We start from the raw sequence: 144,179 nt of genomic DNA on the forward strand, positions 1-144,179 counted from the left end.
GTAGTACAAGTACAACACCTGAAGTGTACTTGAAAATTTGAAAAAAATAAATAATCCATACGTAATAAAAAAATTCCTTAGTGATTCAAAAAGCTTACAGATCACATGGCTAGATCAGTTTCATACAGCACTTAAAGTATATTTGACTCATTTTACTTTACATCTTTTAGCTTTCACCAGCACATCAACGTCAGAAGTCACATCCTGAGTGGCGGCCAACTTCAGGATTTGATTCAAGTTCTTGTGTGAGCCTTGAGCGCAGCTTTGTTTTATTTATACTCATTACAGAGAAAACTAAGTTTATTTTCACTTTACATTGTAAAGTATGAAAATAAAGTTTTCACAACCATCTCGCGGGCCGAATCCGGCCCGCGGGCCGCATGTTTGACACCCCTGGTCTATGACCTTCTCAATCTGTAACAGAAGTTCCGGGGGTCTACCCAGTGGCTTCGAGAGTGGTGGTGAGGTCAAAATCGCGTCCCCCCGCGAAAGACATGCCACCGAAGGGCGTCCGCCTGTGACAGGCCACGGTTTGTACGGCTTTGGCTTCCGCACACGTGCAAACAGTTGTCCGGACGCACCGCTGATTCTAGCGTCAAGGCGTTGGAGACAGTCCAACCCTATGAGCATGGGCATCGGCATCTCCTCGCTGATGTACACGAGGTGTTTAAAGGACATGCCTCCTATCGAGATGTTGACCTCAGTCGTCGCAGCCGCGGGCGAGGGAGCGCCATAGAACTCGTCAAAATCCTTTGGGCCCGAAATGAGTGTGGGGGGTGAGATGTCCTCCCCCCTTTGTTTGCACATGCTGCTGTAAAGAGCTCCCCTGATGAGCGAGATGTCCGCTCCTGTGTCTAATAATGCGACACAGCGATGTCTCTGATTTACAGTGACCTCCACTGCGGGCCTATTAGATCCCTTTCTCACGACCAGAGGTGCAAGCAAAATTTTCTCAGTTACGGCGGTGGTAGTAGTGGTACTGCGGTCGTCATCTGCGGGTTCATCGCCTAACATCGCCACGGATGGAACGACCGGAGAGGTGTTGTCGCTTTCCTTTGAGGTGTTGTTGTTTTCCTGTGAATCAGAACCTGTGAAAACATCAACCTGCAGCATTTCAGTCTCATTTTGCGGCTTCTCAGGCAAACACGGAGTCTCTGACCGGGTCTCCTGAGAATCACGCACAAATTGTTTGACGCCCTCGACGTCTTTCTGAAGATTGCAGATCATGTTCATCATGTTAGTCATCATTGGAAGGAAAGTGTTTTGCATCGCCTGAAGTTGAGATGATAATTGCATCGTTACCTCTGAGTCCATTTTCAAAATAGTAAATAGTCTTTTCTTGTTTTATTTACCAATTTATTCTTCGAATTTTGCCTTCTAATTAGATGTTTATTTAGAAACAACCTTACCTGTAGATCTTTTAAAGAATTAGTTACAGGGAAGCTTGGCTGGTGAATGAATATTTTGGGCAAAATTGCTCAATAATGCCAAAAATATCATTGTCATTTGACCTGTCCAAGATGGCGGGTCGAGCTACGTGTCGGGCACCTAAGATGGCGGACCGCCGCGCATGCGTCGTCCGACACCCGGCTTTTATCCCCATAGCAATCTCACGATTCTAAACACCGCAGCGTGTTTCAGAACCGCCGCTAACGTTACCTTAAAGTACTCCGTACCGGAAGGTTTAGCGGATTAAAGGACGCAGTTCCGCTGCGTCGGAACGGCTAGAAAGCTTCGCGGGACGCGTTCCCGAGCCTCCTTACCGAGAGTGGCTAGTTAGCCCGTCGGTTAATGCTAGCGAACGCCCTGTAGCGATCAGGGTCTCAAAATTGCCTCGATCAACCAACGGGCATCTCGCGCCGTGATTGAAAGGGTCTCAACAGCGTATGCAATCTGGATGCAGTATCGCTCTGCGGTTGTTCTCGGCTGACAGCGTTTACCGAGCAAGTCAAGCTACGGCAGGTGCTAACGAGAATTCCGACTAAGAACAGCGCGGATCCTGCGCTCATCGAATGGAAATAAATTTCCGACGGAGTCTTCTGTCTCCGATTACACAAATGGATGCACACAGTGTCACAAACACCGCGACAAACAATAAACAGACGGTTCCAATGCAATTAAACAGGAGAAATGTTTACCCTTAGATGTAGGCCTCAAAACTGCCGCCAGCACACGTCAGCACTTAAGGTGTTTTGATGAAACAGCACCTCCTGTTGGAGGGTGATGAATGTGCACCCCCCTTTCTGAGAGCTGAATGAGGAAGCGCTCGCCTTTTTCTCTTACACACAGACACTGAACCAAAAATCCCAAATAAAATGTCTCAGAGTCGGCACAAAGTGTAATAAACTGTGCAGATATCAAGCTAGGCTCGCCATATGTAACGGAATCAAAGTGATGTAACTATCTAAAGTTGTATTTTAATACACTGTTAGTAGTTCACTTTTTATAAACAGAAGAATAGGCTGTTTTTATCATCAGGGAGTTTAATTAAACACTCTGTATTGACTTTGAACCAGAACCTGCGAACTCACCTGCTTTGCTTTATTGCCCGTGAGGATATGAAGTTGCTGTTGCTTCGTTTATGGCTTCCATGGGGAATAATTAATAACCTGCTGACTTGTGTTCTTCCTGAGGAGTATGCGAGACTGTTCTCCGGCGTGGGGTTCGTACCTCACCACAGATGGCTGTTCCCTTGGGATCGCATCCGGTTCTGTTGTCAAGATTCTTCATAACTTGGGTTTGTTCAACGACCAAGTGGTCTCTTGAAGGACCACATTGACCTTGAAAAGGGGGGATATGTAAGGTTATGAAGTTCATTGTTTTCAACTCCATACAGCTGACCCCTGTGCACAATAACACCGTGTAGAAAAACCAAGGTCGGGTGTTCCTCAGACTGTTTACATTCCAGGAGAAGAGTCCGAAGGAGAAGAAGAAACTTTACTTAATCATAGTACTTTATTTGTGATTAAAATTATTAAGCAAAACAGATGTTGATCAACAATAATCAAGTGAATGATCTGTGAAATAAATATGTCATGAATTATGTTTAATGAAAACAGGACTACGGCACAGACATACTGATCCTCATCTCCATAGAAACGCATGACACATTGTTCCAACCAATCAGAGCTTTCGGCTGCCGCAGGAGAATCTGGTGTTGACTTCAAGTGTCCAATCCACTTTACTCCAACTTATCAACAATTCAGAGATATAAAACAAGGCAACGCCATTTTAAGTCAGTTCCATTTTGACTTCAGTTCTATTCACCATCATCCTAAAGAAAAGCGCAGCCTGGCCAGATGTGTTTTCTTCTTTAAACTAAGAACTGTGAAGCGGGAGATTTTCGTCGTTTAACAACCAGACGACGTCCTTTCAAAATAAGAGCACCTGCTGACGCCGACGAACGGTACCGGGGTCGACCCTCCAGACGGGCTTTGAAACGTTGTGATCGCTGCACCGACAGCTCCAGCGTACATCCGAGGTCTCCAGACCTGGCATTTCCTGATCTACCTGGGAGACCCCCACTGGGTACGTACACGGCAAAATAGCGGCTCATGTCATCACTTTATAAGCCTCGTGATATCTAGTCATAACAAAGACGACCAGATTCTTTGACGTCAGCCTAGAGAATCTGAACCAGACACACACACACACACACACGCGCACCAACACAACATCCAAATCCATTTTCATTCATCACAGAGTTAGTCCTGGTAGATTGTTTAGAATTTATAATTCAGAAATTAAAGATTCTCAAACGATCCCATCTCTCTCTCTTTTCTTGTCTCAAAGTCAATACAGAGTGTTTAATTAAACTCCCTGATGATAAAAACAGCCTATTCTTCTGTTTATAAAAAGTGAACTACTAACAGTGTATTAAAATACAACTTTAGATAGTTACATCACTTAAATTCCGTTACACATCCAACACACTTACCTTAAATTTTAAGAACCCAAATTTTCTCAAAAATAAATTTCAAGCTGTTATTTGGAATGTAATTTTAAAATAAATTGTAGAATTTTAGACCACTTTAATTCACCTTTTGCTATTTTCACAAAAACATTCAGAAAAACTATGGAGATTTAAACTTAAGTTTTGAAAATGGTGAGCAGTAGAGATATGTACATTACTTATTCTGATTATTTACTAATTTACAGTATAGTTTTACTGGGTTTTACATTTATGTCTGATTAAATAATATGCATTTATAGTCTGTGTGAACAATAATTTGATTAATTAAAGAACATTGTTCTCCTCTTGTGTGGCCAGCAAATACCTAGGAGTAGCCCTGGCCACCCCAGGCCACCCCTTGGGGATGCCACTGGTTGCCATAGATTTCTATAAATGTGCCAATAAATAAATAAATAAATAAATAAAGGTAAACCTAGAAGACTGAGCTAAATGGACAAAGAAATTGATTTTGTTTATTTCCATAATGAATTTCAAAGTGTCAATGCCAGCAAATCAACGTATTATTACCACAGCTAGGTGTCATAAATCCGCCATGCTGGCATGGTGAAACTCGAGTTTTGCGGCATTCGTTCTACCTTGCTTGGTAGCAACATTGCGGTAATTATCTGTCTGACCTGTAATAAACAACCTAATTCTCCCTGATACCTCTTCAGATTGCATTGTTTTGTAAAAACAGCTTTAGATTTCACAAAAATGACATCTCAGTAGCGCCAGTGGCAATATTTTATTATCAGACTGTGTCTGTCTTTGCTCTGGATGGTGTAACATAGCAGGTCCATTAAAGCTATGAAACTTTACTGTCAGAAGTTAGAACAGCTGAGGTTAAGTTGTAAGGAAAATAATAAAAAGTGATTGGCTGATCACCGGCTGTTCTGATTTTTTTCCTTCTCTAGAAATTAGAATTGGACCTCATGCTTGAGAACCTCTGAGCTCAAATGTACAACTGTCTTCCAAGGTCTGAAGTAACCCAAAAAACAACTAACTAAAACGAGTTGCCACTTCTTTGATCAACAACTGATGGCAAATGTTGTTGATGGTGTGATCCATTCATGGTAAAACATTTTATCTACTGTCCATCTTTAAGGACTGAGTTAAAGTCTGAGGGGTTTGGTTTATGATGAAGTATGGGGACCTAAAATTGGGGTGTGAGGGTGACTTCATTCAACATGCAGGAGACCACTTGTCTGTATCCTTAATAAGACAGAAACACCAAACTAGGCTACTTCAGCACTCCGTCCAGCAGGAAAAGTGCAGAGGAAGGGGTTTTACCCCTAATGGAAGCCATTAATTATCATATACCCTGATACTTTCCAGTCATCACAATCTGAAGTTAAATGGTTTTGTAGAGGGAGTACTGTCAAAGATAGGGATTTTATTGTCCACAAAGGGTCTGTTTCTCAGTGTTTCATTCTGTCTGGAGTGCACTTAATTGCATGTACGGATTGTGGGGCCATCTTATGGAACAGGCCGATGTTATCAACAGATGAATGGCCACGCAGGCTAAAGGTCAAGTCCAGCTCTGCTGTTTTGACTCCAAAAACTCCTGTGTGCTCACGCAGCTTCCTCCGTTTTAATTCCAACCAGCTGGATGTGCATGCTTGATTACGTGCTATTCTGTGAAGGTAATTGAAAAGAAAAAAATGGCCAAAGTTAAGGTAAGCTGTGCAAGCTGCATTTGTTTAGTTGGGCTGAATAATTGGAAGAATAGATGCTAATTTTATCTGATCTACCTGTGGGAGACAAAACGTGGTATTTTTTATTCAGCACTATCTGGCATTCTGCAGGAACCCATAAATATATAGAAATATTAATTTGGCAAAACAGGAAGGACAAATCAATCCCATAAAAACAGAGCACTTAATAGAGTTCTATTAAACGGGCTCTAAAAGCTACACAGAAATGGCCACTCCACCGCAGGAAGGGCACTGAGAGGACACGCTGTTTTCACTAGGATACAATTTAGACAGAATAAAGTCATGCTCCATTTTCAGGCAGCTCTGACAACTGCTTTTTTCCAAATGACACCTGATACCATCACACCTCCAACGCCTCCCTACCATCACTGAGCAAGAGACGCACTGGAAGAAAGGTCTGTGTGGGAGGGGGGAATCACTGAGTGCTGCTGTGGAGGAGTGTGTGAGAAATCCGACGTCAGCGCTGCAACAGCTCCATCCCACCACAACACAACTGGCTCCGAGTGTTGGTGTGTTTTACGTTCCACCTGGTGTGTGGCGCTCACAGGGAAAGTTTCATGTTCGGTGTTGCAGTTTTGGGGAAGTAGCCGGGTCTACGAGGTCACGGCTTTCTGAAAATCGTTTCAGGGTTCTGTTTTCCCTTTTCTCACAGGATGGGTCTGATGTAAATGTTGTCAAAAGTGAACGTGAGCTGCTTCTGGCATTTATACACAGCTACTTTTATCCATTATGTCGTTGGTCATTTCTTGGGAAGATCAGTTGTAGTTCTTACACACAGAATAATGATCCACAGATGCTAACCCTCTGAGGGACATGGTGACGGACTCCATTCCTCATTCAACCCACTTGAAATGAGACAAATGTAGATTTTGCACTTCCTAACATTACGGCTGTGTTATATGCTTGTTTCCACAAATCCTCGCAATAATGCTAAATTGAAATTACTTATTGGAAGATGGCAGTAATTTGCTTTGGATTTATTCCCATCAACTCTTCCATATGGTCTGAATGGGTCCACCTCTTAAGCGTTTTCATCTTTGTTGTTTGTCTTTGAGCTTTTTCAGGACGGCAGCGACACATTTTGGTATTGGCTGCATTGACACTAGCTGTTAGCCAATCAGTCCTTAAGGAAACAAGAACCATTTCTCTGACCAGAGGGTGTTGTATACAGAAACTCCCTTTAACCCTAACCTCTACTTTAACTTGTTCTGTTGTTCTTGAATTACAGGTTTCTGTGTCATGGTTCGACTGCACGCTGCTCTCAGACTGTTTCCTCATCATGCTAAGTGTTAGCTGTGTATGAGTTTGGCGTGCGCACTCTGTGATTGACATCTAAGCGTAAGCGGATGTCTAATGCTATTGGCTAATGCTGAGCAGCACTCAATTCAAATTGATGGGACACAGGGGGCGGGAATAACAAAAAAAAAACCTGACGTATTCCCAACATTATATCACAGAACAGGGTAAGCCTTCACTTTTATGGATTTATAAAAATACAAATATTTCCTGAAAGGGGGGAAACTCCAGATTCCTGCTTTAAAAAAGCAGGAAGTTAAGAAACATTGAGCTCACATTCGTGTCACACACTTTATGGCCTGAAGGAATGGAGCCAGCTTCTCTGATTGGCTGAGTCCCTGTAAAGATTTTTTGCATCTTTTGAAAACATTCATATTCGAGGGGGGTGGAAACATGAAGGGTGAGAAACAAAAGTTCCTTGAGTCAATTTTTCATCTCTGGTGTATGATCATGTCACAGTTTTAAATATGATTCAAGTTTTGCTCAGTACAGAGAGAGAGAGAGAGAGAGAGAGAGAGAGAGAGAGAGAGAGAGAGAGAGAGAGAGAGAGAGAGAGAGAGAGAGAGAGAGAGAGAGAGAGAGAGAGAGAGAGAGAGAGAGAGAGAGAGAGAGAGAGAGAGAGAGAGAGAGACCACGACCACTATGCAGCTCTTTACTGCAGGTTATTAAAATTTTGTCCAGTTAAGCCAGGCGTACACTGTGCGACTTTTTCACTCGTAGCACTCAGCTTCAGCTCAAACTGTACGACTTCCTCGCAGGGCAGATCTCACGAGTCATGCGCTCACACTGTACGACCCAGTTATCGGTTGCGACCTGACTGCTCACACTGTACGTCTGGTAGTAACACGTCGGCCCTAAAAATATGCTAAAAATAGCAGTTTTTACACAACACGTTAGAGTTTTTGGTCTTGTTTTGCCTGTTGTCCTTCGGGAGTGCTGCAGGAGGACACACAGGGATTTATGGAGGTTGGATGAGGAAAACGAAACAAAGAAAGTAAATCTGTGTTTTGTGATCAGTTTAATTTGACATGAACACGACAAACACGCTTTCTTGACAATCTTTGTGAGTAAAAAAAGTGTAGAAATTAAAACGAACAACGTGTGTTATTAGGGAAATAGCAAGGAGTGGTGTTGATGCAGGATTGCGCATGCGCCGTGAGCGTTTCTGATACATTTTGGGTCGCAGCTGCTCGCAGCGCCGCTTCAACAGTGCGATACCCTCACGAGGGACAAGCAAAATATTAAACACGCCAGAAGTCCGTGCGAGCTCACGACTGCTGATCGGCAGTTGGTCACGTGGTGTTAATAACCTCTCGTAACCCCCTGCACACTACACGACCACTCGGCGCAAAACTCGCCCCGATGTCGTGGATTCTCGCACGACTGGAAAATCGGCTCAAAAAAGTGAAAAAGTCGCACAGTGTACGCCCGGCTTAAGCGGAAGGTTGCAGGCTCAATCCCAGCTCCTGCCAGAAAATGCTGCTGATGTTTCTTTGAGCAAGACACTTAACCCACCTTGCCAGCTGGTGGTGGTCGGAGGGACCCGTGGCGCCAGTGCTCAGTAGTGTGCCCCACGGCAGTTGTGGCTACACAGACAGCTCATCATCACCAGTGTGTGTATGTGCATGTGAATGATTGTGTTGTGAAGCACCTTGGGGGGTTGTAGAACCTTAGAAGGTGCTACACAAACACAGCATTTACCATTTACACACAAAGCCCATTAATTTTCCAGCCACTTAAAGGCACACTTGACAGTTTTGCTTGATTTTGGCACCTCCTAGTGCCTTTTATCAATACTCTGAGGTCAAACCGAAAATGAAACTTATCTCCTCGCTGTGTGTTCATCTTTTTAACACCTTAATCCAACTGCTGAACTCTCTCCGAAGCCTTTATGTGTTTCTAGAGGAGAGATTCATCACTAAATCAAACAAATCAGCTGTGCTGACCATCAGCGACATGATAGAAACATGCTGGAAGCAGACTGCAGCGCCATCATGTCAGCTCCACTCCTCCACAGCTCCCCCCCCATCAGCAGGGAGTGGACCAGCAACTCTGAAGTTGCAATTGGGGTAATCTGAGCACTGAGGGCAGTAGGGTCTGAGTGACATGCATTAACCCTGTAAAGGGTCATTTTAGCACATACTGGCTCGAGAAAATCATTTGAAAATATGAAACAGTTGCACAGCGTCCCTTTACATAGAAGATCAGTTCCTATCATGAAGAACAACTGTTTTTCACTAGAACTGCTTTAAGGGTCTTTGAACATGAATCGTTGCTTATTTTTTAATAAAGTGGTTGGAATGACTATAATCTGGGTAGCTGATTCAACAGGATATGTAAAACCATTTGTTTTGACACATATCTCATGTTTCTGACCCAGTTCCTAAGAAACTTCTGTAGAACAAATTAAATCATTAATGATTCACCATCCTACTCTATCATTTTATTCATCTGTTTCTTCACCCTGATGAGGAGCGACAGAGAAGCTGGAGCATGTTAAAGCTGGTCAAAACTTCTTAATGCGGAGCCGGTAAAGTATTAACCCGAAAACGCCTGGCTGAGTGTGTGGTGAATGGGCCTAAGTAGAAAAGATTTCCCTGTTGGTGTGTGTTAATTAGACTGAAGTAAGTGGGGCCTGCTTCAGCTTGTCTGATGGTTGACCTGGAGAGATTACCTTCTCCAGCTACTCCCATTCCGGCTCCCGTCCCTAATGCCACCTTTGTTAAGGTGGCAGGGTGACGTTGGCACCATCTCTGTCTTGTCACATGTGAGCCAAGTGGTTTGTCCCATCCAACTGGGCAAAGAGCCAGATTAGTGCCAGAAACAGCAAGAAGAATTTTTAAAAAGGAATTTTCCTGGTAATAGTGAAAGCCAATAGTGACATGTTTTTTTTCCATCATTCCGCATTACACAATTTTACCCGAGTGTATCTGTGCATGCATGGAAAAGAGAAGAATTTTATAAACAAAGGTGATACCGTGCAAAGTCCACGGTGTGAAGTAGTGCATGAAGTAGGGGTGTGCAAACCTTTTACTCTTGCAACTACAAGTCCATGCATTCATAAGAACAGTTGAATTAAATGAAATAAGAGCTGGGGATAGTCCAGTGGATTCCAGCATATGCTGGTTCGCCTCCATAAACCCCACCATTTGCTGCTTTTGTCATGCAGGCAGGCCATTCCTCTCGCATTCAACAAACACCCCCACCCCCATGCGGAGTATGCGAGGACACCTGGTCTGGATCGAGAAGCCTACAGCGTTCCGGAGATGTCGGAATTTAATTCCCTGGGATTAGCCTTTAAAATCTACCTAAGGGTTAATCAGCATGTAGCATCACATCCCAGCAGCACAAGTTTTGTTTACACCTACACAAGTAAAAATACATGCTCTGATGGGAATGTAGCCTTAAAAACAGATTGCAAACAGCTCCATCATCCTGTAAGTAAATGTTTATTTCACAGTTTCACTTCCAAAGATTCATTTAGCTCTTTAAACATGCATCATTTGTTTGCATTAACATTCAAAAAAAAAGTTTGTTTGGCAGGCAGAGAATAAGCTATTTGCTGCATTTACGGTGTTATGCTGACGTGAGACATTTGCTAACCTCAGCCTGTAGAGAAAGTCTGGGATAAAAAGCTTTTCCCTTAAATCCCAGATAGTCCCAAAGCACCGAGGAGGACTTAACCGGTGAGTGACAGCAAGAATGGGAGGTGGGACGTGGTCGGGGTCTTATGACTGGGCTGGGGTTGAGTAAGAAGGTAAATATTTAGGTCAGCAGTTGACTCTGAGTGCTTTTTTTGGTCGTTTTCAGGGTGGAAAGCTAAGTTAACGGAGAAGGATGTCAACTGATGTTAGAGATATTCAGCATGAAAAAAGGAACAGATGAGTAAAATGGATTTTGCTGTGTGGGTGGGTGCAGTTGGCTTTGGGGTCTGGGGTTGGCACCTTGCAGCTGCCCTCTGTCTATGTGGTAAGGTCAAAGAATCCGCCAGTCCCCCCCCCAACACACACTCTGATACACAGCTGCTCACTGTACAGTCAGTAACACACACCGCACCTGTCTGTGTGATCCCCGGCCAGACTAGACATGCGAACGGGCTCCTTCGACTTCTGAAGCTCCTTTTTTAAATTATTTGTTCCCATTTTTTATCTCACCCTGCTACGTCTAGCTCCTCACCTCAAAATAAAGTCACGTCCTTTCCTCTCAAAAGTGTTAACTTCTCATTAACTTCATTAACTGAGAACACGAGGGGGTCTTGGATCATCCAAACGGTTCACCGCAACGTTAGGAACATTCATTAACAGGGCTACAGTGATGGATTTTTACTGAGATGTTAGGAGATCAATGCTGTAATGAAGGGCATAGCGTGTAGGCGGAAGCATTTATTATCATTATCAGGAGTAATAAAACTTTTGCCCCTGAACGTTGGGTTTCCTCCCACGTAGAATGAATGTCAGTGTTAGGCACCGGCCGTCTTAATTGGCTGAAACACAGCCTTAATGGTGTCAAGGTGGCACTGCATTACCAGCGCCTCATCGCTCATTTTATACGGACAAAATGGAGGTAACCGTGTCGCCAGCTAAAGTTCAGGATCACTTCATATAGCACATGAGTGCTTCGATAGCCCGGCAGATTAAAACATTTAGATGGGAAATGATGTGGGATCAATAAATAATGAGTCAAAAATGTCATGTGTGCCACTCAATCACCCACATTTCACTGATGTAGCTCCGGCTTATCGGAGGCAGCAAATTGCCCTTCTGCACCGGCTATGAATATGATTTGCATTCTGATTTTCCACACTAAAAAAATCACACAAACACAATTGCATTATTCCAGGTTTCATTTCTTACCTTTCTGTGCATTTCCTAGAGTAAATGTGGCAGCCATCAGGGTTGTAATATCAAGGTGGGATGCAATTCCCCTAAATTTAGAGCAGAAAACATGTTATGAAAAAAACAAATTTGCTTTTTCCCCACTTCTTTAATATAATCCTATAGCTGAGAGATGAATGTAAGAATAGAGAGAATGGGTTATTTCATCGTGAATCAGAGATGTATGATTCAGCTCCACCTTGGGTCCAAGTATTAAACTGTTGGCTGTGAACCTTGCCACCTCATCTGACCTTTGGAAAAGATGAATTTTCTATAAATGCAGTCGATGAAGTTAATTCAGCAGGACGGTCGCGGTTCTACAGTCTGTGGCACGTTGCTCATCCACAGAGCCATTTCAGCCCTCAAAAGGTTAGGAGTTGTTGACACAAAGCAAGAGTAAAATCGTTCAATTCCCGCACAGTTTCTCTCCTAGTAGATGTACCTAACATTAACCAACTGGCTGCTCTACAGATTTATTTTGTATGAAAGAGAACATTTAGATAGATTTTTAAGAAGGCATTAAAGTTTCATCCCAGTACGAGGAAATGTGGCCCAACAGAGTGCCTTGAGGGCTGGTACTGTGACAGCGGTTGCAACAAACCCAGATGAGTACGAGCTGATTTTTGTTTCCTTCTTCCTTGTACCACATAGCTGATTGGATTATGTTTGTCATTTAAGAATCTGTAATGTATTACACCATGACCAGCCTGTCACATATTCTTATTGTAAAGAAGAGTAAAGATAACTTTTGGGGAACTTTGGGTTACTGTGCAACCTATTTTTGTGCATCTAGCAGCACAAACATCAAGCTTCAACTAGAATGCATCTAAATGCACTAAACTTTAGCAATCACATGGAAATTCCTTTTTTTTTTTTTACAGAAAAACCTTTTTTTAGGCAATTTATTAACATTTTTATTAATTTGAAGTTATTTTGATCAATGCGCTATAATCACTTTTGAGGGCTAATTAATTATCGGAATACCTTTCTGTTACTGTGCTGCACAGAGAGACAGTCTGAGGTTCTATTAGGATTCGCACATGTGGAAGGAAGGCTGTAATGAGATTTAACATAGGCATGCTGAAGCACTTTTAATTCATGCCTCAACAGAACAATAACCCAAAACACACTTCTAGGAGTTGTCAGCCATATTTAAAGAACAATCAGTTAGCTAGAATTGTGACTGTAATGGAGTAGAAGGAACATTATCATGATCTGAGCCCTGTTGAGCTGTTTGTTGGAGCAGCTTGACATTGTTGTACAGAGAGACGCTCCACTAAAGCCACTTCCACACATCGGCTCCGCTCTGCCCGCCCATCCCAGGAAGCATGGGGTGAAATCTAATCTGATTAGCAGGAGAAACGGACTAGGATCTGTCAAAGGTCTACCAGGCTGCAACTGCTGCAAGAAGCATCTAGAGTGAGGCAAATATTCGTATTTATTAAAAGCTTATTTTCTCAGTTTGTCTATATGAATTTGCTAATAAAATTAACTTTGTGTGAGTTCTCATGACAATAGTTTGGGGTTTATTACAAGTGATGGTTGCATGATTAAAGCTATAACATATGGTTAAACACTTTGATTAAAAAAACACAATTTTTATCAAAGCAATTTGCACAAAAATATCAGTTTTTCTCAATAATATTCACAAATGTGAAATTTAAAGACGTTTTTTCTTGAAAGGTTATCGACAGTAATACATATAACCACTTACCTCGATACTTAAAACTCTACTTTTTCAAGTAAATGTTAATGCCTGGGCCCCAGACAAACCCGATAAAGCCAGGTCATACTGTGGAACGTACATGGATCCTGATACGTCAACTTAAAGGACTGCTGACTTAAGGGGAAACCAGCAGTCTATAAATAACGTTCAACTCATTAGAAACTCTATGTCTGTCAGAAAAGTCACTTCTTTGCAAAAGACTGGAGTTATTCTGAGTAAATATATCTTGGAGTGTTTGTGTATTTTTGGAGGATTAAAAAGTTGCTGATGTGTTTATTTAATAATGAAATAATGTATTAGTGATTTGCTGAATGTAGAACTTGCTCTAGTTTCTATTTTAAACATTACAAGAAAAACAAATGTCATCAAAAGAAAGCTTCTACCGACTCCGCAGAGTCTGACCTCTACAGGAGGTGAGGAGAAGGCTAAATAGCAAGAGGGGAAAGGTCACAATTAGGTGAAATCTCCGTTTTTCCGCGGTAGTTGGAAAACAACGCTCTGGCACAGCGCGTCGCCTGCCAACGTGCTGGGGCTCACAACGCGCCGGAAACAAGCGTCTGGTCACCCATCGTCATTTTTCGACGCTTCGGGTGTGAGGATGTGTTGACAACCTATATTAGCTGTTGGTGCTTATCAGAGAAAACAGCAATGATCTGTTTACCTTTGCATTATTAAGAAAAACCTGTGTTTGTATTTAAATAGGCAAATACGTGAAGATAAGGTGTTTCAGTGTTTATGCGATTCTCTGCAGGCTAATTCATGCCTGCGTTAATCCAGAAGTCTGAGCCCAAGTGGCTGAGCAGCTCTTAAACATGGGTGGCCCAGATGGATCACAGAGAGTTTGGGACTCAGAGAAAATATCTGCATGTAGACTGAAGGGCGTGAAGCATTTCAACAGGGCTACACAGTCAGGTGACAAATGGTGCCCGAGACCAGCCGAGCACCAGAAATGGCCTCTTAATTAATCAGAGGTCAGCATGGCGGCTGAGCCCAGACCGTTTCCACAGCGAGAGGCAGCCATCAGAAAGAACACTTACGACTCCAGTCAGAGCAGGATTGCTTCTGTTCCCTTTTTTTGTCTCTGATGTACCTTTTATAATTTGCTCCTTTATTTTTGGTGTTGATTATTTTATCCTCCTCAGCTGACTGAGTAGCTTTTGTGAAGTGCTTGCACCTGAGCATCATCTCACATGGCCTCAGCCTCCAACCTTGACACAATGCCATCTGTAGCCTTATTTAAGGTAGTAAATAAAGGAGTGAAGGGTGGTGCACCTCTCTTGTACAAGGCCAAGCCCACACATTCTCCTCTGCACCCTCAGGCCAGCCCACACCCATCCCCTGGGGCTGACCTTCCCACTGCATAAACCCGAAGGGAGCTTATCGGCCCTGTGGGAGTAGCACGGGCCTTCTGTCTTCTGTCCGCCCCTCCACATAACTCTACTTTCCCACCGTCTATCTCCCCATCTCTCACTATCAACACATTCATCTGTCCACCCGTACTATCAGACTGAACCTCCCAGACTTGAAGACCTTTGTGATTCACCCATCTGCTTGTCTTTTATTGCTGCTATGTTTGTAATTGTGCCTCCATTTAATTAGCTCCTCCTTCATGACTCAAGAAATTATGGATCTGAGATTTTAAATCAGAGGAGACGGGATTTAACAGACCGTTTAAAATATTATTGCTTGTTTTGATGGGCTTAAAATCTAATTTTATAAATGATCAACACAAGAGTTTCAGAGCATGGGTGAAGATATAATTTCCTACAAAATACGCTAAAAGAATCAGGTTTAAAATACAGATAAAATCAGATTAATTAACGATTAATATATATAATTAATTATATTAATATCATATATAAATAATATATAATATTAATTATATTAATACCATATAATGACCAGTTAAACTTATTGGAATGTTATCACATGGCCGTTATACAATGAAAGAGTCAGTACTCCAGAATAAAAGGACTAATCAATAAGCTCACCAATAACCACACACACACACACACACACACACACACACACACACACACACACACACACACATCTATCCATCCACCTGGACAGCCAAGACCTACATTGATTTATCCATCCGATATATCCTCTCATATGTAGAACATCCTGCTGATTCAGTCCCCACAGGAAAACCAGGACACCACATGGAAGTAACCATGGGGTCTCAGTTATCAAACATTGCGTAGAATCCTTACTAAAACCGTACTTAAGCTCAGCAAAAAAAATGTACTTACGCCAAGTAGGTTTGTGATCTATCAAACATGAAGTACGCACAGCTGCAGGCAATCTCCGCTTCATAAATCAGAGACTAACGAGAATGTTTCTCAGCTGCATTTTAGTCACATCCCGCCCCCACCACGCCCACTTACTGCCATAAATAGTCAACGCAAAGTGCCTTGTGGACCTCATGCATATACATAAGCCAGCTGTTGCAGCGCTCCGCCAATGACATTACGACCGTAGATCAAGGCAGATCAAGGAAGCGCAATTTCACAGAAGCAGAAGTTGAGGTACTTGTGGGTGAAGTGGAGAAATGAAAGGAAGTGCTTCTGCAAAACAAGTAAGAGAAAACCCACGGAGTAGCACAGCGTTGCTGAAGCCGTCAATGTTGTGAATTCTTCAGAGAGATCTGTGGCGGATATAAAAAAAAGATCCAATCGGGATTCGACTCCCAGGTGAAAGTCATGCATGCTCACCAGTCAGCCAAAAAGAGATCTCCCTTGTTCAACTAGCCAGGGCATATTATCAATCGGGTCACAGTGACAGGACACACACCGTCACAGACGCATGACATTCTGTCTCAATCTGTCCCCCTGCTGACATTCTGCATTCCGTATTCTGCACTTCAGGCTGTGTATGTGTGTGTGTGAGCGTGCGTGCGTGCACGTCAGTGTGAGTGTGCACGCATGTGTGTGTACGCGCGCGTGCGTGTGTGTGCAAGTGGGGGGTCTTGTTCTGTGTGAAAACGAAGCAGTACAAGTGGTAATGCTGCAGGATTTCATAATTTTATCCTTCTCAGCAGCAGCACTGCAGGTGCTCTCCATGTCCAAAATGTGCGTAAGCCAGGTCCTTAGTCAACTTAAAGTTGCGCACAGTTTTCTGCTAAGTTTTCTTTCATAAATCCCAAAGTTTGCGTGGAAAGTTGCTTACGCAGTTAGACCCCGTTTTGTGCATAAGCAAGCTTGATAAATGAGGCCCCAGATCTGTCAAAGACACCGCAGCAACAAGAAGACGGGAACACAAAGTCACATAAACATCGAAATGAGGAATGAGGAACATCAGCTGAGACAATCTAGTTTTGCAACCACTAACATAGGGCACCACAAGGGGTTTCTAAAACAGAAGAGACAGAAAATTAAGAAATCACAAAAAAATAGGAAATGGGCGGGGCAAGCTAGGACAAAAACATGCAAGAAGTGCCAACCAGGATCAGGCAGATCAGCAGAGTTTCCTATACAAGTATTGAGATGCAGATCCCACTTTTGCACCAAATAATGGGGGCTGTCAGGAAGCGTGTGTGCAAGTGGGCGAGGATGTTCTTGCGTGGAGGATTCTCACACATCTGCGACCCTGCTTCTCTAATGGGATGCAAATGGGCTTCTTTTGTCTGGCCTGACAGACCTGGCTGGAATGACCCGTCACGTTCAATGACGACTTCAGCTTCACATGTACACGGGAAGATGTTCACACTGATACACCGATGTTTATGCGTGCAAGCAGAATGCACAAGGCCTACACCCACATCTGACTTCTAAACAGACGTAGAACATTCCAATAGAAAGCTTTAGTTTTAGGATAAACAAAAAGTTTTTTTCATTGTAGTTTAAAATGTCTTTTTTTTTTGCTTTTTTTTTTGTTAAAAGAGCAAAAGCCTCAAGCACCGAAGCAACATTATTACTATTCTGTTACAAGTTTTGTTTGTGGAGTTTTTTTTTTTTAGCTTTTTTATTAAATTGTTCTACAGTATTTTCAACTTTTACTAAAATAATTTTGGGGGGTATAGAAAATATTTTACTGTTAATGGATGCAATTGAAGTTGGAATGAATGATTTTTTAAAGACGTTTTTTGCTAATTTGCGCCAAAAAAAGTGTCAAACTTCTAAAACAAAATCAACAATGGGGCTTTATAACTCTGTAGCTCAGAGAGACTTCTCAGTAAAAACACCAAACAAAGTTTAAATGAGTAACTGAGAGTTCGACTTTATATGCATGAAGTTGTGCTTTGACATATCTTATGCTTTTCACAAAACTGTAGGTTGAATTTTAAGATTTTGAGATTTTTTAAAGGATAATTAGCAGTTTGGTTTGCTTTTAGCACCCCCTAGTGTCTGTTAGGCAAACCAGAAACTTACCTCCTCGCTGAGCGTTCGTCTTTTTAACACCTTAATCTAACTACTAAAATGTCTCCACAGCTTTCCTTAGTGTCCACAGGAATGATCAATCACTAAATCAAACAAATCAGCTGTGTTCATGATCTAAAACATGCAGGAAACGTCTTGGAAGCAGACTCCAGCGCCAGGTATGTCAGCTCCACTTTGACTAAGTTCTTCAGGAACTGGACAGGCACTCTGAAGTTGCAAGTGCAATATTCTGGCCACAGAGGGCGGTGGGGGTCTGAGTGACGTTTCATTAACCCTGGAAAGGGTCATTTTAGCACATACTGGCTCAAGAAAATGATTTCAAAATATAAAAAAGTTGCAAAGTGCGGTTGTTAAACAGACAATTTAGTCTGCATTCCTTTCTGCCACTAATGCTGTCAGAGCCTGGGCAGCACAGGTGAGTGGTTACCATGGAGATCTGAATGAGTCACTATCAACAGCTTTAACATTATGTTGTGTTAGAATTTGGGGAAGTAGCTCCATCAAGGACATAATTTTCACTTTAGAAGTGGGGGGGACACGGGGGGGGGGGGGTATCTTTACAGTATGTTCTAATGGGAAACCGGCTTCAACGGTTGTTTTCCGCTTGGTCCTAGTGCTCAGCCAGTGTCAATTTAATATAGCGTAATATTATTTTTGGATGGTAAAAAGTGCAGGGGTCAAAACTTGACTTTGGAAAAAGTGGGGGGGACATGTCCCCCTGCCCCCCCCCCCCCCAAATTACGTCCATGAGCTCCATTGAAACACTTTAAAACATCTGAAGATAATAATAACAATATTACTCAATCAACACAACTTTTTTGTACTTTAGTACGTTTCTGATAATTATTTCTGAATGTTCAATAAGAGATGCTCTGAAGAAGAAGAAATATGTGCCATGTCTTTTTTCTGTCTTAAATCCAAACATGTCCAAAGCGTTTCACTGAGCTGGCGAGTTGCCACAACACTGCTGAAATGATTTTAACTGGCCACTCTTGGAGTTGGGGGGATGGGGGGCTTAACATAAGGAGGATGGAAAGGAGGGGTGGCAATACGGGGTCACACACACACACACAAGTGGAAAGGGGGAGAGGGGGTTCGCTTTTTCTTTATCTGTGGGCTTTGGGAGAGAAAAGAAGGAAGCAGGAGCGAACGCAGAGAGAGAAGACCAAACCAACCGAGGAGAGATGGATGATGGGGGAGGGACTGGAGCAAGAGCGCTGCTTATTGGTAGGCTGTGGTTCTCGCACTGGATGGATTGACTTAGCACGGGTCGAATTACATACACCATTTGCCGTGCATTACTTTGTTTTTCTCCCAGCCGCAGGAGAAGTTGATTCAGTGCGACGCGCAAAGGTCCGTTTTTGTGTTTTGGATTACAGCATAAAGGATACAAAACAATCCATTCAGATGAGGTGAGTCCCTCGTTGCTGCTCGGATGCACTTTGTTACGCCACGTTTATTCTAAAGTCGTGGGGAAAACTAGAGAGAAGTCTTTCTGGGAGCTAAATATTCCTTCAGAACACGTCGCTGTGCAGATTTGCAAAACTGGCTGCAGAAATAGTTCAAATCCGGACTATGTGTGGACTTCAGACCAAACAGTTTCTTGTTAGGATTTATTCATTTCAGGGTGGAAAAATAAACCTGTTTGTGTTTGGAAGCGTTTTTCCTCCCATGGAGTAGGAGAGAAGCAACCATGAAACTGTTTACGCGTCCTCGTTCTTAAGTCAGTTTGCTCTGTTGAAATTCTGTCTAATGTTGAATTAATTTGGATGTTAAAACTGTTACAGTCACTATATAAATGTCTAAAATAGTAAACAAGCCCGTAGGGTTATGTCCATCTGATCTTTCTTCCGTTTGGCGGATATTTTTACGCGCAGCGCGCACCGTTTGTTATTCTCCAGTCACACCAATGACTGCACTCGTTGGAGGGAGAGCGCATCGTTACTGTTGATGTCTTCTCCCTCTGATTTCTGAACTTAATCGTAGTGGAAGAGGCTGGTGTATTTGGTGTATAGGGGAGGAGGGGGGCTGTGTGGTCGTGGCAGAGCCTTGAAGATCACTCATCAGAGCGCAGAGGGGCCCGGGAAGGAGAGGAGAGAGAACCGGAGACAAAACGCTCCTCTGTGGAGAGCGGAGCTGAGTTCTAAGCGCATCTGGAGAAAAAGAGGAAAAAGTGGGTCCGGATGGAGCTTAAAATAACAGGAATATCACAGGCTGGGCATTCCCTCACAAATGGATTATCAAAGGAATATAACAATCAGTCGGACTACCTCATTCATGCGTGATTACTTAAGGTAGGTGTCCCGTGCTGCTCCTCCTCCTCTTAACGATTAAGTGAGAAATATGTAGTTTTTATGACAAAATTCAGTATTTTCTTATCAAAACACCTTGTGAATTCTCTAAAGGAGAAATTACTGCCACCCTTCATTCTATTCATAATAAAGTGAATCTCAAAGTAAACGTGCAATTCTTCAAAATCAATTTCTAAAGAGAATATTTTAGGCTGACAGTAAAATAGAGCTTTCTACAATGAGCATTATCATATCTATTTCATTTACAAACACTAAAATCTGCTCCTGTTTGTAACCGGAGGTTGCTTCGTTGTTCATTGGAAGAATTAAAGTCTTTTCTTTTTATTTCTGACTCTACATAATGAACTGGAGGGTAATAACTGGATAGATGGGTAAATGGTGGGCTGTTAAACAATAAGAAGAGAGGGGCGGACAGTTAACGTGAAGGCTGAGCTGTTCCTCCTCTGATATCTTTGCTATTTCTAAATTTCCCCACGTTTCTTTGCGCCATCATTCTATTAAACAACTAAAGCGCTCCCATCCTTTTGCAAGTGCAGAAGCCCATCCTTGTGCATGAATTAAGTGCTGTGGAGGCAGTTAAATGCAGCCCCATCGCTGTTGTCACTCCACCGCTGTCCCCAGAGTCTTTGTTGTCTTTTGTATGAATCCTACATGTGGACTAAAAGGGGGTATGAAACGATTTGCCATGGACAAACTCAGATGCCTTTACGCTTCAGTCTGCACAAAGCAAGCACTGGAGCCTGGGCTTGAGCATGAAAACAAGACTAGATACATGTGCAAACTTAAAAATTTCACACTAGCCACGAAAACAGAACAGCAATATTAAAAAACAAAACATCTTATGGTGCAAGAGTAATACCTCAACCTGGAGTATAGAAGAAAGTGTGGCTAAAGGTGTTGAATGAGAGAAAAACTAAACCTTAACAATGAAAAACTCCTTATCCATCACCCGGACATGTTTACATTAGTGGTCAAAGAATCTGCAAATCTGTGCAGAAAAAAATCTAGATGTGCACATCTCCCTGAAAATCCCAAGTGTCTGAACTCTTGCCATTGAGATCAGAGGGCTTAGCTCTCACTGTAATTACAGACGTGATAGAGGGCAGGAACACCACATTTTGGCCTGCTAAAAACATCAGAGAGCCCCATGTTTTTCATTTTTATTTATTTTTGACAGCACAGCTGACCTGAGTGTGTCACAGCACCTCGCTGGTCACGGGGTCAGAACGTGGTGACCAGAACGACCACCGTTAACCTCCACTACAGCCAGCTGTAACCCCAGAACAACCACCATTAAACCGTACAGTGATGAGTGTTAACCCTTTATGGCACCCCTAAACTGCTGATCACAGATCGTTCGGCACCTAATAGATGGAGGAGTAAAAAAGTTGAACATGAGTGCAGCATTTGGGTTCAGTTTGTTTTGTTAGCTTTGTTACCCCGTAGCCCCACCCCTTTCAGGACCCCCAAAACAACTCTTCAGTGCGTTTGTCCACTGATCGGGGGTGGGGCTCTATTGTGTTGTGCAGCCCAAAGCCCCTTGTCTCTTGGTCACACCTGCAACTAAAGGCTTTTGTGCTTGACTATAGCTGAACTACTGCTGAGAACAGCCATTCTCTTGTTTCACTCCTCTCTTCGCCAAGAAAAAGTAGGGAAGCACAATTTAGGATGGTACTGCCTTCCTCTTCTGCCAATTCTTTGAAGCAACAAGTCCAACCAACCCAGTCAGAAGTGATATATATAAATAGCTTGCAGTTAGGAATGCTGTTTATTACTTTGGGAAGGAGGGAAATGGAATAGAAATAATTCTGGAGCCTGTGCGGTAGCTGCACTGATCATCTGACTCACTCACTCACTCTCCGATGTGCCTGCCTCTGGGTTCATTTCACAGAACCGCACAAGAGAGCCCGTCATGCTTTGTGATGTGCACGGCTTCGGACTGAACACCATGCGTGTGCATTTAAACTTACAGCAAAGCGTGAGGAATGAAACGCCTGAAACTCAACTCCTGAGTTATCTGATTTCTCGTGTTGTTAGGTCTACAGCTTAACTCGGTGCAAGATGACAAGTCGAGCAGCCTCGAGGAGCAGCGGTCATTGTTCTGCTGGGATTACATCCACCCATCACATTCACACACAATTTACGAAATCTCACGCAACGCTGTTGTTTGCCATCTTTTTATTATCCCCAATTCCTCCCAGAAGGACCGCCCTGCAAAAACACATCCATCCTGCGCTGCAATGGAGGTGAGGTTATGGCTTACATGTGCCAATGAAAACACCGCTAAGAGGAGGAAAAGTGTTGATCTGTCGTTTTAAGCTTGGAACATTAAAGCTGGAGCTGTAACTACCAGAATGGGGACCAGCAGAAACAAAAATCCAACAGATCCCCCTCCCCCTCTGCGTTTAACACCATGAGTCTGAGCCAATGGCATCAGCAGTGAAAGTGTGTGGTGGTAGGCCACTCAATATCCTGTAATAACAAGCAGAGTGAGGCAGGGCTGAATGGCACCGAGTTGCGTGACAATCCAAGCGTCTCTAGACTTGTCGAGGCCTACGTGTGCATGCACGCACATATACACCCACAGACACTTTAGGGCAGGAACCAGAGAGTGCAAAGACACTGTCAACAGAAAACAAACTGGCCTCGCAAGAGACTGAGGAGTAATTTTAGATCACTGATCCTCCAAAAGTGTGTTTTTCTTTTCATTAACATTTCCGCTGGGCTGCTAGGAAAGAATCAAGCCGAGTCCCTGCTTATTGTACGTTGTCTGAATCGTTTAGTGAAGGAGGTTGAAAGTAGAAAGTGCTTTTGAAGAGGCTGCATAGAAAAGGACTGTAAATTCTGACAAGTACGGAAATTATTTTTACCTGTGAGCACAGCCACGTTTGGGCGATGAGTGCAGCCTGCAGCTTGCATGATAGCACCATAAACTAGAACTGCCGAGCTTGGTGTATTTACTTTTCATAGCTCCTCTGTTTCTTTTTTTTGTTTTGTTTTGTTTTGTTGTTGATGAGCATTTGGTATCTATTCTTGTCCCGAGCTTCTCTTTAAAACTCAGCAGTTTATTGCATGGATTTTAAAATAGCACATTTCCTTGTGCATGGGTATGCAAACCAGGCAGTAAAAAGAGCTGTAATCCTTTAAAGAAACATGTTTTCAGAACTGTTTTGTCACTTCTTGTGTATGACGTAAATTCCTTACCAGTGATTTGCACAATTCTGTGCATCATTTCATTCTAGAGATTATTTTATGTCTAAAGGAAAATCGCTGATTGTACACAATTAGCAATTAAACACAGAAGAGAGATACGTCGTTTGGTCTTTATAAGCTCCTCATTTTGTCAAGACATCAAGCCTCTAATAACTATTATGTGGACTGATGAAGCTGAAGCATCGTTCTGCATTACCCATAATTAATGACACTGCTCTCTCAAAGGCCTTGATATCCCACAGAGTTCTGAATGGCCATGATTACACCCTGCTCATGACTAAAACACCCTGGAATCACACTCCTTCCAACTTGCAGCCCATTTCATTAGTCAGTATGCGTTCTTTAGATCAACACAGGACAGGCAACACCTGGGAAAAAAAGCAGTGTGTTTTACATCAACGTGTTAGCACAAAGGTTGCTTTAATGTAATCTGCATGTTCATAAAAAGGCTGGCATTCTGACAGACACCGATGCCATCAGGTAAATACAGCCCTGTCTAATTTGTGTCTTGACAGTTGTGTATAATTAATTCGTCTGACAACCCTACGTGTCATGGATCATTCTGGGTGTTTTTCTATTGGAGAATATTCTATAAGTCTAGGGTTAATCAAAAATCACTGTGTTGCAAAAGTGATTTAGACTTGCAGAGGATTTACTTTGCTACAGTGGTGTCCTGAGATCTATAGATTGTCTTTTCTGGCTGATGATCGTCCGTGTTTCCTGTGTGGATCAATCAAAGCACTAATGGCCTGGCGGACCTGGCTCACAGACAGCAGTGGAGCAGGTGTGCTCTGGGGCTAATTGAAAAATTAGTCAATAAAATGTGTGTGTAACCCCCCCTACACACACACACACACTTTGCATTATATCATTTGAAAGAGTGATTATGTATGTGCAACCTTATGTGTATGAGCGTGTGTGTGTGTGTGTGTGTGTGTGTGTGTGTGTGTGTGTGTGTGTGCATCCCCGTGTGCCCCCAGCTAATCCATCCCTCTGCCTGTGTGACGTCTCCCAGTGAATTGTTTATATCCGTTCAGGCTTTACCTGCATGAATAATTTGTTTGCCTTATAAATATTTGAATGTATACCAGTCATTAATATGCAGACACGTTCTGTCCCAAAAATACTCCTTTGCTAACTAACATAAACATTAAACCGCTTCCACTCCCACAGTAAATGATTACAAGTGCAGCTGTTTGGTTTATCATAACTGTAATCAGACGCTACATAAACCACTATCAACCAACATTACAACCATGTCAAAACATGGGTGATAATGCAAAACTGAGAGAGTGAATCACTGCGCAGCAATAAAGAGAATCGGCTCTGAGGAGATGGCCGCCAATAGGAGCGCTGGTAAAAGTCTGTTAAGGTCAGAGGAGAGGCTACTCTGCCAATGGCGATGAAGTTGCAGTGTGCTGATTTGTGCTGTGCCTTGCCCAGTAAAACCAGTCGAAGCACAGATGTACTGAGACAGCAGGCCTGCCATGTCCCTAACAGGGTGGACTTCCGCTGCATCCAAACACACACAGAGACACCCCACCGGTCATTTGGCTGACCTTCCCTCAGACAGCAGATGCAGGGAGAGGTTAAGGGGAAATGCCAAGCTGGCCACTGAAAAAAAGCCATCAATAAATCAAAAGAGAATGTAAATGGTGCAGTATCGCATCCGCTGCCTGTGGTTTAGCTTTTGTTTGGATTCGACTCAGGGGTAACCTCAGAGCAGTGGATGTAGCATGACATTTATTGCAGCTAAGGAACAAAAACATGCTCTTCTGTGTTGGTCTCCAGGTAACATTTCCACCAGTGTGAAACAGGAAGTGTCGTCTGTGAAGCAGCCATGGGCCAAGGAGCTGCGCTTCTGCTCAGTGAGCTTCTGCTGCTGTTGCTGACAGCTTCACGCACTCTCCTTGCAGTCAGCTTCCCGGAGGACACCGTGCCCCTCAACGTCATTGACGCACACTGTGAGTATAGGCTCTAGGATGAGCTCATCACTGGCAAAGGTGGATAATACGTACAACCCCGCCTGAAAAATACACTCCTTGCACCTTCTGTCGTTGCTTATAGAATTAAGACAAAATGCCTGCAGTCACTTTGTTTCCAAAGTGTCAGCAGTTCGTTCGCCATTCTCATACTCATAAAGTCAATCTGCTGTATGGTCATTTGTTGCGAGTGGATTTCATTTCCATTTTAGTTGCAAAGCGAGCTGCTGACATAAGCACATAAACACAACCCAAAGACACACACATCTGATTGTCGAAAACATGCACCGCACTTTTACCTGCAACAGGATGTCTTACACTACAGCACAGAGCCATTAAACAAGCAACAGCTGACGGAGCTTTATGTGATCATTAATAACTGTGTGTGCGCGCGCGTGTGTGTGTGTGTGTGTGTGTGTGTGTGCGTGTGTGATGGCTCTGCAGTTACTCTGAAGTACCCTGTGTTCAGAGGAAAGCTCTCTGGCAATGAGTCGCAGCATCATCTTGACTTTCAGCTGATGACCAAGATACAGGACACGCTGTTCATTGCTGGCAGGTAAATTTAACACACACACACACACTTGCTCTTTCTTTCTGTCATAATTTCCTTTCACACATCCCCCATACCAATATACTCAGTCACTCTCTGGCAGGTAAACAGAGGCATACGGGTGAAAAAAGCTCTTAGTGTTATTGGATCTGTGGCTTCTAGCCCTGCTTCTGATGTATATGGCCGGTATTGATTGTGGAAAGGCGTCTATCATGTCGGCCTGACGTGCTTTCAGGGATTTCTTGGCATCTTTAAATGTCTTTTTGTATTTATGGGTAGTGGAATTAGTGCGAGTGCAAATATTGTGGCAGGAAATTACTTTGACATCATCAGAATCAAACGTGCTCCCCGAAAGAGCACCACAGCATGTACCTTTTTGTCCCTTTTGTTGTCATCTTCAGTAAAAGCAGCAGGTTGCACTCTAAAGAGTGATTACAGCCTTCCTTTAAAATTAAATACCAGTTAATCAAAACAGTTATGGGTTGTTGTTACAGCTCCCAGAAACAGTTCATTGTAAATTAGGTCATTGTCTCACAAAATATCTGTAAAACAATTAGAAAATTATGCAAACGAGCTGCTTATTACATCACGTTCACAAGTTTTTAAAGTGTGGGAGAAAAAATAAAAAGGAGAGGTGACTAGAGAACAGCGTATGGGTTTAAATTCAACCCTGTAACTGATTTTATATTCTTTTTTTAATCCTATAGCCTCCAGGAGTGTGTTCCTTGTTGTGTTTGTGACTGTGTTTTGTTGTTGTGTGTCCACAGAGATCAGGTGTACCTCGTCAGTCTGAGGGAATCCTACAGAAATGAGATCATTCCTTACCGGGTAAGATTCTCGCCACAAGCTGCTCTCTCAATCCGCAAACTCTAAGAAAAAAAATAGTTTCGTAGAAAACACAGAGTCATTCATCACCGACTGGACAGGTTGTAAAATGAGAGTGGTAAAAGGAGGGCTATACTGGAGTGTGTATGTGTGTGTTTTTGACGTCCTCGTGTCTAATACACCATATGGGCTTTTACAGAAGTTAACATGGCGATCGGGCCAAGCTGACAGAGAGATGTGTGCTGTAAAGGGAAAACACAGAGTACGTATTAAAAACACACCTTTTGAACTGACACTGAGAAGAAAAAAAACGCTTAAAAAACACCTGTGTGTGTTGTGTTTGTTTCCAGGATGAGTGTCACAACTTCATCAAAGTTCTGGTTCCCAGAAATGATGACCTGGTGTTCATCTGTGGCACCAATGGCTTCAACCCCATGTGCAGATACTACAGGGTCAGTAAGCTGTAAATTCAGAGGCCTTTTTTATTTCATTAGGTTTGTCCGATTTATGCCGCTGCTTCGATGTACATATGTTTTCGCTCTGCCTCTCGACACCCCTCCTCTTAACGTGTGGGTGCTTTCTGCGTTTCCTGCAGCTGGATAACCTCGAGTTTGATGGAGAGGAGATCAATGGTCTGGCCCGGTGCCCGTTCGACTCCAAGCAAACCAATGTGGCCCTTTTCGCTGGTATGGGTCAAACACACATCCGCCTACACACGTAGTTAGTCTTACAGAAGAAAAACTAATGTGTTTCTACTTATGCTCTCATTATCACCTCCGTGTCTTTGCCACAGTAAAACTGTGCCTGCAGCAATAGCAACTCTGCCAATTAAGCCTTATAAAACAAAAGAGTGGGGGGAGCATTAAAGAACAGCAATGTTATCTTTGTGACCATTTTTGTTCTCATTTTGTTTTTTTAGAAGGAAAGCTGTATTCGGCAACAGTTGCTGACTTCCAGGCCAGCGACTCAGTCATCTACCGAAGTATGGGTGATGGATCAGCCTTGAGAACCATCAAGTATGACTCCAAATGGCTGAAAGGTGAGCAAATGGCTCCTGTTTAGCTTTCGTGGAACCACATAACTGATAGTGGAACAGTTTTGGCACATCTTTAGATGTCAAGAATGCCAAGTTAGTAACAAAGTTATGCAGAAATGCAGAACCTGTGATTGGTCAAGTGAATTTCCCTACTGTGGGATTAATATAGTCTACTCTACTCTAAAACCTAAAGGATTGGGACATACAGTCACAACCATGTTCATCCTCACCCAAACAGGAATTCATGCATTGATTTTGTTGGGTGTCCCAATAAATTTAGCTATATTGTATTTATGCTTGTGAGTAACCATAGAATTGAATGTAAATAACACTTAATGAAAAGTTGACAGTGTTGTAAAGGTAACATTCACATGAATCTTTATGAAATGTAGAAAATTGGACTAGATGTTAGCTCATCAGTCCTGTGGGATGTAAACTCTCCAATTGGAGGTCATTCGGGAAGCTGTTTATTAGGTAATTGTGATCATATTTAATCGAAAACACATTTTAAATGACCAACAAAAACTCCTTAAAGCCTGTTCCAAACTTTCTTATAAGTTGCTTTGGTTTAAAGTGCCGGCTACCTCATTTTAATGAACAAACGCAAACAACAAAGTGGTGACAGTGGAAAGTGTGTGTGTGTATGTGTGTGGTGGTGGTGGTGGTGGTGGTGGTGGGGGGGGGGGGGGGGCACACACACAACTGTCATACTGTGCCATGTAATGAAAAGGCACCGTTTAGAAACCCTGAATCCTAATTTTCTTTCTTCTTTCCTGGAACTACATGTATCCACCTGTCAGAAAACCAAATGCCCCTGGTGTTTAGCATGTACGTACGTGACTGCCAGGGCTGTTTTCAGAGTGATAGAGGCCTCTCCTGCCTTGCCAAACTCCTCGGGAAGATGGCCTGTTCTCTCGCAGGCAATCTAGGTCACCCGTCATGTAGTGCCTTGTACAAATCTCTGAAATATTCAACATGCACAGTGGTGGTGACGGTGCAGAAATACACTTTAACTCTCTGCCGGTGTCTCTCCCTCAGAACCTCATTTCCTGCATGCAGCAGAGTATGGAAATTACGTGTACTTTTTCTACCGAGAGATTGCAGTGGAACACAGCAATCTGGGGAAGGTAAGACAGAGCACCTGCTGTTTATAACACATTACATTTACCCCACAAACAGCAGACCTTTTAGCCAAAAAAAAGGGGTTTTCGCCTCCCTCGGCGAATGAGTTTCTGCCACAAATGAGCCCGGTGGTAATGGGGTCCATTCAGGCATCGTCTCTAAATCACATCAAAATGCAAGAGGTTTCAAAGACCAGTGTTTGCTGGGAATGCTCAGCTAATGTAAAACTATTACACAGTGAAAGGATTTGCTTCCCAGAGACTGCACTCTGTGTCTCCCTCTCACCATGACTCTCGAGCAGTGTGGAGGGAATTGGTATGTTCCGTGTTAGAGGCCAGCTTCATATTTGACCATGCCTCATCCTGGGCTGAGCTGGACCACGCCACAGGAAGTCGGCATCCTCCATCAGCCACCAGCTACTAAATATTTCAGCCCGACTAATGCTGGGGTGCCACCTGGCCTCTGATGGAGGTTTGCACTGGTAAATTATTAAAAACATCCAAGCCAACTGTCTCGTGTACCTCGTTTATTCCCTATGCCTCAGTAATATGTGCAATCAAACACACTTTCACGTGGTGCAGCTTTAAGTAACTCTGGGATTTTTTATGTGGACTTCTTTTATGTTTGTTTAGTCAGGGTGAGCAATCTCCTCACACTAAGTTAAATATGAGCGCGTGTGCGTGTTCAGTCATTTGTGCTGAGTTGCTACAGGATGGAGTTATTTATTATTCAGCACGTTGAAGCTTTTTTAGTGACACTCGCTGAGAGGCCTTCCTCTTTCGCTCAACTTAGTCCTCTCTCCAACCTCTGCTCCTTGCAGGTTGTGTATTCTCGAGTGGCCCGAATCTGTAAGAATGATGTTGGCGGGTCGCAGCGGGTGCTGGAGAAGCACTGGACATCCTTTGTGAAGGCGAGGCTAAACTGCTCCGTGCCGGGGGAGTCCTTCTTCTACTTTGATGTGCTTCAGTCCATCACCGACATCATAGACATCAACGGAGTTCCCTCGGTTGTGGGGGTGTTCACGACACAGATGAACAGGTGAGTCAAAACTGCTGTTAGCGGGAATAATAACTGCTGAGCCTGGACATTTAGACGTCACACACTCGTGTTTTTCCCCTCTCTGCAGTATCCCAGGGTCAGCAGTGTGTGCCTTTACCATGACGGACATAGAAAAAGTATTCTCTGGTCGGTTCAAAGAGCAGAAAACACCCGACTCGGTGTGGACACCATTTCCAGAAGAGAAGCTGCCCAAACCTCGGTTAGATTCATTTCTTCTCTCATTTCAAAGTTTGACATAAAGAAAATCTATTAAGAGCGAAACAAAAGAACACTGTTCAAGGTGTAATTTCAGATGTAAAACATGTCACTTGTTTGAACGGCAGGTGTTAAACTCGGCAGCTGTTGTCCACCTGTCACAGTTCCTTCTTTTTTAATTTTTCCTTGTCATGGTTAAACCCAGTGAAATCAAATCTTTTTCACCAGTAAGGCACCAGGTTATTAGCTTTGACCCAGCACACGCATATGCCATCTGCTGGTGATTAAATAATTAATTTGGCATAATTAAAAGCATTGAATATTTAACCCATTTACAGTCAGCACATAGAACTGCAGCCCTTGCCTTGCATCCAAAACACAAAGTCCACAAAGCACCTCATTATATCCATAAATCATTGATGGAGGATAATCATGCTTATGTATATTTTATGTTTCCAGCTGAGGCCTTTTTTTTCTGAACAGGCACCTGCTACTCTCTCTCACCCGTCTCTCTGCATTTTTCATTCCATTCATTGTTCACTATCATTACTCCCTGGTGTGTGATCGGATTGGCTGATCTTCGACCTTTTGTGCTCTCCGTCTCAGACCTGGGAGTTGTGCTGGTCATGGTCCGGCTGCATCCTTTAAGAGCTCTGTGGAGTTTCCAGATGATACCCTACAGTTCATCAAGTCCCACCCCCTTATGGACACAGCTGTGCCTTCTATCGGGGATGAGCCTTGGTTCACCAAAACACGTGTCCGGTAAATATGCAAAAAAAAAAAAAAAAAAAAAAAAGAACGTGCTTGTGCTTTTTTTTTTTTTACACGTTCCTCAAAGTGTTAAGAAATAATCAGCTATATAATTAAACTCCATATGGGGTACAATGCAACTTTTTCATATTGTGTAAATTATTTTCTTGAGCCAGTATGAGTTAAAATGACCCTTTACAGGGGTAATGAAATGTCACCCCCACCACCCCCAGTAGACAGAATATCACATTTGCAACTTCGGAGTGGTGGACCTAGAAACAACTTGAGCTGACATACCTGGCACCGCAGTCTGCTTCCAGCACGTTTCCTGCATGATTAGACCATGAACACATCTGACATGTTTAATTTAGTGATGAACCGCTCCTCTAGAAACTAATGAAGGCTGATGACATTTCAGCAGTTAGATCAAGTTGTTAAAAAGACGAACGCACAGCGAGGAGATATGTTTCGCTTTTGCTTTGACCACAAATAATTAATAACAGACACTAGGGAGTGCTAAAAGCAAGCAAAGTGGCCTGATATCCCTTTAAAAGTTGAGTTTTAAAGCTTTAGAAATATTTCTGAGACAAAATAGTCAACTCCTCCAATAACGTTCCCTCTGCTGTTTATACAGCTACCGGCTAACAGCTCTGGCTGTTGACAACCAAGCTGGACCCCACAAGAACTACACAGTGGTCTTCATTGGGTCTGAGTCTGGAGTTATACTCAAGGTTCTAGCCAAGACCTCCTCAGATTTCCTGGGTGACAGCCTGCTTCTGGAGGAGATGGACATTTTCAACAAGGCCAAGTAAGGATTTGCTCTTTTTTATTTTTGTATTTGTGTGACTTTTGGTTTAAAGTGATATTTTAGTCATCCAATTTGTTTCTTTGTATAAACGTTTTACACAAGTTTTATCATGCCCATGACCTGCTTATAAGCCTCTGTTAGAAGGCAGCTTTTTGAGCCAACGGCCTGTCTGTGCTCAGGCAAGTCAAAAGCAGGCTGCTGTCATTTTAAATGTCATAACTGTTCAAACAGTAATTTATTACTTGGTTATTCTGGCAGAATTATGAAAAAAGTCCTGGATGCACCAGAAATGCAGCATTGTTCTGCTGGTGTTATTTACTCCTTTACAAAATTAAAAAATAAACAAACAACCGTGTTGGGCAAAACTGACAGCACTGTTAAAGCCCCGGTGTGTGGTGTTTTTACCGGTTTACAACCAAGTTCTGTGTATACAGTGCACACACTTGCTCTTTTTTCATAAATATTTCTCACCAAAATTAATTGTAAATACAGTGATCCCTTGCTACTTCGCTGTTCGTTTATCGCGGATTCACGACTTTGCGGATTTTTTCTTTGGAGCCTTATCCAAGGGAAATTCGCCGATTTGCGTTATTTTTCACCGATTCGCGGTATTTTTCTATGCGAAATATCAAGAAATTCCTGGTTTTTTCCCATCAATTTCATCATAAAATGCACTTTTTGTAATAAAACTATAAAAAAAACCAAGTAAAAAATTTTTTTTCTTGAGTTTTACCCACAAAAAGAGAAAGTGATCATACGATAATTCAATATAGTACTGTACTGTAAATATGGTGTCCCTACTTTGCGGATTTTCACCTATCGCGGCCAGGTCTGGAACGCATCTACCGCGATAAACGAGGGATCACTGTATTCTTCTCAGCTTGAAATGTAACATTTTTAAATACATAAACTGTGGTCGCCGCTCCGTGGTCATCCACCATCTTGAAATACAGTAGCTATTTAAGGCCATACGAGCTCTGGGTTTGCACTATGACTATAGCCTGAAAGAAACAGCAGGGGACAGCGCTGTGCCCTGGAAGCATGCAGTCTGCCAATCAGCTAAGAAGAAGATGAGACTAGCTGCACTGCTGCTGTATTTTGTTAGGACTAATAGGTTGACATAAACATCATAAAAGGTTTTTTAATTGCTTGAGTAGCTATAAGCTTCATGTGGGTTAGGCTAGAGAGATAATAGATTATACTATCAAGTTCATGAGTGGGCCACCGTAGCTGCAATAATATATCTGAACTGCATGGCGCTAAAGAGTCACGTTTTTCATAATGTCAATGGATTTCACACATAGCACGTTTATTCTTTTTAACCCTCCCACTGTCTTCATGGGTGACCCCGCAAAGAAAGTTGACCACTGAACAGGACTGATGGTTTATCCCTTGAGGTCCACGTGGCAGGGGTGAGGTGGTGCTCACTTCTCACTCCTGCCACGTGGACCTGAAGGGATAAACCATCAATCCTGCTCAATGGTCAACTTTCTTTGCGGGGTCACCCATGAAGACAGTGGGAGGGTTAAACTTTTAGACTTTTATTAGCAACAGCAAAAAACACTTTGATCTTGGCCACTCTCAGGATCACCATTAGCTTATCAAGTCTTGTTGGATGTAAACTCAGTTGTAGAGGCCATTTAAGAAGGGTTGTCTCTCAGAGGTACAATTCCTGTTATTTTGTGAAATAAACAAAAACTCTGTGTTACTCTTTCACCTAACAAGTGATTAGATCTACTGAGAGTGAAACTGAAGACAGACTTCTTTTTTGCCTTCCCAGGTGTCTGTCGAACCGTGAGGATGACAAGCGTGTCCTCTCACTGCACGTAGACAACGACGCGCACAGCCTTTATGTTGCCTTTTCAAGCTGTGTTATTCGTATCCCCCTGAGTCGCTGCGAAAGGCATTCCTCCTGCCACAAGTAAGTGATATTGCTCACACTGAGTGTTGTGCGGTCAGTCCAGGCTATGTGGCTTTATTGTTTTGTTTTTCCTGTTAATGTCATAAAGGGAATCATAAGAGTTAAACCTTCGGCCTTATGGTTAATGTTCAGTCAGTCACAAACGATAACGGTAACCCTTCACTGTAATGATTAAACTTGATGCGATTGTGTTTGTGTGCCAGGTCTTGCATTGCATCAAGGGATCCTTACTGTGGCTGGAAGCCTCATGGGGCCTGTGAGAAGATACAGCCTGGTGTTTTGTGAGTTCAAGACCCAGCCATCATACAAAACACAACAATTACAGATAAGAGCAAAAGAATCGTTTGCAACGTTCCAAATAATATCCATGTGATCTTCTTTGCTCCATTTTCAGGACTGGATATGAGCAGGATGTCGAGTTTGGAAACACGGCCCACCTTGGAGACTGTCATGGTATGAATCTCATCTCCATGCCGTTAATCCTGTGGCATGCACACACACACACACACACACACACACACACACACACACACACACACACACACACACACACACACACACACACACACACACACACCTTCCATGCAAATTAAATGCAAACTCATCCTTACATACACCGTGAGCCTACACACTCACTACCAGTAACCACTCCAGTAACAACATAAGTCTATGTGCAGTATTAACACACACATACAGTACATGGCCACCTGTAACTACCGCTGCCTGTGACAAACCAACATGGACATGTACAATTAAGGGTTGTGTTCAGCTTGTGCAGATGATGGAAATATTATTTGTGTTTCAAAACAAGAAAACAAACTGTTGGTAATACGTAAATGCAGCTTTCCCTTCATGTGCATCAGCTAAACACGACCCAGCCTGAACCTCAGTATTGATCAGAACCAGAGGGCTTCCAGCCAGAAAAATGGCACTGCTAGGGAGTGCTATGTATTGCAAAATAAACTGCACTCTTAGTGTCTCTTTTTTTTTTTTTAGTTCTTATTTATTTTACCGCTGAATTCCCTTTTAATGATTTCTTGTCCTTGTAATTCTTTTAGCATTTTTGGGCACTACTTCAGCGCCAGATGGCAAATCATTTGGCGCCCCTACCTCTGGTTAGTTTGATCTTTTACTCAAATGGTTTCTTTCCTTGAGTTCAGCATTTTCTGCCCTTTGTTTTCACCACTGCTCCTGTTCATCTTTTGCACCAAACAACTCCTGAATGCCAACGCTTCATTTTCCATGATCACAAACAATATCAAAGAGCAAGTCGCCCCTTACCAAAGTCTTACTACGCCCACAGTTCCTTTTTGAAAAATGTGCCTCAAGGCCAAAAGGCTGATCGAGAGGGCGGAGTTTTGGCAGTGAGTGACAAAGACTGCTTAGCCCACCCCCTTAGAGACTCTCAGTTGGAGAACCAAGGAGTGGCCAAGCCAGAGACTCGAATACTTTTTTAAACCACCGCAGTAGTGTAGCTGACATCGTGGCACTGGCTAGCATCACAAGGTACCACTTAGCCAATAGCAATGGCTGATTCAAATTCAATGTAGTGCACAGAGTTTGAACCTGAACAGGGCGCCAAACTGACAGCTTTAAGCTAAATATTTTCATTTTAAATAAGATGCATGAATTTGCCAAAATAATAACTACACATGTCTACAGCACTATTAGACACTTATTTTTACAGTTTATCCGTTTACAGTTTATGGGGGTGACTTGCTCTTTAACTCTCAGTCGATACAGATGCTCTCCCTTGGAAAGGATTCACTGCCTCTTTGAACTCATCACTTCCTTTCCTGAGTCACTCATTTTCATGCATGCCCAACATTCATCTCTTAGCACTCCTTAATGTTGTGTAAAAATTTGCTCTGAACTCCTTGGTCTTTGTTTCCCTCTTTTCAAAGTTGTAAAACAAAAGTATACTATAACGGATCTGTACATAAAAAACACTCCGCTTGTTGCTACTAATTGGGTTGATAACAGGATGCTTTAAACTCACCTACACAATTTGTTAACAGTTTGTTTGTCACCACAGACATGGAGTTTTCAACAGCACCAGTCACTGTCCAGCCAAGTGAGCCCATACTCCCCCCAGTTCCCATACCCAGTAAGAGCTCTAGCTCTGAGCCTGGTCCAGAGCTCTACGGCTCAGGGTTTCCACTGCAGGATGACCCAGCCACCTCCCATACTTTAAACTCTATCCCAGGGGGGCAAGAGGGTAAGACCCACCGGTCTGAGCCTGATCTGATAGCTGCTAGCAACTTGCACTGAAACGCAAAACTTTTTTACGAGCATACTATCAGTGCAAATAGAGTAGTACATAGCTTCCTACGTTCATTTTACATTTGTGTCAACTTTAATTTAGAGATTTGTATTGTTCTTCCTCTACTTTCTTTCTTTTGAACTGTCTATTACTTCTGGTTGTCCAATGACAATGTTTCAAATGATTGTTTGGGTTGTTTTACATGGGTTTCTGTTGAGTAGCTTTTTTGTTGCAGTCTGTGTTAAAGTACACACCAATAAGAGGGAATCTGCAAACATTTTAAGTGTTGGGCCTATTTATGGAAGGATTTCTGCCATTTAACATGACTAATATTATATAACGGACTGCTCTTTGTTGTAAAATGACATTACATTTTATTTGCATCAGATGGTTATTTCTATAGACACCTTTGACTCTTAACTTGGTTATGTTGGAACACAGAGCTGCAGTCACATGTTGCAAAACAGAATATGTTAGGAGCGCTGAAGCTACATAATTACCTGGTGCAAAAGTAATGCACAGTTAAACCCGTAGCACAGCTTGAAAGGCTATGAAATGTTTCAAATGGGTGAAATCTAGAATTGGCCCCAGTCTAAAAAACTGTTAGTGTGAAATTCTCTTTTGATCCCTTAAATTTATTGTTATTTAAGTTTATTGCAGATAAGACACTGATGACTGATAAGTACTCAACAGAACCCACTTCAAAAACAACCAAATCAACCCTTTAATCTTGTTTTTGTCTTCTGTACTACTATAGATTGGTTATTTAGCACTAGTGACAGTTTACTCTGGCTGGTAGATCATTGACTGGGCCTACTGGGCCGCACCCCTGCTCTAGCCACACAGTGGGTGACTAACTTTCAATGTCTGTGGTTACTAACAAACCTGGTATAGATCAGCAAACATCTTGAAATGTACAACGCAAACACTGCTTCTCTTGTCTTTTTGCTACTTATCAGCTGGTTGATCGCTTTTCATTGATTTGGCTCACTATCTCAGATCAGAGTATCCTTGATACCCTTTGGTGCTGGACGCATGAAACAGCTTCTTGTGGAATGCGGGTTGAGTCAACACTTGTAATTCCTCAAACTTTGCAAAACTAACACAACTGTTTCCTATAGATTTTGAAATGATTGTGGGTGGATAACAGTGACTGCCAACTTTTTCCACATTCATCCTTCATCTGTGCTCAGATGACCAGTTTATGGAGCTTGGTTGGGGTTCACTAGCTTGTGTGTGCTTGGAGGTGTAAAAGCAAAAAAATGGCATGTTGTTTTCATACAGAAACATGCACATTTCTGCTGTGGGGAATGGAAAGTTATGCATCATTTAGCTGCTTAAATCTTTTCACCAGGGGGTTAATCAATGCCTTACTATTTTGTAGGTGTTTGGGAAAATCGTACAAGTGACAGCAACCAGATGGTCCACATGAACATCCTGATTACCTGCGTCTTTGCTGCTTTTCTCATGGGTGCTCTACTGGCTGGTCTGATTGTGTTCTGCTATAGAGACTCTTTCCTTCACAAACCAAGACATGTCCACAAGGATACAGAGTCTGCACCATCCTGCTCTGACTCTACGGGGAGTTTTATTAAGCTGAACGGCCTTTTCGACAGTCCTGTAAAGGTAGAAAAACATCTACAATCCCCCTTGATATGTGATGAGAAGTGCCAGAAAATTTGTAAAACTGTTTTTAATCTCATTGTTTTGATTTTGTTCCCATGTTCTTAGGAGTACCAAACCAACATTGATTCACCCAAGCTGTACACTAATCTGCTGACAAATGGCAAAGATTTGAATACACCTAATGGCGACATCAAGACAATGATCATGCGAGACAGCTGCCAGCCCCCAGAGCTGGCTGCTCTGCCCACACCTGAATCCACTCCAGTTCTTCAGCAGAAAGGCCTCCAGCCCATCAAAAATCAATGGGAGAAAGCTCATGGGAAGGTCAACGGGTCCCGTAAGGAATCCAACTCTTCAGCCAAGAGTCCACAGTTCATTTCCTCTTCCCCTGCAACTCTTAATGCAAATTCCCACCACCCTCATCCTGCTCTGGGACATTCTAATATTCCTAGTGCAGTTGTGTTGCCCAACGCCACTCATGATCACCCTAACCTGGATAGTGGAGATGAGACTTTACCGCACTCATCTGAAAAGAAGCTAAAAAACCCTGAATCTAAAGGAAGTAAAAAGGATCAAAAGAGGTCTGTGGATGCTAGGAATACCTTAAATGACCTTTTAAAACATCTCAATGACTCTGTGGCCAATCCCAAGGCCATTCTTCAAGACGGTTCAGGGCCCCGCCCAAGACCGCAGCTCACACTGGAACCGATGGAGGAACTGACTGAACTACCCCCTCAGGTGCCCAGCCGTGAAGCCTCCTTGTACTCTCCCTCATCCTCTTTACCAAGGCACAGCCCCACCAAGAGGGTTGATGTGCCCATGCCCAGCACTCCCACAACTCCAACGGGAAGCTTAAGCATGGGGGGTACCCTGGAGAGGCAAAGAGGGGGGTACCAACTCCACCGGAGTGCCTCTCACCGGCACTCCTTATCAACTTCACCAAATAGTGTAACCATGGGGGTGTCTGTGTCTCGTCAACACAGTATGAACAGAGGCTACATGCCCCCAACACCCCCCTCCAGACTAGACTCTCATGGTGCATTGATGTCATCAGGAATGCACTCACCACACTCATCTTCTATGTCCAGACAGAGCAGCTACAGTGGACATGGCTCACTCCCTCGGACGGGGCTCAAAAGGACTCCATCCATAAAGCCAGATGTGCCCCCTAAACCCAATGGGTTTTCTCAACAAACTCCTCAAATGCGAGTAGTCAACAAGTACAGTTACTAAAACACCATGGACACTTATAGGTGAGCTCTTGGCGTGTAGAGCTTTGCACTCGAAAGGGCTTGGGGTGTATGGATATGATAAGGCCTAGTATGTGTTCGTGTATCAGCTTGAAGTGTTGCTGTACACATACACTCACTATAAAAAGGGAATACCACACATTTGGCCAAAGATACTCATTGGGACTCGTTCTACCCCATATCCTTCCCTGGACAGTGGATAATGGTGACTTTGCGTCTCTCCACTGTATCTGGGACTGAGGGTGTTTTGTTCCAATGTAAGGAATGAGGTTAGGGGAACCAGCACATGTCACATGTGTATGTGGTACCTGGGCAAAAAGGGTGGAATACTTGAAGAATGGTTCTCAGTTGTTTCTACCCTTGAGCACTGTCTTCCCACTAATGTGAACTGAACCGAGGAGAAGTAGACCATAACTGGTTGTACGATGGTAGTGGGAAGGAACATGAATAATCATTGTGCGTTCGCTGCTTTAGATACAAATGACCACGAACAACTGAGTGGAGCAGCAAGATGAAAAGGGAGGGCAAATGATTGTGTTTGTGGGTGTATTGGTTGACAGGGAAGCAAATCTGTGTGGAGGCTGCACACATGTTCCGCCTTTGAGAGCGGCGCCACATGTCAGAGGAAGCACCTTAACATATGTTAAAGACCTAAGTCACTGTCCATCATTTCAACCATATTGTCTCTGAACAAGGCCTGAACTTAGTTTTATGTCAAGCTGTTAGGAAGTAGGTTGGGCCAGGGTTTAGTTGAGTATGCTGGGTGAATGCTGAAGCAAGACCTTTGGAACTTACTGGGAAATTTGACTTGACATTTGCTGCTACTGGTTTTAGACATGGATGTTTATTTGTCTTTAATGCATTGTTACATTCAGCCTTGCTTGGACAACCCCTGATATGGGTGTGGACATCTGTTTGTGTGTGTATGTGTGTTATATTTTAAACAGAGGCAAAGAGTTATAGATTTAAGCAACCAAACACTGTTAATATTTTAACATTGGCAAAAATGTTTCTCTCCAAGACTGAAACATCCCTTATCCTCCGTTGTACATTTATAAGTATTATGCCATTCATTCAAGAGTTTTTTGTTTTTATGTAGACATGTTAAAAAGGACACTTGTCATATAATTTCAAACAAGACTTTCAAAATAATATCTTGGTATCTTGAATGAAAATTCCCCTATGTGAAACTAATGCAACACTAACGGTTAAGCTCATTTACGTAAGAACATTTCTGTGCACTTCCATTTAACTTGTGTCTCTTAATTGAAGAACACTAGTTTGCCCCCTACAATAAATAATTCTATAGAAGATACTAAAATGACCCTAAAACAATAATACATAGAACATCTTTTTAAACTGCTCTGCAGCCTGTTTTAGCTGTGCAGCATCCCTGCGAATGGCCAGAGTACAATCAACGCAACATTTACTAATGTGTCCAAATAGTCATGCTGGCAATGACAACATCTTGTACATACTTAAATACTATAAATAAGTATTATGGATATTTTTAGGCAAGTGAATCTGAATCTGTGCATTGTGTGCCTTATTCACAAAACAATTAGTACAGTATATAATATCCAATATGTCGATTGGTTCTTTGTATGTTTCACATGTTCGATAAACGTTTTTATACAAGAAATTAGAAACTGAGTAGGATGTGTGTTGGAAAATCACTACCTAAAAATCCACTTTGGAGTTCCAGTCTTACACCGGGCCAGTAAAAACACTTAATTGGATATGAATAATTTTTTGTCTCATTTGCTGCCAGTTTTAAAAAGAGTTTTGATATTTCACAACATAGTGGTGCCATGCAGTGATTGTAATTTCATAACTGTGGGATGTAGGGTGGTCAGATCACTGTGAAGCGGACAGCTTAACATAGTACATTCAGCCAATGTATTAACACAGTGTTCAAGTGTTCACATAAAAGCTGTCTCTTGGCATGACCAGCACTGGTACAGAATCAGTAATTCTCCATGATTGCAATGACAGGAATTGTTTCTATTGGCTAGGAGGGACGATAAGGGGATCATTTCTCGTAGCGGTTGGGTATATGATTAGGGTGAGTTCTGCAGTTTTATTTTCATGTCAGTTGCCTGTTCAGCCCAAAACCACATTTTGTTTACAAATGATTGTATGTAAAGATTTCTGCCTGTCATCTAACAGTGTTTGGGCTCTCCTTTTTTCTACTTGCACACTGACATCTCAAATTCAACATACACTGCTCAGCTGCCTTGTACATTGCAACATGACCTATGTTTTTCCTTTTGTTATCTAAACTGAAGCCTTTGTATTTCAGTCAGCTTGGTGTACGTCCAGATGAACTAATTTTTTTGTCATGCAACTTTGATTTAAATACTGTGCAACAAGGCAACATGCAGCCAGCTGTATATTTGATCTCCAGAGTATTTGAGCTTGTAGATATGTTGTAAAGTTGTACTGTGAATGTGTAAATAATAATTATGATTTTTTTTTCATGGTTTCATATTTTTTGTTTATCTTTTTTAACACAGCATGTATAGATGAAATAAAACATTACTGCACAGAAACTGTCAGTTTCATCTGAAACAGGATGGCCTGTTTAAGAGTTAGCCCTAAATCTCACCATTAGGACATTCTGACCCTGAAACAAGAGAGGTATGTATTGGGTTGTGAAATCATCACAAAACGGAAGTAAGACTGTTGTAGTTGGGTTTGGTGATCAGACTACATGCAACACTGGAGTGTGGAATGATTAACACTATTTTTAGAGCTAGGTTGTTTTGATGTTTTAGGCCAGTGCAGACTCACCCACACCAAATAGCATGTGGGAAACTCTCCAAAGTGATATGTACCACGACATGCCAAACATCTGGACCAACTGCTGCTTAGGGCATTAGAACTAAACCTCAAACGAGCTGTGGAGAAATACACACTCTAGCATTTAAGTGCATTTCTGATGCATGCAGCCCAGTGCAGATGAGGCTCTGATAAGTTGCAAACAACAAAGAGGAAATAGTGATGGGAGGATAAAGTAAAATCTCTCTTCATTTATCCAAATTGTGGGAACAGAAAATGATCAAAGAACCCTTTAAGATATGTCTCCTTTAGTCTTTAAGAATAACAAAATGGCACGTTTAATCTTATCTTCGTTTTTTAAAAACACTATTTTGACGTAATTTTGTCCTTCCAATTACAAAAATGTTTCTGAACCCATTCCAGGAACTGAAAAATGTAGTTGCTAATTCATAAAAAACTACAGAACAGCCTTGCAAATGTTTTATATCATGCCATGCAACCATCTTCCACAATTGCAATATTTACAGTACCTGGCACTGCAGCAGTTTGCTTCCAGCACGTTTCCTACATGTTTTAGATCATGAACAGCTGATGTGTTTAATGTAGTGATTAATCACTCACTAAGGAAGGCTAGGGAGACAGTTTGGCTGTTAGGTTATGGTGGTAAAAACGCACAGCAAGGAGATGAGTTTTGCTTTCGATTCTACAAACGGACACTAGGGGGTGCAAAAAGTTAGCCAAAACGGCCTAGTTCCCCTTCAAGAGGACTGCTGGCACTGGTGGCAGAGTTGTGCTGCTTAGTTGCACCCTTATTAAAAATTTTAATTAAGATGACCATTAAAAGCAACGAAGGCTTATTAGGCATAAGAAATAAAATAAATGTTTAGTTTGTAATGTTTAGACTTCAGTTCAAAACACATGTAAACACCAGCTAACAAAACTTAATTTTCTAATTAATTAGTCTTGAGGTGTTCTTTATTTATTCTAGCGAGTCGACCCCCAGCTTCACAGAGCTTATGGGGACATATTGAAAATAATGTAATGGTTTTTTTTTGTTTTGTTTTATTTACATAATGCTGCTGATGTGTTTTCTAAAACGGGGCATTAGAAACACTCAGAGGAAGTATGAATTGTTAAAAAAAGAAGGGTCTTAAATAGGGATGCAAGCAATTAATCGATTATCAATTAATTGTTGATAAGAAGTTACTCGAGTAAAATTATTTAATTGCAATTAATTGTGTTTTGATCCCGTAATTCCCCGCCAGTCCTTGGGGGGCACGCTTGACGCCAGACGTAGTTGACGCACATGCGGGAACACAGCCGCAGCTGGGCTCTGTCACATTGAGGAGCAGGAGGTTTGGACCCAAGATGCAGAATTCCCAGAACGACTCAAGGCAGGAGTGGTTAAAGAAAATAATTCCTCTATTTAAAGGAGGATGCGCCAAAAGTCCAAAGCACAAAAAACAGACTAAATCTCAAAAACACATTGAACGCTCAAAATACAAACAAAAGCTCACTCACGAGCACAGACTCGGAGAAACTCGATAGGGAACAGAACAACGCTGACACAAACAACGGACCAACAACACTGAGGGACAAGGCAGGGTTTTTAACACAGAGGGAAGCAATCGGGAACAGGTGACAGGTGTGAGGAGTGAAGTCTAGAGGGAAGACAGGTGCCATTAATAAACTAAATGGGGAAAGAACTTAAGCAGAGAGGAAAATAAACCATAAACTATAAAACACTAAATAAGTAAGACTAAGGGCAAAGATAAACAACTAATGACAAGAGGGGTGAGGAGGACTAATACAAACCAATAAGAACTACACAGGAGTGACTAGGAGGAAACATGAGGGAAGCCTAGAGGGAACTGGAGAACACAAGGAGACACATGAGGAGAACTTGGAGAGGGCTGGGGAAGTATAGGGACACACAGAGCACAAGGGGACACATGAGGGGAATGCAGAGGGCGAACAGGAGGGGGCTGGGGACCAAGGGGCACAGAACATGACAGGCTCTGACGACAACAACAGGCAAAGGAGAAACGGTCTGTACACTGAGGATGATGAGTGCAAAACGGAGTGCAGTATGGAGCCACTTCAAGTTGGTCAATGACAACCACAACGCCAAATACACAATATGTGGAAGTATTTTGAAGTACAAGAATTCCACAACTTCACTGAATTACCACCTAAATATGCCACATTCAGCCGTGGTTCTCAGCTTACAATCACCACAGCGTTGGGAAGAAGGGTATGTGACTCCACGAAAGCAGAGGGCATTACCCAGCGAATATGTAACATGGTTAATGCAGACATGCTGCTAATAAATGTTGTTGACAGACAGGGATTTCAAGAAGTGATTAAGTACATTGAGCCGGGGTACAATATCCCATCTAGAACAACCACAATCATTAATCTTTGATTAAGGAAAATGATTTGCATTTTTGCTTCATATGACATAGAAGATAGCATTTTATCCTACGTATACAGTAGATGGAACCTATTCAGAGGGAAATTCAGCTTTTCAGAAAAATTGCCGCTTATCAATTAGTCGATCATCAATCGATAAAATGAAACAACTATTGATCAATGAATTACTCGATAATTTGCATCCCTATTCGTAAAAGAATTCTAAATATTATTTTAAACAAGATAAAATGAACAGTGAATATTCTGGAAATTGTTCTTTTGTTCATTGAGCTAATGATTAATTTCATACTTTTTAAAGCGGGTGTGCTCATTTATGCTGAGCACTGTATTTGACATTAAAATAATAGAAATTAAAGGTAACTTGTTGTGCAAACTCAAGTAAACCAACTGTAAATTATAAATAGCTGTAGCTACTCCATGCTTTCGTTCTTTTTTAAACACAGAAACAGTTTTGTTTACCTGTTTGTAGCTACAGCTGTAGCTACTGTTAGTGATTTGTATTTTCCTGCTGGTTGCAGACTGCGGATTGTTCTGTGGCACTGAAGTTCTCAGCCCTGTTCTTCAGGTCTACTCAGCTAAGGTAATAAATGTTAATATATTCCAGTCTTTTACAGATTTTTTAAAACTCAAATTCTGCTGTAAGCCACAGAAGGACTTTGGACCACCCAAAGTTTAGGAACTTGGCAGACATGAAGATCAGTTTAAAACACCTGTGTAGTGTGAAACTCTGGATCTGCAGTCCATCAACTAGCCTTTCATTTTCTGATTAAATTCTGGTAATATTACTCCTACCGCCTCGTGATTTTCATCTTGGAAGATGCCAAAGATCGTCTTCTTCTTCTTCTTCTTCTTCTTCTTCTTCTTCTTCTTCTTCTTCTTCTTCTTCTTCTTCTTCTTCTTCTTCTTCCATCTCAAACATCTAATCTCTTCTGGTAGAGTTCAACGACATAAGGAAAAGATTGGATTGCGATTTTTATAGGAGAAATAGCGATTTCAGGTCAATTCATGATTTTCTTCAAATCAAGGTTCAATATAAATTTATATAAAAGCTAATCGTTATTTTTCTTCAATTATTATCTTTTTTAAAGGAGTAAATCCTGTTCCGCTGTTGGGGAATCATTCTCTCTGTCTGTCACTCACCCACGGTGCTGAGAGGTGGACAGAACATTAGCAGCAGAGATTCACAGCCACAGTGATTATTAATATCAGCTGTGGCAGCACCACGAAAAGAAAAAAAATAGGGAAATTATTAAATGTGCTCAGCTTAGAATTGTGCTCAGCTCCGGTAACCCCATACACCACGCTCGCTATTGCCGCCGTAACACTTGTAAAACCAGGGGGAAACCCCAGATGTTTAAAATAGTTGACACAACGGATCCTGGGTCTGTCAGGAGGACTATACAAAATGCAACTTTGACAATCATATGATTGCTTGTTTGAAATCGTAATTTTGGTCCCAAAACAATAGATGGTTCTGCCCCGTCTCCTGGTAATTTTTGGTTGGATTGATGCAACATAAAATCATTACTGTTCGATAGGCCTGGGACGACAACACATTTTGCTGGACGATTTATTGTCCAACAAATGATTGACGATAAACAACATTGTCGACATTACCTACACCAAAGCAACCACTTATGTAATGTTAATAAATGCAAGTACACCCTTTAAAATGCAACAATTAAACCTTTACTTAACTTGCTCAAGTGCTATATTTTTTGCAGTAATGAAACGGCTGAGCTCCATTTGTTTCCTTTGAGGTTGTAGGGATTTGTGTTATTGATTGTAGACAATTTCTGAAAATACCAATCTCTAGCTTCTTTCACAATTTTATTCCTGTAAGGGATGTGTTCATCCTTGTTCTTTTTCTTCATCCTTTTGACTCTTGTTCATGCTTCAACTTCAGCTGTGGCTTCCCCTAGCAACGTGAGTCATACACCTAAAATGGCGCTAAGGGGTGTGGTTGACATGCAGGTCACGTGTCGAGGCTGGAAAAATTATTGAGTTAATTTTCATCTATCGAACAATTAATTGACTTATTGATTATCGCCCCGGCCCTACTGTTCAATCAACCACTGTTATTTACCACTGATAATGTAATATAATGTTAAAATGGCTGTGGGTGTGGCACGTTTGCTACTTACAGAATTCACGTTTGCTACTTACCGAAATCACGTTTGCTACTTACCGAAATCACGTTTGCTACTTACCGAAACCATGTTCGCTACTTACTGAAATCACGTTTTCTACTTACTGAAATCACTTTTGCTACTGGCTGAAATCACGTTTGCTACTGGCTGAAATCACATTTGCTACTTACCAAAATCACGTTTGCTACTTCCCGAAATCACGTTTGCTACTTACCAAAATCGTGTTTGCGACTTACCAAAATCATACCTTCTACTTTGAAAAACACAGAAACTTGTTCCTATTCACCAACAACAAAAGCATTCCACAAACTGAAATGTCTTTACAGTCAAAACAAATTTGTTGAGTATGAAGTCACAACATGAAGACCTTTCTCTTAACCAGAGCACTGCACATTTATGAACACAAATAGTACAAAAAGGAGTTTGGGCCACTCAGGTGCTTTCATAGGACACACCATGCCGGCATATTGGCGTAATATTACCGCGATGGTATGTCTATAAACGTGCCATGCCGGAATGGCGTTGCGGGAATATTGCGGCATTCATTCCGCCTCGCTTGGTAGTAATATTGCTGCATCAGCCCCTCGCTTCTGACGGCTAAACGCATGTCTGCCCCGCTAAACCCTTTGGAACGACTGTGGGAGGCCCACCCGCAAAAGAGGGTGGTCGCATTAGTCACGTGTACTGCGCACCGGGTGCCGGCCAGACGGAAAGCCAGCTGGACGGACGCGGAGACCATGGAGCTTTTGGCCGTGCAAGCGGACGAACAGATTAGTCGCCTTTTTACGGGGACGGTGAGAGACAGCCAGCAGTTCGACAGAGTAGTGAAAACACTGGCTGTGTCAAGCAGGACAAAAAACAGGTCACATCAAAGCTAAAGGTCCTGAAAAAGAAATTTCATCAGTCTGACGTGTCTTCCGTCTGACGCTGAATGCGCAACCCTGTACGTCACATGCGGGGGGTGGGGGGGGGGGGACGTCCAGCGACCTCCCTATATCCCGTCTTGGTTGGAGAGGTGTCTGATGGCAGTATATTCTAGCTTCAGCTTTGCTGCTATAAATGCCAAAGTCCTGCCCAGGGTGTCGCGGCAAATCCCGTTTTGAAAACGCTGTGGCCTTACAAAAACAGCTAAAGAGTGCACTCCTGCTTTTCTGCAAGCTGGTGTTGGGGCCTTTCGTTGCTTGGCCAAGGGGCTTTTGTGGATCATCACCTCCGTCAGAATGTTGACACAAGTACTCCTTCATTTGCTTTCAACAGGACCTCCTGAAAATCACACTTCTTAGCAACCACACACACACATTCTCCCCTCTGGGTGTTCTGGCGGGGGGTTGGGGTGTGTGATTTGCCTGTGAATGGGAAACAACAAAGAGATGTCTCTTTCTATTCCGATGTACACCCCATCCTCTCAATTTATCAAACGGTGTCTTTGAATTAGTGGAGGCAAATCAAACAGAGCCAGTGATTCTGTAGCCATTTTATTCATTTGGCCGCCCGCCTGGCCACTCTTAGTCTGATTACGAACACCGACGGTTCCCGGGGCAGCATGCGTGTGCTGTCATACAGACGTTTTAGTCTGTAGGTGTGTTTGCCTTTTTCCAATTTCTCAATGCACATTAAAAAAAAAGATGCAATACCAAATGCACAAGCCTCCACAATAAGTATAAATGAAACAAAGCGAGGGCACTTATTTAGATGTAAGTGAATGGAAATGAATTGCCTAGATAGAAGTTAAAGATTAAAATCTGCCTTTGCTGCAAATACGAAGTGCAGGGAAAAAGCTCACATGCCACAAAAAACACATTTGATAAAAATAAACACTTCACTGCTTTTTGGCTTTCAACAAACCCCTTTAAGATAAATAAAGGACAATCACTGAATCAAAAATAATTGAACTGCTCCCCTTCCTGTTCCCTTTTTTCATAAATCTATCATAGAAACCCGCAATTGCTTTTATAAGCTGCAGTCATGGTGTTTTCCTTGTGAGCTTTACCAAGTACACACATTTTGTAGATGAATTCGAATCCTGACAGTGTCCAGGAAATGCTTCATTTGAAAGTGTAACAAAATGACAGGAAAGAAGCTGAAATTCCTCTGAGTTGGACTGAAAAAAAAAGTTTGGACACTTCTGCAGTACAGCCTCCACGGTCACAAAAAACCATCACAATCTAATCCACTTTACACTGACAGTTGGTTAATGGTGAGAACGACTTTCAAAGGGGACTTTAAAGCCAGGCAGGCAGGCTAAGGTGGTGAGGAGAGGAGAGGGAAGATTGTTGAAGTATAAGGAACAGAAGCACAGAAAGCAAAGAGGCAGTATTTCCAACACTTTCATGAGTTCATTCAGGCATCTGAATGGTGAATAAACCATCAACAAAACATCGTAATGAGAGAAAGAATCTCTGCTGATATAGCAGACTCAGCAAAGCTCTAAAATCAACTCCTTTGACTTGACAGAAAAAAGACGTGAAGCTGACAGGACAGGAAGAAGCTGCTAGATTGTAATGTCCCATAACGACTTTAACGTTAACTTATAATCATATTTAAGAACAAAAGCTTGTTCCTCTAGTTTTATCATGAGTCATGAAAGTATAGAAGTCTATTGGCTAAAAAACAAAGTCGAGTTTGAAAAAGGAGGGCTGTGGCCACTCTTGCTCTGGAGAAACGTGTCTGTCTGCGTATGCATTTATACAACTTCAGGGGCAATCCTAAAGAATTTTTGGAACAACGAAGTGAGGACTGAAGAGGAATGGTCAGAAAGAGGAAAGAAAGAAAGAAGAAAGTTGTGTGCTGCTACACAAAAACTTTGAATTCAGAGATGTTCCATGGATTTAAGACAGTCAGCCAGGTTAAACATCAAAGTGCTCTGATAAATGTTTGCTTGTTTAGCTGAAATACTTAAGATACTGTAATGGAGTAAGATTTTATCTTTGTGCTGCATGTGGTGAGAAAAGGTCAACTTCAAACCTAAAGTCTAGTTTATACATCTCCACCAGCTCAGGTGTGCAGTGACAAATTTGTCCAAACCCATGTTTCCTGCAATCCCCTTCCACAAATAAATAGTCTGCTGGACGTCTTTGTACTCTTTCAATAACGATTGCCTAAACAATCATATCGTTGGATTTCTACTGTGAGACTTTGTTCAATCTGCTCCATGTCTGCTGCTAGATATATTTGGCATGTTTTAATGATGATGATAGGTATTTTCTCATTTAATGTACCTTTTTGAGGCCTAAAGAACGTTGCAGGACATGATAAGTATTTGTTTAAACGAAAGGTCATCGATCTTTGATCACATTTTAGAGTGGTGAAGAATGGCCTCTGTGATCACCCAACTTCCTGAGACAAGATGAAGGTCCAAACAATATGTGTTGATTAAGTTACCCCGGTCAGCTGATTCTAAAGAATGTTGATTAAGTTACCGGTCAGCTGAAGAAATTGTGTAAACTTCTGGGTGTGTCTTCCTAAATAAAAGGAGCTCTAAGGCTTTGCCTGGTGTGTGAGCAAACTGCCGTTGTGTCTGGTGTGTTTGATTCTCTCACCCTCTGCAAAGTATTTTCACTTTGCAGAGTATTTCGATGTTGTATGTTTAAGGGTTGTTTACAATTTACCAAGTTATGAATCTGATCCCTCTGTGTGTGCTCTGACTTTCTTTGAGGTAACAGAGGAGAGGTAATATGGGAGAGAGACAATGGAAAGCTCTGGAGGGGGTTTGGGCCTTCACTCTCTCTCCTCTGTTTCTCTTTGTGTAAGGTGTGTTATTTCAGGTAAAGGACCATGGCGCATATAAAATACCCAACAGATGATCTTGTCAAATTTGTCAAACTGGAATTTTTTAATGCACACCTGGTCTGGCTGACCTGGTCCAACACACTCACTGCCAACTGATTGGCCAGCTCAAATTCCACTAGGGGGGCCTCCGATTGGCAGACAGAATCAGCCAGCAGGGGTTTCCTGCGTGTCTGATCAATTTTCATGCTGGATACTATGGAGTACACAACGCCTCTGACTGAAGCCATCTCTTTTTCTCTGTCTCTCTCTGAGCACACACACACACACACACACACACACGCACACCCACACGCACGCACGCACACACACACACACACACACACGCACACGCACACCCACACACACACACACACACACCGTTGCAGGTTTGAGCTGGGCCAGAACAGACAAGGCAGAGAAGGACGCGATATCAGAGTCAGAGTCTCCGAAAGCAACTGTTTGCACCCGCCTTTGTTTCATTTAAGGGAGAAACTGAGGACTTCTCTGTGCATCTTTTGCCCCGCCCACATGCTCAGAGATTACATGTTCCTGAGAAGTGTGTGTGGACAAACTCTACCAGTATGGGATCTGGAATTGTGCTCTCCAAACCAGACAGGAACGGGCCAAATGTGGAAGCAGCAAAAGATTCCTCTGCTACCAGTTAAGCTGGGCGTACACTGTGTGACTTTTTCACTCGTAGCACTCAGCTTCAGCTCAAACTGTACGACTTCCTCGCAGGGCAGATCTCACGAGTCATGTGCTCACACTGTACGACCCAGTTCTCGGATGCGATCTGACTGCTCACACTGTACGTCTGGTAGCAACACGTCGGCCCTAAAAATATGCTAAAAATAGCAGTTTTCCACAACACGTCAGACTTTTTTGTTTTGTTTTGCCTGTTGTCCTTCGGGAGTGCTGCAGGAGGACACACAGGGATTTATGGGGGTTGGATGAGTAAAACGAAATAAAGAAAGTAAATCTGTGTTTTGTGATCAGTTTAATTTGACATAAACACAACAAACACGCTTTCTTGACAATCTTTGTGAGTAAAAAAACGTGTAGGAATAAAAACGAACAACGTGTGTTATTAGGGAAATAGCGGGCGAGCGGTGTTGATGCAGGATTGCGCATGCGCCGTGAGCGGTTCTGATACATTTTGGGTCGCAGCTGCTCGCAGCGCCGCTTCAACAGAGCGATACCCTCACGAGGGACGAGCAAAATATTAAACACGCCAGAAGTCCGTGCGAGCTCACGATTGCTGATCGGTAGCTGGTCACGTGGTCGCTTCTCGTAACCCCCTGTACACTACACGACGCTCGGCGCAAACCTCGACCCGATCTCGTAGATTCTCGCACGAGTGGAAAATCGGCTCAAAAAAGTGAAAAAGTCGCACAGTGTATGCCAGACTTAACCCATGTTAAATAGCCTGTGTTATAAAGCACCTTCAGAGTCCTATAAACCTTCAAGGTGCTTTACAACACAAAAGACATTCACCCTATCACGCTGGTGGTGAAAAGCTTGGCCGCTGGAATAATACACTTAACCCTGTAAGGAGTTGGGTAACAACAGTACCCATTGAACGGGTTGATTCAGCAATCATTTGAGACATGAGTGCTTCATCACTGGCATGGCTCAACTGCCTTTGCTGCTCAATCCATTGGTTCTGCGTGTGCTGCATTCTCTCCATGAACTGTTGATGTTGAGTTAGTGAAGTGGCTCCACGGTGCCTGGACCTGTGACTTAACCCACCTAGAGCAGACATGACAGGCCTTAGAAAGTGTTTGGTAAGTTCTATCTTAGTGTTCGACTATTATCACTTTTTGCATTCTTAATAAACTTGTGGATTCTAGAAGATGTTTGTTTACCTTTAGCTGGCATGTGTCAGAATGTCACCTGCGCCTTCGTCATTAACAAACATCTTCCTACAATTTTACTAAGAATGCAAAAAGTGACAGTAGTCCTTAGCTTGGATCAACGGTTATATTACATAATATCTCTTAATCACTGTAATCAAAGTATCCACTAAAGAAAGTTACTATTTTCAGACATTACACAAGGCAGAGGAGTGACCTGGGGTTACAAAAATAAGCTCTAACCAGTTATGCCTTTAGTAACAGTATTTAGAAAGCTCACCAGGAGTAGCTGCAGTGGGATTTGATTGCTGTGTAGACTGGCAAGGCACAGTCGTTGAAGGTCCACCTTCTCCAATATCTGCATCTGGCCAGAAATAAAACCAAGCAAAATGTTAAAGCTTGATGTTAAAAAAGATGTTAATGGTAGGTTAAACAACACAGATGGGTCGACTCATGTATCTAACTCTGAGAGCGAAACCCTTTGTTGGCGTACGTATTGGATTGAGAATATGTGAGTCATGTGACTTACCTGTGTTTTTATCCATAACATCATCATCCTCTCCTTCAAGATGCGAGCCACTTCCACTTGTTACATCGCTTGCTGTAGTTGTGGCTGCGTCTGTCAGGTCAAGCGTTCCATCACTGTCTGTAAAATAGCATAAATACAATTCATATGAAATAATAATAACAAAAAACAGATGTCTTTTTACACATCGTGAAACCGCAAAACAGCAACAGACAGACTTTACATTTATGTGACGTTTACTATACTTATTAATCTGGGACAGTGCATGTTAGGCAGCATTTGTGAGTACAAATTAGTTACATTCCTATTTATTATAACAATTGGACTAAGTTACGTAGCTAAGTTACGTAGCTATTGTGCTTGGAGAAGGCGAGCAAACCTACCTTGCTGGTCGGTTAACTGCTCCTGTACGTCCTCAAATCCGATATCTACCCCACTTTTTTCAGCTGTACTGATGGGTCTATTGCCCAAAATCTCGTCCATTAAATCAAACTGAGGAAAAGAAGATGGGTTGGACCCGCTGGTATTGTTTTGTTTCTTCACCTTGTAGTAGGCTTTTTTCAGCGTCTTCCAGCGCTACTTGACTTGGTCTGGTGTCCTTACAAACCCTGCTTCGCGTAACTTTTCGGTTACCTTCTTGTACATTTCGCTGTCTCTGTACTTTCGGCTGTCAACAAAAGACACAATGTTCGTACTTTTCACCAGACCGATGAAGACAGAGGTCTCCTCGTCACTCCAAAAGTGTGGTGCTGTGCCGCGATTCGCCATGTTGCTCCCAACTTGTAGTTTACTTCCGGTGTTCTGGCGCATACAAGACGTCTCGCTTCTCAAAAGACCAAGATTCCTTGCGAACAGAGCATGCGCAGAACACACGCTTTGATGGGGATATCCCGATATGCGTTTACACAACCAAACATTCGTGTTAGAAAAGGGTTACCCCAGGTGTAGTAACCGGGGTTTTAAAAACCCGGTTATGAGCATATCCGGGTTTTTGGCTGTGTTTACATGGCCGTGTGGAACCGGGTTATTGTGAATATTCGGGTTTTAAAAGGGTTACTGGCTGCATGTAAACTGAGGCGAGGCTGCCGTACACAGCTGTACGTACATTTGTTGGTACCTTTGATCTGGTAACTTTGGTGGCAGCTCTGTAATTTCACTGGTACAATAAAACAGGTTCTAGCAGAATGTCTTACATAGACACTCATTGTTTAATTCACCCGTTTCCTACCAGAATATACTGGTTCTCCAACAACCTGCATCAACTTGATAAATAAGTCAGCAAACCATTATTTATATGTTCATCAATCACCAAGTCCTAAGTTAGTCCTGACATGGATTTGAATAATTAGCTTTTCAATCCTAAAACCAGCAACAATACCAAGAAAACGTACATCTTTAGGTACTTGGAACCACAAATGTGTACCACTCAGACCTTCAGAAATGCACACAAAGTTACCTTGACTGTCAGTTCTCAACTCTAGAGGTTATACAAGTCTGAAATAGTGATGCACCGATATGAAATTTTTGGGCAGATACTGATATCCGATATTGAGATCACCGTTATGGTCGATAACCGATATTTGCCGATACCAATATACTGATATTAATACTTCTAAAATCACCAGATTTTGTATAGAATGAAAATCATTAAAGCTGAATTTGCGTTATTATGTACACACGCCACACGCATTTAGAGATTATTTCATTCACTATTCACATGACTAAACAATTACACATCACTCCCCTCATCCTCTGAAACAGATGAACAAATGGAGTCAAATGGAGAAAAAAGATATTGGTTGTTAATATTGGCCCGGTTTTATTTATCGAACCGATACCGATATGTTAACAATGACTAACATTGACTGATACCGATACTGATGCCGATACACAGTGGGGCAAAAAAAGTATTTAGTCAGCCACCGATTGTGCAAGTTCTCCCACTTAAAATGATGACAGAGGTCAGTAATTTACAACATAGGTACACTTCAACTGTGAGAGACAGAATGTGAAAAAAAAATCTATGAATTCACATGGCAGGATTTTTAAAGAATTTATTTGTAAATCAGGGTGGAAAATAAGTATTTGGTCACTTCAAACAAGGAAAATCTCTGGCTCACACAGACCTGTAACATCTTCTTTAAGAAGCTTTTCTGTCCTCCACTCGTTACCTGTATTAATGGCACCTGCTTGAACTAATTATCTGTATAAAACACACCTGTCCACAGCCTCAAACAGTCAGACTCCAAACTCCACTATGGCCAAGACCAAAGAGCTTTCGAAGGACATCAGGAAAAGAATTGTAGACCTGCACCAGACTGGGAAGAGTGAATCTACAATAGGCAAGCAGCTTGGTGTGAAAAAATCAACTGTGGGAGCAATTATCAGAAAATGGAAGACATACAAGACCACTGATAATCTCCCTCGTTCTGGGGCTCCACGCAAGATCTCATCCCGTGGGGTCAAAATGATCATGAGAACGGTGAGCAAGAATCCCAGAACCACATGGGGGGACCTGGTGAATGACATGCAGAGAGCTGGGACCACAGTAACAAAGGTCACCATCAGTAACACTCTACAACGGCAGGGAATCAAATCCTGCAGTGCCAGACGTGTTCCGCTGCTGAAGCCAGTGCATGTCCAGGCCCGTCTGAAGTTTGCCAGAGAGCACATGGATGATACAGCAGAGGATTGGAAGAATGTAATGTGGTCAGATGAAACCAAAGTAGAACTTTTTGGTATAAACTCAACTCGTCGTGTTTGGAGGAAGAAGAATACTGAGTTGCATCCCAAGAACACCATACCTACTGTGAAGCATGGGGGTGGGAACATCATGCTTTGGGGCTGCTTTTCTGCTAAGGGGACAGGACGACTGATCCGTGTTAAGGACAGAATGAATGGGGCCATGTATCGTGAGATTCTGAGCCAAAACCTCCTTCCATCAGTGAGAGCTTTGAAGATGAAACGTGGCTGGGTCTTCCAACACGACAATGATCCCAAACACACCGCCCGGGCAACAAAGGAGTGGCTCTGTAAGAAGCATTTGAAAGTCCTGGAGTGGCCTAGCCAGTCTCCGGACCTCAACCCCATAGAAAATCTGTGGAGGGAGTTGAAAGTCCATGTTGCTCGGCGACAGCCCAAAAACATCACTGCTCTCGAGAAGATCTGCATGGAGTGTGATAGAGTGGGAACTCTGGAAGTTATTTGCTGATCTGACAGTATCTTCAAGATAAGGGCTCCGGTCAGAGAGCAGGGCACGGAGAGACAGTTTTACGTATTTAATGACAGTTGAAGTATGGACATCTGTACATTTCTGTGGTTCCGTGTGGTCTGGAAAATAAATACAAAGAATGATGTAAAAGGACTGTACAAATGGTGAAATAAATATGCCAACGTTTAAGACTAAGCAAAAACAAATATATTCCCAAATGATGCACATTCAAGGGTTACACAGAGTAAATATTGTGACTTCCAGGCTCAGAGGCACTGACAAATTATATGGTCTCCAGGGACCTCTGGTGGTCAAAGCAAGGTACTGCTGTTGCAAGTACCACACTACTAAACCATGCTGCCAATTAGCCTGGCATTATACCACACCTCAACTGAACTGACGTCATGGATGGATACACATGGAGTAAATGGAATAAAACTCAAATAAACCAGTATTTAGCACACATAACACAAATTAAGAGAAGTGAAATGAGGACTACAAGCGAGAATAGCAACTGATACCAATTAAACTGTAGGAACTCCCTCTAAATAATCCAAACAATATGTCCAGACAGACATAAAGGAAACTGAATGAACTTATAGGTTATTTATGTATCCATAGAGGTGCTACGGTTGGCCAAACTTACATATCAGTCATGAACGCACACGCGGCTGTCTGCCATCACCAACAGCTTAGACAAAATGGTAGAAACGGCTTTACAGGAAGTGACTATCTAGAGGAAGTGATGTCACAAACTGGACCACCAAAATAAGAGTGGGGTAACTTTACAAATGTATCTTGTAAAACTGCCATAACTATAACCCTTTCTGACATAGCCGCCCCCGAATTTAGTTATAAATTCGAAAACTAGAGGAAAGTCTTATCAGGTGTTCAGCCAGAGTCATCTTCATCTTCCCAAGCTGGCAGTCGCACCAGGCACACAACTGGTCGAAGATAAGTCTGTCCCTTTATCCTCACTTCAGCTGCCCTGACTCGACCGTCTGAGCCTGGACATGTCTTGACAATCCTCCCGATCGGCCACTGGGCCCTGGGCAGTTGTGAATCGACCACCATCACAACCTGTCCAGCTGCAAGATTCTCTGTATTCTTGTGCCACTTGTGTCGCTTCTGTAGGTTAGGAAGATGGTAGCGAATAAAGTTGGACCAGAAGTGGTCTGCCAGGACCTGGCTGTGTCGCCATCGCCGTCTGCCCAGGAGTTCACTGGAAGCGTAAATGGCTTGTGGAAGCGATGCATCACGACGTCCCATGAGTAGTAAGTTCGGGGTGACTGGGTCTGGATCAGTAGCATCCGAGGATATATATCCCAGTGGCTTCGCATTGAGAATTCCCTCCACCTCAATCAAAACCGTCTGCAGAACAGATTCTGTGACAGTTTGGTCCTGCAGTACCACTCGAAGGGCTGCCTTCACTGACTTGATCTCCCGTTCCCATGTCCCCCCAAAATGAGGGGAACCTGGCGGGTTGAATCGGAACTCTATTTTCTGTCCAGCCAGCTGCTTTTGGATAGGTGCTTCTAAAGTTTGGAAGCTGGTCTGTAGTTCAGCCGCTCCACCTCGGAAATTGGTCCCTCTGTCGGCCAGGATTTCAAAGGGCTTGCCACGTCGAGCGATGAAGCGACGTAATCCCATCAGAAAAGCATCAGTGTCAATGCTCTCCAGCAGGTCGATGTGCACACAACTCGTTGTCATGCATTTAAAGATGATCCCCCATCGCTTCTCTGTGCGTCGACCCACCTTGATATTGTAAGGGCCGAAGCAGTCCACTCCGGTAGACCAGAAAGGTGGCTTGTATAGACGGAGTCTTGCTGGGGGAAGGTCTGCCATTTGTGGGACTACAGGACTAGCACGCCACTTTTGACATTCCACACAGCTGTACTGATGCCGTTTGATGGATTCTCCTCCGCGTAGGATCCAGTATCTTCTCCGAATTTCAGCGAACACACGCTCGGGACCTGGATGCAGGAGCTGGTTGTCATATTTCTTGATGAGGAGCCTGGTAGCATGATGTTTTGGGTCAAGGATAATTGGATGCATGGAATCTAGATCCAGATCTTCTGCTCTTCGCAGCCTGCCTCCCACTCTTATCAGCCCGACAGCTATATCATACTCAGGAGCAAGCATGATTAGACGGCTTTGTTTGGAGATGGACTTCCCCACAGCAAGGAGTTTCACCTCTTCCTGGAAGGTCTCACTTTGGGATTGTCGTAGGAGATGTAGTTCAGCTTCTTGTACATCTGCAGCTGTCATGGTGGGGCTCACCAGGTCTTTGGCCGCCCCGTGAAGGCTCATATGAGTGGCTCTAACGAGGTCATCCCAGTTGTCGATGTTAGTAACATCCACTTCATGAGAAGGACAGGTAGCTGCTGCACAAAACACTGTCTTGCGTAGCTCATCCTCATCTTCTTCCTGAGCTACTTCCATTTGTAGCTCTGGCCAGGTGTCAATAGGCTGGTGAAGAAATTGTGGACCCTGACTCCACCGGTTGGGCTGACTGAGCTCATGGAGTGTCTTCCCGCGGGTAAGGTCATCTGCTGGATTATCAGAGGTGCTGACATACCGCCAAGTTGACCCTTCGGTAAGTTCTTGAATTTCAGCAACCCTCGTTCCAACAAAAACCTTGTATCGACTTGAGTCTGATTTCAGCCATGTCAACACTGTAGTTGAGTCGGTCCATAGTGTTATCTGCTGGGGAGAGAATGACAGCTCTGTCATTGTGACCTTAGCCAGCTGAGCCCCGGCTAGAGCTGCGCACAATTCAAGGCGTGGCATTGACAGCTGTTTCCGAGGGCAAACACGAGATCTAGCCATCATAAATGCAATGTGAACATTGCCCTGGTTATCGGGAGTTTGAATATACTCGACTGCTCCGTAGGCTCTTTCGGAGGCATCGCAGAAGATGTGCGCTTGTCTGTTAGGCACTTCAGGGGCCAAGGTTGCTGGAACATAGCATCTTGGGATTTCCACTTGTGGGAGGTAGACCAGCTCGCTCTCCCATTGTGTCCATATTTCCAGTAGAGCCTTGGGTCGAATCTGCTCATCCCAGTCGACTCCCACTTTCCACAGGTCCTGGATGAGGATCTTGGCTCGAGTGGTGAATGGGATAAGATACCCCAGTGGGTCATACTGCGTGGCCATCACCTTGTAGATGTTTCTCAGGGTCGGCTGAGAATACTCTACCGGTCGGTGTCTGTAGCCGAGGTGATCAGAGAGGCAGTTCCAACGTAGGCCTAAAGCTGGTTCCTCTGGGTCTTGTCGGGATTGGGAAAGCCACAGCTCGGAACTAGCCGCTTTGGCTTCAGCAGGAAGGTGTTCCAAAACAGTTGGATCGTTGCTGGCCCACTGCCTTATATCGAACCCTCCAGCAGAGAGCAGACTGCGCAGTCGGTCAACTAGGGCTTTAGCTTTATCAGCAGTGGTGATGCTTGTTAGACAGTTGACCACATAAAATGTGCTTTCAACTGTATGCAGGATGTCTTCATGCCCCTTACTGTTGTCCTTCACATGCCTCTGGAGGGCATATGTTGCACAGCAAGGACTGCACGTTGTTCCAAATGGCAGAACCTGCCACTCATATACAGTCGGTTCCTCCTCTCTCTTCATACCTCTCCACAAGAAACGGAGCAGCGGTTTGTCTTCTGGTAGTAAGCAAACTTGGTGGAACATTGCTTTGATGTCACCGCTGGCAGCCACACTGTGTTCTCGGAACCGAAGAAGTACGCCGAGAAGTGAAGGACCTAGGGTCGGCCCGGGCAGGAGCTGGCTGTTTAGACAGTGTCCATTGTGTTGGTAGGAACAGTTGTAGACAATTCTTGCCTTTCCATTATGGTGGACAGCATGGTGAGGCAGATACCATGACTCCTGGGAGCTGTCTACTGTAGCTGAAGGAAGGGGTTTGGCATAACCTAACTGTTCAAGTTTATGGATTTCTTGACAGTAGGTATCTGCCAGAGCTGGATCTTTAGCTAGACGACGTTCAGTACTACGTAGCTGTGGGAGCAAAGTGTTCTTTGATGCCCAGAGGAGGGGACTATCCTTGCGCCTGAGAAGTGGAGTAGCATATCTAGTCACTCCATCCACTTCCACTTTAGTGGTGCGTTGCTCTAACAGGTCCACAGCCTGTTGATCCTCTTTAGAACACGTGGCAGTCTTTATGTTCACATAAGGCGAGATGTCAACTTCCCACAGACGTTCTACATGGCGCTGGAGCTCTGAGTTGGGAGACGTGGTGAAGTAGCAGTGTGGGTGGTCAGCAGAAACAGGACTGAAGTTGGCTGGGCCTTGTAATGTCCAACCAAGAGGAGTGCACACTGCTAGGGGGCTCCCAGGTGGGCCAGCTATTACTGGTTGCCTAGGGATGAGTAGATGAGGGAAATCAGACCCAATAAGAAGTAAAGGCTGCACTCTGTCCACAAGTGGAAGTGGAAGTCCTTCCAGATGGGAGTACTTTCGCATGAGTGACTTTACAGGGTAGCTGTGTTCTGAGAGACTTAGTTCATCAGCAGTGAAGGCATGGTGAATGCTGTACTTTACTTTGGGAGTGTGAACTGGAGATATTTCAAATGAAACTGTTGCTCCCTGAAGGTGAATCACCTCATGGCGGACAGTGCGCAGGGGAAGGTTTTCAGGCTTTTTAGTCAGATGGAGGCATCGCACTGCTGATGGGAGGATAAGAGTCCTCTCGGACCCGTCATCGAGGATAGCAAAGCCTTCCAGGGAATACTCAGCATTGTGTAGACATACTTTGACCAACTTGAGCATGACTTTATTTGGGCGATTTGGACGGTCAATGTACACTGTATTGGGAGCAGCGTTGACCATTAACACTTTTTTAGGTTCTTGAGGGCACACGTCATGGAGCACAGTAAGATGTTGTTGCTTACATAATTTACAGGGCTTCTTTAGAGTGCAAACCTCAGGTGCATGATTCCTGCCGCACCGCCAGCAGCTTCTGTGTTTGATCCATGTGGCAATTTCAGCTGCTGAAAGAGCTTTGAATTTAGGACACAGGCTCAGGTAATGTCCTCTGTCGTCACAATAAGGGCAGTAAGGTTTAGGACCTGATTTAGGCTTAGGTGATCTTATATGGCCAGCTGGATCTGGAGGTGTGGCTTTAGCCTGGCTCTCTGTGTTGTAGTACACATTGGATGAAGGACCTTGAGGTTTCTTCTGATTCCTCAGCTTTGGTTGATCTTGACACATGTACGCTGCTCTAGCGGCGATTCGCTTGGCTTGTGATTTCAACTGGAGCCATGTGGAGAAATCTGACAGGGTATAAGTCTTATCAGTCCCAGTTGTCAGAATGCCACGATTCAAGCTATACTCAACAAAGCTGTCTCTGTAGTTAGCGGGCAATTTGTTAAGTAGCCTATCAACATGAGAGCCACATTTGAGTTCGTAGCCATTTTCACCCTCTAGCGATCGGAGCATGCCTACTAAAGCTTGTACTGAGAGGGCAAAATTGTCAAATCCATCTGGATCACCAACCCTAACTGGAGGTAAGTTTAGGATGGCTCCTAGCTCACTTTGCACAAGCTGGCGGGATTGCCCGTATTTATCTTGAAGTGCCTGTAGGGCCGATGTGTATGGTTTCGGGTCATACATAAAGGCTTGTGCTAGCTTGTGAGCACTAGGCAGCTTCAAATGCTGCAACAACACTTGATATTTAAATGGTTCGGTGAGGTGAGCATGTGAGCTTAGCAGGTTATCTAGAGCCATCTTGAGCAGTGCAAAGTCTGCCTCTCTTCCAGATGTGAAGTAGGGTAAAGCAGGCTTAGGAAGTCCATATGAAGTAGCTATTAATAGCTCCATTAGGTCTGTACTAGGTGCAGCGATTGAGCCTGGAGGAGGAGCTGTCTCTTGTGGCAAAGGTGGTATGCTGGGAGGAGAGTGATGCTGCAGGGCTGCATCAGGTTGTACTGGCTGTTGTTGTGAATAAGACCAGGGTACATGCTGATGTGGAGCCTGGTTATAGACTGCTGGTAGCGTGTTTAGGGGAGCAGTGGACTGCACTGTTAAGGCTGGTGGTCCAGCACAAGGTAATATAGCACCAACTGATAGTGTCGTACCAGGCTGAGGGATGGTATGTGCTGTGGTGGGCGGAGCTATCGTGGAGTATGTGAATTGTGGCTGGGTCGGCAGGTTTACCATGGCAGGAGGTTGCGGTTGAAGGACAGGTGAAGCTCTAGTTGTTAATTGGCTTGTTGAGACAGGAGGATTAGGCACTGCTGCTGTAAAGGCTGGTGGAGGGCCAATAACTGTAGGAGCAGAGTGTGCAGGTCCATGTGCACCTTGTGAGGGTGGTGGTACTCCCATGACGTCAGCTGGGGACCCTTTGTTGGATTCATCTCCACTTTGCGGTCTTGAGGCAACAGAGCTGCTTGTTTCCTCCTTCAGGAGGGATGTAATGAGAGTCGCTTTCTCGAACTCTATTTCCTTTTCCTTTAGTTTGCGTTGCAGCATTAGCCGTCTGGTAATAGCCTCCTTTGCCTTTAATGCTATTTCTGCCTCTTCATCAAGCTTACGCCTCTGTATTTCTTGTTCTCTTAGGAGTTCCTCTCTTCTTCTGAGGGCTTCCCGAGCTTGCTGGTCCAGATGCTGGTACTGTTCATCCATCAGACTTTCCTCCATTATCTGTCTTTGCACCTCTGCCAACTCCATGCGCTTTATTCTCTCCTCCAACATGGCTGTCTGTATGTCAGATAACCCATCGATGATTGACCTCCTTGTTGACGAACTGGCGCTGCCCTGGGTCTTAGCTTTACTGCGCTGAGAGACAGGTTGGCTTCGATCTGATGATGCTCTCCAACTAGGTAGGCTAGGTATGGCTTCAGTGATGGCAGCTGTCATCATTGCAGGTTGATCTGGAGGATGAGCTTCATGCCCAGCTGGAGCTTGGGCTGCTGGATGATGGAGAAGTTGAGGTTGGTATCCAACTTCATAGTCCTCCAAATACGTTGGTAGTCGTCTCTCCCGCTGGGATCTAGAACGCACTGCTGGGTCAGATGGTTGTCCTAGCTCCTCCATAATATCTCTAGATGACTGTGGATCCGGCTCGAAGGACCATGTGATAGAGTGGGAACTCTGGAAGTTATTTGCTGATCTGACAGTATCTTCAAGATAAGGGCTCCGGTCAGAGAGCAGGGCACGGAGAGACAGTTTTACGTATTTAATGACAGTTGAAGTATGGACATCTGTACATTTCTGTGGTTCCGTGTGGTCTGGAAAATAAATACAAAGAATGATGTAAAAGGACTGTACAAATGGTGAAATAAATATGCCAACGTTTAAGACTAAGCAAAAACAAATATATTCCCAAATGATGCACATTCAAGGGTTACACAGAGTAAATATTGTGACTTCCAGGCTCAGAGGCACTGACAAATTATATGGTCTCCAGGGACCTCTGGTGGTCAAAGCAAGGTACTGCTGTTGCAAGTACCACACTACTAAACCATGCTGCCAATTAGCCTGGCATTATACCACACCTCAACTGAACTGACGTCATGGATGGATACACATGGAGTAAATGGAATAAAACTCAAATAAACCAGTATTTAGCACACATAACACAAATTAAGAGAAGTGAAATGAGGACTACAAGCGAGAATAGCAACTGATACCAATTAAACTGTAGGAACTCCCTCTAAATAATCCAAACAATATGTCCAGACAGACATAAAGGAAACTGAATGAACTTATAGGTTATTTATGTATCCATAGAGGTGCTACGGTTGGCCAAACTTACATATCAGTCATGAACGCACACGCGGCTGTCTGCCATCACCAACAGCTTAGACAAAATGGTAGAAACGGCTTTACAGGAAGTGACTATCTAGAGGAAGTGATGCCACAAACTGGACCACCAAAATAAGAGTGGGGTAACTTTACAAATGTATCTTGTAAAACTGCCATAACTATAACCCTTTCTGACATGGAGGAATGGGCCAAAATACCAGCTACTGTGTGTGCAAACCTGGTAAAGACCTATAGTAATCGTTTGACCTCTGTTATTGCCAACAAAGGTTATGTTACAAAGTATTGAGTTGAATTTTTGTTATTGACCAAATACTTATTTTCCACCCTGATTTACAATTTAAATCTTTAAAAATCCTGCCATGTGAATTCATGGATATTTTTTTCACATTCTGTCACTCACAGTTGAAGTGTACCTATGATGAAAATTACTGACTTCTGTCATCATTTTAAGTGGGAGAACTTGCACAATCGGTGGCTGACTAAATACTTTTTTGCCCCACTGTATTGTCCATCCCTAGTCTGAAATCAAGAGGAGGGCACAAATATACACCTGTATGCTTTTTTTTAGTGTGTATGAGTTGCTTATCCTCAGAAAACCTGAAAAAGGTCTCGATCTGTTGAAGCAAATAAACCAGAGTGAACAGCTTCAAGCAAAATGGTTTCTAAATTTCTTGCTAGAAGAGTTTGTTTTAACACAACAAAAACATTTTTAAACAGTTACTTGATACTTTTTAAGATTAGTTAATTAAGCAAAAACAGAATCTTCAGCAGTAAAGTCCAGAAATTGTGTAAATAAATAATTATCATTGAGGATTAAATCAGTAAAAAATGGTTAATTCTAATTAAAAAAATGGAAACCTGATGTGAGTTAGTTATTGTCTCCATTTGTGCTAAAGCACAGGCAAACGGTGTGTTTTTGTTTTCGTCACCTTAGAATGATTTAAATCCAAATATAACAAACATACAATAACTTCCATATGTCTATGACTTACAGACATGCTGTACATAACAATATTGTTTTTTATTAAAGATCAGAAAATCAATTATTTGAAAGCACCACCAAGAAAAACAAAAGGTTGAGCTATTTATTCTCATTCTAGTCTGACAGACTCGTTTGCACCAAAGATATTAATCAATCACATTTATAGAAATGGGATTAAAATTACATCTTGCTAAAGTAAGCATTTCATCATACTTGGCAGTCTGCACAAACTTGACCACCACCTTGACAAATACCATTCTCTGCAGCTAATTAAATTAAAAAATAAACTTTAGAGATCTTTTATACCCCCTCCCACACCCCCACCCCAAAAAGAAAAAAAAAGATAAAACAGGTATCCTAGAATTAGAGCCTACAGGAGCCGTTAAAACCATTTGGTTTGTTATTTGGTCTAAAATCAGAATTGGAAATAATTTGGGGTTACGATCCAAAGTGTTAACCTGTGATTTTGTTCACACAAAAAAAAAATCCCAGCAAAAAAAAAGAAAGAAAAGAAAACAGCGCAAAGTATAGAGGGAGAGAGTGAGATTAATATCTGTCCAATGTGCTTCTTTAAGATTCACAGAACCTGCTCCAGCACCTGCAAGTAAAGGTGCTTATCTGTCAGATTTAATCTCTTCACCAATGTGTGTGTGTGTGTGTGTGTGTGTGTGTGTGTGTGTGTGTGAGTTGGAGAACTGAGAGAGAAGAGCAGGTTGCAGCAAGCCTATCAAACACACATTCGCTGAGACCATAAACATCTTACACAGCGAGCTATTTCATCTGTTCACTTTATATGAGATTATCACAAAACTGTGTACACATAGTAACCATCAATCTGTTCTATAAGAAAAAAACCTACACAATCTATTCCTACGTTTTGGGTTCTCAGTCTTTTACTGCTCTACTTTGAAAGTGATTCAGATCTTTTGCAGTGTGGGTGTTCTGGGAGCTTTGTTGGTAAACCAGCAGATTATCTCTAGTGCGTTATGACTAAAGCCTACCCTACTATTACAGAGCTTTGTCATTGGGAAATCACATATTCCCAGACACGCATTCAGAAGACACACCCATAGACACACCTCAACACAAACTGTATGCTTAAGGGAGAAAGCTTCATCCATGTTGCGGGACACTCATCGCCTGTAAAACCCTGAGGTTGGGAAAGCACAAAAGCACACGAACACACATAAAAAAGCCTTTAATGTTGCTCTACACTCATGCAAATAGCTCTGCTGAATGAGAAGGATGCTGCAATAAAGGTAAGCAGCTTACAAAATAGGAAAGCAACATTACTTCACATAAAAGGATATTTTAATTGCTGCTCTGAACAAATATGCAGTATGAACCAGAGCACCCCCAATGACTAACAAATATACCAAGATATAATTATGTCCCATGGATCAGATTAAGACAGTGCTGTAAGAGCATCCCTTTGCTTTTGTTTCCAGACTTAATTGTTTGAATGCTGTTAAGCATTCAATCAATTGTTTTCTTCTTCTTCTTCTTCTTCTTCTTCTTCTTCTTCTTCTTCTTCTTCTTCTTCTTCTTCTTCTTCTTCTTCTTCTTCTTCTTCTTCTTCTTCTTCTTCTTCTTCTTCTTCTTCTTCTTCCGTACACTATTTGAACCTCTTCCTCTCCTTCAAATTTTGAGCTATTTCAACAATTTTATATCAAAACGTTCAGCTCGATAAGCTCTTTCCAGCTACTACTTTTGGCATTGATATCTTTAAAATTTTTCGAGTTATTAAGCTTTTTCTGCAAGAATTTTCCCATTAAAATGAATGGGATTGGTCAATTTTCAGCAAATTCCAATCACTTTTTTGACCTAAAACTCTATTGGGTTCCTTTTAACTCAGAGACTTCATTCAAAGTTTAACAAACTCACAAGACTTTCCTGTTTAACATATTAAAGGGGCTTTTTGATATTTTTTACGTTTTTTCCTAAAATCGCAGGTAGAAGATGAGGTACAACTTGACATTTTCAGAAAAATTCACAAAAGTTATAATGGGGAAAGATAGGAGCAGTGACCCTCCCTTGCTCCATTTCTGGCTTTGTCCCGAGAGAACCGTAGGTCCAATTGAAATGAGACACGCTGGCTTACAGCTAACGAATATACCTTCGTTTTGAGCTATAATTCATGACTGTACTCAAGGGCGTCAGTTTGTTTTCAGAATTGCTGGGGAAAATAACCATACACTTGAGTGGGGTTTAAAAATTGCTGGGGACAATAAAGTAGGCTAGCACAGGGGTCGGCAATCCGTGGCTCTGGAGCCGCATGCGGCTCTTCCATCCATCTGATGCGGCTCTATGTGCTTGTAAAATAATGAATGGATATTTAAATAAAAAGCTTTATATTTTACAGTGTAACCTGTGGCTCCCTGAAAAAACTGAGTATGTGTATTCAAATATATCAGCGTGGAATACTTCTTCAAGGTTAAAGTGTTGTGGGAGCTACAGGATCAAATGTGTCTTATTTACTAAGGTTTCTTGCTTTTTGTTCCTTTGAACTCTATTTCTGGGTTCTTAGCAGTAGTATCTCATTACCTGAAGTTTGAAACCTCCAACCCACAAACCACACACACAACAATCAATTCAATAAATTAAATATATTGAAATATGTAACAGTTTGTAATATTCATCATAAAGGAAATAAATGCTAAATTCCCTCTCCTAGAGGGCTCTTAGAGGAATGATAAAAATTGAAAAATCAATAAATAGAAAATAAATAAATAAATAAATAAATAAATAAATAAATAAATAAATAAATAAATAAATAAATAAATAAAAATAAATAAAACCAATTGTCCTTTAACAAAGTGTTCAGGACTATGTCACACAGTCTTCTTGCTCTTGGGCAAATTGGTAATTCAGTCCACTAAAATGTTGGAAAGTTGCCAAAAAAAGTGTCCAAACCCTCACTCAGGAAGGGCAAAAAAAAAAACCTTAGTCCTTTGAATAGTGTAGAGGTCTTAAATGATCCTACCACATCTTTGATGAGACAGGATATGATGAAGACATCCTGCCATGATGTGGCACCCATGAGTATTAATACCTCCCCAGTGGACCAAAGCAGTGCATCTGAGTCTTTAAATGTGTTGGCTTTCCAGGCAGGAAAAGGTGATTTAAACCTCAATCAACAAGCCAAAGGGTTTCTTCAAAAAACAAATCGAGGTCTACTTCTAACGGCTCCTCCTTCAGTAGCGAACACACTATTTCTAGAAGCTTCCAGTCACCTATTACTTCGCTGACGGCAGTTAGCTGAACTTCTCAACTTCTGCTCACCTGTTCAGCCTAACGGACCAAAACGTTTTTTTTTCTCCGGTGTGGGGAGGGCTGCGCAGCTCGGCTCCATGCTGCGTTCAAGTAACCCTCGTAATTTTTTATACTACCGAAAAACGGTTCCTAACAATGGAGAATTTTTTAAAAGGAATTTAGGCTCAATAACCCTGGAAGATAACCTGGGTTACAACAGCATTAATTTTACACCTGAATGCCAATTCTAAATGTAAAGATGGTCTGCGTAAACCTGAACAGGTCCAACCCGGTCTTACTGTGAGACCGGGTTGACGGGTCACGCTTGTGCGTAATCATATAGGCACTTTATGAGCTGAAGACAATGTGAGATTCTGGTATTCTCCTCAGACGGCTCCTGGATGTGTCGCCACATTGGAGACAGGAACAAGCACTATTCAGCCAAAGTTTCATAATCAGGGAACATTTTCTAAGTGACAAGTCTCTCTGAGAGACAGGGTTTAGAAAAAACTCGCTTCAGTGGGAGGAACCTTCCCGCATGCGCTCTGGTTCTCTGGGTGGCTCTGGGGTTAATCAAGTTTAATTGTTTCTCTTTGCAACAATCTTCACAGAAAGGCAAAACAGTTAAACGGCAGGTTACATATATTTCCATTTGACTGTTTATTTTGACAGATGAACTCAAGGATGTTGCTTGGTTTGAAAGAATTACCCCGACGCACACTGATGCGCATGGATGAGCTGACATTTTAATCGTTAACGCACATTGCGGAGGTAAAATATTCCCATCAGAACATCAGAGCTTTATACTGGACACTGTGTTCAGCGTGGCTCGGAGCGCCCACGGTGGACAGTGAGCTGAAGATCTGGGGTTCGCAGCGCAGTGCAGAACCACGGCGCATGCGATAAGATTTCCTCCCACTGAAACAGTCTGGAAACCCGGTCTCTCTGAGGGATGTCACTTGGAAAAATGTTCTTTTTATGAAATTATGAAACTTTGGCTGAACAGCGCTTGTTCCCGTCTCTAATATGGAGACGCATGACGCGTAGAGACCAAGCCCCCACAATGCCGCTCAGAAAATGGTCCCAACCCGGAAGTAAGAAAAATTGCAGTTCCACCCTCATCCGCTGGGGGCTGGTGCCAGAAGCGAGCAAATCCTCATTGACTCCCATGTTGAAAATGCCGATTTCACAGCAGAAATAAACATGTTTACAGCCTGGTGCCAAAACATGTTTTTTGTCTAAATTATCTAGTTTATACTCATGACAACTCTGAGGGGGGTGAATTTTTTTCTCACTCTTCTGTTTAAGTGTATTGAAAGCCTAAAATTCTGTATAATTAATGAGCATCCGACACACGTGACCGCCGCCTCAGACCCACGTGACCACAGAGCTAGCTCCGTGGAAAGGCCTCAGTACAGCCTCGGCCCCTCCTGGAAGCTGTTTCGGGATTTTGAGTCTCTGTGCTTGTGAATTCTGTTTTGGATATTATTGGTGCAATTGTTGGACAAAATGACTTGCAGTGGTATTAATTGCACTAATAGAGCGTCCAAGGAGTCTCCACTTCATTTTTTTCGGTAAGTTAAAATCTATATTCGTATTTTATGTCACTGCTGCCTTTAAACTAGCTGAGTTTACCGAAGTAGCTAGCTAACCATCAGTTTAACATGTAGCATTTACTGTTTAACCACGAAATTTAAATGTAAAATACGGTAAAATAATTAATAGGGCATATTTAGATGGGTAATATGGTAAAAGATCAAAATGGGTTGAAATATGACGGAGCGCTAAGAGGGAGACTTCTGTGTCCATTCTTCCACCCGGTAATCCCCAGCGGTCAGGCCGGGCAGCCTGACCGATCCGGCGCCTACTTGCTGCGCCTAGCTGCTGCGTGGTCTGACCGCTCGTGGAGTTTTTCATGTCTGACTTTAACCGCATCTAATACTGTATTATGGCGTGAGCGCAACAGCGACAACTTAATATCGATGTGTAAGCAGCCTGAGTGGTAGGGTGTTTTCATCTGAACCCTTAAAATCTCCAGCAGGCTTGGAGTGACACCTGTGTCCATTCTTCCATCCGGTAATCCCCAGCGGTCAGGCCAGGCAGCCTGACCGGTGCGGCGGCTAGTTTCTGCGCGGGCTGACCGCTCGTGGAGCTCTCAGAGACAGATCTGACCGGAGAAATACTGCAGCTCGGTGAGAAGTCTATAGGGCATACAGCGTTTCCCTTAAATCCCACCGCCACGCCGACAAGATCCCAAGTTTCTTTGTTTTTGTTGGCGCTGTTTACCGAAGAAGCAGCGGGAACTAATATGTTGTCGCTTGTGATCACAGCCGGCGGGTAGCAAGTATGTACAGTCTATGATTTTACCGCTCCCTCCTGCAGTCTTCCCCTATTAAAATTTAAAATGTGTAACTTCATGTATTGGGATGAATGACTGATATTCATGTTAAACTCAAACGTTAGGCATTTAGGGGGAAAAAACAAAATAATAAACATTATACAGATGTCAAATAAATCAAACTGTAATTAAACAATATATTTTCAAAGTCTCGATTCTGGATAAAATCCAACAACATATGCTTTATAAATAAACACTACACATGGCTTTTACACACACACACACACACACACACACACACACACACACACACACACACACACACGTTACATTGTGATTTCTTAGTAAATATTCTATTTGGCGAAAGATAAATTTTATTGTATTTATCCTAGTGAATCTATAATTAAACGGGTAAACTAGCAGTAGTACATCCAACATCAAAGAAAGTAAAATGTTATTATCAGGAGAGGGAGAATGATTAAGTGGTTAGCAGCAGTGTGCTAGATGATGGCCCCCTCCATGAGGCCACCACAGCTCAGCAGAACATCATTGTAGCTTCTTCTGGGGAGAAAAACACTTAGAGAAAAAATAAATTTAACAGCTGAAATAGCAGGAAATAATACAGTTAAAGAGCAGATTGTAGAAGAAAGAAACCCCTGGGTTAAACTGGTCTGTCTACTGCATAATGCTGAACTCTAACATGTGTCCTCAGGGAAGGACCTGATTGGTGTCCAGAACCTGCTGAAGAAGCACGAGGCTCTGCAGGCTGAGATCACAGGTCATGAACCTCGCATCAAGGCTGTCACCCAGAAAGGAGAGACCATAATGGAGGAAGGTAGAGCAGGTCTGGTCCTGACATGTTTCTGAGGTGTCTGCAGGTTCTGGCTCACTTTGTTTGGGTCCAGGTCACTTCGCTGGTTCAGAACCCTCGGCCCGTCAGAACATTCTTATCCACCACGTTCTAACACCAGACCTGTTAACCCGACAGCAACAAGTGGCTCCAACTGACGATGAGACCGGGAAGGAGCTGGTTCTGGCTCTGTACGACTACCAGGAGAAGAGTCCTCGAGAGGTCACCATGAAGAAGGGCGACATCCTCACGCTGCTCAACAGCACCAACAAGGTTCGTGTGCCCTTCACAGCCGAGGAACGACCTCCAGCTCAGAGCGAACATCTCCACACCTGCTTTGTGTTTGTGTGACTTTAGGTTGTTTTACTTGAACTCGCGTCTTTAGCTGAATGAGGATGGAGAGACGGGTCGGACCTGGAGCAGGTCGAGGTCTTGCAGAAGAAGTTTGACGACTTCCAGAAGGTCGGACTTTTCCTCCTCTCCGTCTTCCAGCAGCAGCTGTCAGATCAGCTCAGGTGATAATCAGCTGTGCTTTTGTCCTGCAGGACCTGAAGGCCAACGAGTCCCGCCTGAGGGACATCAACAAGGTGGCATCTGAACTGGAGTCAGAAGGTCTGATGGCTGAGGAGGCTCCTATGGTTCAGGCTCAGGTGAGCGTCACCTGTCTGCAGCAGCTGGTCCCTCTCACTTCCTGGTTTGTTAACTCTGCTCGTCTCTGTTTGTAGCAACAAGAACATCTGGGTTCTGCTCCTGGAAAGGTGCGTGTTGTCCTCCGCCTCCACCAGAACCAGACGTGGTGTTTTTGTTACCACTCATTTGTTTGTTTACAGGATGAAGCCGACTCTAACCCCAGCTTTCCACAGGAGCCGTCAGCAGCACGTTACTGCAGCAGCACGTCATAGCTGCTGATAGGAACCGCTGTGGTCAACAGAACCTTTTCCACTGGAGCCGTCAGCAGCGCGAGTCGGCCGCGTCTCAGGAGCAGCATGTCGCGGCCTTTACGCGCCGGTTCTATTTTCTACGCGCGACGCCTCTGAAACGGGTCAAGTTCGACATTTTTGGGGAAGGAAAGACAGGAAATCGGACGCGGAAATTGAGAGAAGCTACCGAGATTTTCAGAATAAAGAACGTACTGCCTTCCGGTTGCTTTAATTTTAAAAACAGTTACTAACTGTGCGGCCCCGTGAGAAGTTATCACCTAGCTAGCGGTCTCCTTTGTTTTTCAGGTCCGTATTGGCGATTATAAAATGGACAGAACATAAAACACAAACCATGTTGTAGTTTTCTCCTGCTTGTTGTTGTGTTTACTGATGAAGTCACTCGAGTGACTTCGTGCTCGGTCGGTGACAGCTGCTCCCCTGCTGCTTCGCGTCTCGTGGGAAGGGCCAAGCAGCAGCTTACACGAGCAAGACGTGCTGCTGCAGTAACGTGCTGCTGACGGCTCCCATGGAAACCCGGGGTAAGACGGCGTCACCCTAGAAGGTGAGTTCATTCAGCTGATCAGAGGTCACCTCTGATGGCCGCAGTCACGGCCGACCGTGCTGACATCACACAGGAATTCAGGTGACCCGGCAGGCACCAGGTGCTGGTGAAAGTGGGGACATGTCAGCTGGTTGCCATGGCTACAGTTATCTTTATGCATCTGTATGACTGCTGACTGGTGTGTGTTTCCTGTGACCTTTGACCTCAGACCGTACGGTTGGGCGTTCAGACGACGGCTAACTTTAATTCCATCAAGGTAAGAGGAAGCTCTTCCCTTCCTGTCTGAGCGATCCGTCTCCAGGTTTCCTTGTCCGGCGTCCAGCCCGCTGGCGTCCACCTTCATCTCACTGGGTTTGGTTTCTCTCCAGGAGCTGAACAACTGCTGGCGCTCGCTGCAACAGCTGGCTGAAGACCGGAGCAACATGCTGGGCAGCGCCCATGAGGTGCAGCGCTTCCACAGGTACCCCGCACACTTATGCGCCGCTTACGGGTCAGTAGAGTTTGGACCCACACTCAGACGGAGTTCTGATGTCTTCTCAGAGATGCTGATGAGACCAAAGAGTGGATCGAGGAGAAGAACCAGGCCCTGAACACAGACAACTACGGCCACGACCTGGCCAGCGTTCAGGCTCTGCAGCGTGAACATGAAGGCTTTGAGCATGACCTGGCAGCTCTGGGTGATAAGGTCCGCTTCCTGATCGGTACCAGGACCCGGGTTGTCTCTGGAGACACGTTCTTCATGGTTCTGGTGACTCCACCCCAGCCGTTCCTGATCAGCAATCAGCGGGGTGCTTTCCTATTTAAGGTGGATGGAGGACACAAGTTGACGCCAGAAGATTGCCTCAGTTTTGGTAGTAACCAGCCACTCGTGTTACCTCTAGTGTTCCTAGGATTAATGTTATTTCGTAGTGTTTTTGCTCTTATATTGGATTTACCATTCTTCAGGATTCCTGTCGACCTAATTGGATACTGACCTCTACTCCAGGATTTGGATATTCAACACACGGACCTTATCACCAGCCTCCATAACCCACCTCTCATCTCACCCAGTGCCCCATCCACCAGGACGCCCCGCTTCTCTCCACCTCTGCTCCCTCTCCTGCGCTTCCTCTCTACCTCTCTCTCCTCCAGCCAACACATACACCCACCACAGTAAGTCTGCTGAACACCTCTGCCTGCCTACAATGGATTTTGAAACCAGAACCTAAGCTCACCTGTGTTCTCCCTCCTCCAGACGCTGAGCTGTTGTTGCAGTTCCAACCACAGACTTATCTGTGCACCTTAAGTTCCTCCTTATAAAGAAATCATTTTTTCCATCAGTTTTTGGTCAGTGTTGTATTCTGCATGTCTTGGGTTAAGTACCTTCCTCCAAACATGACACTCCTCCTCAAAGAGCAAATCTGTTCAGCACATTCTGACAGACAGACCACCATTCTTCTGTCATGATGCTGTACAGGACATTTTTAGAGTTTTTCTTTTTAAAGATAAATAGGATTACATTTAAATAGCAATACTTTCACATTATCATTTTCCCACACTTCTGTATAACTGTATTTTGTTGTTTTTCAATAAAGAATGACAAATTATTTAAGTTTGGATTTGTTGCACACAAATATAGATCTGTAAAAAATATCTACAAAGCTAATGTTTACATAAGTATGATTGGGTTTTGCAATACGCCACTATTTTAGTAAGATTTTTAAACCAAGTAAAGTTAGTAAAGAACAAATTTCTATTGTCTGCTAAGAAACTGTTGGGATTTAAAATGGGCCTGTTGTACAAATAACTTGTAAATGATTATTCCTCACTTTTGTCTTAACCAAAGAAATTCCAGTAATTGAGCAAAAACATTTATTTTTAACACTACATTTTATAAAACAGGGCACAAAGTGTCGGCACATGTATGTATGTATGTCGATGGTCCGCCCCAACCGAACCAGGAGACACAGACGTCAGGGAGGCCAAGGTTGTCTCTGCAGCTCTCTGGGCACCACGCCTCACTCAGCTGTCTCCAATGATCCAAATGGCTATGGAGAAAAAATAACAGGTTTGTCATAATTGTTTAAAGTACAAAACCATACATGAAGTGGTGAGACAGGTATGTGGAATTTACACTTGCTGCTTTGTGTAGCTGATGTTGGAGACACACAGGCTGCCATGGTGACCTTTTAACAGATCTAAGAAAAAAATGAAAATTAAAAACTCCAAGACCTCATGTCATATTTACTAATCAGCTATGGCTGATTTATTGTTTGGATCACAGTGAGTTACACTAATTCTAATATATTTTTATTTCTATTATACATACATACTTTTTAACTGTTATTTTCACATGACTGTTATCAGGCTCTCTTGTTCTGGTTCTCATGATAATTCCGTGTCTTCCAGTAAGTTATCTTGTGCTTACTTCATCTGTAGAATGTCTCTTTACTTTTGGTAAATTGTACTGAGTCCAGAATAAAGACTAGTTGGCTGTACAAGATACAAACAAGTATTACATTTTGGAAATATATGAAATGTATTTAGGCTGCTAATTTAGCTCGAATACTAATAACTGCCATATTTTCCGGACTATAACTCGCACTTTTTTACATATTCTGGCTGGTCCTGCTACTTATACTCCAGAGCGACTTATATAACAAAATATGTAGGCTACACCGCGCTGCTGCGGGCCGACTCCGACCCACACAAGAATGAGTTCCCCTGTCCCGCTGGGAGGGTTTCAAACACCGCCAGCATCTGTTAGAGCCTGTGGCGGGGTGCTGAGGGCCGGCTCCAGCCCAGGAATGAGCTCTCCTCGCCGGCCGGGAGGGGTGGAAACACCGCCATCCTCTCCTCTGCTGGCTGTTGTTCATTCTGTTATGGTTACCGGTGCTTGTGTTGCAATGTGAAACGCTTGGTCTCAGATTTTGTAAGAAAGATAATAAAATGTCCCCCCAAAATACGACTTAAATATATGTTCTCTTCTTCATGATACATTTAATGGCTGGTGGACTCAGGAGTGATAGCGCCGAAAAAAACTACTGAAAACTTGCTCAAAGCAAAAATGTTTTCATTACGGAAATAAATTATAAACTTACCGATTTAAAACTTTTTTAATACTGGTACTTCTCACGAACAGGCGCAGAAAACCTCCACCTAAACTCCGTGTAAGGTTCAGGTCGATGGGTGTTCCAGTTAGCTCCGGTTGGGTTGAAGCTAGGTGGCTACATCCGTTAGCTTGGCTCCCACCTCCGCTTTAGCTTTGGGTTAGCCAGGGTTAGCTTCAGGTTAGCTCGTAGCTAGTTCGCCTGGGTGTCGTCACTCGAGCCCAGCCTTACAGCCACACCCTCAGCGCCTCCTCTCTTCCCTTTTATGGAATTGTCTGGGCTGGACGGAACCTGTGACACGGTCAAAATGGCGGTGGTGGCCACCTCCCATTATAGACAACAAACGTGTTATTGAAGCTAATGGAATCCGTTTGTCCAGTATATGTACAGTCTATGGTAGAGACATTTGATCACGCACAAAGTTTATGTGGAGCAGAAGCGGTCGGGCCACGGCAGGTGAAATGTTCCTAGCCTACATGAAGTGAAACTGTTTAATTGTAACATTAATATGTTACTGGACATGCTGGTCTGGTTGGTTAGACCAGTGTTTGAAGTGGAAAACACACACACACACACACACACACACACACACACACACACACACACACACACACACACACACACACACACACCAATTAAAATAATGCTGATAGCATGGACTAGAAGCCAGGTGATGGTTTACGTATTTAAATGATGATCAGGCTGCTGTAAAATGTAATCTCCATCCACATCCAGACAGAATTATCCTCTATTCTTTCTCTAGTTGCTCTGCTCTTGTCTGGGCTGATTAGCTGATGGTGCGCGCGGCGCGCCTAACTAGCGGCTGATGGACATTTTACGCATTTGGAGAGGTGGGCTGCAGCTTTGCTTTTACTGGATGATGGTCCACTTAACGCACGGGTGTAGACTACATATTAATGACAAATGAATGAAAATTAAATTGTGAGTTTTTACTTCATATTTTATAAATAAAAATGACGGGGGAACACATTTATGACGTCTTTTTAAACTAAATTTTCTAGCGCGACCTGCCTGCTCCACTCCGTCCAAAATTACTGTGGGAAATGGGTAATAATGGCTCTTTGATGGGAACAGGTTGCCGACCCCGGTATAAGATCTGAGCTGGTAAAACAAAAATCCTCATCAGCAGGCGTTTTTGAAAGTGGGGGGGACACAGCTGCCAATCACAAATTTTGCCGGGGACATGTCCCCGGCGTCCCCGGTTAAAATGGCGCCTATGACTGTACTCCAAACATTGTGGTCGTACGGTTCATTTGTTTGAGAAAATTCAAATTTAAAAAAATGTCTCTCACCACTCTAAACTGAAGGTTCCGCACTCTAACTTTTGAACTTCACATCTTCTGTGAACAGCTCTTTACTACCCCCAGACCGTTTGGACTACCAAAACAAATTATAACTCAAAAAGTTGGAATTTTTGTCAGCTTTTCAGAATGGGCTTCATTTTATCTGTAAGTGTTACCGTTCTTTCGCTACAAGCCTCAGAAAGAGGAGAGACCCAGATTTTCCCTCATTGAAACCCACGTTAAAGGAACAGAGATTTTCTCCTCTGATCCGCTTCAGACAACTAAAAGTTTTTCATGATAGCTTCTAGACAATTCATGGTAGGCACATAAAAATGGACACAGATGACCAACAAAGCCTTCTGCTGCTCACGCTTTTTGAATTTTTCAATTTGGTGCAGTACTTTTCGAATGGTGATGAAAAGTTTGACAGGTCCAATTTCACTTCTGAAGGACAGATTTAAAGGCTTCTCTCAGTAACAGGAGTACAGCTGCAGGCCTCCAACAGCCAGGGGGAAAGGCGGGAAAACAGTGCTACTCTCTGATTAGTTGAGTGTTCAACCACTTTCTGTCCAATCAGGATCCAGCACCCACACATATGACACATCAAATCGACCAGTTTGGTCTCAAGAATCTTGTATTCAATTTTAAATGTGTTATCTGTTACCATGGCAACACAAGGAACTACAAATCACTTTAACCAAGTGTTGAGGGTCTGACCTCATGAGGAAATTACTATGCAGTGATTTTCTCCAAAATGACTGTGCTTAAATTACTCTGAAAAGCAAATAATCACATCAGCGCCAAGAAACCTCATTTCCCATGATGCTTTAAACACGGAAGCATTGGGATGATGTCACCGCCTAATACCAGAAACACGTTCTGCGCATGTGCGGGAGGCCGTGGAGCTTTTCCCGCGAACTAAGACCATAAATCTTCAGCAGAGACAAAGAAACCTCGTTCTTTTGCCCAGGATACCTGGCGGTAAGGACACGCTTGTCGAACGCTCCGACTCCCTTGAGCACGCGGAAGCTCTAAGTGCCCAAGTTGAGCCCACGGAACTGCTGGAAACTACACTCCAACTCCATCAGGACCTGACTGGGAACGAGCGGAGCTCCATCCAGCTCTCAGAGACGCTGTAAGTTGTCAAACTCAGCACAAAAGAAACTTCGTTCTCTTTGTGTCCAGCCCGTTGGAGAAACACTCGTGGGGCCAAAACAACGGAGAAAGCATCAAACCGACGGACGACGCCAAACAACGGAGAAACACGGAGAACCGTCAAATCAAAACAGCGGGGGACGCCTTGCTGTTCTGGTGATCAGAAAACTCATTTCTCTCTCTCCTTTTCTTCTCCCGTTTCCTCTATAGTCCAGAATAAGCAATAAAACCGCGCTATTGCTTAAAAAGTAGCTTCGTGTTTTCCTCTTTCGTTCCCAAACTCGTCCGTCGGGTCATTTTGAAAGAATAAACTGCTTATTGATCATTGTTTGGTATCTTTAAATGTTTTCTGCTTGGCCACGTGGTTAAACTAAAAGATATTATTCGTGATTAATCTTTTGTGTTGTTTCATGATCCTTTGAAATGTTTTGAGTGATTTAAGGTTAAGTTACTACTGATTCTAAGTGCCTTGGAAGTTAAAGTGCAAGTTGCCACCCACACTTTAGCCAGACAAAGGGGTCAGCCATCTTGCATACAGACTCCATTTTAGAAACACACACACACATACATACACACAAAACACCTTGAACATTATTTTGAATATACATCCTTTTATTATATCACATGGTTATTATTCATTTATGCCACTGTTTATTCATTTGACAAATTGTTAATTAAATGTTATAAAATTCAGATTTTCGTCTCCAGTAGCTTTGTTGTGTCGAAGAGAAGTCTCTGCTCCAAGGATTCTACGAACTTCAAGAAAGACTGATAAGAGTTTTGGATTCAATTTTTCCCCGGTTAAAGGGGAATGGTGCCCCATATATCTAAGAATATCTTAATTAATTAATAAATCAGTAAATACTCCCATATTTACAGAATTTATTGAAGAATCCAAAAGTAATTAATTAATTACTAATTACTCGCTCCTAATAACCCCAACACAAGTCTCATAGAAATGAATATTAAAAAGCTGAATATTGAGCCAATAACAGATGCCTGTTTTTGATCTTTTTGAACTATCTGTACTTAAAACTAGAAATAAGTTCAATTTGATTGACCGTCAGAAGGTGGGAAAGTGCCCCGCTCCCACCCAGCCCCCTGATTGGTTGAGAGAGTTTAATCATCTTCTGGCTAAATGGAATTACACACCCACACATGTGATACATCAAATCGATTGGCTAGGCCTAAGGAATCCATCCAACCATCCATCCATCCATCTATCCATCCAACCAACCATCCATCCATCCATCCATCCATCCATCCAACCAACCAACCAACCAACCAACCAACCAGCTCTATACACTTAAAACTAGCAGCATAGCTGACATTTTAACACTAGTCAGAAGGCAGGAACCACCCCCTCCTCCTTCGCTGCTCTCTCATTGGCTGAGAGTTTTCAATCGCCTTCTGCCTAAAAGGAAATGTGCACCCACACATATGGTACATCAATTCAACCTGCTTGGTTCCAGGACTCTTGTTTTAACTTGATATTGTGTTCTGCGTTGCCATGGCAACGTGCTTAGCAACATTTACTTTAACAACATTTTAGACACAACTGTATCAACATACTTTAATACAGAAATGTTATTCAAAGTTTAAAAGAGGCATGTGACATTTACATTGTTTTGTTAATGCAGACTCCTGTCATCTGTCAGTACACCCCAGGGCAGCTGTGGCTACATTGTAGCTCATCACCATCACCGTGTGAATGTGTGTGTGAATGGATGAATGATACACTGTAGTGTAAAGCGCTTTGGAGTCCTTACTCTGAGAGGCGCTATGCAAGTGCAGGTCATTATCATTATCATCTGTTACCATGGCAACACAAGGAACTACGAATCACTTTAACCAACTCTCATAGGAATGAATATAAAAAGCTGAATATTGAGCCATTAACAGACTCCTGTTTTTGATCTTTTTGAACTGTTTGTACTTAAAACTAGAAATAAGTTCAATTTGATTGACCATCAGAAGGTGGGAAAGTGCCCCGCTCCCTCCCAGCTCCTTGATTGGTTGAGAGAGGTCAATCATTTTCTGGCTAAATGGAATTACACACCCACATATGTGAGACATCAAATCGATCGGCTTGGCCTAAGGAATCCATCCATCCACATATAAATCCATACATGCTTCTATCCATCCATCCATCCATCCAATAAACCATCTAACATCATTCCAACAATCCATCCGTTATTTCATTCATCCAACCATTCATCCATCCCATATCAAGTCTGAACACATGTTAATCTATCAGTTTCAGATATCAGCAAATATTTCTAAATTCACAGTTCAGCCAATTGTAAAAATGTACCCGTTAAACTATTCTCATTCAAATGCCAGCTGTTTAACATTTCAAATTTCGAGTTTTTAATAAATGTCAAAAGATTAAAGTTTTCTGCTGTTTAGCATTTTTTATCCATGCTTCACCTATATTCTGAGCTTTATTACACTTGTTGGTGATTTTTGCTTCTAAATCTTTAAATATATTCAGCTCATTTTGACAGTTTAGCTTAGTTTTAGCTTCACTTCAGCTATTCAGCAGCTTCAGCAATCCATTTCTGAATTCGGCTTATGCTACTCATTTCACAGTTCAACTAAACATAAAAAGTAAACTGTTAAACTAGTCCTACTCAAACAACAAGTGTTTAGACATTTTTGCTTCCAGATTTTTAAATAATGTTCAGATTTCAGTTTTCGGCTGTTTAGGATTGTTTTCTCCGTTCTTCACTTTTTGTGCATTATTTACATTTTGGTGCTTTTTGCTTATAAATCTTTCAAAACATACAGCTCATTTTATCTGTTTTGCTTAGTTTCAGCTTCAGCAATTAGTTTCTGAATCCAGCATATGATACTAATTTCACAGTTCAGCTAAATGTAAAAATTAAACTGTTAAACTAGTCCTACTGAAATAACAGGTGTTTAGACATTTTAGCTGTCCAATTTTATTAAACGGTGTTCACAGATTTGAGTTTTCTGCTATTTAGGATTAGTTTTCTTGATTCTTCACTTACTTTTTGTGCTTTTTTTTTTTTTTTTTTTTTGCTTCTTGGTGCTTTTTGCTTTCACATCTTTCGCTACATTCAGCTCATTTGACAGTTTAGCTTAGTTTCAGCTTACTTCAGCTATTCAACAACTTCAGCAATCAGTTACCAAATTTTGCATAAACTGCTAATTTCACTGTTCAGGTAAAGGCACAGTCTGCAACATTTAAATGTAGAATAACTTTAAAAATGTTTGATTTTGACCATCTGACCCAATTTTATTAAAAAAAGTAAATAATCTTTAATATTTAAATTTTCTCCTAAGTCCCTCCCCTGCCCTGTAGAGCTCAGCCAATATTTCTGCAAGCCTAACGCGTTGACCAATAGCGCTGCGTTTCCACCAGGGGGCAGCTGTCGATCATCGAGCACGAGCAGGTCTCAGCGTGCACAACAGTGTCACGCGCCTCACTCGGCTTACTGCAGAAACATGGAGCAACAACAAAACCCCAAATTACCGATTCCTCGACTGCCTTCCACATCTCAAAAAACATTTAAAAAGTTTAAAAGCCCTTCTTCAAAAGTGGCTGTAAGACGTTTGAGACAGTCGAGTAGAATTTACATTGGAGATTGTTTTACACACGATGGAGAGATTTTCGTGATCTACACGGCCTGAAAACGGATGAAGAGTTGGCAAAGTATCTTTTAGACAGGTAAGTTATTTATTGTTTTTCGGATAAATTTACTTATAATCTTTCTTTCACTGAAAGAAGTAATAGAGCAAACAAGCTTTGTATGCTTGGTGTCCTATTGGCTATTGTAGCATTAGCTTGAATGCTAAGTCGACATGAATCGATGCTAGTCGAACCATTTATGCTATATTTGGAAGAAGTTTGAGTAACGAAAGGGGATTTTAGTTTTTTGTTTATATGGGAGCTAATGATTAGTGTGGCGTTTAACTATAGGCCACATCAGTATATTGTTTTAAGCTCTTGTTTATAACTTCCCCGTTAGCGGGGTTCAGTTAGCATCTTGAAAGCTGAATTAGGTGTTTACACTTGCCTGAGCTGCGTGTTTGATTAAAATGAGTAATCAGCAGCTCATGTAGTACTTGTAGAAGTCTGAGGAGATGATTCAGCAGTTAGAATTAGGTGTGATTGATCAGGAACGTATCCAAAACCTTACGTTTCCATTAGCACTGAAAGACATATTGTGCTAACCTGGGTGGGCCACGTGTACAGATTACTGTCTGAGTTTGTGGTCTTACCTACGTGAAAACTCCATATTAAAATAAAAGGAATGATAATCAGCTCGTGCAAAAATCTGTGAAGGCTGGGGAGACTTGTTTAGCTTGTGATCACTAATTTTTGGGCTTTGTTTTTTACAGTCATCAGTCCAAATATGAAGCATCAACATCACACCATTGAAGCGCCAACTGTGTATGTCTCCAACACCAGTGCCAGCTCTGTCTAGCATTCATGGAGAATCATCTGAAAGGTAAATAGCTGCCTATAAACCTCTACCAGGAATATTATAATTTTGCCTCTGTTTGTTTTAAGTTAGTGGTGGATTATTTTGAAAAAATTCTAGAAATGGGATAATGAATGACTATTAAAAATGTATAGAAATAAATAGTAAAACTACATTTTATTTAGCGCTTCTCAAGATAAAACTCTTGAGACACTTCACAACAACAAAATTAAACATATTTTAAAAATTATATTTGTATTTCAAAGTTTATGAGAAAAAAATAACACAATTGTGTTTTTAAAATGTAAAGAGAGAGACAGGAAATTATTTGTAAAGAAGGAATTCAGTGGATACAGAGAAATGCGTAATAAGTAGAGTGAGAAAAATAAGGAGAGGGTGATGATGACGGCCAATAGACGAGGTCTATTACCTTCAAAATGACAAAATATGTATTGATTCTAATCATATTCTTGTGCTTGTATTTTATTTTCATAGGGATGATAATTTGGAGGAGGTGATGGAACAAGGTGAAACTAAAAAAGAAGGATCTTCACAAATGTAAGTACAAGGTTGTTTCTGTATACGGCTGTCACATTTGTCAGGAAAAGTAAACAATAATTACTTTTTTAGGTTATCTTGGGTGGGAATTGAAGCAAAAATTGACGAGGAAGAGTTCAACAATATTCAAAACTCTGTGTAAGTATTCAGATGTTAATAAAATGTGTCTAATTTTCCATACTAAAAACTTTATATTGTGTATATTCAGGATAGAGTCATCAGATGACACATGGTCACCAAACAGAGAAACAGAAGTTGATTCGTCTTCAGAGGAGGACGAAACCATCGAGATGGACAGCGGTACTGATGACAGCGGTGATGAGGACTACACACCTTATATACACATAAGGTAATTCCTTTCGTTTAACATTCTATAAAACTGCAATAGCGCATAGTTAATAAAAAGCTTTTGTTCACAGGACTGGAGCAGCATTACAAAAAACATTACAACTTGAGACTCTGCAAGAAATTAACATAGAGGATACAGTTCATGACTGTAATATCCCAGAAGCAACTGACCGACGTTTGACAAGCAAGAAAGGTCTTCCTCGACGCTACAAGCTAAGGCCTGAGGATCCAAGGCGTTATGGTTTGCTGTCCGGAGTTCCTGCACCATCAACAGAGGAACTTCTACAACACCTACGGACTTGCGGTGATGGTAAAATAAAACATTATGTGCCTTACATCTTCCACACAATAGTCCATTGCTAATTGAGTTCATTTTTTATTTACAGGTAAAACTTTGCCACAGACATAGGTGTTGGGGGAGGCAAGAGAAAACCCAAAACCTTCTTTATTTTTGTTTCCTGTGTTTTTTTTTTAAATAAAGATATATTTTGGGGAAATAAGGACTAATAATTTAAAAATGTATGTAAAAATGTTGGAGGTAGACATAATTTTTTGTTGTTGTGCAGGAGTTTTAAAATTTATGGTATTTTTACAAATGCAACACAGAGTTATGCTTTAGAACACTTTATTAGAGCATCAAACAAAAATATATAAAAACAAACTTATGTAAAATATCAAATATATACATTTATTTACAATCGTCTTGGAATAAAACCAGTGTAGTTACCATTGGGGTCAGGGAATTTTGCAGAATAAACTCCTCCATGTGTGGTACAGTTGAAATACATGTCTGGGGAGGCTGTTGGCAGCATTTCTTTTCCAAATCAGTTGGCATATCTCTGCAGTGGGAGCATACACACCATGAAGGTTGATTGGGTGTTGGAAGTGTTGTGGCAGGTGGACCAGAGAGGGCAAGTACATCAAAGAGAACACCAGTGTCTGTCCAGCACCATGGTAAGGATGTCAATAGCCTGCCGAGGGTTCAGGTTCTGTATGTGTTGCTACAAAAGTGGAAAGAGATGCTAAAGCAACAGTTATGCTTACACGTTCAAAGTCTATTCGCTCGGAACAAAGATTCCGAACTTGAGAGAGATCATCTCCAAGGTCCACAGCTGAGTGTCTCACACTTCTTCGGCCTCTAGACACACCACGGCCCCTGGATGCACCATGGCTTTGAGATGATGGTGGGCATCTCCTTTTTGCACCACGTCTTGAGGATGCAATAGGAGGTTCAAACTCTTCCTCAGAGGATTCCTCAATCACTGAACTCTAAATTGTATTAGAATAAAAAAATTATACTAATATAAAAAGTACTCTTGCATATTAATCAATTTTGACACAGATCAGATTTACATCTAGTCAAAATTTGGGCTAAACCAACAATAAACAGAAACCCTATGAAAACAACCATGATTATAGGAGGACTACACAGAATGAAGTGTTTATTCATGATTTCCACATAAATTATTTATATGCTTTGATATATTCATCCCAAAGCAATTAAAAATAAGCTAGTTACTTGTAATAAAATGCTAACAATTTGATAGGATTAATTTTATTTACAATATAGATTGCCAACTGTTACTGGTATTTTAAAATATAAATATATTTATAGATATTCTTTATAAAATGCCTTTTGTAAACAGTAAGTGTTTAATGTGCTGGTTAAATACAACTTTCTTACCTCAGATAACTCCATTGCTAACACTAGCTCAGCTCTATTACAAGAAGCAATGCTCCGATGTTGACTCTGCTTTTCCTGCGCGTGCACATTGGGAGGTGTGGCTTTCGTCTCTTTCAGGAAGGGCGGGGGAGTGAGCAACAGCCGTTCGAATTTAAAAATCTCCTCACCCTGACGGCGTCATCCTGCGGACTGTGCCTTTAAATGTAAAGATTAAACTGTTAAACTTGGCAAACTGAAATAACAGGTGTTTAGACATTTAAGCTGTCCAGATGTTTATACAATGTTCACAGATTTAAGTTTTTTTTTTTTGCTATTTAACATTATTTTTCTCTATTCTTCACTTACTTTTTGTGCTTTATTTGCTTGTTGGTGCTTTTTGCTTCTACATCTTACAAGACATTCAGCTCATTTTGACAGTTTTGCTTAATTTCAGCTTCAGTTCAGCTGTTCAGCAGCTTCAGCTTACAGTTTCAGCTATCCAGCATTCAAACAGCATTTGTGCAATAAATGCAATTTTTCTAGTTGAACATAGCCACGGTCTGATGCTAGCTAATAACATGACATTAGCACCCTCCTGCATTAGTGTCAGAGCAAATTAATTCTCCCTTCAGATCAACTGGCCTATAATCTATACACACCAGCGCTGAGAGACTTTGCACACAAGCTCCTGAAGCTGCTGTCAAAATTCTGCTCTCTCCTGAGCCAGCTGCCAACTAAACGTGCTCATCGTTGAGATGACGTCAACTCAATGCACTGGTGTCAGTGCACAGCTTTCCTTCGTGGTTTCCTTTCATTCGTTTAGGTGCAAATATAAACTCGCCCTCGCTGCCCTACACAACGTCCAGATCAATGCGTAATGGGCATCATGCTGAGCAGATGAGCTCGTTCCCTCTCTCTTCCCAGCCTTACAGAACACTGTCTCTTTGTACCATCAAAGTACATCCACCGACAGACAGCCCAAATGTCTGAAGTAGGGTAGGAGAAAGAGAAGTTAGGACGAAGAGTGAAGGAGGGGAGAGGATGGCACAGAAAAGAGGGAAGAGCTGAGCGCCAAGTTGTTGCACAACAACCCCTAGTCTTTCCAACAGGCAGAATTATCATTCAGGGCAAAAACACATCAACGCAGATCCAAAACCCTGGGTGCACAGGATAGAGCTTAACACCACCCCCTTCCTTATAATAGCACATACCCACACATAATCTAAAAGAGGCTTCCAGTCATTTGTATGTTGTTGTAGCAGGAAAAGTCTTTTCCTCATTACTGTTTTACAGCATGCTTGTTCTTTCTGAGGCAGGAATACACAAGATGTTCTGTTCCAGGAAGTATTTATGTTTAACCATGAGTCTGTGACACAGTTTAAACAGGTGGGCGCCGCTACTTTTGGTTTAAAACAGAACATTTCGGATGTGTCAAAGTAAATTGCAGAGCCAATGGTGACATGTCAGTCACTGAGATTGCATCTGTGAATTACTTAAACATTTCAAGCAAAAGTAGAAGGCTGACAGATGCTTACTGACACTCGGAATTTAAAAGTGAAACAAACAGTATTTAAAAGTTGGGCATGAATATATTGAAGCAAACAAGAAAGTCACATACAGGTGCTGGCCAGTAAATTAGAATATCATCAAAAGGTTGAAAATATTTCAGTAATTCCATTCAAAACGTGAAACTTGTACATTATATTCATGCAATGCACACAGACCAATGTATTTCCGATGTTTATTACGTTTAATTTTGATATTTATAGGTGACAACCAATGAAAACATCAAATCTGGTATCTCAGAAAATTAGAATATTCTAAAGGCCAATGAAAAAATGTTTGTTTCTCTAATGTTGGCCAACTGAAAAGAATGAACATGAAAAGAATGTGCATGTATAGCACTCAATACTTAGTCGGGGCTCCTTTTGCCTCAATAACTGCAGTAATGCGGCGTGGCATGGACTCGATCAGTCTGTGGCACTGCTCAGGTGTTATGAGAGCCCAGGTTGCTCTGATAGTCGTCTTCAGCTCCTCTGCATTGTTGGGTCTAGCGTATTGCATCCTCCGCTTCACAATACCCCATAGATTTTCTATGGGGTTAAGGTCAGGCGAGTTTGCTGGCCAATCAAGGACAGGGATACCATGGTCCTTGAACCAGGTGCTGGTGGTTTTGGCACTGTGTGCAGGTGCCAAGTCCTGTTGAAAGGTGAAGTCTGCATCCCCATAAAGTTGGTCAGCAGCAGGAAGCATGAAGTGCTCTAAAACTTCCTGGTAGACGGCTGCATTGACCCTGGACCTCAGGAAACAGAGTGGGCCAACACCGGCAGATGACATGGCACCCCACACCATCACTGACGGTGGAAACTTTACACTGGACCTCATGCAACGTGGATTCTGTGCTTCTCCGCTCTTCCTCCAGACTCTGGGTCCTTGATTTCCAAAGGAAATGCAGAACTTGCTTTCATCAGAAAACATAACTTTGGACCACTCAGCATCAGTCCAGTCCTTTTTGTCCTTGGCCCAGGCGAGACGCTTCTTGCGCTGTTTCATGTTCAAGAGTGGCTTGACACACGGAATGCGACACCTGAATCCCATGTCTTTCATGAGTCTCCTCGTGGTGGTTCTTGAAGCGCTGACTCCAGCTGCAGTCCACTCTTTGTGGATCTCCCCCACATTTTTGAATGGGTTTGTCGTCACAATTCTCTGCAGGGTGCGGTTATCCCTAGAGCTTGTACACTTTTTTCTACCACATTTTTTCCGTCCCTTCGCCTGTCTGTTAATGTGCTTGGACACAGAGCTCTGCGAACAGCCAGCTTCTTTAGCAATCACCTTTTGTGTCTTGCCCTCCTTGTGCAAGGTGTCAATGATTGTCTTTTGGACAGCTGTTAAGTCAGAAGTCTTCCCCATGATTGTGGTGCCTTCAAAACAAGACTGAGGGACCTTTTAAAGGCCTTTGCAGGTGTTTTGAGTAAATCAGCTGATTAGAGTGGCAGCAGGTGTCTTCTATATTCAGCCTTTTCAGAATATTCTAATTTTTTGAGATACCAAATTTGGAGTTTTCATTAGTTGTCACTTATGAATATCAAATTTAAATGTAATGAACATTGGAAATACATTGGTCTGTGTGCATTGCATGAATATAATGTACAAGTTTCACGTTTTGAATGGAATTACTGAAATATTTTCAACCTTTTGATGATATTCTAATTTACTGGCCAGCACCTGTAAATAATAACAAAACTGAAAGGGGCTAAATAACATATTCCAGGTTAAATTTTAAATAATTCCAATTCTTAATCTAAAGCTACAAGCAGATTCCAGGAATGATTCCACTCAACCTTTCTGCAGGACCAAGGAAAAAAAAAGACCAAATGGCACTTTTTAATCATAACTTAAACATGACTTGAAAACAAAGCAGCGCTTGCAGCAACACGTATGCCAAGTACACGCTCCCTGCTGTAGATAGCTTCCTAAATGGGTCCCATTTGGTCACAAAGGCTAATGTCAAAACATGGTGCTCCTGTAGCATTAGCATTGTTATGAACTGACTTAAATCAGGCTAAATTAGCTCAGTAGCACCTAAAAAATATTACGCTTACCTGTAGGAGTATTTTTAGGTTTGATGGGTGAATTCCTGAACGCCAGAAGCTGGTAGTTTATAGACTGGCACAAAGCACAGCACATTCAGCCACGTGTGAATCAGTTCCATCATTGTTTGCAAAGATTCTCAGCCCACGACCTTCATCTATGTCGTTCCGTTTGTCACAACCGCACTCCCAACAGATGCCGTCTCTCTGATGATTTTCCCTCTGCTTTATTCCTACGTTTATGTTGTTGTGTAGTATGTGGTAATGTGTAGTGTGGGCAGTAATGAGACCATTTTGAAAATGTAAGGAGTAGAAAGTACAGATATTTGTGTCCATATGTAGAAAATAAAAGTAAAAAGTCATCAGAAAAAGAAAATGCTACTTAAGTACAGTAAGTAAGTATTTGTACTTTGTTACATCCTACCTCATATCCAGTCCCAGTGGACCAAAACATTGAGCTAAAATGTCTGGTCTAAATGCATTTAAAGAAAAAATCTGCTGGATTTTCATAATTAAATCATGTACATCAGTTGCATGAAGCTATGTATAGTTTTGGTTCTGTGTTCAATACATGTTATTAGAACATGATCATTTCATTCAATCCAATTCAATTCAAAAATACTTTACTAATCTCAGAGGGAAATTGATTAATAACATGTATTTAACATGTTATAATAACATGGAACAGTCATGTTTTAATAACATCTTTATCATGTTGGCCTTCTACAATGAAGTTTTAAAACAAAAACATGAACTAATTACATGCAACCGATGTACACGATTCAATTATGTAAATCCAACAGACTGTTTATTTCAGTGTGGAACCAAATCCAAAGTAAAGAACTGGCAGTTGAATATACCTGCAGATCACTAAATGTCCCAGCAGTTCATGAAGACATTTTCATACCACCATTGACTTCACATTGCATGGTAATTTTAACCACAGAAACTCATGTAATAATAATAATAATAATGCATTGAACTTATATAGCACTTTTCTAGACACCCAAAGACGCTTTCACACACTCTCACATTCACACACTGCTAGTGATGGTAAGCTACTCGTAGCCACAGCCGCCCTGAGGAGGTCTGACAGAGGCGAGGCTGCCATTTGGCGCCGTCGGCCCATCTGACCACCACTAACACAAGCAAGTTGGGTGAAGTGTCTTGCCCAAGGACACAACAGCAGGATACCCCTGGCGGGAGCTGGAATCGAACCCATGACCCTCCGATAATGAGGCAACCCGCTCTACCACCTGAGCTACTGCTGCCCCTGTGTGTGTATGTAAATACACACACATGCACACACACACACAGATAGAGAGAGAGAGAGAGAAAGAGAGAGAGAGAGAGAGAGAGAGAGAGAGAGAGAGAGAGATGCATATAGATGGTTGTGCAAACAGAGGCCAGTCCAGAATCTACCTACAAGAATTAAAGTAGTAATTATTTATTTAAAAAAAGAAACACATTCAAAAGGACCAATTAATTACATGTACTACTTTTTCAGGTCAATCAGAATAAATAATCAAGCTGAAGGTCTGCAACTGTTTTTCTTCTTTCTCAGACAGGATATATTTAGGCACAATGGGAAACCCCATTTAGTCCCAAATACCTGCTTTTCAAATACATTTCATGCTAAACCTCCTGGCCTCAAAAGTGCTTTCAAAAAAAGTACATAATGTGGGGAAATGGCCAAGAACCTCTAGACCCCGACTGTCTGCTCTTGAATGCTGCTTTTACAATACAGACAAGTCGAGAAGTGGATCTAGCTTTGCGGTTGTGCCACTACATGATGAGGGAAGTAAAAAAGCAGTCGTCTGGCCTTAAGAACACTTCAAAAGCCCAAAGCAGTGTGAGCTGCAGCACAAGTGAAAGACACGCATAGGGGGTTACAGGCTTGTGTCTATGCGTGCCCTGTACTGTACGTGTGTGCTGCAGCACAGGTGCATGTGTGCCTGTGTGCAGCTGGGAGTGTGTGTTTATGTGCAAGTGCAAAGGGAGGAGAGGCCTATTAAAAAGCTGCCTGAGGAGAGGACTTTCAGTCGAAAATCTATGGGGGGGCTGAGAGGATGGCAGGGCCATTGTGTGTCACATTTCATCCTGAGAGCTGGAATTAGAGCCTTTCTCCTCTGCTCGGCTGGAAGACGGCGCACCACCACCGACCCTGTATTTAATTAGAGCAGCTTTAGAGAGACAACCTGGAGGAAGAAATTGAGGCACATGAGAAATGCTTTTCTTGAGAGGAAAAAAACAAACAAATATTAATAATTAAAAATAAACGTAATCATAGGAGGGAAAACGAAAGAAAATAAGATTCACAGCTTTGCTCCTGAGCAGGTCCGATTGAAATAGTGACAAGGTGAATGAGAACAAGATGAGAAATCTGATGAATTCTAGCCCAAATGGCATTAGAACACCAGACAGAGAATAAACCAAAACACGAGCAACAGAATATACCAAACGTCATTTCGCTTCCACTTTACCCAGATGAAACATCTCACAAGTGTATTATACGAGTGTGTGTGGAGGTCGTAGTGCAATCAAATTAGGTAAACAAACATAATGGATGATAATGAATGTGAGCATTATCTCAAAAAATTGTCTGCTCATTAATATTGATGGTTGTTTATAATCCAGTGCATTAAAACAGCAAAGAAACATCAACATTTGTTAGATGAAATGAGTGTGAAGGTTTATCAGTGATGGGATGACTAAAAGGATAGACGGGGGAGATAAACACAGGCTGTTATCTCCTCTACTGATGATCTATCCGTTTAGGCTTGTAAAGTTCATTTATGGTAAATAGGTTAACTGTCATGGTAAACAACGTATACGGCTTTACCCCGTACGGCTCATTCTGCCTCCCTGTTAATGCCATTAAGACCAGCTGGTGAAACGGTTCGTCTTTGAAACAACATCTCTTTTTTTTAAACCTTGCAAGGTGATCAAAGGGATTAACTCAGTGAAAAGGCAGCTGCTGCTTCAGATTTGTACACTCGGGTCATCAGACGCAAATATTTACAAACAGGGAAAAATAGGGTTGCTTTAAATAACGATGGAGTTTTAATTTTACTGTAGGTTGGAGAATAAGTTATGTGTGTGATTATTATGATCAATAATAAATCACAGTCATTACATTTGGAGATAAAGATCTAAGTTCAAGTTTTAAAGGGATACTTTGCAACTTTTTCATTATTTTTAAATACTTTTCTAGCCAGGATGAGCTAAAATGACCCTTTACAGGGTTAATGAAAGGCCACCCAGCCCTTGTCGCCCCCTGTGGCCAGAGTATTGTACTTGCAACTTCACACTGGCCGGCCGCTCTGTTGGGGAAAAGAAAAGAAAAAATTGAGCTGGCATACCTGGTGCTGCAGCCTGCTTCCAGCACGTTTCCTGCATGTTTTAAGTCATGAACACAGCTGATTTGTTTAATATAGTGATGAACCTCTAAAGAGCCCATTTTACAAGACACGCCGTGCTGGCAAATCACCGTAATATTATTGCAATGATGTGTCTTATAAATGTGCCGTGCCGACATGGCGATGCATGAATTTTGCGGCATTCATTCTGGCTCACTTGGTAGTGATACTGTGGTAATATTCTCTTACCAACAGCGACTGGACCTTGGCATATTAGAGGGAGGTGTCATGATCATGTGGGGAGTTACTGCTGAGCTCTGGCCAGCAACTGTATTGAAAATGAAAGTACACACGAGACATATTAAAAATTTCCTTTTTGTAAACAAAACCAGCTCAGAAGTTAAACTGAAGCGATGCAGAGTTCCAGTAGCTTCTCTCTGTTTGAACAGGAGCTCAGATCACCAGAGACTGCACAGGGACTGTGAAGGACGGTCACAGCAACTTGTTAAAAAATCTTAATGAGCGCAGCTTTGATCGCAATTAAAAGCAAGTTATGTTCAAGATAAACGGAAGTCCGCAGCATCGCAGAGACCGCCCCCATACCCCCTTTATGACGCCATTGCGTAATGTTTTGTAAGAAGGACACGATTGAACCACATTACTGCCACAGTCTGACCACTTATAAACAACCTAAATCTCCCTGATGGCGCCACGGCATTGCCACAAATTGACAGCATTGTTTTGTAAAACGGCTTTGTAGACGCTGTGAAAGGCTGAGGAGACATTTCAGCTGTTAGATAAAGATGTTAAAAAGAGAAACACAATGAAGAGAATAGTTTTGCTTTCGGTTTTACAAACGGGCACTAGGGGGTGCTAATAGTAAGCCAAAACTGCAGGCACTGATTTGTATCAGTAGGGGCAGAGTTGTGCTACTTAATGGTACCCTTATTGATAAAAATGAATAAAGATGACCATCAAAAGCCACACAGGCTTATTAGGGATAAGAAATAAAATAAATATTTAGTTTGTAATATTTAGACTTTAGTTTAAAACACATGTAAACACTGGCTAACAAAACCTAAACTTCTAATTAATCAGTCTTGAGGTGTTTTTTATTTATTCTGGAGACTCAATCCCAGCTTCACAGAGCTTATGGGGCCATATTGAAAATAATGTAGATGTGCTATTTCTTTATTTTTATTTTTATTTTTTATTTTTTTTTGTATCAGAATGCTGCTGATGTGGGGGCATTAGGGACACTCAGATGAAAAATATTGTGATGAGCTCAGTCACGAAGGAGACAGAGGTTTCTTTGGGAGCACCCGTTTAATCTTACACTCCTCAGCGCGGCCACAGCAACAACAACAAAAAAGGCGCGCTCTCACCGGAAAAACAGTCGCTGAGAGAGCGCGTCACCCGTCACCATAACAACATGACAACAAACACATAACTGTAATAACAGAACAAACCCCGAACAGCCCTGGCCCGCTACACAACCCCCACCTAAGGGGTCAGTCGTCCCCGACAACCCCATTACCCCACACAAAGTCCTGCAAACGTCCAGGTGCCTTCTTCTGGCGCACCGCCCAGTCTCGACAAGCGGGGGAAAAGTCACTCGGGTCAGAACATGGGGTGCTGCCAGCATCCCCTGCCCCGGTCTCTGCCTGAGAGAGCGGTCGATACGGCGAGAGTCTGTCCTGGTGCAACACCACCAGGCGCCCCGGGCCCGGCATGCGAACACGGTACACCACTTCTGTTAGCCGCTCCACGACCTCCACCGGCCCTTGCCAGTGACTGCAGAGTTTGGGGGACACTCCTCTCTTGCAAACCAGGCAGTACACCCAAACCTTGTCGCCAGGCGTGAACCCCCACCCCCACCCCCCGGCACTTAGTGTCGTAGGCTCTTTTCTGTCGTACTCCGGCGCTGGCCTGGGCCTGGCGGGCGTAGTCATGAACCACCTGCCTCCTGTAGTAGTCCATCTCTGGCCCGCCGTCAATCTCCGGCTCGGGGGGGGGGACCCAAACACCAGATCCACAGGTGTCCGGAGCTCCCGTCCAAACATCAAAGCGGCAGGTGCACACTGGCTGGACTCCTGAACCACAGTCTGATACGACCAAAGGACCAGGGGCAGATGTCAGTCCCAATCTCGCTGGTGGCAGCCGGTGAGAATGGTGAGCTGGGTGGCCAGCGTGTGGTTAAAGCGCTCGACCAAGCCGTCGCTTTGCGGCTGGAGCAGTGTTTTTCTCATCTTCTCCACCCCCAGCCGTCGACAGATCTCCTTGAAGACCTTCGATTCGAAGTTACGCCACTGGTCGCTGTGGAGCTCGGCCGGGACCCCAAACCGGGTGAACATCTCCTCCACCAGCTTCTCCGCCGTCATCGACGCACTCTGGTCTGGCACAGCGTAGGCCTCCGGCCACTTTGTGAAATGATCCATGGCCACTAACACGTACCGGTTCCCTGACTCCGTAACAGGGAAAGGCCCTAGGACGTCAACTTCCACTCGCTCCATCGGGGCCCCCACCAGGTACTGTTGAAGAGGGGCAGTGGAGCGTTGAGTTGGGCCTTTCTGTGCCGTGCAGGTGTCACAACAGTGCACATGAAGCTCCACATCCCGTCGACAGCCAGGCCAGTAGAACCGTCCTCTGAGACGGCGGAGAGTTTTGGCATTCCCATAGTGGCCGGCCCCCACCGAGCCGTGGACAAGCTCGAGCACCTGCAACCGCAGCGGCCGAGGCACCAACAGCTGCAGGAGATCCCTGCCCTGCCCGGGGGCCCGCCATCTCCGGTACAGGAGGCCATCGTGGGTCTCCAGGTTGTTGTACTGGGAGTAATAGGCCTTCACTTCGGGCTCCTGTCCCGACACCCCCATCCAGTCGAGGCGTTGCGCCGCTTCCAGCCAGGCCCCCACCTGCACCAACATCACATCAGCCTCCTGCTCCCGCTTCAGCTGCTGCGGGGCCAATGGGAGCCAGCCCCCTCCGCTGGCTGTGGCCTGAGCAGCAGCCACCCCAAGCGCCTCCTGGACCCGCTCCTCCTGTCGCAGACAGTAGCGAAACTCGATGGCCATGCAGGGCCTTCTGGAGAGGGCATCAGCATTGCCATGCTGTCGACCTGCCCGATGCTGGATTTCAAAGACGTAACCCTGAAGGACCTCCAGCCAGCGGGCCACCTGACCCTCTGGGTGTTTGAAGTTCAGGAGCCAAGTCAGAGATGCACGGTCAGTGCGCAGGAGGAACCGGCAGCCGTGCAGATATGGCCAGAAGTGTCGCACTGCTAGCACCACGGCCAGCAGCTCCCGCCGGGTCACACAGTAGTTCCTCTCGGCTTGCCCCAGCGCTCGGCTGAAGTATGCCACCACTCGTTCTCCAGCATCGTCCTGCTGAGAAAGGACCGCCCCGACTCCTACATTGCTAGCGTCAGTGTCCACAATGAAGGGTTGCCGGGCGTCGGGGTAGGCCAGGACTGGGGCTCTGGTGAGGGCCTCCTTCAGCTGTGCAAAAGCCGCAGCGCAGGCATCACTCCAGCCAAACGGCTGGCACTTGTCGGCTAAGCGGAGGAGGGGGCTGGCTGTCATCACGAACCCCTTAATGAACCGACGGTAGTAGGAGGCTAGGCCCAGGAAGCTCCGCAGTTCTTTGACGTCCGAGGGGGTCGGCCAATCCCGGGCCGCCGCCACCTTAGTGGGATCGGTGGTGATATCCTGAGCGCTGATTACATGGCCTAAGAACGTAGTCTCTCTCATTAACAGCCGGCACTTCGCAGGGTTGAGCCGCAGCCCGGCTCGACGGACGGCACCGAAGACCTCGCTCAGGTGGGACAGTGCACTGTCGAAGTCGCCACCGTGTACCAACAGGTCATCCAGGTACACAACACAGCGGCTACGAGGGATGTTCACGAGCACCCTCTCCATCAGCCTCTCAAACGTCGCTGGTGCATTGCAGAGCCCAAAGGGCATGACCCTGAACTGCCACAGCCCCTGTCCAATGGTGAATGCAGTCTTAGGCCTTACTTCGGGGGCTAGCTCCACCTGCCAGTAACCACTGCGCAGGTCGAGGGAGCTGAACCAGCTGGAGCCGCAGATGTAATCTAGGGCCTCGTCGATCTGCGGAAGCGGGTACGAGTCCTTCTTGGTGACTGCATTGAGACGGCAAAAGTCCATGCAGAACCTCGGGCTGCCATCCTTCTTCCCCACCAGGACCACAGGTGCCGCCCATGGGCTGTTGGACGGCTCGATCCCCCCAGCCGCAGCCATCTCACGGATCTTTTCCTCCGCCACCTGCCGTTTTGAGAGGGGCAGCCGGTGTGGGCGTTAACGGATGGGTTGGGCAGAGCCGGTGTCGATAGTGTGCTGGACCAGCCCTGTCTGCCTGCAGTCTTTGTCACTGGCGGCAAAGATGTCCACATTCTCATCCAGGAGGCACCTCAACTGCTGGCGCTGATCACCGTTGAGACCTACGCTGCTGCGCTGCCACAGGTCACCAACAGCCTCGGTTGTCTCAGTCAAGGGAGATTTGTTGGGCTGAGGGGCCGGGGTTGAGGTGAGTAGAGATGACCCGGAACCACTGGCACCCTAAATCTGCTGAGCGGCAGCTGCCTGACGTCTGTCTCTGGTCCTCTCCGCTCCCTGCTTTTGTCCGCACTGGAGGGCGAGAGTCTCTGTGCCAAGAGTGATAGCCTGCTTTGCGGTGTCGACGCAGGCCCCCCAGCGGGTCAGCAGATCAGGGCCGATGATGCACTAGTCTTGAATGTCAGCCAGCCAGAAGTCGTGAATCAGCTCCAGATCCCTCACTTGGATCTGCAACGGTTTCTTCCCCCGCATATCAGTTCTCTCTCCCGTCACTCTCATCAGCTGGGTGTCGGTAGGCGTCCAACCCTTCACCAACAACCCGGACGTTCCAGGGAGCACGCTAGGTCGTATCAGGAAGATGGTAGGCCGCGTGTCCACCAGGGCCCGGCATGGCTGGCCCTCAATGCAGCAGCTCAGGTAGAGTCCCTTGAGGTGCCCAACCTGGCCCACCACCGTGCCTCGTCCTTGGAGGGGGACAGGAAGCTGGGGCGGTGGTCCCCTCACTACACCGCTCCCACCATGTTTCCCGGAGGCTCCGTAGTTCTGACCATTGGGGCAGGTGCTGGGCAGTCACGCGCCACGTGGCCAGGCTCATTGCACCGGTAACAGCGGTCAGTGGGACGACGAGGACGCCTCCAAGGCACAGAGGGTCGCAGCTGACATATCTCCACAACCACCCCCTCCCCGTCGCAGTCTGCGGCTCTGATTTGAGGGTAGCCTCGGCCCTTTCAGCCTAAAGGAGCGCCTCACTGAGAGTCTGAGGCATGGCCAGGCGGAAGTGTTGGCGCAGTCGCTCTGGGAAAAGTCCTCGCAGGAAAGCATGCAGGCTATGCTCCTCCCGGGCTGCTGCTGGGAACTCTGGGTAGCCACGACAAGCATACAGCAACACATCCGCTGCAAAGGTGCCCAGGCTCTCCCCTGGCCTACGGCTCCGGTTGGTCAGCTGCTCCCTGCTCTGATCAGTGGAGTGCCGCTGCCCAAAATGCCTCTCAAGTGCTGTGGTGAGGGCCTGGAGCCAGGGCTGTACTGGCCTATGCGGAATTCTGGAACTGTCCCGGTGGGCCGCTTAGCCAAGTGGGCTGCTTGCCCATCTTGGGCCGACACTACTCCACAGTTGGTGATCTGCAGAACATTAGCTACATAGTAACCCAAAGCTAATGGAGTTTTTCCAGGAGTTTTTAGCAAGAAAAATGCGGTAGAGCACTGACGTAGGAGTTGTTTTACTGCGTTGGCATGTAGCTAATGTCCCGCTGTTCTCCGCCCGTGGAGAATGAACTGATCTGGAAGGCCAGGGCTCCCGGTCGCAGCGGTCTGGCCCTGCTTGTAATTTAAAGGGACTTTTCGGACTTTTGAATTTTTACGCTCGCGATTGCCCCCTCAGGCCAAAAGCGTAACGGCAGCTTCAATAGTAGGCTCGTGCATGAAGCACGCATGCTGTACGTGCACACTCCTTAATGAAAATAAAAGCTGAGATAGTCCCGTGTGTGTGGCCCGGAGGACAGAGGACAGGAGAACGCGCAGCTAATCAATTAAATAATTTGGTTCTGTACCTTTCTCTTCAGCACAGCCGACAAAGGTTTATGATGGGTCAGTCCTCCTGCATGCTCAGATCATTCCCTTCCCTTGCTTGAAAAATTGTTCCAAAATGAAAGTTGAACCCACACCTTTTTTATCTGTGAATTCAATGCCGTTCGGCGAATCTCAAACAAAAATTTGGGCATCTTACTGTAAAAAAATATACCATTAATGTAAAAAAGAAACTCTAAAATGTTTACACCCAGAATGGAACCCAGGTCTTCTGCATGTAAATCAGACATCTTACAAAGTGAGCTACACACTAGTAACATTCACAGTATCTGTAACATTAATATGCTTGATGACAGCTGAAACAACGTTAATCCAAAGAACGATTCGGAGCGAAAATGACTATTTTGTTGCAAATTTGCAGGAAATATCTTGAAGAAAGTTCTACAGAAAGTAGCTAAGGGTCCTCAGAAATGTAGCTAGGTTTGTCACTAGGTGTTAGGACTAGCGGCAAAGTCGCTGAGTTGGCACTGCCTCTCTCTGCTGCTAAAGTTACGGATAGCAAATGCTACGGGCTATGCCTGAGCGTGAACGCGCATGAAGCAGCCTGCTCGACCCGAGCATCTCTCTTTTTCTGTGATTTTACAGAAAAACACGCAATCACAGTAAAAATGCCAGGGCTCATTCTACAGGACCAGGGCATTGCAGAAGAATGTATGAAGAAGAAATGTATTATTTCTATACATGTTTTGGCTGTCAAACTTCCATAATGTCCCTTTAACAGTCTCAGTCCATATTAGATCTCACATTCGGCCTAGAGACAAGTCCGCGGGCGGCAACACCCCCCAACCCCACCGCTCTCCCAATGGGGAGGGCCAACTGAGGGCCGATGATTCGTAAAAATTCCAGCGTTATTGTTGCAAAGTTTCCACTCGCTGATTACTTTGGGCCAGGCCTAGTCAAAGCCCAGGGCTGTTTTTTAGTCCCAGTCCATCCCTGGGCGTCAGTCGCTCTTTCTCGTGGTCTGCTGAGTTTTTCTGCATTTCTCCTCCGCTGGAGGTCTGTGTTATGTTTACCATGTTGTTTTGCTGCTGCAGCGCAGAAGCTGAATACGTCAGGTGTTCAGAGTATTTTTTACCAGAGACTGCGCTGCGTTCTCTATTATTGGTTCCATCACTTTATTTATGCTATTATTTCCAAATTCCTAAATTCAATGCTCTTAAGACTCTTTAAGACCCCGCGGGAACCCTTGGGTGACATTAAAGTGACAGTGTGTAATTTTTACCATTAATTTCTGGAAACATCCATCAAAATGTTGTTGAAAAAGAATGAAATGATGCCCAGTTGTTAAAAAATATTCAGTGGCGGTTCTACATCGAATTACTCCCCGGGCGAGGCCCCCTTTGAGCGCCCCCCCCCCCAACCGCCCCCCCCCCCCCACCACCACCACCACCACCACACCACCCCACCTGCATGAACACACGCATGTTTTCTACAAACAGGCATGTTTTATTAGAACGACTATTGAACATTCATTTTTCTAAGTTGCACATATATTAATTACTATGAAGTTGTCAGAATGTAAAGCACTATAGATTATATACTGTATCAAAATATATAGAATCAAATATACAAAAACAAACAATAACTAAATATTAAGAATATATGAACATAATAGATAATAAATATTCTAAATAGCAAAAATATTTCACACATAACAAACTAAAGATAATCACTACAGCACTGCACTTAGAACAGAAAACACAAACTAAAATTAAAACCTAACCTTGATGCAAAGTCATCAATAATGTCATCACATGAAATCTGCTCCCCTACTGAGTGATTGATACTAATCAGAGCCAGGTTAGTGAGCCGCCCCTGAAACATAGGTGACCTCAGGTATGACTTGATCAAGTTTTGAAAAGCTCCTCTCAGCTTGAGCCACAGTGACTGGCAGAGCAGTCCAAAAGTTGGGGTAGATCTCCAATAGATCTCGTGATCCATAATATTTTAGAATTGCCTCTGAAATTGTAATTTAAACTGACATAAAAAAACTGTAGACTACCAAAAATACCAACTTTTACAGAACAAATCATGTAAAAAATAATCAGTGCAGCCAACTGCAATAAATAAACAGGATAGTTAGTGGTGACTGGGGTGTTTTCTTCTGCTTGTAGAGTTGTTTTATTTATTATGTGAACATGATCAACATGTGTTTGTTGTTGTTCAGGCAGGCCACAGGCTGCAGTGAGCATTTAACAAATCCTAGTTTGAATCAGTAAAAAACGATTCAAGGACTTTTTTCGAATCATTTGAATATTCGTTTCAATATTTCAGCCCTATTAGCTCTGTTAGCAATTAGTTGACCGCATTTAACCGTTAAAATCCCAGTTAACTGGTTCAAAAAATTGAAAACATGCATCATGAGAGCTACATACCTTTATCTTTCTCCTCTTTTTTCTTTTTTTTTCCCCTGAATGGGGCACCTGGTGGTTTTAGCCTTTTTATGTTCATCTCTTCTGTTTGGCTCCTGACTCAGTAAGTTTCCTTTAGTCAGGACTAAACAATTTGACCTTGATGGGTGGGTGACCACAAAATCGTTTTGTTTTTCCTTTTTTTATTCAGCCATTTCACACAATTCAGAGAAACCTGAAAGAATGATAGGCCTGTGTTTATGATATTATGAATGAAATATGGAAGAACTTTAAGATGTGATTGACTTTAGCCATGTTAATACAGTTGATTCAGCCCCTGCACGCTCATTTCATTTTTGAAAGACGCAGAGGTGAATTCCCCCGCCGCACCCCTCCCCTTCCTGTTCTTCATAGACACACGGTGCACGTGAACGTTCTCAGTCAGCAGGAGCGCCTGCAGCTGCAGGGGGCGCCAACTTGCTGTTTCCAATCCAGACACTGTCATATGACAGATAATAGAAAACCTCGGTGCGGCGCAGATTTCCTTTTTTTTTATACTCAGCGCTTGTGCGCCCCTTTTGTGTCATGAAAAAATGCCGCCCCGGGCAACTGCCCTGTCTGCCCGTGCCTAAAACCGCTACTGAAAATATTGGACGGCTTTGTAACATCTAACCATAAAAATCTGGTCTAAAATACATGGGAGCGGGTCTAAGTCTCTGGGCGGCACCACATTAGACGCCATGGTTCCTTCTACAGGAGCCCATGAGGACAAAATGCATTTACTGACTTGTAACAAACGATTACAAAACTTTCTCCATTCATAAATGTTGTTTTACACATTTACTTCTCCACTTGATGGAAGTGATGAAAACAAGTCTTATGTGCTTGTTATTTTGCTGAAGTTTGTACTCCCGAGGGCTTTTTGACCCTATCTGGCTTTTGAAGGGTTAAACTTCTCAAAATGATGAACGCTTTTATATGTTTGAGCAGGACTGAAATATATATATATATATATATATATATATATATATATATATATATATATATATATATATTCCCATCCCCCCCTCCACTGGCGGTCTCATCCTTCCAAGCTCAGGTCCTCTACCACAGGCCTGGGAGCTTGAGGGTTCTGCGGTATCTTAGCTGTTCCTAGATCTGCACTTTTCTGGACTGAGATGTCTGATGTTTTTCCTGGCATCTGCTTTAGCCACTCCTCCAGTTTGGGGGTTAGTGCCCCGAGTAAAGTTTTGACCCACCTTCTCATTCAATGTGTTGTCTTTATTTGCATGACCATTTACATTGGTAGCTTCTCACTGAAGGTACTTAACCAAAAAAGGTGAAATACCGTAAATCCTCTAATACAGGCCGGTATTCAATTAAAGGCCGGGTCTCCAATTTTGGCCGGTGTTGGAGTCAGCGGAGGTGAATAATGGCCGGTCTCTTATTGTGGCCGGGTGGAATGTGGTAACAAGCAAGTATGAGCGTCTCAGCGGCAGGGTTATAGTCCCCAAATCAACCAGCAGGAGGCAATAGAGGTTCACACAGACCTTTATTAGGCTTTTTCTTCAACGCTTTGTAACGCTACAGACACGATCCTCTATCACGCTCCTACCACACAGAGTCACGGTGTCAGTTAACCATGCTAATTCAACCCGCTCCACAGAACACACATCACCTTCCCTGTGGCTTACATAACACTCACACAACACGCAAATCAACACATAGGAACTAGCAGAACGATAGGAAACACATATAACACAATACCCAGAATGCACCTGGCTTACAACCCCAGCCAGGTCATTACACTATCAAGTTCAAAGAGAACGTGCTGATTATGCTGCAGAACACTCTGGGGAGCAGCAGTAGGGGTTGTATGAACTAGTCAACTTCACTATAGTGACTTTTTATGCCTGTCGTCGACTAGTCGCTGTCACGTGATAATGACCGGCAAGATGCAGCACTCGGAAAAGACAGCAGCCTGCTGTCAGCAGGTGACAAGCTCCTGCACTCGGGGGGGCAAAGCGCTGTGCCAGACCGTCGGTACTGACACACGATCGTTCATGTCGGTTCATTTCCTTTAATGTTTTCTGTCTTTTATTTGCGCCTGATGTGTACCGCTGCTGTGGAGCGGGGCGCTTCACCTTGTCCTCCGACGCACAGATCACTGATGCGGCCGGCAAGCAGGGAGCGCTCCGCTGTTTTCGCGGTCGGTAGATCTGCCTCCTGAGCACGGCCACAGTAACAATCAGGTGTCGCCACCTCAAAAACTAATTTAACACGCGATCGTTCATGTCAGTTCATTTCCTTTAATGTTTTCTGTCTTTTATTTGCGCCTGATGCGTTTCGCTGCATGCTGTGGAGCGGGGCTCTGCGCGCATCACCTTGTCCTCCGACGCACTGATCACTGATACGGCCGCCAAACAGCGAGCGCTCCGCTGTTTTTGCGGTCAGTAGATCTTTTAGAACTGCAGTTCAAAGGTAACTCATGAGGTGAATATATATGAACCCAGGTAGCAGTTTTTCTTTAGGATTGAGAGGCGATGCAGGAAGATAATAAACAGACAGGACAGAAAAATAGTCAAATAAAAACAAGTTAGTTTTTGTACCTGGTGGTTGCAACAAACAGACACCATTGAAGGTCATCAGAAGTGAGGAACAGAAAATGAAATAATTATTTTAATGTTTAGAGCAGCAGGAACTCCGAGAGGCTGCAGGCGCATCAGTGAGTTTGCGGCCGCTGCGCAGGGGGAGGGGGGAGAGGGCTGAAGCAGGGGGAGGGAGGAGAGGGCTGAAGCAGAAACTATCGTTGTTAAAAGAAATGTGTTTAACTTTGAAAATGTGGGCGCAATTTTAATTGTCAAAAACTCCAGCGAACCATTAGTTCATTTTGCTCAAATAGAAATAGAGGCCTGCCTCTAATACTGGCCCTCCTTCCAATAAAGGCCTGGAGCTTGATGAGCTTGAGTCAAATACAGGCGCGGGCCTGTATTAGAGGATTTACGGTAACTGAAAAAAAAGTTTTATATTCTATTTTCTTCAAAAATAGCCACCCTTTGCTCTGATTACTGCTTTGCACACTCTTGGCATTCTCTTGATGAGCTTCAAGATGTAGTCACCTGAAATGGTTTTCCAACAGTCTTGAAGGAGTTCCCAGAGCACTTGTTGACCCCTTTGTTCAAGGTCAAGGTCATGAAAATAAAGATGTTTTGCAGGTTAAACATTATGTGACTGCCACAAAAGAAAGCTCATGAATAAGTCTCGTTAAAAGTAATACTTCTCTGTAAGGAACTTAAGTGGCAGTAGTAAAGTTGAAAATGTAAAATTGTCAGCCAGTTGCATTGTGCAATTTAAATTCAACTTAATAAATTACAAAAAAAAAGTTGGATTACATGTTCCAGTCTAAACCACAACCAACCATCGCAGAGTAAGTCATGACCACAGCTTTAATAAAAGCAATTAATGTCAAAAACAAAACAAAATGGCAATAACCCTCTAATTATTTAATTTATTTATTTATTATTATTATTATTATTAGAGGTGGAAAGACTACTAAAATTTCCTACTAAAGTACAAGTACCAATACTTTGATCTTTTTTACTCAAGTACAAGTAAAAGTACTTGCCTAAATTTTTCTCAAGTAAAAGTAAAAAGTATCGTAAATAAAATGTACTCAAAGTAAAAGTTACTTAGTTACATTTTTGTCAGTGTAAGGTTACCCACTTAGTCACGCTGCTCTTTAGCTGATATGGGATTTATTTACTGGACGCTAACGTCACATCACACTCACGGAGTAAAACACACAGGCGCTCTGCTGCTACAGTCAGTGGAAAGTTATCATCTGGTGTAGAAAGGCGTTCATCACAATTTCCAGATCACATTTTATTCCACGAAAATCGTCCGAATCCACATTAATCTGGGTGCTAACTTTACAAGCATGTTCTGCTAGCGTTAGCAAGTCGGATGCTAATGCTACCACGCTGCTAGGGATGTTTACATCTAAGTAGTGCAAAATCACAACGCAGGTTCACAACACGCTCGTGTGTGCGTGCGCACACACACACACATACACATTGCAGCATGTTAGAATCATGTGAATGACTAATCTAACTACAATGAACTGTTTTTGTAATAATTTAATCTCTTATTCTGGAGTAAAATAAAGAAACAAGTTAAATCCTCACAAATCTGCGGCATGAAGGAGCATCTTCTGAGTTCAAACACAGGGATGGAGCACAATGTCTACACCTGAACAGGATGTTTTAACTCACATAGGCCTGCAGGTCTTCTGTTTTTTGAGCAAAGCGCTGATAATCCGCTTGTTATGCGCACTAAACGTTACTTTGCCGCTTCCGTGCGGAGCAGTAGGGAAACACGTTTCAAACACGGAACCGAGTCTGGTTACCGAACCGAGCAGAATTCTGATGACGTCACACCGGTGAGCTAAGGTGCGGGTTCCAACCCACAGGAGAGGAGGGAGAGAGGAGGTAAACAGCGAATGGATCACAGGGACTGAACTGATGTTTTTGAGCAAAACTGCGGTAAAAATGTCTGTTTGTCCTCATTATTTAAAGTGTAACATCCCCCCCCCCCCCCCGTTTAGATGCGGCGCTCATGCAATATTTTTTATTCATTAAGCTACAATTTATTTTTAATCAGTAACGGATATGATTTAAAGTGTAGCGAATTACAGTTCTTAAAAAACATACTCTAATAAAAGTAAAAGTACAGATTTTCAAAACAACTAAAAAATTATTAATACACAAAAAAGCTACTCAATTACAGTAAAGTAATTCGTTTCCACCTCTGCTCACTTGTAAACGAGATGCTTAATCTCAAGTGGTTTTATCCTACTTAAAAATAAGTTAATAACTAAATAAATAAATATAAATTAAATTATGCGCATACTTAATTGGTAATTATGCAAATTTTGAGAGGCACACACGTTTTTTGCAAATTTTTTCGCCATCGTAAAACGGATTGCTTAGAAAACCAAAGAGTACATCTCCCACTGCCGAGCCGCTCGTTTTGATGTATAACTTGGGAGGGTGCACGCGTGAAAGTCCACGGAAGAAGAAGAATAAAGGTGATCAGGAGCACAACATAAAGGGCCCTGCCAGCGTCTGTATGTGTTCTATATGACGTCATCAAAGGCTCATCAGTCAGTAGTAGACTCCACAGCTCACTGTTAACACACGTGTGACAGAGCTCTCTTGAGAATCATCGCGTTTTTGACTTTCTCTCTCAAACACAAGAATATTTTACACAAAGACCCAGAAATGCCTGGAAACAACGTCTCTAGTAAAACAAAACCGTCTTGGTATGAGATGTGCCTCGAAGATCCAGAAGTGGATTACAATCTGAAAATAAATTTTGATTCTGACGGAGACGGCCAAGAAAGCTCCGAACATGATTTGAAACCACTAGAAAAAACTCCAGGATCTGGAAAAGTCCAGCAGGAATCAGCTGCTTGTGAAAAACATGAAAACATGGAAAAAGTTTTAAGGCAGGTGAGTGAACTCAAAAACCATCTGAGACGTGCAAACGAGTCTCTGAGGAACGAGAAGAAAAACAGAATTAAGGCCGAGTCTGATTGTGCTTTTTACAGGAGAGAGATTAATGAACTGGAACAAGGACTGGATTATTACCAGAGCAAAAGAGAGACCCATGAAGAAAACGTGAGAACTTTAAATATTCAACTTAAGGAAAAAGATGATTTATGTGAAGATCTCCAGAAGCGTTTAAAGGAGACATAACATGAAAAACCCATTTTTTTATCCGTTAACACAGTGTGTTTCACATTTTAAGTGTCTAAGTGAGCAAAAAGGCTTATATTATTCACTGGAGTTGCTATTTAGATATTTAATAATTAAGTTTTGGGCATATTTGTCCACCCGTTCAGTTTTTCAAATTATCTATTAAATCAGTAATTTATTTCGTCAGGATAACTACCAAATATGGTAATGGCCCTGGCTAAACACAGAGCCAATCCGCCATTTTTTCATCTCGCTAAGATTTTTTGTAGTCCTATTGGAAAAATGCAGAATGTCTGGTTATTTTAGCCACACACAGCTCAAAACTGTTCCTCGTTTTAAGGAAGGGTGGTGTGGCAGTATTTAAACCCAGGAGCTGATGACACTACTGCTAAAAAAAAAACAGAAGAAAAAGTAGTGTGTGTGTGTGTGTGTGTGTGTGTGTGTGTGTGTGTGTGTGTGCGTGCGCGCGCGCACGCGCGCGTGGTTCGTTCGTGTCTCCTGGCTAGTAAGTACCGAGGGCTTCATCTATCTAAAAGGAGTCATTTCCATCTGAATGTGGCAGCACCGGGACACAGCAGCAGAGCGGCAAGCTTCATATCACTCTAAAGCCGGGCGTACACTGTGCAACTTTTTCACTTTTTTGAGCCGATTTTCCAGTCGTGCGAGAAGCCACAATATCGGGGCGAGTTTTGCGCCGAGCGGTCGTGTAGTGTACAGGGGGTTACGAGAGGCGATTAACACCACGTGACCAGCTGCCGATCAGCAGTCGTGAGGTCGCAGGGACTTCTGGTGTGTTTAATATTTCGCTCGTCCCTCGTGAGGGTATCGCAGTGTTGAAGCGGCGCTGCGAGCAGCTGCGAGCAGCTACGATCCAAAAAGCATCAGAACCGCTCACGGCGCATGCGCGCGCAATCCTGCATCAACGCCGGCCGGTCGCTCGCTATTTCCCTAATAACACACGCTGTTCGTTTTTGTTTCTACACGTTTTTTTTACTCAAAGATTGTCAAGAAAGCGTGTTTGTCGTGTTCATGTCAAATTAAACTGATCACAAAACACAGATTCACTTTCTTTATTTCGTTTTCCTCATCCAACCCCCATAAATCCCTGTGTGTCCTCCTGCAGCACTCCCGAAGGACAACAGGCAAGACAAAAAAGTCTGACGTGTTGAGTAAAAACTGCTATTTTTAGCACAGTTTTAGGGCCGACGTGTTGCTACCAGACGTACAGTGTGAGCAGTCAGGTCGCATGCGAGAACTGGGTCGTGCAGTGTGAGCACACGACTCGTGAGATCTGCTCTGCGAGGAAGTCGTACAGTTTGAGCTGAAGCTGAACGCTGCGAGTGAAAAAGTGGCACAGTGTACGCCCGGCTTAAAATGTCGACAAACTTTACTTTAGGTTTACGGGCATTAGCAGCACTAAAGCGTTAGCATCCGGCTTGCTATCGCTAGCACAGTATGCTAGTAAAGTTAGCACCCAGATTAATGTGGATTTGGCTGATTTTCGTGGAATAAAACGTGATTTCTGATCAACGCCTTCTTTTACACCAGATGTACATCCACTGATTGTAGCAGCAGAGAGCCTGTGTGTTATTTTACGTGAGTGTGATGTAATCTTAGCATCCAGTAAATAAAGTCCCATATCAGCTAAAATGCAGCGTGACAAAGTCATTAAAGTGCGTCAACACAGTGGATTTAATAGAGTTTTAAAGAACAATCTCTGAGTGAAGTGAGGTTAGTTTTTTGTCTCACTGCAGATATAAAAACGAACTCTGCGTCAGACGCAGCAAAGCTCACCGTCTGTATGAGCGTGAGCATCGGAAAGCTGATCAAATCAGCTGTAAAATAATTAAAACAACAGTAAAAATGCTCCTTTGCTTTTTAGAGTCCACATCCAGAAGTCTGGAGCCGTGTTTCACTGACAGGCTGTCAGACTAACACCCTGATGAGCTCAGCTGGGACAAACTGGTCTGATGTTTAGGTAAGTGAAGATCTGCTTCTCCAAGTCCTTGAGATGCTAGTAAAAATAATTTAGCCAGCTTGCTAATGTTACTTTTCTTCTCCTCTAAGGAACACAGAACGCTCAGATGTTGGAGCTCACGTCACCTACTGAGGAAGGAGACCCACCAGTAAAGAGACGGTCTGGACCAGACCAAAGTGAGTGATGACACCTCAGCCACCCTCATCATTAAGAACACCTCACCCCCTGAATCACTCCGTCTGATGACAGCAGAGTGATTTATTTGATGTTTTACTTGTTTAGTCTGTTTAGAAATTATTGAATTACATTATTTTCTGTAATCGACCATCTGATCTGGATGTGTGCAGAATAACTTTCCCCAAATTCAGCAGCAGCTGGCCTACAAAAACAGCTGCAGCATGTAGTAAGTCTGTCTGCACTGCTCTCTAATGAGCTTCCTTTCATAAGGAATCATTTGTATAATTTTAGTGTCACTATTTTATTACATTTGTAAGAATATGAAGTCACTGCAGCAACACAAACGTGACTATAAACATGAAAGCTAAAGAAACAACTTTCCTAAAGCTGCTTGTAAACAAAATATGTCATTAAAGTTATCGTCTATCATTGCAGAATATGGCGATGACATCATGGAACTGGTCTTTGGAAAAGTTTTCCCTGAACCAACTCCGTTTCTAGATGAGGTAGAGAAGATCTGCATCTCACCAACCCTCTGGTCTCAGTATTCAGACAACGGAGGTCTCCCACTGTTATCCAGGACCAGTTTGAAGCCCACATACTTCCCCTCCCTCATCATCAGGAAACATCAATCCGTATCCTGAGGACAACAGAAGACGGCAGGAGGACAGGAACTCTGAGACCTAGATACCACAGCACCGGGACACAAAGCACCTGTGTGCACAACGCCTGTTTAACTACTAAAACCTGTTTATTATATAGTTCTACTTATTTGCTGTGAGGTTAATTCTTAGAAAATTTGTATTTTAATGTAAACAATAAAAAAATCACTGATTGGATGTTTTCTTTTAGATGTAATGGTCCAAACTCCGCCTTGTAGACATTTATTGCATCCTGTAGGTAAATACACAGAACAGGCTCAGATCCAGGATGACCCAGCATGCACTTCTTCCATTCTGGCTGTTAGGGATTGTATCAATAACTCAATGCCTACTGATGTTTCCACCTAACGGTATTTATTTAGAATGCAGGAAAGATTTAACTATATTTGTTAGCAAAGCAGACTGATCTTGGGAATTTCACTGCAGCACTGATGTCCACCTCTCTGTACACATTAGAGAGAATTACCACTTTACAGCTAAACACATTTAATAAAGATATAGGCTACGCATTGCAGACAATAAAAACAAAGTTCTAAGCATTAGAATTATAATGATGACATTAAAGAACACTTGGAGGAATGTTCTTTATTTTTGACTAGAATCTCAAATCTTTAAATTAAAATGTAACTACTTTTTATCCATTTTCAGCCATTAAGACACCCAATATTAAATAAGACTACTTATAAAATTATTTATAATTATATGTATGTATATATATATAGATAGAGATCTTAATAAAATATATTTTAATGGTGTTTTAATGAGCTGTATCATTTTTTTAAACATTTTTTATAGAAATAAATAAGCAAGCAGCATTCCTTGTGTGTGTGCGCGTGCGCGAGCCTGCTCGCTTGTCTCGTTGGCCGTGACGGATGTGTGTGTGTGTGTGCGCGCACGTGCCTGCTCACTTGTCCCTCCGTCGGCCGTGACGGGTGTGCAAGGGCGTCAGTTTGTTTTCAGAATTGCTGGGGACAATAACCATACACTTGAGTGGGGTTTAAAAATTGCTGGGGACAATAAAGTAGGCTAGCACAGGGGTCGGCAATCCGCGGCTCTGGAGCCGCATGCGGCTCTTCCATCCATCTGATGAAGCTCTCTGTGCTTGTAAAATAATAAATGGATATTTAAATAAAATGCTTTATATTTTACTGCATTAATTTTACACCTGTATGCCAATTCTAAATGTAGATTGTCTGCGTAAACCTGAACAGGTCCAACCCGGTCTGCGGTGGTTGACCGGTCACGCTTTGTGCGTAATCACATCGGCACTTTATGAGCTGAAGAGGATGTGAGATTCTGGCTTCTCCTCAGACGGCTCCTGGATGTGTCGCCACATTGGAGCCAGGAACAAGCGCTATTCAGCCAAAGTTTCATAATCAGGGAACATTTTCTAAGTGACAAGTCTCTCTGAGAGACGGGGTTTGGAAAACACTCGCTTCAGTGGGAGGAATCTTCCCGCATGCGCACTGCATGGTTCTCTGGGTGGCTCTGGGGTTAATCAAGTTTAATTGTTTCTCTTTGCAACAATCTTCACAGGAAGGCAAAACAGTTAAACGGCAGGTTACATATATTTCCATTTGACTGTTTATTTTGACAGATGAACTCAAGGATGTTGCTTGGTTTGAAATAATTACCCAGACGCACACGGATGCTCATGGATGAGCTGACAGTTTAATCGTTAACGCACATCGCGGAGGTAAAATATTCCCATCAGAACATCAGAGCTCTTTATACTGGACACTGTGTTCAGCGCGGCTCGGAGCGCCCCTGGTGGACAGTGAGCTGAAGATCTGGGGTTCCAGCGCAGTGCAGAACCATGGCGCATGCGATGATTTCCTCCCACTGAAACAGTCTGGAAACCCGGTCTCTCTGAGGGATGTGTCACTTGGAAAATGTTCTTTTTATGAAATGATGAAACTTTGGCTGAACAGCGCTTGTTCCCGTCTCTAATATGGAGACGCATGAAGCGTATAGACATTTGATCACGCACAAAGTTTATGTGGAGCAGAAGCGGTCGGGCCACGGCAGGTGAAAGGTTCCTAGCCTACATGAAGTGAAACAGTTTAATTGTAACATTAATATGTTACTGGACACGCTGGTCTGGTTGGTTAGACCAGTGTTTGAAGCGGAAAACACACACACACACACACACACACACACACACACACACACACACCAATTAAAATATAAAATAATGCTGATAGCATGGACTAGAAGACAGGTGATGGTTTACGTATTTAAATGATGATCAGGCTGCTGTAAAATGTAATCTCCATCCACATCCAGACACAATTATCCTCTATTCTTTCTCTAGTTGCTCTGCTCTTGTCTGGGCTGATCAGCTGATGGTGCGCGCGCGCCTAACTAGCGGCTGATGCACATTTTAAGCATTTGGAGAGGTGGACTGGATGCTTTGCGTTTACTGGAAGATGGTCCACTTAACGCACGGGTGTAGACTACATATTAATGACAAATGAATGAAAATTAAATTGTGAGTTTTTACTTCATATTTTAGTAATAAAAATGACGGGGGAAAACATTTATGACATCTTTTTAAACGAAATTTTCTAGCGCGACCTGCCTGCTTCACTTAAGTCACTGCTTATTAAGGTCCGTCCAAAATTACCGTGGGAAACGGGTAATAATGGCTCTTTGATGGGAACAGGTTGCCGACCCCTGGTATAAGATCTGAGCTGGTAAAACAAAAATCCTCATCAGCAGGCATTTTTGAAAGTGGGGGGGACACAGCTGCCAATCACAAATTTTGCCGGGGACATGTCCCCAGCGTCCCCGGTTAAAATGACGCCTATGCGGGTGTGTGTGAGTGACTACAGACAAATGCATGAGAGAGTTAGCAGCCTTGGAACAGCTTGATGAACTACTCTCCCCACATGTTTTAAAAATGCTAATATGCTATGCTAAATCTGCTATGCTAAATAATGATTTCTCTATAGAACTACAAAGTCCGGCTGAGGGAGGAGAGTACAGGTCTGCACTATGGAGGGGGGGCGGAGTTTACAGCTCCTCCTCCAGTTTAAAGAGACAGTACCCAAAAACGGCTCGTTCTCAAGACTCTCCTCAGAACAGGGGTAGATGAGGGTCTGTAGAGCAACAATAATGAGGAAATCAGACCAAAGAACTGCAGTTCCACTGTTTTTAGACCCCCAACTGAAGGATTTAGATGTAAAAAGGAATAACTTAAAAGCATGTTATGTCTCCTTTAAAACAGGAATCTCAGATCAGAGCCCACCAAAGACTGAAGATTCAGGAGAAAGACACAAGTAACGAGAACTTAAAGAAAGAAATCAGTAAACTGGAAGAAAGACTGGATTTCCATCAAAGTGAGGCAGAAACCCAGCACAAAAGAATTATGGCTTTAGAAATTCAGCTGCAGATAAAGGAAGGCGTCTGTGCAGATCTCCAAAAGCGTTTAGAGGACCAGCCCAACCTCAGACGCCAGCTAGAAGACGAACAGAAGAACTGTTTCTACAAAGATTTAATCAATCAGAACTTCAAGAAGCAAATTGGAGAATTAGATAAAGAAAACACAGATCTTAAAACCAAGATGGAGAATTTTTACTCCATAAAGAAGCAGTTGGATGAGGTGTCTGCACAGCTGGAGGAGAAATCTTCTCTCTGTGTAAAACTGAAAGAATTTTTTAACAAAGAAAAGCAGCTGAGAGTCCAGGTAGAGAAAAAAACAGCAGAAAAAAGACATCAGTAAGGAGAAGTTACTGATAGAAATTAATGAATTAGAGCAGGGACTGGATTATTATCAGGATATCGCAGAAACCAGACTGAACAGACTGCAGACTTTAGAGAATGAGCTGCAGAAAAAAGAAAGTCTCTGTGAAGATCTGCAGGAACGTTTAAACCAGCAGAGCCTGCAGTTAGAGCAAGAACTACAGAACATTCACAACAAAGACTCCGTTCATCAGAGTTTAGAAAAAGAAATTGGAGATCTGCAGAAGAAGAACGGAGGTCTCATGAGCAAGTTGCAGACTATGGAGGACACAGAGACCAGACTCTATGGGGCAATCACAAACCTTCAGCTGGAGAAACTCAGAATTAATGAGCAGCATGAAGAAGAGTTTGAAGCCCTGAGACTGCAGCTCCAAGACCGTCTCTGCTCTGAGCTCCAGGCTGCTTCTGAAGGGAGTTCACCAGAACCACACACACCTGTGGAGAGTCTGGAGACAGATCCTACTCAGGATTGTCAGACGGACACAGACATTTGTCCTCCGACTGAAATCTGTCACGAGTCAGAACTGGTTGGATCTGTAAGGCTCCATGATGACGACTGTCCACCTAAAGAGGACCGTCCACAGACAGTCAAACACCAGAAAAGTGTTTCTATGTGGAGACGCTTTAAAAAGTTTATGACTCCGGCGTGTCGACGGAAACACAAAACCACGTCATAAATAGATCATGTGACTGGTTGAACCCCCCCGAACACACACAGCCAGAGGAAAAAAAACGGGGCTGCAGACGATGTAGAAAGTTTAGCTTCACAGCGAGGTCACCGGTTCACATCCTTTCCATGTGAAGTTAGCATTTTCTCCCTCATGTATGCGTGGGTTTTCTCCAGGTGCTCCGGTTCCCCCCACACGTCTCTGGCTGTGAGTGAGTGAGTGAGCGAGTGAATGCGTGAGTGAGTGAGTTAGGGCTGGGCGATATCACCCAAAGTCAATATAACGGTATAAAAAGGATTTCACCTGGATAACGATACATGGACGATAGCTACAGGCACGAGCAGAAACAAAAGGTGTCACATGTATTACGCTGAGTCAATGGCCGTGTTCGAGTTGAGCCGCGCCTCGCCTGGAAAAGAGACGAGAGCAGACGGACGCAGCAGGGGGAGTGGCTGAAAGCCGGCGTTTAGGTCGGACAGATTTCCCTACATGTGTAGCTCGCGGGTGACGATGGCTGAAGATATTGCGTTAGAGTTCATAGTTTAATTTTTTAATTTTAATTCTGGTGCCTGTTTGCAACTGAAACACATATTCACATGCTTGTGGATATCATATGTTGTAGACATGTGCATATGAAGGCATGACTGTTGTAAAAAGTAAAGGTTATCGGCTGTAGTTTTAGTGTGCTCATAGGAAACGTGGCAAAAGAAGACTAAACACATTTCTCACATGGCCTGCAAAGAGCTCCGTGAGTTGACGCCACTTCTCCCGGCATGCAACAGTTCAAATCAAATGGCGCCATCTTGGCAGGCAGTTGCCCGCAGTTAGGCTATTGTTATTTTCAGAAAACCCAAACTAGAAACCCCAGGATGCCATAACAGACGCGGACAAGATGAGGGAAGAGGTGAATTCCCAGAGATCCAGAACACAGCAAACATTGGATCATTGCAATAAAACGCGCTAGTGACCGGGCTAAAATGAAACTGTGGGATCCCGGGAGCAAAGGTTTTTGCGTACGCAGCGACCACTTCATATCAGGTTGTTAAACCTGGATCAAGATGGGAACCAATCAGATCTTAGATCAGGTGAGAGCCAGGCGTTTCCCATCATACCCTAGGTTTTGCATCCGGTAGAGAGCAACTGCAGAATTTTGCTCCAAAATCTGCGGCCGCCTTGATCTCACGATGCCTACGTAGGCATGGCGTAAGAGCAAGTCGGACACAAATCTAACCGGCATGCACTGCGCGCCGATCACCGGTGATCTAATCTGTGCAGAACTGGCTCATCTCGAACACGGCCATTTTTACGTGACTCAAGGCGGTACAGCTTCTTAAAGAGACATGAACGTTGCCAACCCTCACACATATTTTCTTTTTTTTTTTATGATAAAATTTATTGACATGGCAAAATGATCTCGATAAGAGTCAGACATTTCGATAACACATTTTTTATTTATTGCCCAGCCCTGGAGTGAGTGAGTGAGTGAGTGAGTGAGTGAGTGAGTGAGTGAGTGAGTGAGTCCCATCCGCTGAATCACCACCTTAACGTGGTGGCTGGGTTTGTGCATCTCTATGAAGGCTGAAGGCTGTTGTGTCGGGGTCTCGGCTCCAGGTGAGTGTACCCTGGCGTAGCTTTCTCAGCTGAGAGGTCAGACTAAGAGTGATTCAAAGACTTATTTTATAGAAAGCCATGAAAAGGGCGTGGCTGGTCTGTGGGTCTCCGGAGGCAGCAGACAGGTACCAGATAGCCAAGCGGGGTGCAGGAGTGGCAGTTGCCGAGGCAAAATCTCAGGCGTGGGAGGAGTTTGGTGAGGCCATGGAGAAAGACTATCGATCGGCTCCGAAGAGGTTCTGGCAAACTGTCTGGCGCCTCAGGAGAGGAAGACAGCAACTCACTCACACTGTTTACAGTGGGGATGGGGAGCTGCTGGTGTCAACTGAGGCTATAGTCGGACGGTGGAAGGAATACTTTGGGGAGCTCCTCAATCCCACCTACGTGCATTCCGAGGAGGAACCAGAGCCGAGAGAGCTGGGGATGGACTGTCCAATCTCTGGGGCAGAAGTTGCTGAGGTAGTCAAACAACTACACAGCGGTGGAGCCCTGGGGGCGGATGAGATTCATCCTGGGTATCTCAAGGCTATGGATGTTGTAGGGCTGCCGTGGTTGACACATCTCTGAAACATTGCGTGGTCAAGGGGGGCAGTTCCTGTGGAGTGGCAGACCGGGGTGGTGATCCCCATCTTTAAGAAGGGTGACTTGAGGGTGTGTTCCAACTATAGGGGGATCACACTCAGCCTCCCTGGAAAGGTCTACTCCAAGGTACTGGAGAGGAGGGTCCAATCGATAGTTGAATCTCAGATTGAGGAGGAGCAATGTGGTTTTCGTCCTGGCTGTGGAACTGTGGCCCAGCTCTATACCCTTGCAAGGGTGATGGAGGGGGCATGGGAGTTTGCCCAACCAATCCACATGCGTTTTGTGGATTTGGAGAAGGCTTATGACCGTGTCCCCAGGGGCACCCTGTGGGGGACGCTCCACGAGTATGGGGTGGGTGGCTTTCTGTTAAGGGCCATTCAGTCCCTTTATCAGAGGAGCGTGTGTTTGGTCCACGTAGCCCGGTAGTAAGTCGGACCTGTTCCCAGTGAGGGTTGGACTCCGCCAGGGCTGCCCTTTGTCACCGGTTCTGTTCATTACCTTTATGGACAGAATTTCTAGACGCAGCCGTGGTGTGGAGTGTGTCGAGTTTGGTGGCAGGAGAATCTCGTCTCTGCTTTTTGCGGATGATGTGGTCCTCCTAGCTTCATCCAGCTCTGACGTTCAGCTCTTGCTGGGTAGGTTCGCGGTTAAGTGTGAAGCGGCTGGGATGAGGATCAGCACCTCCCAATCTGAGACCATGGTTCTCGACCGGAAAAGGGTGGCTTGCCAATTCCGGGTCGGGATAGAGGTCCTACCTCAAGTGGAGGAGTTTAGGTATCTCGGGGTCTTGTTCACGAGTGAGGGTAGGAGGGATCGGGAGATCGACAGGCGGATTGGTGCAGCGTCTGCAGTGATGCGGACGCTGAGCCGATCTGTCGTGGTGAAGAGGGAGCTGAGCCAGAAAGCCAGGCTTTCGATTTACCGGTCGATCTACATCCCAATCCTCACCTATGGTCATGAGCTTTGGGTAATGACCGAAAGAACGTGATCGCGGGTACAAGCGGCCGAAATGAGTTTCCTCCGTAGGGTGGCCGGGCTCAGCCTTAGAGATAGGGTGTGGAGCTTGGACATACGGGAGGGACTCGGAGTAGAACCGCTGCTCCTCCGGATCGAAAGGAGTCAGTTGAGGTGGTTTGAGCATCTGGCCAGGACGCCTCCTGGACGCCTCCCTGGGGAGGTGTTTCGGGCATGTCCTGCTGGCAGGAGGCCCCCGGGTCGACCCAGGACACGTTGGAGAGGTTACATCTCCAATCTGGTCCGAGAACGCCTTGGGGTCCTGCCGGAGGAGCTGGTGGAGAAGGCCGGGAAGAGGACGGTCTGGAGCTCCCTAGTTGGGATGCTGCCCCCGCAACCCGGACCCGGATAAGTGGAGAAAGACGACGACGACATGAATGATGCTTTTGTCACACACTACACCCATTTAGGTGTTGACCATGGCATGCACCGTTTTCCTGGGGCTGTTTAGTGATTGTGCAGCAGAGAAATCAATAATTATCAAAAATCATTGAATCATTTCTCATTTTGGGTGCGTGTTAGGGCTGCGCAATTAATCGTGGTCTCAATTCCAAATGATAACGATTTTAAGCAGCTGGCTAGATAAAAAAGGACTGTGTTCTCTGTTCTGGTCCTGCCATGGTCAACAACAATCATGTTGTCATTTTAAATGTTATATTTTGTTAAAAACCGTGGTTTACATTTTAAGAAACATGCCTAATACCTACCTCTCTCATCATTAGTGTTTAATTTATTCAAAAGTTATGTACTTAACCCTCTCAGGCTCAAAATAAGTTTTGTTAAAAGGACGAACAACTAAGTCCTTCAGGGGTACTTCTGAGTAAAAAATGCTCATGAAATACGTATGTGGAGTAACCAGGTAGGTAGGTTTTAACACCTGCCTCCAGAGGGTTAAGAGACGACGAGAGACATTTATTATTTTCATGTTCAGTGACAGCTGTTATAAAGCTGATGTGTACGTAATCAGTGCAATAAACACTTATTCTGGGAAAAAAATCATGAGAATCGGGATCTCACTTCTAAGCCAAATCCTGATTCTCATTTTAACCAGAACTGTGCAGCCCTAGTGTGCGCATGTCTCAATCTGCCTAGCCAGCTAAAACTCTGACGTGCGTGCAGCCAATTACTCTTCTCCACCAGAAAAAATGATCTCTTGAATAGAAGTGTGCATCCCCACAAATGTTACATAGGATCTTGATTTTGGGCCTCTATAGCTGCATTCTTGTGCTGGCGGGCAGGTCCCCTTTCACTGTTATGGAAGGAGATGGACTCTGGTTCACTTTTTTGCAATCAAAGACTTTCCATATTTCAGCTCTCAAGATGATGCCCTGCACGACTCGGTGCTTTGTTAAATTGCTGCTATTCCTGATGTTCGCTGCACAAATCTTCTTGCTGGTGGTGCATTTAGCCGCAGAATTTTTTAGCATTTCATCTGCGAACTGCAGAGAAGTGTTGTTGAAAAGAGACGCGTCTCCTCCACTCAAAACGTGACTTGGGTTCAGTCATGTGACCCGCGGTCGCACACTGAGACATTTTAATACTTTTATTCTGATATCGGTACCTACCAAATGTTTTCACTCAGTCTCAAAGAGGTCCAGAGTTCTGGCACCCAGCCCTGGGCGTCAGCAGGGGCAGACTAACCATCTGAGGATTCTGGAGAATCACAGAAAGGCCGATACTCCAAGACATCCGACGAGCGGGCCAGCTACTCTTCACGCACACTGTCATCACCCCCCCCCCACTAATATGTTACACACTCCAGTACTGTAGGTGGCAGCAGTGCACCTCGAGGTTGGATGCCAGCTGCACTGGCTGTGGCCACCAGGTAAGGAGAAGAAGTGACAGAGGAAACAAAGACGTTGGAAAGAAAGAAACGATGCAAAACACAGCTGAAAGTAAAAAAAGGAAAGAAAACGGTGGGGCTGAGAAGGCAAGAGAAAAAAAATTGCGGGCATTAGATGCTGAAGGCTCTAAATGTCACAAGCTAACAGACAAATTTAGCAACAGCACCTCACAGGTTCGCACTTGCAGCAGTGACGCCAGGCAGACAGCTACACAGCATGCCGGCAGTTATGAGGGAGTCGGACAGAAAGATGAGCTTGTTCCACAGGCCGATACACACACACACACACACACACATAAATATATAAATAAATAAATAAACTGGATCCTCCTGCAGCAGACCCGAAGCTAACAGAGTTTTTCCAGGAGTTTTTAGCAAGAAAAACGCGGTAGAGCAATGACGTAGGAGTTGTTTAACTGCGTTGGCATGTAGCTAATGTCCCGCTGTTCTCTGCCCATGGAGAATGAGCTGATCTGGAAGGCCAGGGCTCCCGGTCGCATCGGTCTGGCCCTGCTTGTAATTTAACAGTCCCTGTCCATATTAGATCTCACATTCGGCCTACAGACAAGTCCGCGGGCGGCAACACCCCCCACCCCGCCGCTCTCCCAATGAGGAGGGCCGACGATTCGTAAAAATTCCAGGGTCGAATTTTGGTCCCAGTCCACCCCTGCCTGGAGCTCATGCTGCTCTGACACGGCTAGGTCGAGGAGTACCTGCAGTTCATCTCCTTCCAATGCTAGCGCTAGGTGTGTAGCAGCCTCGCCGTCGCTCCAGCCATTATGTCTCGCGGCTAGCCATACTTGTGAGAGGTAGGGCTCTAGCGGGGTTAGCCCGTTATACTTCGGTACTTTAGCTGGCGTTGCAGGCATCACTGCTCGCTGTCGGGGGCGCGGTGTGTCGGTCGACGGAGGCAGCCCATCAAGCGTTGCCCTAGCGTCGGTCGCGGCGGGTCACCGCCTCAGTGCGCTCGCACCATCGGGACCCATCGGGGAGCTTACATGGCCGCTCACATCCTCTCTCTTCAATCGCCAGCTTTCCAGGCGGGTAATGCTCTCCTCGATAGCTTGCTCCAGCCTTCGAATGTCTCTCTCCATTATGGCGAGGGTGAGTATCCCACTTCTGACACCAATGTGATGAGCTCAGTCACGGAGGAGACAGAGGTTTCTTTGGGAGCACCCGTTTAATCTTACACTCCTCAGCGCGGCCACAGCAACAACAAAAAAAGGCGCGCTCTCGCCGAGAGAGCGCGTCACCCGTCACCATAACAGCATGACAACAAACACATAACTGTAATAACAGAACAAACCCCGAACAGCCCTGGCCTGCTACAATATGTTAAAAATGACTTGTTAAAGCAAGCCTAAATAGTCTTTTACACAAGATAAAATACCAAAAAAGGAAGTCACTAATAGGAAATTTCAAGAATAGCTCACAGAACCAAACCTTATGCTCTTGACTTGAAATTTACTGTAATATTGGATTTTTATGCATTTACTTCTGCAACAGTGTTCACAGCAGAACTCAAAGTACTTCCTTCAATTCTTCACAATACAAGTCTCAAACAGCAATACATAAACTAAATTAGTGGATTACAATGTCGTACGTTGCTTTCCATGTAAATCCCCTGCTGCAGCTTAATCTATATGGATTACTATTTATTGTTTTTAAGCAGCTCAATTTCTTTATTGTTAATCAAATATAAAGTAACTATTTAGGATAGTAGTCACCACCAGTGTGTGACGGTGTGTGTGTGTGCGTGCGTGTGTGTGTGTGTGTGTGTGTGTGTGTGTGTGTGTGTGTGTGTGTGTGTGTGTGTGTGTGTGTGTGTGTGTGTGTGTGTGTGTGTGTGTGTGTGTGTGTGTGTGTGTGTGTGTGTGTGTGTGTGTGAATGGATGAATGATGTAGTGTAAAGTGCTTTGGAGTCCTCTGACTCTGAAATGAGCTATACAAGTGCTGGTCATTATCATTATTGAAAATGTATACATGAAGGTCATATAGGTCTTTGTGCCAGACAGACCTGGTTAAGGGTTTGGGTCCTTTTTTCATTCTTAAAATAACTTTATTCTAAATAAAGTATTTCACACTCCATGTTTTTCTCAACATTCACCTTTGATTTATAGCATTTCAACATCGTTTTTCAACACTTTCTCTTTTGGCCTTCTTCTACTGAGTGAGAACAACACAGTTGTAGTTTTTCCTCTTTTTATTTTTCATTTTTACTTGTCGTTTTAAAAATCCTGCTACAAGGTTCCAGTGAGATTAAGGACAGCGTCAAAATGAGAGCATGTTTGTAAAAGAGAACTTGACTAAATTATTTTAAAAATAAACATCTTTTTCAGACAATAACATAGTTTGTGTTATCATTTGGAGTTGGAAATGAAATTTAAATAATGATTTGTTTACTTACACAATCCAAGTCACACACACACACACACACACACACACACAATGACGTATGTTTTTATCCTGTTTGTATTTGGGCTTCACCTTTCCAGTGAATCTTAATCCTGATGTCTGCTAAGCTCCACCTGATTGGTCTGATGATTCACTTCTGACAGGCCCATTTCTTAAGTCTCCACAGGTGCATGCACGCACACACGCGCGTGCGCACACACACACACACACACACACACACACACACACACACACACAGATCTTAACTCATAGCTCATGGGTTAGCTGACTCACTGAGACACTGAAAGAAAAAATGTCCCATCACAGCATGCAGGTCCCAGTCACACATCACTTTTCAGCTTGTTTAAAGTAAAGAACTCAGAGAGAGAAAGAGAGAGAAAGAGATAATTAAAGCCTAATAATGTATATGCATCCCCCAGAAAAGGTATTTCAAGCCAAAACAGGAATAACAAAATCTCATATACAGTATTGTCCTAAGGGTGGGTGTGTGTGCAGGAAGAAAAGGAGAGGTGTGGGTTTACGAGGAAGGAAACAAATGTAAATGTTAGTTACAGCTGCAGGTTTGAAGCTGGGTTTCCCCATACAGTGACTGAACAATGTTGTCCTTCCCCTACTGTGATCTAAAGCAGTAATCAAGAGGCGTGGAGAACCATGGTGGCTTTTTCTGTGCAGGGGACCTCGCTGATTCTGGCTGACTCCCTCAGGCTGCAGATAAAAGAGTCTGTGTGTGTGTGTGTGTGTGTGTGTGTGTGTGTGTGTGTGTGCGCGCGCATGCACGCGTGCCTTGATGCAGACATGTTTCTCTACCCCCTTGTGCTAAGCTGTCTCCCTTTCATTCTTTCGGCTGCCCCCCTCCCCCCATTGATCTTGAATTCCAAACAGTTCCTCGATGACCGGGCCGCTGTTGGAGTTGTTGTCGTTAAAGTTGATTTAGTTCACCTGACTGTGCCTGAATTCAGGAGGGACTGTTGTCCTTGGAGGCTGTAAATTACTTTTATTTACAAAGATCATCTGGAGCAGGAGAAAAATGTGAGGTTGTTATATCAGTGTTCATATAATGTGTGTGTGTGTGTGTGTGTGTGTGTGTGTGTGTGTGTGTGTGTGTGCGTGCGTGCGTGCGTGCGTGCGTGCGTGCGTGCGTGTGTGTGTGTTCAAACTTTCATTGTTTATCCTCCTGCAGCCTTTCTAGACACTACCTTAACAGAAACAGTACGGCGCTTTGGAAAATAGATTTTCTATTTGCATCTTAACTAAAAACATTTATTCAACTTACAAGATGGGTACGTAGGTGGAGCAAGCAGCCAGATAGCTAAGCGTAGAAACTGGAATCATCATTAAATAGCTTGTCTGGTATGCGTGAATTAGTTTTTAAAAAAACAGGAAAGAAAATTAAAGTTTGCATCAAAGTCTTATCAGACATGTATCATCTTTGGCCAGATCATGGTTGTCAATGAGAATGGGTTCTCAATCGAATCATCTGGTTAAATAAAGGTTAAATAAAATACTATTCAATATAAAAAACAAAAATATATATATATATGACTTTTTGCTGTTTCCAGTCTCTGAAACAATAATCTATTGCAAAGATTATTTATTATTAAAGTTACGCTGTTTTCTAATTTTCTGATGAAAAAATATTAATTGTAAGGTGATTAGACTTTTTTTTCAAACATTCCAAAATGTTGCTTTTTACAATCTAGTTATTTGATTTGAGTTTGTTTTGTCTTAATGTAATAATTTTTAAATGTTTGAGCAAGAATGTATAACCTGAGTTGCTGTAATAAATGTTTTTTTTCAAGCTCCACTCTATAAACTGTTTGTTGTTTTTATTTAATTTTCTATCACCAACATTTTAACATTGTGCTCTTATGTTGTGTAACTTCTTGCATTAATGATGTTTTTATTACCCGCCTCACGTGAAAAGTTATTGGACAAGTGGTTAAAACCCACGAACAATTTATTATCGGAAAGGTCACAAATAAATCCATAATTTGCAGCCTAATCTCACCTCAACCACAAGTCCCAGTGAGTGCAGGCCACACATGTTACTCCGACAAAGAGCCACGCCTGTGGTTTGGAGAAGGTGAACATAAACAATCTTTGCCAAGCTACTAAAACACTCGTGTCTCAATGGCATAACAATACAGCTTCAGCCTGAGGCCAAGATCCTCTTTTGTTTACGTAACATCACATTGTGCTTTAGATAACCTTACCTGATGCTATCTATTTCAGATTTACCTCAAAATCCCTCGTCCCGCTCACACCTCAGCTGCTGCCTAGACAAAGGGCTGTAAATCATACCAGCGAAAATGAAAAGACACAACAAAGCCTTCTATTCCATGAACTGGTGAATAAAATGGCCACAAAATAACACGCAACTCCAAAAATTGGTTGTACTCAGTGTGGCAGTTTCCCTTTTTTATTTGTCAGCTGTTAACAGAAGCACATTTAAAAGAAATCACAGCTAGAATTATGCAAAGAGAATTTTATTTTTTCAGGCTCCATTTATCGGATTGGCACATGAAGAGTAATGTGTGTAAAAAGGCATTGCACCACATAAATGATAAGGTCACGGAACAAACAGCACGATGGTAATTTTCTCTTCATAAAGAAGATGAGAGCCTGCAACAAAAGCCAGTGAGATGTTGTTCAGATGTGAGCAAAGACAGATGAATGTGCTGACTCTAGAAAAATATGTTTAAAGTCATTTGTCGGATTTAAAAGTAAGCACCAGTCTTTTCTTCTCTTTAAAAACTGACTTATGTGGTAAAATCACTTCCTGTGATGTGCAAACTTCAGTGAAGGGATAAGAGCCACTTTGGAAAAGCATGAAATCTATTGTAAAGGAGTCTAGGGCTGCTCAAATAAACATGTAGAGATATTTACCAGTACATTTTTATATATATTGGCATCTGCCAACATCTACTTAGTAGAGCACATTTAAACTCAGCCACATCCATAGGCAGCCTAATGCTGCTGCAGAATTTTATGTATATTTTCTTTAGCCTGCCAAGCCTTATCATAACACACAGCCCAGCCCAATAAAGTCATCACCAAAGAAATGTTCACACACTAAAATTCCGTTGGACCGCCTTTAGCTTTGATTACAGCACACATTCGCTGTGGCGTTGTTTCGATAAGCTTCTGCAATGTCACAAGACTTATTTCCATCCAGTATTTCACTAATGTGTCACCAAGATCTTACATTGATTAGGGTAGAGTCTGACCTGTGGTGACCACTCCATGTGTGAAAATGGTGTCTCATGCTCCCTGAACCGCTCTTTCACTATTTGAGCCCGATGAATCCTGGCGTTGTCATCTTGAAATATGTCCGTGCCATCAGGGAAGATGGAATAACCTGATCATTCTGTATATTCAGGGAGCCAGCTGGCCTCTTTCTTGGAGCACATCCTGTTGTTGAACCTAGACCTGACCAACTGCAGCAACGCCAGATCATAGCACTGCCCCCACAGGCTTGTACAGTAGGCACTAGGCATGATGGGTGCATCACTTCATCTGCCTCTCTTACCCTGATGCACCCATCACTCTGGAACAGGGTCCATCTGGACTCATCAGACCAGTTTTTAATAACACGTTGGACAGTTCTTAGGGGATACTTTGCAGTTTTGCTAGCTTTTAGCACCCCCTAGTGTCCGTTATTAATTCACTGTGGTTATACTGAAAATGAAACTTATCTCCTCACTGTGAGCTAACCTTTGTAACACCTTAATCAAACTGCTAAAACGTCTCTTTAGCATTCTATTGGTTTATAGATAAGCAATTAAACCAAAAATCAAACAAATCAGCTGTGTTCACAATCTATGACATGCAGGAAACATGCTGGAAGCTGAGTCCAGCATCACCATGTCAGCTCCAACCCACAGCTCCCCCCACAAGCAGGCTAACAAATGTTATGCATCTACTGTAATCTACTGAAAACGTTTAAACATCAGCCATGAAGATCAGCAGCACATATTGGCCATCGGATGACCATGATCTATAGATGTCAGTATGAGCCTAAGTGTCCTCCCCTTTGGTTGGTTCATGAGTCTCTGGAACAAAGAAAAAATTGATCCAAGTCAACGGGCTAAAACTCCCCCTATCTAATGAGCTTTGCCATTCGCCCTGAATCACACAGGTTGTACTTCAATTTAATTAAAAAGTAATGATGGTGTGTTTCGACTACGAGTTAATACAGTGGTGTGAAAAACTATTTGCCCCTTTCCTGATTTCTTTTTCTTTTGCATGTTTGTCACACAAAATGTTTCTGATCATCAAACACATTTAACCATTAGTCAAAGATAACACAAGTAAACGCAAAATGCAGTTTTGAAATGATGGCTTTTATTATTTAGGGAGAGAACAAAATCCAAACCTACATTGCCCTGTGTGAAAAAGTAATTGCCTCCTGAACCTAATAACTGGTTGGGCCTCCCTTAGCAGCAATAACTGCAATCAAGCATTTGCGATAACTTGCTACGAGTCTTTTACAGCGCTCTGGAGGAATTTTGGCCCACTCATCTTTGCAGAATTGTTGTAATTCAGCTTTATTTGAGGGTTTTCTAGCATTAACCACCTTTTTAAGGTCATGCCATAACATCTCAATAGGATTCAGGTCAGGACTTTGACTAGGCCACTCCAAAGTCTTCATTTTGTTGTTTTTCAGCCATTCAGAGGTAGATTTGCTGGAGTGTTTTGGGTCATTGTCCTGCTGCAGCACCCAAGATCGCTTCAGCTTTAGTTGACAAACAGATGGCCGGACATTCTCCTTCAGGATGTTTTGGTAGACAGTAGAATTCATGGTTCCATTTATCACAGCAAGCCTTCCAGCTCCTGAAGCAGCAAAACAACCCCAGACCATCACACTACCACCACCATATTTTACTATTGGTATGATGTTCTTTGTCTGAAATGCTGTGTTACTTCTAGGCCAGATGTAACGGGACATTTGCCTTCCAAAAAGTTAAACTTTTGTCTCATCAGTCCACAAGGTACAGTGGGGCAAAAAAGTATCAGCCACCGATTGTGCAAGTTCTCCCACTTAAAATGATGACAGAGGTCAGTAATTTACATCATAGGTACACTTCAACTGTGAGAGACAGAATGTGAAAAAAAAATCCATGAATTCACATGGCAGGATTTTTAAATAATTTATTTGTAAATCAGGGTGGAAAATAAGTATTTGGTCACTTCAAACAAGGAAAATCTCTGGCTCTCACAGACCTGTAACGTCTTCTTTAAGAAGCTTTTCTGTCCTCCACTCATTACCTGTATTGGCAGCTGTTTGAACTCATTATATGTATAAAACACACCTGTCCACAGCCTCAAACAGTCAGACTCCAAACTCCACTATGGCCAAGACCAAAGAGCTTTCGAAGGACACCAGGAAAGAATTGTAGACCTGCACCAGACTGGGAAGAGTGAAGCTACAATAGGCAAGCAGCTTGGTATGAAAAAATCAACTGTGGGAGCAATTATCAGAAAATGGAAGACATACAAGACCACTGATAATCTCCCTCCATCTGGGGCTCCATGCGAAATCTCATCCCGTGGGGTCAAAATGATCATGAGAACGGTGAGCAAGAATCCCAGAACCACACGGGGGGACCTGGTGAATGACCTGCAGAGAGCTGGGACCACAGTAACAAAGGTCACCATCAGAAACACACTACAACAGCAGGGAATCAAATCCTGCAGTGCCAGACGTGTTCCGCTGCTGAAGCCAGTGCATGTCCAGGCCCATCTGAAGTTTGCCAGAGAGCACATGGATGATACAGCAGAGGATTGGGAGAATGTCATGTGGTCAGATGAAACCAAAGTAGAACTTTTTGGTATAAACTCAACTCGTCGTGTTTGGAGGAAGAAGAATACTGAGTTGCATCCCAAGAACACTATACCTACTGTGAAGCATGGGGGTGGGAACATCATGCGTTGGGGCTGTTTTTCTGCTAAGGGGAAAGGACGACTGATCCGTGTTAAGGAAAGATTGAATGGGGCCATGTATCGTGAGATTCTGAGCCAAAACCTCCTTCCATCAGTGAGAGCTTTGAAGATGAAACGTGGCTGGGTCTTCCAATACGACAATGATCCCAAACACACTGCCCGGGCAACAAAGGAGTGACTCTGTAAGAAGCATTTGAAAGTCCTGGAGTGGCCTAGCCAGTCTCCAGACCTCAACCCCATAGAAAATCTGTAGAGGGAGTTGAAAGTCCGTGTTGCTCGGCGACAGCCCCAAAACATCACTGCTCTCGAGAAGATCTACATGGAGGAATGGGCCAAAATACCAGCTAGTGTGTGTGCAAACCTGTTAAAGACCTATAGTAATCGTTTGACCTCTGTTATTGCCAACGAAGGTTATGTTACAAAGTATTGAGTTGAATTTTTGTTATTGACCAAATACTTATTTTCCACCCTGATTTACAAATCAAATCTTTAAAAATCCTGCCATGTGAATTCATGGATTTTTTTTCACGTTCTGTCTCTCACAGTTGAAGTGTACCTATGATGAAAATTACTGACTTCTGTCATCATTTTAAGTGGGAGAACTTGCACAATCGGTGGCTGACTAAATACTTTTTTGCCCCACTGTATTTTCCCAAAAGTCTTGGCAATCATTGAGATGTTTCTCAGCAAAATTGAGACGAGACCTAATGTTCTTTTTGCTTAACAGTGGTTTGCATCTTGGAAATCTGCCATGCAGGCCATTTTTGCTCAGTCTCTTTCTTGTGGTGGAGTCGTAAACACTGACCTTAATTGAGGCAAGTGAGGCCTGCAGTTCTTTAGAAGGTGTCCTGGGGTCTTTTGTGACCTCTCGGATGAGTTGTCTCTGCGTTCTTGGGGTAATTTTGGTCGGCCGCCCACTCCTGGGAAGGTTCACCACTGTTCCATGTTGTTGCCATTTGTGGATAATGGCTCTCACTGTGGATCGCTGGAGTCCCAAAGCTTTAGAAATGGCTTTATAACCTTTACCAGACTGATAGATCTCAATTACTTTTGTTCTCATGTGTTCTTGAATTTCTTTGGATCTTGGCATGATGTCTAGCTTTTGAGGTGCTTTTGGTCTACTTCTCTGTGTCAGGCAGCTCATATTTAAGTGATTTCTTGATTGAAACAGGTGTGGCAGTAATCAGGCTTGGGGGTGGCTACAGATATTGAACTCAGGCGTGGAACACCACAGTTGGGTTATTTTTTAGCAAGGGGGGCAATTACTTTTTCACACAGGGCAATGTAGGTTTGGATTTTGTTCTCTCCCTAAATAATAAAAAACATCATTTAAAAACTGCTTTTTGTGTTTACTTGTGTTATCTTTGACTAATTATTAAATGTGTTTGATGATCAGAAACATTTTGTGTGACAAACATGCAAAAGAATAAGAAATCAGGAAGGGGGCAAATAGTTTTTCACACCACTGTAGATATATCGGTCAGCCAATATATCAGGCTGATATTTACCATTTTTTTTATACATCATATCGGTCGATTTGTCCTTTGTAAAACAGGTTTTAAGTCAGGCGCATCCTCGGGCAGCCCGGTGCTGTTGCAGAATTTAATTTGAATGTATTTTTACGTTCACTCAAAAACAAAGTTTAAATATGAACATTAAATCAGCTTTTACACAATTAGACACAAATGCCTCAACTCCAAGGTAAATAAATAAATAAAGCTAAAAACAAAAACCAAATTTTCCCAATGACATGTTTTTGGGTAACAGAAAGGGTTGGGCCAAACAGACTCATCCCTAAGGCATGAACAGTGCAAGATCAAACATTTTCCTGGGAATATTCAACAGGGCTGTTTTATAGACAGATAAAATGAGTAAATCATGATGGAGCAGATGGATGAGCCTGTGGCAAAATACAGGGCCACACTTTGAGTCAGGCCAAGGAATGGAGGAGGGGGAAGCACTGGTACAAGCTGCTAGATGAGTGTAAACTAAACCTTAACTTTAGGCAGTGACTGGAGGATACCTCCTCCTGAAGAAAGACGGGGGAAATGGGCAATGTTTGCATGTTCAAGGTCTTTATGGAGTGTGACGCTCCACCTTCCACACCTAAATTCTCTCTCTGAGAAAACAACTTAAAGGGAGGTTGTTTCATTTCCTATCTGATTGATTTAAATGTTTAAAAAGCTCAAGCTCTGCTTTAGCAAAAGTTGATCGTGACACAGTGTGACATGCAACGAAATGGAAGACTCCGGCATTAGTGAACTTGAATGTGGCTCCACTTAGTTTGTTGTATCAGTTATTAAGTTTTGCTTATTTATTGCAATTTCTTTAAATATGTAGGCCAAACAAAGGTTGTAAATCATGTGTTGTGTCCTACCTACCGATTAGCTGTGTGCACTATAGGAATTCTTGCAAATGGCTCTGGCTCTTTCTCCAGTGTATCTGACAAGTTGATATTCAAATCAATGCTGGGCTGCATGGGGGTTGGTAGCACTGCTGTCTTGCAGTGTGATGGTTGCAGGTTTGAATCCTGACTGGATTTTCTGTGCTGAGTTTGCATGTATTCATGCATGTGTGGGTTTTCCTCCACAGCGAGACGCTTCTAGGACGTGCCTGAAATTTGCCGCGTCGCGGCTGGTTTGAATTACCTCCACAGACTATAATGGATTCTATTTGAAGCCCACTGCTGTTCTGCGCCGCTGATGCTTCCAGTGAAGTAGGGGTCACCTTGGTGATGACTACACAAAAGAGCTAGTAACAAGTCTGGGTTGGGTCAGTTACAAACGGTTTTGTACATCCTCAACCAAATATTATCTCAGTTTTCATAGCAGTCCATTTGAATACTATTTTATAAACTTTAATGCCATACATTTCATGTTGTGTTATTTTTAAAGATTTCTGTAATTTGCAGCATTAATTTGTTGAGAAAATGCCGTCAGTTTCTTTCTTGCTATATATTCAAAGTAATGAAACAACTAAATAACATTAATAAATGTTACAAAATAACAAGACGACTTTAAGATTGGAACGGTTCGATGACACATTATGGCTAGCTGTTAGCTCATCTGTTTGATTGAAACTAATCTCTGTTTTTACAAACTGATGTTGTTCAAAGAGCCAAGTTAGGATACCAACACAACCACACTTCAAAGGATGTGGTAAATGGCCTGTATGTGTATAGCACCTTCTAGGGTTCTACAACCCCCCCACCACCACCACCACCAAGGTGCTTTACAACACACCAGTCACTCACCCATGCACACACACATTCACACACTAGTAGCGATGAGGTACAATGTAGCCCTGGGGCGCGCTGACTGAAGTGAGGCTGCTGAACACTGGCACCGCTGGTCCTTCCAACCACCACCAGCAGGCAAACTGAGTTAAGTGTCTTGCCCAAGGACACAACGACAGCGACAGACCGAGGGAGACTCGATCCTGCAATCCTCCAGTCCTATTTTAAAACTGTTTTTCATCCTCACCAAGACTTGAGCCATGTCTACGCACTGACCCTTATTGAACAAAAACTAGGACAAACTTTCCAGAGACGTTTTCATTGGCGAACCAAACGGCATCCACAGCTTGTGGACAAACTGTGTTGGGAAGCCCAAGCAGGCCCATGGCAGATGGTCAGAGAGAACGGGTGACTTTTGTCCAAGAGTGCAGTGTGCACAGTCAGCACAATGACACACAAAGAGACATAAAAGAACCTGAGGCTTGAGCAGTTTCACAACACGACACAAAAAACAACTCTCATGGTGGATAAGGTCACACGCAGACATGACACACACACATGCATGCTGCGACAGAAAACTACTCATTTTGCGCAATCAGGAGGGACACAGCGGCCTGAAGCTGATTGGCTGTGAACACGTTAGGACTCATGCATGCTAGTTTACTTTTTTTGCCAACTGACATTAATTTTAGCTTTTTTCTACATATCAGTGTCGCCTGCTTCTCCCTTACAGCCAAACGCTAAGATAAACATTATCCTGCCAATCCCCACGTAATGACTCTTTTGCTTTTTCTTTGTCCTGCTGGCTCTCTGCAATTAAGCAAATGGGTCATTAATTAATCGCGGGCAACGGGACACACAAGGAGTTAATCAGGCTGGATGGATGGACTGCTGGGAAAGACTGACACATACACACTCAAGCAAACACAAGCTATTGACATTTCGGAGAAGTGAGCCTCCAGTAAGATGTGCATGAATAAAATTACAGCAAATGGCAGGAGCTGATGAAAAGCAGCTTGATCATTGATTCCTGTTGTCAAACTGTGCTGAGTGGCAGTTTTTACCAGGAGGAAATTTAGCTTGAATCCTTGCCTCGGGCAATCAGCAATCAGAGTGAGACGGAGATGTTTTTGCCAGCTTGTGATGGTACTCAGCTCAGTTTTTCAGTGTTAACAGCTGAACACTGCTGACAAATCATTTTCACAGAATATATAAAAATAAAACTATTGACAGGACAGCCACACAGGATCTCCATAGGCTGGGTTTATACTTGGCAGACTGGAGCGAGAAGTACAGGTCTGGATCCAGACGCGTGCAGTGCTGAGGCATCACCTTGGAAAAAGAGGCAGATCGTGAATGCAGACACATCTCTGAAACCATTTCTGTCTAAAAAGCTGGGTTTCTCCTGAGGCACATTTGGAGCATCTTCTTTTTATCTTTTCACCATTTCCCTGATGTGCTGTGTGTGTGTGTGCGTGTGTGTGTGTGTGTGTGTGTGCGCGCATGCACGCGTGCCTTGATGCAGATATGTTTCTGTATGTGTGTAAAGAGAAGGAAGCATAGGTTAAGGATTTTTGCAGCCATGCATGAAGACAGAAAGACAATGACTGTTAGTTTTCTTCATGAAAAAATGAAACTGAATTTCATTTAGTAATTTGCTATTTCTCTCTCTCCACTGGTTGCCCATGCAGTTTAGGATAAATTTCAAAATTATGCTTCTGACTTACAAATCCTTGAACCATCAAGCTCCTCCATATCTGTGTGAACTTGTCCATTACTACAACCCGCCGCGTGCTCTCAGGTCTGAAGATAAGCTCCTCCTAGCTGTTCCGAATGCACGTTTAAAAAGCCGTGGAGAGAGGGCTTTCTCTGTCTGTGCACCGACGCTGTGGAACACATTACCACTGCTAGTGAGGCAAGCACCAACAGCTAGCATTTTTAAATCACGCCTGAAAACTCACTACTTCAACCTAGCTTATACCACATAATTATGACCATCACTTACATCTGCATTGTTTAAAAATGGACTTTACAATATCAACTTCCGTACTATTGAGGTTCTTTTTTAAAAAATGTTTTTCTAATTTTTTATTCTCCCTGTGTCTTATTGATTTTTAGCTGTTAGTTTTTGGGAATTTTGTTGTATTTCCTTTTTATCTTTTATCTGTGTTCGACATGTTTGTATATCGCCTGTTTAATTAACTCCTCCTTGAACCGTCACCTTATCGTGGTGGAGGAGTTTGAGTGCCCTAATGATCCTAGGAGCTATGTTGTCTGGGGCACTTAGTGCCCCTGGTAGGGTCTCCCATGACAAATTGGTCTTAGGTGAAGGGTGAGACAAAGAACGGTTCGAAGGATCTTTCATGGCGGTTAAAACGAAGAGTCGGAGTACCCGGCCCGGAGGGTTACCGGGGTCCCACCCTGGAGCCAGGCCTGGGGTTGGGGCCCGTGAGCGAGCGCCTGGTGGCCGGGCTTTCGCCCATGGGGCCCGGCCGGGCCCAGCCCGAACCGGATACATGGGCTCGTCCAACTGTGGACCCACCACCCGCAGGAGGAACATGAAGGGTCCGGTGCAATGCGAATCGGGTGGCAGACCAAGGCGGGAGCCTTGGCGGTCCAATCCCCAGACAAGAAAACTAGTTTTTGGGACATGGAACGTCACCTCGCTGGCGGGGAAGGAGCCGGAGCTTGTGGCAGAGGTTGAGCGGTACCGGCTAGATATAGTCGGACTCACCTCGACACATTGCATTGGCTCTGGAACCCGAGACCTGGAGAGGGGTTGGACACTCTACTTTGCTGGAGTTGCTCCGGGTGAGAGGCAGAGGGCTGGGGTTGGCTTTTTGTTAGCCCCGAGACTCTCTGCCTGTGTGTTGGGGTTTACCCCGGGGGACAAGAGGGTAGCTTCCTTGCGCCTTCGGGTCGGGGAACGGGTCCTGACTGTTGTTTGTGCTTATGGGCCAAATATCAGTTCAGAGTACCCACCCTTTTTGGAGTCCCTGGGACGAGTGCTAGATAGTGCTCCATCAGGGGACTCCATTGTCCTGCTGGGGGACTTCAATGCTCACGTGGGCAATGACAGCTTGACCTGGAGGGGTGTGATTGGGAGGAACGGCCCACCTAATCAGAACTCGAGCGGTGTTTTGTTATTGGACTTCTGTGCAAGCCGCAGTTTGGCTATAACGAACACCAAGTTCGAACATAAGGATGCCCACCGGTACACTTGGTACCAGGGCAGCCTAGGTCACAGGTCGATGATAGATTTTGTAGTCGTATCATCTGACCTGCGGCCGTATGTTTTGGACACCCGAGTGAAGAGAGGGGCGGAGCTGTCAACTGATCACCACCTGGTGGTGAGTTGGATCAGATGGCAAGGGAACATGCCGCGTAGACCTGGCAGACCCAAACGCATAGTGAGGGTCTGCTGGGAACGCCTGGCAGAAGAACCTGTCAAGACGGTCTTCAACTCCCACCTCCGGCAGAGCTTTGACCACGTCCCGAGAGCAGTGGGGGACATTGAGTCCGAGTGGGCCTTGTTCCACTCTGCGATTGTCGAGGCGGCTGTTGCTAGCTGTGGTCGTAAGGTGGCCGGTGCCAGTCGTGGTGGCAACTCCCGTACCCGCTGGTGGACACCAGAGGTTCGGGGAGCCGTCAGGCTGAAGAAGGAGGCCTACAGGGCGTGGCTGGTCTGTGGGTCTCCGGAGGCAGCAGACAGGTACCGGATAGCCAAGCGGGGTGCAGCAGTGGCAGTTGCCGAGGCAAAATCTCGGGCGTGGGAGGAGTTTGGTGAGGCCATGGAGAAAGACTATCGATCGGCTCCAAAGAGGTTCTGGCAAACTGTCCGGCGCCTCAGGAGAGGAAGGCAGCAACTCGCTCACACTGTTTACAGTGGGGATGGGGAGCTGCTGACGTCAAATGAGGCTATAGTCAGACGGTGGAAGGAATACTTTGAGGAGCTCCTCAATCCCACCAATGCGCATTCCGAGGAGGAACCAGAGCTGGGAGGCCTGGGGATGGACTGTCCGATCTCGGGGGCAGAAGTTGCTGAGGTAGTCAAACAACTACACAGCGGCGGAGCCCCGGGGGCGGATGAGGTTCGTCCTGGGTATCTCAAGGCTATGGATGTTGTAGGGCTGTCATGGTTGACACGTCTCTACAACATTGCGTGGTCATCGGGGGCAGTTCCTAGGGAGTGGCAGACCGGGGTGGTGGTCCCCATCTTAAAGAAGGGTGACCTGAGGGTGTGTTCCAACTATAGGGGGATCACACTCCTCAGCCTCCCTGGAAAGGTCTACTCCAAGGTACTGGAGAGGAGGGTCCGATCGATAGTTGAATCTCAGATAGAGGAGGAGCAATGTGGTTTTAGTCCTGGCCGTGGAACTGTGGACCAGCTCTATACCCTTGCAAGGGTGATGGAGGGGGCATGGGAGTTTGCCCAACCAATCCACATGTGCTTTGTGGATTTGGAGAAGGCTTATGACCGTGTCCCCAGGGGCACCCTGTGGGGGACGCTCCAGGAGTATGGGGTGGGTGGCTTTCTGTTAAGGGCCATTCAGTCCCTTTACCAGAGGAGCGTGAGTTTGGTCCGCATAGCCGGTAGTAAGTCGGACCTGTTCCCAGTGAGGGTTGGACTCCGCCAGGGCTGCCCTTTGTCACCGGTTCTGTTCATACTTTTATGGACAGAATTTCTAGACGCAGCCGTGGTGTGGAGTGTGTCGAGTTTGGTGGCAGGAGAATCTCGTCTCTGCTTTTTGCGGTTGATGTGGTCCTCCTAGCTTCATCCAGCTCTGACCTTCAGCTCTTGCTGGGTAGGTTCGCGGCCGAATATGAAGCGGCTGGGATGAGGATCAGCACCTCCAAATCTGAGACCATGGTTCTCGACCGGAAAAGGGTGGCTTGCCACCTCCGGGTCGGGGGAGAGGTCCTACCTCAAGTGGAGGAGTTTAAGTATCTCGGGGTCTTGTTCACGAGTGAGGGTAGGAGGGATCGGGAGATCGACAGGCGGATTGGTTCGGCGTCTGCAGTGATGCGGACGCTGAGCCGATCTGTCGTGGGGAAGAGGGAGCTGAGCCAGAAAGCCAGGCTCTCGATTTACCGGTCGATCTACGTCCCAATCCTCACCTATGGTCATGAGCTTTGGGTAATGACCGAAAGAACGAGATCGCGGATACAAGCGGCCGAAATGAGTTTCTTCCGTAGGGTGGCCGGGCTCAGCCTTAGAGATAGGGTGAGGAGCTCGGACATTCGGGAGGGACTCGGAGTAGAACCGCTGCTCCTCCGGATCGAGAGGAGCCAGTTGAGGTGGTTTGGGCATCTGGCCAGGATGCCTCCTGGACGCCTCCCCGGGGAGGTGTTTCGGGCATGTCCTGCCGGCAGAAGGCCCCCGGGTCGACCCAGGACACGTTGGAGAGGTTACATCTCCAATCTGGTCCGGGAACGCCTTGGGGTCCTGCCGGAGGAGCTGGTGGACAAGGCCGGGGAGAGGACGGCCTGGAGCTCCCTAGTTGGGATGCTGCCCCCGCGACCCGGACCCGGATAAGCGGAGGAAAACGAGGACTGTTTAATTAACTAACATTTTTAGTGTACAGCGCCTTGTTTGGTTGTAATGCCTTGTGAATGCGCTTTATAAATAAAATTGGACTGGATTGGATTGGATTTCCCTATTTACACATGTCTGTCGTTCTTATTTATACACTTATTTTACGCACACGATAACAAGGATTGCCGTGTTCATGTCAAATTAAACTGATCACAATACATTGATTTACATTCTTTTTTTCGTCTTCCTCCTCCAATCCCCATAAATCCCTGTGTGTCCTCCTACAGCAGGACAACAGACATCCATAACAACACAGAAAAAGTCTGGTGTGTTGTGTAAAAACTGCTATTTTTAGCACATTTGTAGGTCCAACATGTTGCTACCAGATGTACAGTGTGAGCAGTCAGGTCGTATCCGATAACTTCACTGAGAAAAGTACTTTTTGAGAGAGGTATATATGATCTATAAAAACCATATAACATTTACTCGATTATTGCACTTACCCATTACTTCACAATTCCTTGGATAAGGTAAATTTGACCTATGCTACTCATTGTTTAATTGTAACAACCATTACATAGAAAACTATGGTAAAACATACCCCAAAACATTGAGTCCTGTGCTACAAATTGCGCATGCGCCAGACCGCGTTTTTTGAGTGAACGAGCAGGACGGGGAATTCTGGATCCTCTCTCCAGCAGCCGTCGAACTGCAGAAGTGAAGGTAAGCCATGGTGTTGTTTATATCAAGAATGTGAATGGTAATTTCTGAATAGATGAGATATCACACTCCATTTGTATTATGCGTGTGTCTGTGTAGCGTGAATTAATAAGTTTGAATCTGTCGATGGCGCCACCGTGACCGGACAGCAGTTAAGTTGCAATGAAATGTGTTTGCGGCCTGCGCTGTATTAGTTCCATTTATTTTCTTTTTTATAGTTTGTGTGCATGACCAGGCCCGCACTGTCGTTCGTAACGGATGAGATTGTGTTCATATTACAATGTTTGTAGTTTTTAAGAGTTTAAAAACTGACTCAGAGGAAGAGAGGAGGAGACGAGCGCAGCACAGCACGCAGAGGGCGAATGTTGGGATAACGTAGCTACAATTGCTGGCAGGTCTGGTCATCGTTGACTTTTTTCTTTGACTGTTAATGTCTTAAGATTTTGAGGAAGAATAATGACTCGTGAAAAATATGTACAGCCCCTCTGCTGCAACTTTCCTGGTTCTTTTAGATCTCAGGTCGGGAGAACGATGAGTCATGCCACATCAATTTTATTATCCATTTGCGTTATTTTTTCCTTCACTCTGATGGACATATTCACTGATCCAGTAAAAGAAAGTGATGCTCAATCAATCAATCAACTTTATTTATATAGCACTTAATCCTACAATACATGCAACTCAAAGTGCTTAACAAATTAAAAAGGTCCTACATACCCACATTCCCTCCCATCCCAAGAATTTTAAAAACAGTCTGACAATAAAAAACCCTTTACAACACTCCTCCACTGACACACACACACACACACGCACACACACACACACACACACACACACACACACACACACACACACATGCACCCTCCCCCATGGTAAAAAAAACAGAGTTTAGACGTATCACAACAGTTTCATTGGAGGAGACATTCATGCTGAAACTTGACGAGTACACACCAGGTCTTTTGCGGCTTATGCGTGACCAAAGGAGGAGCTGCTGGTTCCAAGAAGAGAGCTCTGCTGGACACTTTAAATAACGTATGTTTTTAAAAAAAATTCAAAAAAGTGTTATTGATATAAGTGAATTTAAAGTAAAATATTTGTGAACAATTGCTTTGTTGTGTACAAAGTTGAGCTCCTTAGCAACTTAACAAACTACCTTTTAACATCAATCTGTGAAATGCTAAAAAAAAGGTTTTAGCTTTTAAGGGATTTGGTCTAACCCCTCTCTCACACTGGAGGCATCAGTGGTGCGAAACAGAAACTCTTGCGCATCAGTCTTCACTGGGAGAGTCTCAGCCATAGAGCGCCTCCTCTGCCGCCCTCCTTGCTGGACTCGCAAGATCACAAAGTCGCACGAGACTTCAAAAGTCTCATGATTTGTGAATGCCGTCCACCAGAAAAACAAAAAGAAATAGAAAATCATGTTTGACGTTGCTGTTTGATGTCATATTAAATGTTGTTCCTCTCCACTGCCAGGATTAATACTACGAAAAGGAGGCAGAAGTGATTCTGGTGTTTTTTAGTAGTCGTGTAAAAAGATTTTAGAGTCACAACGGTATATAAATCACTCAACTTACAGTATTTTCTTTAAATTTCACTTGTAAGTCACTTTGGACAAAAGCATCTGCTAAATACATAAACATAAATTATCTCCCCACAGACACAGCATTCAGAAAAAAATGGATGCAGTCGTCTGCTGCCTCATGAACTACCTCAGTGAAAGACAAGAAGATCATGACTGACAGTCATTCATGATAGATGATTGATTAACTCAAGGGATCCTCATGTCCTCCTCTCCTAGCCAATCCTCTTTACTCCTCTTCTGCTTTCCATTTCTGTCCACTACATGCAGGCTCTCCTTTAGATAAACTTAAATGTATTGGAAAAAGTATCTTAAATAATGTAAAACATGTAAATGTTTTTTGTTTTTTCTTTTTCACATGTAGGAATGTGAGGAAAACAGACAAAACGATGAAGGTGATCGTGATGCACAACGCCATGGCTGAGGAGGACCCATCACATGTGTCTATTGTGATGGAGGGAAACAGAACAAAGGCATGTGTGCTGCTGATGGGGCTGATATATGCCCTCAACCTTGAATATCCGAAGCAGCTGAAGAACACATTTGAAGCTTTTCAAAAAAATTTTTTGGAACTCGACGGGACAAAACTTCTGAAAAAAAGGTACACAGCCTCAAAAATATGCTCATGCAATAAACACACATTCCACCCCATCTTCCAGGTGAATCTTTTGACAGTTAGAGTCGTAATGTAGTGTAGTTTTTTATTTTATTTCTCTTCCATCCTCCGCTACAGACACAAAAACAACCTTGTAGAGTTTGTGTGTGCGCGCTTTTTGCCTTAGAAAACATAAGTGGCATCTTAAAGTTTTGTTTGCATTAGTCAGTTATCCAGAAACATTACAAGCTGTAAATGATGTTAGTGACTTATTAAAACAGGTCAGTTCATTGAAATATTGTGTGAAAGTGTTGTACTGCACTTTAATTTGTTTTCTTTGATAATTTAGGGCAAGATTGCTGCAAGACTGTTGGAGTATTTGTTGTATAAATGCACCTGTACTGCAGATATTTTTAGTCACTGTTATGGAAAGCTGAATAGACACACAAGTAAGATTTTAGAGAACTTCTTTATGTGATCGGACATCCCTTGGAGCTCTGATATTGATCTCACTTATTTCATTTTCTAATCTCGTCTCTTCTCCTCAATTCTTATGTCCTAAAACAGGGATATGCTTTGCTGCACTTTATTCTGTGTTTTTGTGGAATAAAACCATTGAGATTATGTACTATCTGAGTGCCTTTTGTGTGTGTGGGGGGGGGGACGACACATCTTACCCTATATAAACAAGTGATGGCTATTAAATGATATTAATTAACTTTGTGTAGTAATAATCAGGTACTAACTACTAGCAAACAAGAGATAATTTTTACCCATTTTCGACGAGTAAAGTAGCTGTTGAATGGATCTATAAATGTGAGAATTTTTTTTTACCTATTTAAGTATTTCATAGCTTTCAATTTAAGTCATTTTATACTCAATTTATGAGAGTAAATCTACCCCAGAGAAGTCAATGCAGATTGTTACCTCAGATTTATTGGGTAAATTCTATAGTTTAGTGTTCTCAGTGTAGGTCGTACATTGTGAGCACATGACACATGAGATTTGCTCTGCGAGGAAGTGGTACAGTTTGAGCTGACGCTGAGTGCTACAAGTGAAAAAGTTGCATAGTGTCCGCCCGTTTTAAGGCGTTAAAAAGACTAACACACAGGGAGGAGAAAGGTTTTGCTTTCAGTTCTACAAACGGACGCTAAAAGCAAGCTAAAACTGCCTGGTCTCCTTTTAAGGAACCAAACTTTTGCGCAATCTTGGCTTTGATGGTCTGGATTGCAAAGAGCAGGTTAGGAGGGTGATGGGGTTTGGCCTTCCAAAAACATCGATCTGCCTTCTACTGAGAAAAGAAAAGAACCTGTGGTCATTTCTGCTCCTCCAACACATCACCGTGGCTGGGAGTTATTGGATGGTTCATCTGTAAAATGTTTCTGTGATGCCTAAAGAGTTTGTCTTTGCAAGTTTCCACATAAAAGGAGAGGCGCTGAGGGCTTTCACAATGAGGGATGTGGCGTTGACAGACCAGTTAAATCATCAGCAGCACACACTCCCACAGATAGTGGGACGTGCTCATCACAGCTCTTCCTGAGATCTGTTACTATCTTGCTTTTTCTCACATTCAAAGTGAGGTTGTTTTATTTTTATTTTTTTTTGTCACTGCATGGCTAAATGCTTCACTTCCTCTCTGTTGTGTTCTTCACTGCTATGCATGATGAGGCCCACCACTGTCATATCATCAGCAAGTTTAATGATGTGGTTGGAGGCAAATCTGGCAACGCAGTCCTGAATCAGCAGGGTGAACCTGAACAGGCAGAGTGCACATTAAATCTGTGTAGACTGGGGTGTTTTTCAGCTCTGTGTTGTAAAATATCGTCCCAAATTAACATGGATGTCACAATTATACCAACATGAACACATGAAGAAAAGTCATTAAAGCTTTATGTCACCCAAAAAACAGAAAAGACATTAGTGCTTACTTAGCCAGCTATAACCACAAACTGTCATCGATGCCTGAGATTTCTATGAACAAATATTTTAATTTTTTAAACACTATTATTCCAAAATAACCAAATACCTCTGATTTGAGAAAGGTGTAAGAAACAACTAGGCAGGGCTTGATCAAAATAAATAAGCAAACAAAAAAATAAATGAGTAATGGCAAAATGGTTTGTGTGCATCTGATCCAGTTTTCCTATTCATCTCTTATGTTTATGTTTATTTATTTAGCAGACGCTTTTATCCAAAGCGACTTACAATTTATAACCTGTAGGGCATGTTGTGAGCTGTGGGAAAAACCGGAGTACCCGGAGGAAACCCACGCATGCATGGGGAGAACACGCAACACCACGCAGAAAGGCCACAGCCGAGTTTTCGAACCTGCGACCTTCGTGCTGCGAGGCAACAGTGCTAACCACTGTGCCACCATGCAGCCCATCTCTTACCTCTGACACCTAAATAGATATTTTCTGTAAACCCTAGAGATGGTTGTGGGTGAAAATCCCAGTAGATCAGCTGTTTCTGAAACACCTAAACTGGCCTGCTGGGCACCAACAGCCATGCCGCAGTTATCCTCTTTATTCTCAGTTCTGATGCTGATTTGAGCTCCTGCAAGATGCATTTACCAAATCTAGAAGTCCAAATGTGTTGTGATCAGGTGATTACGTATTTGTGTTGACAGGCAATAGAATAAACAACTGTTGCAGCTTCACTTTCCTGTTGGTTATGCACAGGGATGGTTGACAGATAAATATTCTAAAGGTCAACTTTACTCGTGTTTTACATTTGTAGTGGTTTCTAGTGGGAATGGATGCCTTGTATGTTGTTCTTTGGGGAGCAAAAACTATAGTGTGCCTCTTTGAGGACGTACAAGTCAGATGGTGGAGAAAGTAGCAGAACACGGCAGGATTTGGAGTCGTATTTCCTGATGTTTGGACATCTCGCCTTGGATTGGATACCATTGATTCCATTTGTGCTGCAACGTTGATGTTTTATCTCCACAAACAACACAAGCCTGAAGGAGTTCTGTCATGTGGTGGAGTTGCTAATGCTAACAGTTCTGGACAGTCCTGGACGCTAAACCAACAACAGCCTTCCCCGTCACGAGTCAAGATGGGTGAGTCCATGAATGGTGAGGGTGCAGTGTGTAAGAATAAAGCTAGATTTCTACAATTAAATATTCCCAAATAGCCTAATGTCTCAATCATGTCAGAAGGAAGGTTATATTAAAGATATTTAATTCTCAGCCGACTGGGGGTGTGTCAGTTTTTCTCCTTTCAAAATAAATAGGGATGTATACTGTTTACAATCAGTGAGTACAGGGTTATCTTGTCTCCTGCGAGCTAATGCTGCACTGCTGGCATTTGTAATTTGACTACAGCCTGCAAAAAATAAAAATAAATAAAAATAAAAAGTGTTTAAAGAACCAAAGTCAGTAACAAGAGCAACCCACAAGTTATTTCTTGTACCCCTATGAAGCCACAGCATCTTTTTGTTTTACTCTGATATAGAGGCTAGAGGCTACATTGGGCTAACAATGCTAACGGATAATTAGAAGCAAATAGTCGGCTATAAAAATATCTCAAGCTACATTTGCAATTACCAACAACTCATTATTGCAGTGAAATCTGTGTGTGGAGTGAATACTGAGTCAAATGTATTGTAGCAACTCCGAGCGTCTCAGCGGCAGGTTTATAGTCCCCCAATCAACCAGCAGGAAGCAGTAGAGGTTCACACAGACCTTTATTAGGCTTTTTCTTCAACGCTTTGTAACGCTACAGACACGATCCTCTATCACGCTCCTACCACACAGAGTCACGGTGTCAGTTAACCGTGCTAATTCAACCCGCTCCACAGAACACACATAACCTTCCCTGTGGCTAACCTTAACATAACACTCACACAACATGCAAATCAACACATAGGAACTAGCAGAACGATAGGAAACACATATAACACAATACCCAGAATGCACCTGGCTTACAACCCCAGCCAGGTCATTACAATATCGTTTTACTAAACTAAATGAGTCATTCAGGGCAATAACAACAATCTACCAGACAGACGGTAAAAACAACACTTCCTCTGTGGCAGCTGCTTATTACCGTTATAAGTGTAATAAGCAGTGTTGGGCGTCTTACGTTAAAACAGTAATTAGTTATAGTTAGAAATTACTTTTTTCAAAAAGTAACCGAGTTAGCAGATTAGTAACCATATTGTAAAAGTACTTAGTTACCAAGTAACTGTAATGTTACTTTTATGTTCTATAACAGAGTTACATTCTATAATATCTATAATGTGAAATATTTTTTACAACTGAATGATTCTTACTGTCTAGAATGAACATTTCAGATAGCCAAAAAGTTCATTCAGTGAGATGTTCGCTAGAATATCTGGAATGTTAATTTCTACTAGGAGCAATAGAATTATAGATATCTGGAATGCCTATCCAATCTGCCTAATAAATGTTAAAGGTGGAATATGGAACATTTTAATAAAAAGGCTATATTTAAAAGACAATAACAATAAATACACAGGGCATTTAGAGATGTGCAGAATGAATGTACAGGTTTTGCTTTAAAAGCTAAATAAAAAAATAGCAATAAAAATTGTATTTTGACGGACACAACACTGGGTTTATGTTTCCATCTACCAGCCACTAGAGGCCACCGTTAAGCTAAAAAGTCCGCTCAGCAAGGCAAGGCTCGGACTGAGTAAAATGGTGGACTTGACAAGTCAAGCAGCTGATTCTGAGCCCACAAGATGTTCTAACTATAAATACTGTTGTAAAAAAAAATTATTAATAGAAATTAGGGGTGTAAGGGTATGCTAAAACTGTATTTGGTTTGGTTCAGTAATTTAAAGAGCTTGGTTCAATTATTTTTTTGGTATATTATTATTATATTTATTTATTTAATAATATCTAAAGCAGCTCCTATAGTGATCAGAACCTGGTGTCATCACGGGCTGCTGATCTAGCATGATGTCTTTCATTATTTCACACTTCATTTGTGCAGTTATGAGTGTCACGTTCATACAGACAAGTGTTGTGTTTGACTGTAGATGCTCCGTGTTTTTTTCCTTAAAAACTCACCTCACACCACCCAGAGTTTATTCTTTCAAACTCATATTAAATAACTATCTTCCTCCGCGCCGTATTTTTCGTTGTAGAATGAAATCTTTACATCAGTTGTCATGGGGAAAGTTCAGCAGACGTGTTTGTTTACATTTTTGTCGCTGTGTGCCAGCAGTGTGAGAGAAGGGAGGGAGGGGCGACGCACCGTTCAGCGTCTCAACAGGCTCCAGTAGCAGCGACTGCCAGCTGGTTTGATCTGCTCTAAAAGGCATTGATCAGAATTTGCAGATCACATTTGTTAAACAGGGATCAGGCGCGTGCAGCCATCATGCGTCACTCAATACAGCGTCCGTGCAGAAACTCGCCTGGGAACTTTTATACGCTGCTCTTAAATCACGCAGATAAAAATTCATTATTTAACGGAAAATGAACTGAAACACTATGCAACTGGACCAAGACCAACAGGCTGAACCGGAACGTTCAACCCCCCCCCCCCCCCCCCCCCCCCCCCCCCCCATGAACCGTTACACCCCTAGTCCTTACCCTGTACAATTCGTCACTGAACATGCAGACAGCAAGAAAATTAGTTCTGTTGCTGCAAAACCACCTCTGAACACCAGAGTTGCCAGAGTGTTCAAAAGAGTGTCCGTGTTCCATTTAATAGTATCACCTTAGGTTTTTAGGGATTCTGAGATATCTCAAACATAGTTCCTACTAAAGTTGTTATTATGCATATCTAGCTGCTGATGTCTTCATTTGCAATTTTGACTAATAAGAATACAATTTGCACAATGATAAATTAAACTACTGCTA

General features: G+C 43.4%; 4 protein-coding genes across 17 annotated transcripts; 3 read left to right on the forward strand and 1 right to left on the reverse strand.

Moving 5' to 3' along the window:
• Nucleotides 1-19,089: 19,089 nt before the first annotated feature.
• Nucleotides 19,090-41,409, forward strand: sema6d (semaphorin 6D). Of its 6 annotated transcripts, XM_015953545.3 has the most exons (21): nucleotides 19,090-19,172; nucleotides 19,264-19,357; nucleotides 25,262-25,434; nucleotides 25,897-26,008; nucleotides 26,770-26,830; nucleotides 27,027-27,089; nucleotides 27,178-27,279; nucleotides 27,423-27,513; nucleotides 27,747-27,866; nucleotides 28,902-28,990; nucleotides 29,806-30,023; nucleotides 30,112-30,243; nucleotides 30,846-31,001; nucleotides 31,624-31,797; nucleotides 33,578-33,718; nucleotides 33,922-33,999; nucleotides 34,113-34,171; nucleotides 34,777-34,833; nucleotides 35,754-35,936; nucleotides 37,366-37,607; nucleotides 37,713-41,409. In XM_015953545.3, the coding sequence occupies exons 3-21, from the start codon at nucleotides 25,311-25,313 to the stop codon at nucleotides 38,838-38,840; spliced, it is 3,330 nt and encodes a 1,109-aa protein (XP_015809031.1). In that variant the 5' UTR covers nucleotides 19,090-19,172; nucleotides 19,264-19,357; nucleotides 25,262-25,310; the 3' UTR covers nucleotides 38,841-41,409. The 6 variants fall into 6 exon arrangements, with proteins under 6 accessions (XP_015809031.1, XP_054588307.1, XP_015809033.1 ...); XM_054732332.2 differs by lacking the exon at nucleotides 19,090-19,172 and having other exon boundaries at nucleotides 19,188-19,357; XM_015953546.3 differs by lacking the exons at nucleotides 19,090-19,172; nucleotides 19,264-19,357 and adding an exon at nucleotides 19,367-20,239.
• A 6,161-nt stretch (nucleotides 41,410-47,570) lies between these two features.
• LOC107378046 (uncharacterized) lies at nucleotides 47,571-64,651 on the reverse strand. Of its 3 annotated transcripts, none has more exons than XM_070554854.1 (4): nucleotides 63,345-64,651; nucleotides 52,372-62,817; nucleotides 52,123-52,206; nucleotides 47,571-51,738 (listed from the first exon to the last, which is right to left on the reverse strand). In XM_070554854.1, exon 2 carries the CDS (start codon nucleotides 62,621-62,623, stop codon nucleotides 56,471-56,473), a length of 6,153 nt encoding a protein of 2,050 aa, XP_070410955.1. In that variant the 5' UTR covers nucleotides 62,624-62,817; nucleotides 63,345-64,651; the 3' UTR covers nucleotides 47,571-51,738; nucleotides 52,123-52,206; nucleotides 52,372-56,470. The 3 variants fall into 3 exon arrangements, with proteins under 3 accessions (XP_070410955.1, XP_070410954.1, XP_070410953.1); XM_070554853.1 differs by having other exon boundaries at nucleotides 52,372-55,698; nucleotides 56,226-64,651; XM_070554852.1 differs by having other exon boundaries at nucleotides 52,372-64,651.
• Nucleotides 64,652-71,134: 6,483 nt separating this feature from the next.
• On the forward strand, nucleotides 71,135-73,850 carry LOC129153177 (spectrin alpha chain, non-erythrocytic 1-like). 2 transcript variants are annotated; one of them, XR_011521601.1, is made up of 8 exons: nucleotides 71,135-71,239; nucleotides 71,323-71,427; nucleotides 71,503-71,535; nucleotides 72,468-72,515; nucleotides 72,628-72,719; nucleotides 72,800-73,110; nucleotides 73,205-73,411; nucleotides 73,494-73,850. XR_011521601.1 is itself a non-coding variant. In XM_070554863.1 (7 exons), the coding sequence occupies exons 2-7, from the start codon at nucleotides 71,395-71,397 to the stop codon at nucleotides 73,219-73,221; spliced, it is 534 nt and encodes a 177-aa protein (XP_070410964.1). In that variant the 5' UTR covers nucleotides 71,135-71,239; nucleotides 71,323-71,394; the 3' UTR covers nucleotides 73,222-73,850. The 2 variants fall into 2 exon arrangements, 1 of the variants encoding a protein (XP_070410964.1); XM_070554863.1 differs by having other exon boundaries at nucleotides 73,205-73,850.
• Nucleotides 73,851-80,860: 7,010 nt separating this feature from the next.
• LOC139071778 (uncharacterized) lies at nucleotides 80,861-86,302 on the forward strand. 6 transcript variants are annotated; one of them, XM_070554858.1, is made up of 7 exons: nucleotides 80,861-81,501; nucleotides 82,176-82,285; nucleotides 82,754-82,816; nucleotides 82,889-82,954; nucleotides 83,025-83,165; nucleotides 83,236-83,474; nucleotides 83,551-86,302. In XM_070554858.1, exons 2-7 carry the CDS (start codon nucleotides 82,230-82,232, stop codon nucleotides 83,571-83,573), a joined length of 588 nt encoding a protein of 195 aa, XP_070410959.1. In that variant the 5' UTR covers nucleotides 80,861-81,501; nucleotides 82,176-82,229; the 3' UTR covers nucleotides 83,574-86,302. The 6 variants fall into 6 exon arrangements, with proteins under 6 accessions (XP_070410959.1, XP_070410960.1, XP_070410958.1 ...); XM_070554859.1 differs by having other exon boundaries at nucleotides 83,236-83,468; XM_070554857.1 differs by lacking the exon at nucleotides 83,551-86,302 and having other exon boundaries at nucleotides 83,236-83,544.
• Nucleotides 86,303-144,179: the final 57,877 nt, after the last annotated feature.

This window comes from Nothobranchius furzeri, chromosome 9 (genome assembly GCF_043380555.1).
Source record: "Nothobranchius furzeri strain GRZ-AD chromosome 9, NfurGRZ-RIMD1, whole genome shotgun sequence".
Taxonomy (NCBI): domain Eukaryota; kingdom Metazoa; phylum Chordata; class Actinopteri; order Cyprinodontiformes; family Nothobranchiidae; genus Nothobranchius; species Nothobranchius furzeri.

Bases quoted from the DNA above. Each gene is read 5' to 3' on its own strand.
- sema6d (XM_015953545.3), top strand. From the start codon at position 25,311: ATGGGCCAAGGAGCTGCGCTTCTGCTCAGTGAGCTTCTGCTGCTGTTG. The intron at 27,090-27,177 runs GTACGTATTAAA...GTTTGTTTCCAG, and splicing joins CTGTAAAGGGAAAACACAGA to GATGAGTGTCACAACTTCAT. The intron at 30,244-30,845 runs GTTAGATTCATT...TCTCCGTCTCAG, and splicing joins GAGAAGCTGCCCAAACCTCG to ACCTGGGAGTTGTGCTGGTC.
- LOC107378046 (XM_070554853.1), bottom strand. From the start codon at position 62,926: ATGTGCATCATTTGGGAATATATTTGTTTTTGCTTAGTCTTAAACGTT.
- LOC129153177 (XM_070554863.1), top strand. From the start codon at position 71,395: ATGGCTGAGGAGGCTCCTATGGTTCAGGCTCAG. The intron at 71,536-72,467 runs GTGCGTGTTGTC...CTTTGACCTCAG, and splicing joins TGGGTTCTGCTCCTGGAAAG to ACCGTACGGTTGGGCGTTCA. The intron at 72,720-72,799 runs GTACCCCGCACA...ATGTCTTCTCAG, and splicing joins GAGGTGCAGCGCTTCCACAG to AGATGCTGATGAGACCAAAG.
- LOC139071778 (XM_070554857.1), top strand. From the start codon at position 82,230: ATGTCTCCAACACCAGTGCCAGCTCTGTCTAGCATTCATGGAGAATCA. The intron at 82,955-83,024 runs GTAAGTATTCAG...GTGTATATTCAG, and splicing joins AACAATATTCAAAACTCTGT to GATAGAGTCATCAGATGACA. The intron at 83,166-83,235 runs GTAATTCCTTTC...TTTTGTTCACAG, and splicing joins ACACCTTATATACACATAAG to GACTGGAGCAGCATTACAAA.